Below are 138,698 nucleotides of genomic sequence, written 5' to 3' on the forward strand. Positions count from 1 at the left end.
AGGAAGAGGAGGAGGAAGAGGAGGGGGGCGCAGACGACGGAGAGGCCGAGGAGGAGCCTGAGGAGGAGGAAGAAGAGGAGGAGGACTTGATCGATGGCTTCGCCATCGCCAGCTTCGCCAGCCTCGAGGCCTTGCAGGTGGTGCCTAGTGGGGCTGGAGACCTTTGGGGGCTTCAGAGGGGCAGTGAGAAGGTTACGGGGTGCCTGGAGTGGGTGGAGTTGTGGGGGGAATGCTGGCACCCCAAACCAGAGCAACCGGCTCCTCTGGCCAGGCCTCTGCCCCACCCTGGGGTGGGAGGAGGTAGAGCTAGTCTCCGGGGACCAACCAGGTTACCGAGCCTGAGAGCCACTTTTGTAGCCTGGTCACCCCTAGAGAGGTCGGGAGCTTTTCTCTCTCCGTCCACTTTAGTCCCACCTCCTCCTCCACAGAAGGATGCGTCTCTTCAGCCCCCAGAGCGACTGGAACATCGGCTGAAGCATTCTGGGAAGCGGAAAAGGGGGGGCTCCAGTGGGGCCACTGGGGAGCCAGGGGATAGCTCTGATCGGGAGCCTGGCCGGCCCTCTGGGGATCGAGCCCGAAAATGGCCCAACAAACGGAGAAGGAAAGAGGTGAGCTTGTTCCAGGTTTCTGTCCTTTAAAACCCTGAGCAAAATGGCCTTTACATAGACCCATTTTCTATCAACAATGCCCCTGTCCCTCACAAACAATGATCCCAGTCTCTAAGGGCAAAGAGGAAGGCAAAGCAAATTTGAGCTCCCACTCCCAATTTCAGGTCTCACAAAGACATGTCCACGGTTAGACTTGCCTGCTTTTGGCTGACACTTAGTATACTTCAGACATGTTGATAATTTAGGGATATATCAAAGAGACATAGTTGAATCATAAACGAATTAGACGTGGTCTCTGCCATCCCCCTCGAGGCAGTGGCAGTCCAACAGGAAAGAAACAGTCTGTGAGCAAATACCTAGACCAGAACCTAAGAAGCTACAGAAGGCAGAGGTCTGGGAGAGATACTGTAGAAACCCACATGAGGAAGCCACTCATTCTGCCTGGGGGATGGGAGGAGGGTTGTGGTTAGGGAAAGCCCCCTAGGATGTCTTAGTCAGGCCTTGAAGGATAGTCATAAGTTTGTTAAGAAACTGGGCAAAGTTGTTTTGGGCGAAAGCACAGAGATGTGAGAATCTGGTATATTTGAAAAATGACCAGAGCAGTGGGAACGAGTGGGCAGTAGCAGGAGAAGTAGCTAGAAAGAGATTGAGAGTAGGCCATGAGGAGCCCTGAGTGCCTTGCTGGGGAGTTTAGACTTTATCCAAAGGCTTCACCAGGCAGCCTCCCTTACCTCTGGACTCTGGTCTTTCTCAGGCCTCCTCCCGTCATTCTCTGGAAGCTGGATACATAGTAAGTGCTCTCCACCTGTACTGGCTCCTCCCCTCTCACTCCCTTTCTGAAAGTCCCCTCTTGACCTTGGGCCCCACTCTTCTTCCCTTTTGTGACACCTCTGTCTTTCCTTCTCCCCAGTGTGATGCAGAAAGTGATCTGGACGAGAGGGTGAGTGGGGCTAGACCTGGGTGGGCAACATTGCCAGCTTGTAAAGTGAACTGCAGCTTAAAGGTGCCCTGTGAGCAGCAGACAGAGCCTCCCCTTGAGTCGGGGACATGGGTTAGGTTGAGCCAGGATTAGATTTTTGGGAGGAAGATGGGGATTGAGAGGTAAATGATTTCTGTTCTTTGGTGGCTAGAGCCAGTTGACCAAAGAATGGAAGGCCCTGCCTTGGTGTGCCATCCTTTCCAAAGCCGTTGAAGATACCACTCGTTCTCCACAGAAATCCAGGGTGGCTGTGGAACTGAGCTGGTCCTTCCTGCTAGCTATTAGTCTGCTCTAAAGATTAGAGTCTGAACAGAGACCATGGGTCATGGCAGTGAGGACAGTAAACCATTGTAGTCAGCGTAAGAACATATCCTATAAAGGTGTGTTTCGGTTTATTGTTAGGCTGATTTGCTTGTTTTGAAATAACGTGACCTGGCAGTTGATGCTCTACCTTTGTAACCAACTAAATTTGCACTCCCTGATTTGTGTCTTGTTTTAGTTTAAAAAGTTGGCTGTACAGGGCCTGTGGTGAACCAGAGAGTTCTTGTCCATCTAAAGGAGGCGGCCACTATCCAGTTCTAGCTAGTTTTTGCCACGTAAGAATAGGGGCCCCTTCTCAAGAGAACCTGCAAGTCTCAGTTTGTGTGAGGAATCTCTGGATTTCTAAATATCAGCGATTAGTTTAAAATTTTTTGCTAACACTTGTGGACCAAACAAATCTGTAAGCCAGGTAGGCGTATGGGCCAGCAGTTAGTGACCGCTGATGTTTTTGCTTTGGTTTGCCTGCTTATTTGCTACTTCAGTGCTGCCTCAATTCAGCCCTCCTGGCCTATCAGATTCTCAGGCTCTGCTGCTCTACCCTTTTCCCCAAGCATAGGCCCCCTGGAGCCCACAGTCTTTGATGGATTTCAGCTAAGCTGATGGAATAGATTTAGCACCTCTGCCAGTTCCTAGCAGGCTCCAGAGGCTGTTGGCCTTCCTGGGTGACAGCCTGGCCTGACCAGAACCTGATCCTGTCCCTACCCTTCTTCCCCAGGTCTCCGATGATGACCTCGACCCGTCCTTTACTGTCTCAACCAGCAAAGGTTGGTCCCAAGAGCTGGGGCTGGAGACAAGGGAGGGAAATTGGGTGAGCATAGGCCTCAACTGAATATGTATGCCCTTCTGCCCTCACAGCCTCGGGCCCCCACGGCGCCTTCAATGGGAACTGTGAAGCAAAACTCTCCGTAGTCCCTAAAGTGTCGGGTCTGGAGCGGAGCCAGGAACAGCCCCCAGGGCCCGACCCGCTGCTAGTGCCTTTCCCCCCGAAGGAACCACCACCTCCACCGGCCCCTCGGCCTTCTGTCTCACCCCCTGCACCCCTGCCGGCCGCCCCCAGTCTGCCACCCCCACCCCAGCCCCAGCTGCAGCTTCGGGTCTCGCCCTTTGGCCTCCGCACTTCTCCCTATGGCAGCAGCCTGGACCTCAGCACTGGCAGGTGAGTGGTCCAGGGGTTTGGTCTGGTCTGGAAGGGCCTGGTTGTTTTGGCGCCAACCCCTGCATTCTGCGGCTGGGACATGGGATGGTACCTGTGGGATGTGACTTGAAAAAGCATTCTGAGGCTGAAAAGTTTGAGAGACACTGGGTGAAACAAATTTAAAGAGATTGTTACAGGACTTATCAGAACCCTTTATACATTCACATCCAGGGGAATCCAGTTTGTGCCTTTTTCCAATTTTATTTGCTGGTGAGATCTTTTCGTAAAGCACATCTGCTAGGATTAGTGTTCTTCAGAACATACTTTGGGAAATGCTGACATGATGATTAAGAGTGCTGACTTTGGTGTCAGTCAGACCTGGATTCAAATTCTTGTTTTGCCACTTAGTGGCTGTGTGATTTTTGACAAGCCACTTAACCTCTCTGAGCCTCAATTTTCTCTTTCTGTAAAATGAAATAATAATAGTACCTTCATCCTAAAGCTGTTGTGAGGAATAATTGTGAGTTAATGCAGTGTTTCCCAAAGTGTGTATGCTCATTGTTAGTGGCGTGTGAGATAATTTCAGGTGTTATATGAGTAAATTTTTGTCAGCTTTTACATGCTTTAGAAAAACATGACTAGTACCTCAACACCTTGATTTCACATGTTATTGCTTGGGTGAGGCTAAATAAAAAAGAAAGGAACTGAGTTAAGTTAAAGAAGTAAATGGTACAGGTGGTTCCATGGATGCAGCAGCAATTGGGAAGGTGGTGTGAAATGTTGGAGACTTGGATTAGCATATAAAGCAGGTGACAGCACTTGGCCTACAGTAAGTGCTTGCTAAAGGGTAAGAGTTATTGATACTATTGTGATTGATGTTATCTTTCATTATTGTTCTCGTCATTATCATTCTTTTTCTTATTATTGAGAAAACTAAGGCTCAGAGAGGGGCAGTGACTTGCTCAAGGTCACCCAGGGTGTTAATGGCAAGATGGGCCTAGAATTCTGGTCTCCTGACTTTTAGGCCAGGCCAGTGTGGTGCTGCTTCCACAGTCTTAGGATGGGAACCCAGGTGGCCTATTGTAGTTCAGCGTCAAAGTGAATGATATGTTTTGTGCTGTGGTTGAGAAGAAAAAAGAAAGTCATGTGGCCAGAGGTGTTAGAGGCAGCTTTGTGGAAGAAGAGACCTAGAGAGGGAAAAAGGGGGTTGTTGGGCGTGGGGGGACCTCAGTCTGAGGATGGGTTCCCTGGGTGGGGGTGGGGGTCCTGGCGGCCGGGTTCTACCACCTTCCATGTTGGAGAACCAGGGTCAAGGTATCGCCCAGGCTTCTGACCCCCTCCTGTCAGAGCTGGCACCTCCCAACCCCTCACTCATCTCCCCACTTCTCTCCCCAGCTCTTCACGGCCGCCCCCCAAGGCCCCGGCCCCTCCCGTGGCTCAGCCTCCCCCCTCATCATCCTCTTCGTCCTCTTCCTCTTCATCTGCCTCCTCCTCGTCCGCGCAGCTCACCCACCGGCCCCCAACGCCCTCACTGCCCCTGCCTTTGTCCACCCACAGCTTCCCCCACCCTGGGCTGCGGCCCCCCCCACCACCCCACCATCCCTCCTTGTTCTCCCCTGGCCCCACTCTGCCCCCACCCCCACCCCTGCTGCAGGTGCCAGGGCACCCTGGGGCCTCAGCTGCTAACGCCCTCTCTGGTGAGTTTGGGGTCCTGGCCGGGGGGTGGGGGGCCATGGCCCTGGGCTTGGGCCCCCTTGGCTTTGGGGCATCTGGACCTTAGCAGACAGCAGGGCTTGAGGAGGGAGTGGCTCAAGGCCAGAAGGGAAGGCCAGTCACCCGGGCCCAAGGAGTCTGGCATGGTGGCAACAGATATTAAAGCCTTCTCCCCCTCCCCTCCCACAGAGCAGGACCTGATCGGCCAGGACCTGAACTCTCGCTACCTGAATGCCCAGGGTGGCCCCGAGGTGGTGGGGGCAGGGGGCTCAGCCCGGCCCCTGGCCTTCCAGTTCCACCAGCACAACCACCAGCATCAGCACACCCACCAGCACACCCACCAGCACTTCACCCCTTATCCCCCGGGCCTGCTGCCACCCCACGGCCCCCACATGGTGAGCTCCTCATTGGGCTGGTGATGAGGGCTCAGAGACCTGGGGGGAGGGTATGGGTTCCAGGGGAAAGCCCTCTGTCCCTGGCTGGCAGTTTACTCTTCCCTTCTCTTCTCTAGTTTGAGAAATACCCAGGAAAGATGGAAGGCCTTTTCCGGCATAATGTGAGTGTGTGTGTGTGTGTGTGTGTGTGTATGTATGTATGTATGTACGTGTGTGTGTGTGTGTGTGTGTGTGTGTGTTTGGTCTGTGGGCATGGATACATTGATGCTTGTGGCCTTTACTGTTGGGGTCCAGTCTTCAGCTTCAAAAGCAAGAGCCTTGAGCCTGAGAGAACTCTCTGGGGGAGGGGGGTTAGGGTGGAGGCCAGAGGACTGATGGGCAGACCAGATGGGCTGCACCTCCACCCCTAGCTTGGACTAGCCCCCTTCTCTCCACAGCCGTACACGGCCTTCCCTCCCGCAGTGCCCGGCCTACCTCCGGGCCTCCCGCCGGCTGTCTCCTTTGGCTCCCTGCAGGGGGCCTTCCAGCCCAAGGTGAGCTCCCAATCCAGACACTACCAGTACTGCCTCCCACTCCTTACAAACCCAGATGTCCTCGGATTCGCATACCTTCTTCCTTTCCCCAAAACAATACGCATCTTCCTGCCCTCCCCTGTGGACCCAGGTTTCTCCAAAGCCATACTCCCTCCCTGTCCCAGCCCCAGCTTGGTTTTAGACCCCTTTTATGCCTGGTGCCAGCTCTCCTGACTGATCCCTCCACTCCCCTTTACCAGAGCACGAACCCCGAGCTGCCACCACGACTGGGGCCAGTGCCGAGCGGGCTTCCCCAAAAGGGGACACAGGTGAGGGGGGGCCAGGGCAGGTCCTAGGGGAACTGGAAGATCTGTTGAGGGAGAGCAGGGTTGATGTGAGAGAGAACCACTGATCACTCCCTTTTATATATGATCATGGTGTCCCTGAGAATCTGATGAGAGGGAATTTCTGTAAATGACAGGATTTCCCAGGCATGAGAAATAGGAATTTCATGAAGTTGCCCCAGAAACAAGATTACTAGGACAGTGGTTTTTGTAGGGGTTTTCAAATATTTTAAGTTGACAGAACGTTTTTTTTTGCCAAATGACATCATAGCAGGAAGTTCTATCCCTGAAACAATGAAAAGATAAGCTGCCCCTTTGTGAAGTGGCATGGGGGAGCAGCGTTAGAGCCCAGGGCACTGGGAACGTCGTGGAAAGCACAGGATGTGTTTCCTAAAGGATAGACTAGACCAGAGGTTTCCCAACCTCTTTTAGCAGTAGTAGAAGCTTTTTTCTAAGGAAATCTTTAGCAGACCCTTGTTATATAAAGCTGTCAGTAGAATAATTTTTCTGGTTGAGAAACGCGTCCTCCTGCCCACTAATCCACTCCCAGCCTTCCAAGCAAGGCACCTCCTTGGGGCACCAGTTCAGAAACTTGGTGCTGGAGGGGAGTTGCCCACAGTGGGAGAGATGGGGAAAAGAGTCTTGACACAAGCAGGAAAGCTTTGAGGAAGCGACACAAGGTCTCAGGGAGGTGTTTGAGGGGGGATTGGGGACTGTGGAGATGACGTCCCAGGTCAGTAAACAGGTCTGAATTGCCGCCAATCTCTGCTTTGCCATCCCCAGATCCCCGACCATTTCCGGCCACCTTTGAGGGTGAGTTTGGTGAGGACCTCAGGCTGCATGAGGCTGGGGGCTGGTGCCAGGGTGTTTGGCTGAGGGGGGGACTTGCTTGGGAATGAGTGAGAAGCCCAAGACATGGAGGCAGCCAGATGTGGAAGAGCAGAAAGTGAAAGGCTTGCAAGGACAGGTCTGGGTTCAGATGTAACTGGCCATGGGACCTTGGGCAAGACAGTTTTATCTCTCTGAGCCTCAGTTTCCTAGCCTGTGAAGTGAACCTGGTCATCCCTCAGTTGTAGGGATGATGAATGGGGATGTTGTGTGGCAAGGCTGGGCCCAGGGCCAGGCCTGGAGTGGGTGATGAGTGAACGTTCTTTCCTTCCCTTTCCCTTTGGTCATCCTTCTGGGGCGGCAGAAACCAGGGAAGTGGTGTGCCATGCACGTGCGCGTGGCTTACATGATCCTGAGACACCAGGAAAAGATGAAGGTACTGGGGCTGGAGGGCTGGGGAGAGCGGGCCTGCCTAAGCTCTGGGCTTCTGCAGAGCTTGGCAGAATCTTGGCCAGAATCATCCACTCCTGTCCCTTGTCACTGCCTGAGCAATTCCACAATTAGCACTAGGTTCTCTGACTAACTAGGGGGATGGTCAGAGAATCCTCTGAGAGAGGCAGAGGCTAGGCACCCAAGCCCCGTATTGGCACCAGGCAGCCCTTGGAAGGGGCCTAGGGGTGGAAGAGCAAGAGCGGGACCACACCTGGCTCCTCACTCACTGCCCTTCTCCCTGTCCCACGCAGGGTGACTCCCACAAGCTTGACTTTCGGAGCGACCTCCTGCCCTGCCTTCCTGGGCCCTATGGGGCCCTGCCCCCTGGGCAGGAGCTCTCCCACCCGGCCGCCTCCCTCTTCACTGCGACTGGTGAGTCTGGCCAGCCTTCTCGGGGCCTGAGGTTCCCTGTCTAGAGCCCGAGGCCCACCTTGCGCCCACTCAGCCTCATCAGAATCTCCCACCTCTCTGCCCCAGGTGCCGTCCATGCTGCAGCCAACCCTTTCACGGCAGCTCCCGGGGCCCACGGACCCTTTCTGAGCCCCAGCACCCACATTGGTAAGAGCCAAGGGCATGTTGGGCAACCTAGGCCTTGTCCCTGACTTCCAGGAGTTCTCAAGCTGGGAATGAAAATTAGACCTGAGAGGCAGCTGGAATGGGGGGGTAGACCTGGTTCCACTTGCTTTGTGACCTTGGACAAGTTACTCTACCCCATCTGAGCCTTGATCTCATCATCTATAAAATGGGATAGGGAATGGCAGAGTGATTGTCAATCTCTGTCAGCTCAGACACTGTCTCTGAAGTAGCCAGTGGTTGGGGGTAGTGTGCCACCTGGGAGAGGAGGGTGGAAGAAGGCTGCGCAGGCCCAGGGGAGAGTATGATCACTGGCTCCTAGTGATCTCAGCAGGCTTCTTGGGGAGATTTATCCTGGGTTTGGGTGGACAAGGAGGAATTGAACCTAATAGCCTAGGGAAAGGCGTTCCTGAAAGAGCAAATTGTGAGGTTCCCATGGTGGAATAGGTTAGTTGTTCTGACCGGCTACATGACAGATGCATGAAGTTAGGGTCAGGCTGGGAAGGGCCCTGCATGTCAGATGGGAGGAAGCCAGCAGAGGCCTTCAGGCAAGTGGCTTGCTGTCGAGCTGGTCCAGGTGGCTGATGAGGGCGAGTGGGATACAAGCTTGACCTCTGCAGTCAGAGACGCCCTGGGTTGGAGTGTCGTCGGCAAGTCACTTCACTTCTCTGAGCCTGTTTCATCATCTTTAAGTGGGAATGATCTTGTCTGCCTCATGGGGCTTGTTGTGAGGTTAAACAACACAATGCATGTCAAAGCTCAGTGCCTTGCCTGGCCCAAGAAAGCGCTCAGCACCTGGTTGTTAAATCCAAGTGGCCGAGGGCTCTGGGGCCTGCTTGCTGATCTGCTTCTTCCCTGCCGGTTCTTAGTGCCTGCTCAGAGCTAGCTGCCCAATGCTCTGACCATCCCCCTTTTGTCCCACAGATCCCTTTGGGCGTCCCACAAGCTTCGCCTCCTTGGCTGCCCTCTCCAACGGGGCCTTTGGAGGCCTGGGCAGCCCCACATTCAGTGAGTGCTGGGCGGGGTGGGGTGGTGATGGGCTGTGGCAGTGGGCTAATGTGCTCAGGCAGGGGCTGGGAGCATGCCTGAGTGGGGCCTCCCACTCCTGGCTCCTGTCACTGTCTACTTCGCCCTCTGTCTAGACTCCGGCGCCGTCTTTGCCCAGAAAGAAAGCCCAGGGGCCCCACCAGCCTTCGCCTCCCCCCCAGACCCATGGGGCCGCCTGCACCGCAGTCCTCTGGCCTTTCCTACCTGGGTCCGGCCCCCTGAGGCCTCCCGGACACCAGGCTCAGACAAGGAGCGGCCTGTGGAGCGGAGGGAGCCCTCTATCACCAAGGAGGAGAAAGACAGGTATGTTTCCCCCAACTCCTGGACCCCCTGCATCTTTGCCTAGCTTCTCAGCCTCTCTGACTCTGGAGTACCCACATTCTCTCCTCCCACACCTGCCCCCAGGGACCTCCCCTTCTCACGGCCCCAGCTCCGAGTTTCTCCTGCTACTCCCAAGGCCCGGGCTGGTGAGGAAGGGGCCAGGCCTGCCAAGGAATCGGTGCGGGTAAAGGAAGAGCGGAAGGAGGAGGCCGCCGCTGCTGCCGCCGCTGCTGCCGCTGCCGCCGCCGCTGCTGCTGCCGCTGCCGCCGCTGCCTCCACCGGGCCTCAGGGCCTTCACCTGCTGTTTGAGAGGCCCCGGCCACCACCGTTTCTGGGCCCTAGTCCTCCAGAGCGCTGTGCTGGCTTCCTGGAGCCCACCTGGTTGGCAGGACCCCCTCGCCTTGCTAGGCCACCCCGCTTCTATGAGGCCGGTGAGGAGCTGACTGGACCAGGGGCTGTGGCTGCTGCCCGCCTCTACGGTCTAGAGCCTGCCCATCCCCTGCTCTACAGCCGCTTGGCTCCTCCTCCGCCACCTACTGCGGCCCCGGGAACCCCTCACCTTCTCAGCAAGACCCCACCAGGAGCCCTTTTGGGGGCACCACCTCCGCTTGTGCCCGCCCCCAGGCCTAGTTCCCCACCTAGGGCCCCTGGCCCAGCCAGGGCTGACAGGTGAGGGAAGGGGGGAGGGGCAGGGGCAAAGCTCCATCCCCTTTTCCTTTTGATGAGGTCCTAGAGCTGAGGTTTCATGCCAGGGCTGGAGGGCAAAGGTCATGACCTCACCAGTCACCTCTGAGGTCCTAGAACCTGGGAGCAGAAGCCCCAACCCCCCAGATCAAGCATCAGATGGACCTTAGGGTCACTGGGAGGGCAGAGGTCACAAGCCTCTAGAGAGAGGGGTGTACATGGCTGTGTGTGTGTGTGTGTGTGTGTGTGTACGTACGTGTATACGTACATGAGAGTGGGGGTCATTTCAGAGGTCACAGCTCATGATCTTCTGAGTTGCACCATTGCCCTCTCTGAGAGTCCCGAGGCCCTTGGCCTGCCTCTCCAAGGGCTCACTAAGCCAGAGGCCAAAGTGCCCCCCTCCTCTTCACCTACCACCCAAGTCCTCATGCCCTCTCAGGGCTGGGGGAGGAGGGGCTAAAGGAAGGGGGGTTCCATGTACATATTTATCTCCCTTTCCACATAGCCCCCCAGACCTTTTGTACATTTTTACAGGGGTGCCCCTCCCAATAATCCCCCTTTCTGGTTAATTAAATCCTCAGACTGGTGCTGTGTTCCTAGCCTCTGGCCTCTCTGTGGGGAGGGGGGACTACCGGGGGAAGGTAGGAACCCAGGGCTTATCCCTGGGAATGTGGGGTCCAGCAGGAGGCAGACCAGCAGAGGAAGGGACCTGGGTACCTAGGCTGGAAAGAAGGGCAAATGCGCTCTGCTTGGCTGATAGCCCAGGTTCCTCCTGCTTGTTCCTCTTACCTCTGTGTGCCCCCATGCCCAAAAGGCTCAACCTCTTAAGCTTCAGACTCCAACTCTTAGTGGCTCAGTCCCCCCAACGTCGTTTCCAAGTGCCCCCAGGACTCCTGGGCCCTGCTCTCCAGAACCCTGTTCCCCAGAACCCTGCCCCAGGCTAAGGGGGGTCCAGAGAAGGTCACCATGTACCACACACCAAAGAAGGGGGTCGGCCCGGGGGTGGGCCACACAGGCAGCTTCTTCAGCAGCCTCTTGGCAGCAGCCCCAGCCTTCCCAAAGCAGCAGGCGCCCCCAGGCTGGGGCCCAACCTAGAAGGCAGGGGTCTGTTTAACAAAAACGTAACGTTGACTTTTTTCCCCAGTGGGACTTATTCTGTAACATGACTTGCGGATATTTATATAAAAATGAGTGTTACAATGAGGCCCCTTGGCTCCTCTTTCAGTGTGTGTGGGTCTCCTGGGGGGAACTGGACTGGGTTTTGGGGTCAGGGAGGGATGGGGACAGTACGTCCATATCCTGACAAAGATTTTCCCTTCCCTCCCATCTGGGAGAGTTGTTCTACTTCTGGGTGGATGCATTGGAGTGTTGGGCACTGAAGTTTTTCATATTTTTCTACAATCCAGGAGTAGATAGTATATAAAATTCAAAAATACAAGAAGACAGCAAAACTGAATTTTCCTTTCACCTGCCAACTCACCCAGTCCCCGCCCCCCGCTTCCTGAGGTAACCACTGTCCATCATTTGGTATATGTTCCTCACGCCCCTTTCTAAGTGTCTGCATATATGTGAACACACATAATTATGTTAGAAAAGATCTATAATTTTTTAAAAAATTGTATTGGTTTTTCTTTTATACATGGTCATTATAAACCAATTCAAACATAGAGAAATACATAGTACAAAGGGAAAGTGCCTCATAATCTCCCCTCTCAGAGATAACCACTGTTAATTGTCAGGGGTATATTTCTCCTGTTATTTTTCTGATTATATGCTTAAAATATTGTGAAAAAATGGGATCCTGTGAAATGTACTATTTTGCAACTACATTTTTACACTTAACATTATTCTTTGATGTAGTCATTAAAAAATAAATGACTCCTAAACTGCGCTAGGAAGGCTGGCTCCCACCCAAGCCACCCAAAATTAACTTGTTCCAAGTGTACCCAACCCCTTAGGAAAGACACATCCAACATTCTCTGCTGCCACCACACATACCCAAGACTTCTAGGGAGGACTCAAGCCTAGATTGTTCCAACAGAAGTCAGAAATAGGTTGACCAGAAGGAGAAACTTGGCTTGCAGGCAAGATTTCACATGGCAGTCTTTGTTTTCAGCTTCTCTTGAAAAATCCAAAAATATGTTGACACTGTACCTGCTTTCTCTATGATTGTCCCTTGAGATGGGGCATGATCTCTCCAGACTGTCACTGTCCCCTCCACTCTATTGTTGGCCGTTGTCACACTGCCACAACTTGAGCGTGGAACTCTCAGTGAAGTATTTTCAGATATGTATATCCAACCTCTCCTAGGTCTCTCCCATGAGCACCTCAGATATCTCAAACAGTCATCTCCTAGATCTGATGCTGTGCACCACCGCTACCACCCCCTGGCCACATTTCCATCTCTGTGAGTGTTACCAGCACCCGAGTCTGAAACCTCCCTTTCACCTCACTTGATTCACTGTTGGAAGTGCCTTTCATTCTTTCAGCCACTGTTCGCTTAATCAATCATGCCAGGTGCTGAACTAATGATTGGGGATACAGAGGTAAACAAAATCCCAGCTTTTCTGGATTTTACATGCTATTGTGAGAGGAGCAACAAATACACACTTCAAGAAGAAAAGGCTGAAAGGAAAGAATCCCAAAGGCTGCCTTCTTTGGGCTGTCCTCGTGACCACTATGCTTCATTGATCCATTTCTGCATGTTCTGATCCTAACTCAGGCAGCTCCTCAAGCAGAGGTAAAAGGGTAGTCCAAAAACGACTGTCAAGATTGGGAAAACACCGAACCAAACCAAACCAAGATCATTCACCATGGTGAGGCTGCTATTTGGAAATGCATTTCTTTGCTTTGAATGAGTTTGGCAGAGTAGCAATGTAATCTTAAGCAACGTGCTTATTTCTGTGCCATGGTTTCTTTACTTGTAAAAGGGAAGATCTTTAAAGCAACTTTGTTAATTCACATTCCATACAACTCATTCAGTCTGTTATGACTAGCTTCTTTCACTTAGCATTATGGTTTCAAGGTTCATCCATGTTGTATCAGTACTTAATTCTTTTTTATTGCCAGATAATATTCCACTGTATGGATATACTACATTGTGCTTATCCATTCTTCAGTTGATGGATATTGGGTTGTTTCTTTTGACTGCTATGAATAACGCAGCTGTGAATATCTGTGTATGAGTTTTTGTATGAACACGTTTTCAATTCTCTTAGGTATATGCCTTGGATTGGAATTGCTGGGTCATATAGTAACTCTATGTTTAACATTTTGAGGAACTGCCAAACTAGTTTCCAAAGTGGCTGCACTATTTTACATTCCCACCAGCAATGTATGAAGATGGAGTTTTAATGGTTTCTCCTAGCATTACTGTATGAATTCGCTAAGTCAACAAGCATAAAGTTCTTAGAACAGTGCCTGACACAGAGTAAGTGCTCAAAGAATGATTGCTGTCATTACTGGTGATGTTCTGATGAGGACTCGAAGAAGCAGATTTTTAGAGCTCAATTAAGGAGAATGCTTACTTACATGCAGTTTGTTGGCGAGGCATATCTTTTAAAACAGGCTTTGGGGTGGGCAACATCTATCTAAGGGCACAGAAGAAGGAAGGAGGAGCCTGAGCCAGTGAAGAACACAGGTTTAGAGCATTTGACGTTAGACAAACCAGAGTCTGAGTTTGGCTTCCACTCACCAACTCTGTGACTTTACTCAAGTTGCAGCCTGTTTCTAGGGTGGACAAACAAGGAAAATGACAATCTCAGTCCACAGGTTTGTTGTGATGGTTATATGGGGTAATGTATGTAAAGGGTGCCTAGCACAGAATTTAGTTCACAATAAACATTCAGTAAATGAGAGTGTTGTTATTGATGGCAGTTGGAAAGATGAGAAATAATTTCCCTGTCTTAAGATGGGTAAATTGAAATTCAGAGTATTTATATGACTTATGGAGTCAGGAGAAGAAAGGAGACATACTTATTGGGGGAGGAGGCTAAAAAAAATTAACTTTGGGCTGGTATTGTGGCGTAGTGATTAAGTTTGGCACACTCCGCTTTGTGGGCCCAGGTTCACAGGTTCGGATCCCAGGCACGGACCTCCACCACTCATCAGCTGTGCTGTGGCAGCAACCCACATATAAAGTGGCAGAAGATCGGCACAGATGCTAGCTCAGGGCCAAGCTTTCTCAGCAAACATAAATAAATAAATGAAAATAATAAGCTTTATTGTTTAGAAGTTTGATTTACAGAATAATTGTGAAGATAGTACAGAGAATTCCTATATGCCCCACACTCAGTTTCCTCTCTTAACAGCTGTTAACTTCCCGCATTTGTTACAATTAGTTGAATCAGTATTGATATAATTATTTACTTAAGTCCATACTTTATTCAGATTTCCTTAGTTTTTACCTAATGTCCTTTATTTGTTCCAGGATCCCTCAAGGATACCCGTTATATTTAGTCATCATGTCTCCTTAGGCTCCTCTTTACTGTTGAGTTTTCCAGACTTTCCTTGTTTTCAATGATCTTGACAGTTTTGAGAAGTACTAGTCAGGTATTCTATAAAATGTCCCTTAATTGGAATTTGTTTGTTGTTTTTCTTTTCTTTTCTTTTCTTTTTTTAAAGATTGGCACCTGAACTAAAATCTGTTGCCAATCTTCTTCTTCTTTTTTTTTTCTTCTTCTCCCCAAAGCCCCCCAGCACATGGTTGTATATTCTAGTTGTAGGTCCTTGTGGTTCTGCTATCTGGGATGATGCCTCAGCATGGCTTGATGAGTGGTGCTAGGTCCGTGCCCAGGATCCGAACCGGCTAAGCCCTGGGCCTCCAAAGCAAAGCGCACGAACTTAAAACCACAGGGCCAGCCCCTATTTTGTTTTTCTTAGAATTAGACTAGAGTTATGGCTTTGGGAAAGAGGCAGGTAAAGTGCCATTTCCATCAAATCATATCAATAGCACATGCCTTCAAGATGATTTATCACTGTTGATGTTGGTCTTAATCATCTGGCTGAGGCAGTGTTTGTCAGATTACACTGCAAAGTTACTCTTGTCTCCCTTCTTCCCATAGTCTGCTCTGTGGAAGGAAGTTGCTATGTACTAGCCCATACCAAGGGGTTGGGAAATTATGCTCCACCTCCTTGAGAGTGGAGTATCTACATAAATTATTTGGAATTCTCCTGCACAGGAAATTTATCTTTTCTCCACTTACTTATTTATTCGACATTTATTTATATTGTGATGGATCCATGGATATTTATTTTATACTTTAGGTTATACTCTAGTACTGCTTTATTAACTACTCTCCACTTTTCAGTTGGCTCCTGTGTCCCTTTGACATACCCCCATCGTTGTGGGTTTTTCTGTTTGCTTTTTTTTTTTTTTTTAAGATTTTATTTTTTCCTTTTTCTCCCCAAAGCCCCCCAGTACATAGTTGTGTATTCTTCGTTGTGGGTTCTTCTAGTTGTGGCATGTGGGACGCTGCCTCAGCGTGGTCTGATGAGCAGTGCCATGTCCGCGCCCAGGATTCGAACCAACGAAACACTGGGCCGCCTGCAGCGGAGCGCGCGAACTTAACCACTCGGCCACGGGGCCAGCCCCTTTCTGTTTGCTTTTTTAGCAGAGACTTACTTTTTACTGTTTATCCTTTTGTATCTTTGGGTTTTGACTCGTGCATGTATTATCTGTTTTTAAAAGTTAAGAATAACATGGGCCGGCCCCATGGTGGAGTGGTTAAGTTCGTGTGCTCTGCTTTGGCAGCTCAGAGTTTCACCGGTTTGGATCCTGGGCGTGAACATGGCACTGCTCACCAAGCCACGCTGAGGCGGCCTCCCACATGCCACAACCAGAAGGACCCACAACTAAAATATACAACTATGTATTGGGGGGATTTGGGGAGAGAAAGCAGAAAAAAAAGAGATTTAAAAAATAAAAAGAGGGGCCGGGCCGGTGGCGCAGCGGTTAAGTGCACACATTCCGCTTTAGCGGCCCAGGGTTCCCCACTTCGGATCCTGGGTGTGGACATGGCACAGCTTGGCAAGTTATGCTGTGGTAGGTGTCCCACATATAAAGTAGAGGAAGATGGGCATGGATGTTAGCTCAGGGCCAGTCTTCCTCAGCAAAAAGAGGAGGATTGGCAGCAGTTAGCTCAGGGCTAATCTTCCTCAAAAAAAAAAAAAAGTTTGTAGGTTTTAAAAGAAGGTAGAGTAAAAAGTTTCTTTCCCTCCCCCTGATTATTCCTCCCCTGCTCCTTTTCCCCTTCCCAGAGACACCATGTTGATTTCTTGTTTGTTTCTCCAGAACAATTTCTCTTTTCTCTTCTTATAAACAAATATTTTCATATAGTACACACTGTTCTGTACACTGGGGGTTTTTTGGTTTGGGTTTTGCAGATTTCCCCTAAGCTGACATCTGTTGCCAATTTTTTTTCTTCTCCCCAAAGCCCCCCACTACATAGTTGTATATTCTAGTTGTAGGTCCTTCTAGTTGTACCATGTGGGATGCTGCCTCAGCATGGCCTGAAGAGCAGTGCTAGGTCTGCGCCCAGGATCTGAGCTGGTGAAACCCTGAGCTGCCCAAGTGGAGTGTGGGAACTTAACCACTGAGCCACTGGACCAGCCCAGGTCTGTTGCCAATCTTGCTCTTTTTGTCTTCCTTTTCTCCCCCACCAAAGCCCCAGTACATAGTTGTGTATATTTGTAACTTCCTCTAGTTTAATCTATGTGAGCCACCCCCACAGCATGGCTACTGACAGATGAGCAGTGTGCTTCTGCACCCAGGAACTGAACCCAGGCGGTGGAAGCAGAGAGTGCTGAACTTTAACCGCTAGACTATCAGGTCTGGCTCTACACTGCTTTTTTGAGGTGACTATCACTTGTGGGTTATTCAATTTCAGCATATAGAGATCTACCTCCTTTTTAGCCTCTGTATAGTATTCCATTATAAGACTATACCATGATACATTTAACCAATCTCCATCAGTGGACATTTATGTTCTTTCCAGTCTTTTACTAGAACAAGAGTGCTGCAGTGAATACCCACGTCTTCGTATGCTTAACCAAATAAATCTGCAGGATAAATTTCTAGACATGGAATTGCTGAGCCAAAGAGTATATGCTTTCAAAATTTAGATGCTGCTAAATTGTCCTCAACAACCTTTCACCAGTTTTCATTCTTACGAAAGATGTGTGAGAGGACCTGTTTCCCTCCACCCTTGCTGACATGGAGAAGTAACAAGTTTTTGGTCTCTGCCAATCCAACAGGTGAAAGATGGTGACTCATAGAAGTTTTAATTTGCATTTTTAAAATTATGAGTCCAACTGGACATTTTTCTGGATGTTTACAAATCATTTGGTTTTTCGTTTTCTTGAATCGTCTCTTCAGGTCCTCAGCCCATTCCCCCCTCCCCTTGCCCTTAGGATTTTTTTATAACCTTTGTTTTGTGCCTCAGTGAAAGCTACTCATTCATTTATTCATCAACAAATAATTATTGATCAACTACTGTGTATCAGACTCTGTTTTAGCAGCATAGCAGTGAACAGAAAGGACAAAAGTATTTTTCTCTGGGAGATTAAGATTCTAGAGGAGGCAGACAGAGAGTAAAGAAATAAATATATGTTGATTGGTGATAACTGTTACAGAGAAAAAACAGGGTATGGGCCAGAAAGTTCTAGGGTGCTATTTTATACAAGAGAATTAAAGACAGTCTCTCTCAGGCATGCCGAGGGAGCAGAGATGGGAGTGAAGTGAGGCAGGAACCATGCAATTATCTGAGAGAGGAATGCTTTAGGCAGAGGGAGCACAGTGTGAAGTCCCTGAGGTGGAAACGTGCGGGTGAGCTGGAGCAGACTGAGTGAGGGGAGCCAGTGCGGCTGGAGCAGAGTGAGGGAGAGGGAGAGGGGTGGACATGAGGTCCAAGAAGTCAGCTGGGACCAGATCATGTAGGGCCTTGCCTTGCAGGTCTTCGTAAGGACTTTGGCTTCTACTCTGAGTGAGATGCTAGCCCTTGCAGAGTTTGTTTGTTTTGGCTGTACTTTTTTTTTTTTTTGGAGAGTTTTGGAGCAGAGGAATGACATTACTGATACAATTTTTTAAAGGACCACACAACAGCATGATCTGAGATATTACAGTGCACATGTTACTGGGGCATTTTGTATCATTAGCCTGCTCTCACTGGAATATTTAGGGGCCTGGCCTGCTTTAAGCAAATCCAATGTGTGAAAATCCAAGTGGACCTAATTTTCTCTAAGGGATTGGGCAGTCATTGCCATAGGCATGTGCTCGATGTGGCAGGGGCAATGTGGTGACCCCAAGCCTCTAGGCCCAGGGCTTTTGCTTGTGGGTGATGAATAAGCCGCACTGTTTCTCCCATCGGAAGAATCATCTCCCCAAAGCTCATCAACTGCATCTCTAGAATTGCCTGCTACTGACACATTCATACAAGGCAACAAAAATGTGTGTTCAAGAATGTTCCTAGAGTTAGATAGTGGTAATAGTTTGTGCAACTTTGTGAATATACCCCAAATCCCTGACTTGTATATTTTAAAAGGGTAAATTTATGGTATATGAATTATAAGTTGATAATAATAATAATAATAATAAGAAGAAGAATGTTCCCAGAAACCCTACTGTCATAGCACAAAGACTGGAAACAATCCAAATGTCTATCCACAGGGATCTGTTAAATAAACTTGTATCATCACCAATAGATAAACATGGAGCAGTTAAAAAGAATGAGGTGTGTCTGCATTTGCAGATGTGGAGGATAGGGAAAGCTCCCTGAGATGCAGTGTTAAGTTAAAAAAAATTAAACTGAAGAACTGTGTATAGTGTGCTATCATTGGTATTAGAAGAGTATATAGGGGCCGGCCTGGTGGCACAGCAGTTAAGTTCATGTGTTCCACTTCGGCGGCCTGGGTTTCACCAGTTCAGATCCCGGACGCAGACCTACGCATCGATTGTCAAGCCATGCTGTGGCAGGCATTCCACATAGAAAGTAGAGGAAGATGGGTGCAGATGTTAGCTCAGGACCAGTCTTCCTCAGCAAAAAAGAGGAGAATTGGTGGCAGATTTGGCTCAGGGCTAGTCTTCCTAAAAAAATATAAACTAAAAGAGTATATATATATACATGCACAGAGAATATTTCTAGAAAAATATTTGAGAATATCTTTTTTTTGTATCTCTTTTTTTATTGAGGTAACATTGGTTTGTAACATTCTATAAATAGAATTTCTGGGGCCGGCCAGTGGTTTAGTGGTTAAGTTTGTGCACTCCACTTTGGAGGCCCAGGGTTCACTGGTTCGGATCCCTGTGCCAGACCTACGTACTGCTTATCAAGCCATGCTGTGGCAGGCATCCCACATACAAAGTAGAGGAAGATGGGCTCAGGGTCAATCTTCCTCAGCAAAAAGAGGAGGATTGGTGGTGGATGTTAGCTCAGGGCTAATCTTCCTCAAAAAAAAAAAAAATAATAATTTCTTAACGAGAATTTATAGGGAGTGGAAATAGGGTTTCACCTTTACTGATAATGTTCTACCCTCTCTACTTTTAAAAAACAAATATTTAAATTTATAACTTTTATAAAAACATAAATTTTAATTACCACAACAAAAATTAAAAATACAAAAATATACAATTTGGGAGAGGCATGCTTTAGGCGGAAGGAGGAGCACTACACAGTCCCTGAGGTGGAAATGTGCTGGGTGAGGTGGAGAACCAGCCAGGAGGCCAGTGTGGCTGTCGCTGGCTGCTAAGTGAAGAATAGACTCTGGGGGCCGGCTTGGTGGCAACGGTCAAGTTTGCACGTTCTGCTTCTCGGCCACCCAGGGTTCGCCGGTTCGGATCCCGGGTGCAGACATGGCACAGCTTGGCACGCCATGCTGTGGTAGGCGTCCCACGTATAAAGTAGAGGAAGATGGGCATGGATGTTAGCTCAGGGCCGTTCTTCCTCAGCAAAAAGAGGAGGATTGGCCGTAGTTAGTTCAGGGCCAATCTTCCTCAAAAAAAAAAAAAAAAAAAAAAAAAAAGAATAGACTCTGAGGAGTATTTGTGGAGCGCTTTTTACATGCCCAGCATTTCATTGTGGGGTTGGAGGCAGTGGTAGATAAGACCGACAAATGCCTTCACCAAGCTCCCATTTCCTCCCAACTCCTCCCAGAGTTGGTGGGAGGCCCTGCCCTGGGTCTTGGAGGGAGTTCTCTCTTACCTCCACTCTTGCCTTCCTTCACCCCTCTCCTACCTTTTCTCCAGGACCCATCAAATCCAGAATAGGCCATGAACCTTGAGCTGAGTGACCTTGAGCAAATGACCTCACCTCTCTGAAACTTAGTTCCATCCTCTGCAAAATGAGAATAATATTAAAGCCTGGACCAGCCCGGTGGCTCAGCGGTTAAGTGCACACGTTCCGCTTGGTGGCCCAGGTTTGCCAGTTCGGATCCCGGGTGCAGACATGGCACCACTTGGCACGCCATGCTGTGGCAGGCGTCCCACATATAAAGTAGAGGAAGATGGGCACGGATGTTAGCTCAGGGCCAGTCTTCCTCAGCAAAAAGAGGAGGATTGGCAGCAGTTAGCTCAGGGCTAATCTTCCTCCAAAAATAAATAAATAAATAAATAAAAATAAAGCCTATCTCAATGGAGTTATTGTGAGAATTATTGGTGTTCTAAAAATGGTTGGAATCATTACTAATATTAGTCTGGCTCCAGCACTGACTTGCTTGGGTTGGCTATTTAATAATAAGAATATAGGGGCCAGCCCCATGGCCAAGTGGTTAAGCTCGCGCTCTCCATTTTGGCGGCCCAGGGTTTCACCGGTTGGGATCCTGGGCGCGGACATGGCACGGCTCATCAGGCCACGCTGAGGTGGCGTCCCACATAGCACAACTAGAGGCACTCACAACTAGAATATCCAACTATATACAACTATGTACTGGAGGACTTTGGGGCGAAGAAGAAGGAAAAAATAAAAATATATAAAAAAAGAAGATTGGCAACAGTTGTTAGCTCAGCCACCAATCTTTAAAAAAAAAAAAAAAGAAGAAGAAGAAGAATATAATGCTCACGATTATACAGTGAGGCAGGCAAGACTGGTATGACTGTCCCCATCTTATGCATCCGTACACTGAGGCACAAAGATGGAAAGGGCTTATCCAAACTTAGTGAGAAATTCAAGATGGGCAGAGTTTAGGGTCAGACAAAATATGAGGTCGAATCCCTGCGTTGTCAGCTATCTGCATTATGATTTTAGGCTAGTTACCTCTGACCCTGAGAATTAACTACACCTATCAAAAAGGGACAAGGCCTTGGACCTCACACGATGTTGAGGATTAAAAGCTGCAGCGAAAGAAAAAGACTTCACACAGTGCTTGGAGCATGGTAGATGTCCAGGAAATAGCTGTTAGGGTAATTATTCTGTAAATGTCCTGATTGATAACATTTATGGAACTAGGTGTCAGACCATCTGTTAGGTGCCGAGATCAGAGGAAGAGGAGACCAGGTCTTGTCTCTAACTCTTTCCCTAATACCAGCTTCTGCCTTCCCCAGCCCCATTGTGAGTGAAGAAAGGCCCTCAGGGATGCAAATGAATGTTGACTTTTTTCATTAGCAAAACAGTGAGCCCGTTTATAACTCTGAAAGGAGAAAAACTGATTAACAAGTGTTTGTTGATATACTCACACCCCGCCCTACTTGTCAATAAACATTTCCCAAGGCTGACTGGGACACCCCCAGGCTGGAAGCCAGTTACAGTCTCTAAAATGCTATATGAGCTGGAGTCTCACAATGTGTCAGGCTAATGTGGGAACAACAACGAGGTCACGATGCCAACCTCTCAGGGCTGGTGGGTGGTTTTGATGAAATGTGTAAGAAGAGCTTGGCACCCCTTAGAAAAAAAGCATTTTTTCTTCTCTACGGAAATTGATTTATTTTACCCCAAACCTCTTCACCCCACTGCTACTTCAGGAGAAGCTACTGTAGACTCCCTGGGGGACCCTGACCCCGATGCTGGGGATAACAGAGTCACTACCAGTCTCCTGGGGAAGACGTGGAGGAGGCATATGGTGAGGAAGAAGGACTGAGGACACCTAGAGCCATCGTGCTGGGTGCAGAACAAGCCAGTTAAATAAGCAATAGGGGGACACTTTTAAAAACAACAACACTTTTTCACCTAGGTGAAGACATTCACTACAAGGGTATCCACTAAAATATTGTTTCTAGAGCTAGAGAAGGGAAGCAACTCAAGTGTCCAAAATAGGGGATTGATTAAATAAATCATCTGACATTCACACAATGGACTAGTAATGGCCTTTGTTTTCTTTATTTCTTTCTTTCTTTTTTGGTGAGGAAGATTGGCCCTAACATCTGTTCCCAATCTTCCTCTTTTTGCTTGAGGAAGATTGTCCCTGAGCTAACATCTGTGCCAATCTTCCTCTTTTTTTTCCCTCCCCAAAGCCCCAGTACATAGTTGTATATCCTAGTTGCAGGTTCTTCTAGTTCTTCTCCGTGAGACACGGCCTCAGCATGGCTTGATGAACAGTGTGTAGGTCCACACCTGGGGTTCCAAACCCACAAACCCAGGGCCACCAAAGCAGAGTGCATGAACTTAACCACTACACCACCAGGCTGGCCCCTAGTATGGCCTTTTAAATTATAAGGTAGATCCCAACCTGCAGATCTGGAATAATCTTCAAGATTTATTATTAATAAGTAAGTGGAAATGTCTTGTGTTCATAGATAGGAAGACAATACTGTAAAGATACAATTCTCTCCAAATTGATCTGTAAGAGTCAATGCAATGCTAATAAAATTTACAACAGGGTTTTTCATGAAACTCAACAAGCTGTTAAAAAAAAAAATATATATATATATATATATGGAGGAGTAAAGGGCTAAGAACAGGAAGATATTCCTGAAGAAGAAGAGAGAGGAGACTTGCTCTACAAGAATTGTTAGAAAGCTATAGCAGGGGCCAGCTGGGTGGCGTAGTGGTTAAGTTCTCATGCTCCACTTCGGCGGCCCAGGGTGCACTGGTTCGGATCCTGGGCGCAGACCTACACACTGCTCATCAAGCCATGCTGAGGCACCGTCCTACATAGAAGACCTAGAAGGACCTACAACTAGGATACACAACTATGTACCGGAGCTTTATTGTCCAAATCAATAAAGGACAATAAACCAGCAGAAAAATGGGCAAAAGACTTGAACATGCATTTCAAAGAAGAGGAAACACGGCTGAAAAGCTCCTGAAGAGATGTACATGAATATTCATAACAGGAGTGAACAAATGGCAAAAAACCAGAAAGAACCCGAAATGCCCTTCAACAGGAGAATGGATAAATACATTGGGGCACCTTCACAAAATGAAATATTACATAAGAGTGAAATCTGAATGGACCACAGCCACACATACCAGCATGGATGATTCTTATTAACTTAATATTGACTGTGAAAAAAGAAAGCAAGAACCCAAGGACTATCTGCATCACGATACCCTTTTTCTAAAATTCAGAAACAACTAAAACTAAACAATATATTGTTTAATCATCATACAGAGAACAAAACTACAAAACTAAAGGCAAGAAAACAATCAACACAAAGTTAAAGATAGCGCTTTTCTGATTTAGGGAGGCGGAAGCAGCTTGACTGGGATAGAGGTAGAGCCCATCATAAGATGTGAATTATTGTCAATATGATTGTAATATTAATAAGTAAATATATAAATAAATGAATAAGTAAATAAAAACATAAAACAACAAGTAAATAAATAAAAGAGGGCCATGAACAGAAAACAACATGTCACAGATTAAGGATTTTAATTAATCAATTCTTTGTACCTGAGGTGCTTTCTAAAAAAAAAAAAAGAGCATGTACCAAATGCTACTATTCGTATAAAAAACGTTAGTGGGGGAAATATCCATTATCCATACATATAAAATTCTATATTCAGAGAACAGCCTTTCATAGTGTAACTGGGGGCTACATGGGGTGGGAGGTCATGGATAGGAAGACTTTCTTTTTACTATATACCTTTGTGTACTGCTTGGAATTTTTGTTTTATTTTGTTTGACCTTGTGCATAGAATCTCTTTTCAACAAGAGTTTGTGTCAAGATAAAAAATTAAAATAAAAACAAAGCTTTTTATTCTGTGTAGTTGATGTTTTACAGCAGATATTTTAAGATATTGATGGGCTGGCCCAGTGGCCGAGTGGTCAAGTTTGCGTGCTCTGCTGCAGGCGGCCCAGTGTTTCGTTGGTTCGGATCCTGGGCGCGGACATGGCACTGCTTATCAAGCCATGCTGAGGCGGCGTCCCACATGCCACAACTAGAAGGCCCCACAACTAAAAATATACAACTATGTACTGGAGGGTTTTGGGCAGAAGAAGGAAAAATAAATAAATAAAATATTTTAAAAAATATTGATAATGAGGGGCAAACAGGCATCCTTTGTATCCTGTTGATGGGACTAAAACTTGGAGCAGCCCTTTTGGGAGCAACATGTAGTAGTGTCTACGGAAATCTTAAATGCACATACTCTTTGACCCTGCAATTCTCTTCTACTTTAAGAATTTACCTTATAGATTTACTTGCACAACTTGAGATAAAAATGTACAAGGTTGTTCATCACAGTGTGGTACAAAGTTAGCTGTATATCATGGTATATCCACACAGTTGCCTATTCCATAGCTATTTAAAAGTAGGAGATAAATCTATATATATTGACCTGGAAAGATACTATGCATGATGGAGAACAACATATACAGTATATCATTTGTAGTCACAAAAGACATACGTATTCGTGGAAAATTTCTGAACAAATGCAAGCAGCTGTTGACACTAGGTACTTCTCTGGGGAGTGGAATTGAGAAGGTGAAGGGCAGGTCATACTTTCTTTTTTTTTTTTTGAGGAAGATTAGCCCTGAGCTAACATCTGACACCAATCCTCCTCTTTTTGCTGAGGAAGACTGGCCCTGAGCTAACATCCGTGCCCATCTTCCTCTATTTTATACATGGGACGCCTGCCACAGCATGCCCTGCCAAGGGGTGCTGGGTCCGCACCCGGGATCTGAACTGGCGAACCCCGGGCCGCCGAAGCGGAACACGCGAACTTAACTGCTGCACCACTGGGCTGGCCCCAAGGGAAGGACATACTTTTTGGTTTACACTTTCTAATACTGGATTTTATTTTTTACAAAGAGCAAGCACATTACTTCTATAATTAAAAAAAGTCTATTTTAAACGTTCAAAACAATGTTATATGTCAATTGTATCTCAATAAAGCTGGGGGGAAATTCATAAATTAAAAAGATTTATGCTCACTGCAAAAAAAAAAAAAAAAAAGGGGTTTTAGGGGGCCAGCCCAGTGGCACAGCGGTTAGGTCCATACGTTCCACTTCGGCAGCCCGGGGTTCGCAGGCTCGGGTCCTGGGTGAAGACATGGCACCACTTGTCAAGCCATGCTGTGGAAAGTGTCCCACATTACAAAGTAGAGGAAGATGGGCACGGATATTAGCTCAGGGCCAGTCTTCCTCAGCAAAAAGAGGAGGATTGGTGGCAGAGGATTAGCTCAGGACCAATCTTCCTCAAACAAAAAAATGTTTTTAAAGAAAACACAGAAGAATATAAAAAAGAAATATCACAGTTTTTGCCTTTTCATCCTCAACAAGATAGTCGCATTTAACAGTTTGTGGTATATTCTTTTAAACTTTTTGTCTGCTTTTTTGTTTGCTTATTTAGGCATTTATTTTTACAAAGTGCAATCTTATTATACATTAGTTTTTTTCACATTTTATCATGTCAATAATATACAACTGCAGCATTTTTTTCCAAACCCAGAAATAATTGTAACTTTTCTCTCTTTATACAAGTGTGATTTATAAAGAAAATCTCTCTATAACTGTGTCGCTAGATGAGATATGCAAGTTGTAGAACAATATGCACAGTATCATCTCATTTTTGTTAAAAAAAGAAAATGTTTGTGTGTGTAAAGGTCTGAAAAAAACTGTCTATGAGGAGAGTCAGTAAACTCTGTTCAGAGTAGCTACAGAGATTGGATTGAGGTGGTTTGGATTTTTATAGTATATTACTTTTATAGTGATGATACCTGCATGTGATGAAAATTTTTAAAAATTCAGACAAGCATACAGAAAAGTTGAAATTATCCCCAAATCCTACCACCCAGAGAGAACCCCATCCAACAAGGTGAACACTCTCTCATATTTCCTTCTGTGTCTATACAAACGTATTCATCCTCTCAATTTATAAATTGGAATCTTACAAAATATACCCTGTACCCTGCTGTTTCCAATATGTTCCATGTCAGTACATCATTCTCTTTTTTTAAGATTTTATTTATTTCCTTTTTCTCTCTCAAAGCCCCCCTGTACATAGTTGTATATTTTAGTTGTGGTTCCTTCTAGTTGTGGCATGTGGGACGCCACCTCAGCGTGGCCTGACGAGCGGTGCCACGTCCGCACCCAGGATCCGAACCGGCGAAACCCTGGGCCGCCGCAGCGGAGTGCATGAACTTAATCACTCGGCCACGGGGCCGGCCCCCTCAGTACGTCATTCTAATGATTGCACATTACGCCATTATAACAGCTGTACTGTAATTTAATCAAACAATCTCTTGCCGTTGCACATTAAAAAAAAAACCTTTTTAATTGTAAAATATAACACATAAGAAGAATGTATAAAATATATTTACTTTTTGAAGAGTAATTATAAAGCAAACACTTGCGTTACCTCGACCCTAGAAACATTTCTAAATTGTTTTCAAGTTGAAAAAAAATAAGTATAACAAACACTTGTGTGCCACTCTCCTGGAATCAACAATCACACATTCTGTTACTTTTTTTTTGCTCCCTTTCTCTTTTTTTTACTAAGACAACAAAATAGCATGTATTTTATTCTATTCACCTTTTTTAGAATATAGTACTTTATGTTCACTCTTTTGTGAATACTTTAATGAACCACTTCCAATATTGACCTCAGCCCAATATTCTCCTTCTGAGGTTTCAATGGTCTTAGCGTTGGCCGGGGGAGCCCTTTTGCAAAGGTTCTTGTGTGTTTCCAACAAGACTCCATTGACCTTTGAAAATTCCTTGCTTCCTAGCTCAATAAGATGCTCCAGGCTCGCCTTGTATCTTCCATCCCTACACATAGACTTGTCCTTTTTCACAACCAGCCCTAGTTCCTTTTAGAGACCATAATCTGGGCACTAAGATGCACTGCAGGGGTGCAGAATTGTTAAACAAAACACAACTGTACAGAGATAGGCAAAGTCCTTTTTGCTCTGTAAAATGGTTGTGTCATCACTTTTATATTTCCCTAATTATTCATGAAGGTATCCATCTTTTCAGTATATTTATTGGTCATTTGAATTTGCTTGTCTACTGACTACTTCTTTTTTATTTTTTCACTTTTTTTTTGAGGAAGATTAGCCCTGAGCTAACATCCACTGCCAGCCCTCCTCTTTTTGCTGAGCAAGATTGGCCCTGAGCTAACATCTGCACCCATCTTCTTCTACTTTATATGTGGGACGCCTGCCACAGCATGGCTTGATAAACGGTGGGTAGGTGCATGCCCCAGATCTGAACTGGAGAACCCCAGGTTGCCAAACTTAACCAGAGTACATGGTCTTAACCACTGCACCACCAGGCCAGCCCACCGCTACTTCCTCATATCATTGTCTATTTTTCTTCTGTTGAACCTTTATATCATGTCCAAATTTTTTTGCTTTTATAAACATAAATAAATGTTTTAAAATGCTATGATGAATATCTTTGTACATGCATATTTGTTCATTTTTCTGATTCACTCCTTAAAATAAATTTCCAAAAGTGGAATTTCTGGGGCAAAACATATTTTTTAAATTTAAAACATTTTTTAAAGAAAATAGTCTTGGGACTGGCCCTGTGGCCGAGAGGTTAAGTTCTTGCAATGTGCTTCGGCAGCCCAGGATTTTGCCAGTTCGGATCCTGGGCGTGGACATGGCACCCCTTGTCAGGCCACATTGAGGCGGCATCCCACATGCCACAACTAGAAGGACCTGCAACTAAGATATACAGCTATGTACAGCGGGGGGTGGGGTGGGTGCAGATTTGGGGAGATAAAGCAGAAAAAAAAATAAAGAAAATAGTCTTTTAAAAATTCAAATCACAAAGATTGTGCACATTTATACTCCACCCAGCAGCATATGAGTGCCTGTCTTCCCACACCCTTCCTAGAACTGGGTGTCATGATTTTAGTTTCCTTCTTTTAGGCTTGCGGATATTTTTTGGGTTTTGTGTTTGTTTGTTTTGAGGAAGATTAGCCCTGAGCTAACATCTGCAGCCGATCCTCCTCTTTTTGCTGAGGAAGACTGGCCCTGAGCTAACATCCGTGCCCATCTTTCTCTGCTTTATATGTGGGATGCCTGCCACAGCATGGCTTGACAAGCAGTGGGTAGATCTGCACCCAGGATCCTGGCCAGCAAACCTGGGCCGCCAAAACGGAATGTGCGAACTTAACTGCTGAGCCACTGGGCCGCCCCCTAGGCTTGGGGATATTTTTGATGGGTGTGTATGCTTAAGATGTGCTGGATTCCACCTGTGAAGGCTCTGTCTTGGCTGTGTTCTCAGAAGTTCACAGGCCTCCTAGAGAATAGAGAGGAATTGTAGCAGCTCCCCACGCTGTCCTAGCCTACTGGGACCTCAGTTACTCTACAGCTGCCTCCCTGAGGCCCCTCGCAGAGGTCCCCATAAGAGTTATTTGCTAAATCTGGCAACCCTACCCCCAGGTTCCCGTTCTACTTAAAAATTTCAGTCTCTATCGCCTCTCACCTAGACTACAGCAATTGCCTTCTAATGTTACACCTACAGTCCATTCTCAGCACTAGCCTCTGCTCAAAGTCCTTCTCCAGCCACACTTAGAGTTCCATCTAAACTCCTTAGCTTGGCCTTCAAAGCCTTGCTGGATTCAGGCCTGATGCTCCTCTCAGACCTCATCTCCTACTGTTCCCCTGTCCCCTGCAGCCTCCTGGACCTCCTGGTTGTTTCCTGTCAGGATAAGCTGGGCCAGCCTCAGAGTCTTTGAACTTATTTACCTCTGCTTAGAATGCTCTTCCCCCAAAGCATTCTCTGCTCAAATGTCACCACACCAGAAAGGTCTTACCAGACCACCTTGTCTAGACTAGCACCTCCCGTGCCCCCTACTCTCTCTCCCCAAATCCACTTTACTTTTCTTTTTTTTTGTGAGGGAGATTGGCCCTGAGCTAACATCTGTTGCCTATCTTCCTCTTTTTGCTTGAGGAAGATTAGCCCTGAGCTAACATCTGTGCTAGTCTTCCTCTATTTTATGTGACATGCCACCACAGCATGGCTTGATGAGCGGTGCTAGGTCCGCACCTGGGATCTGAACCTGAGAACCTCGGGCCACCAAAGCAGAGTATGCGAACTTAACCACTATTCCACTGAGCCAGCCCCCCATTTTACTTTTTCATAACATATATTACCCATCATTATTTTATACTTTCACTTATTATTATTATTTTTCGTGAGGAAGATTGGCCCTGAGCTAACAACTGTGCCAACCTTCCTCTATTTTTTGTATGTGGGATGTCAGCCACAGCATGGCTTGATGAATGGTGTATAGGTCTGTGCCTGGGATCTGAACCTGTGAACCCTGGCAGAGTGTGCAAACTTAACCACTACACCACCAGGGCGGCCCCTATGCTTTCACTTTTTTATATGTTTTTTCTTTGTCTTCCCCCACCAGGAATGTAAACTTGATAAAAACTGGAACTTTGTGAGTAGTTTTACTTGTCTATTTTCCCAATATTATCTCCCTGGTGCCAAGAATAATGCCTGGCACATCATAGACTTGGATTTGATAGGGTGTCCTGCACAGCAGTTAAGGGCTCACACATAGGTCAGTCTCTCTGGGTTCAAGTCCCTGCTCTACTGCTTTCCAGCTGTGTCACTTGGGACAATTCTTTAACCATGTTTTTACCATCTGTAAAAAGGGGATGATAATCTACTTAATAGGGTAAGAATTAAGTGAACTAATTTGTGTAAAAACACAAATGCTTAGTGCTTACTGTTTGTACTTAGTGTTTGTCGTTATTATAATTTTTGAGAGAATTTATCACATATAAGTTATTACTATCATGCACGCATGCAGATGTCAATCCAACCCTGTCTACTGATACTTAGTATATTCCTGGCTGTCCCCCAAACCATGGGTCTAGACATATGCACAGAAGTGGATAAGACAGATGTGACCCCTCACTTACCATGAGCCTTCAGGAACTCAAGTAGTTATTCCTAGTGTAAAAGTCCTAAAAGGCAAAAAAGCACAGGATGTTATAGGAGATATAACATAGTCTGAGGGCCAGGGAAGAATTCTGGAGGTAGCAGTGTTACCCTGTAGGTTTTGACTGGGTGGAAAGAAAAGAGAGAACCACGTGCGAGAAAGGCCAGAGTGGAGAAAGAGCCTGTAAAGAGACACCAGTGGGAAGACCAGTGTGGCTGGAGTGTAGAGAGTTGGGAGAGATGAGGCTGGAGAATTTGGCAGGGGCCCACCATACATGGCTTTGGGGGCCTTAGAAAGGAGTTTCATGGGAGCCATGAAAGGACTTGAAGTAGAGTGAGTGTCAGCTTTGCAGTCAGAAAAGTTTTCCCTGGCTGCTGTGTGGAGAGACTTTCTTAAGTCTGTGTTCAGCTGTCACCTCACCAGAGATCACTTTGTCTAAAAATGGCATCTCCCCTGCCCCACTCCATCTTTGACAAGAGGACTGAGCCCTCATCAGTCCCTGACATCGTATCGCACTCTCATGCTTGTTCTTTGTTTTCCCCCATTGGAATGGAACCCCTGCAAGAGCTGGGACTTTAGGGAGCAGGAGAGACTGGCAGCAGGGAGACCGATTAGGAGGTTGATGCAGATGGCCCAAGTTCTGGAATTTTTACTTGCTAGGAGGGTTAGGAGCAGCTGTCCAGCTGGTAGAGAGCAGGTGGCCAGAGGACTTGACTCAGCTTGAAGCTTCATTTGCATATCACTTTACATAAGACTGAGAAAACAGCAATTTTCCATATCAAAGAATGGGGTGGGGAGGCAGTTGGAGATAATGGTGGCGGGAGAGAGGGTTAGAGTCCCAGCAGTCCCAACAAGTCAGTTCTTGGTACCGTCACTGATTATAAGTCATCAAGGGCTAAGGATTGGGTGTGGGTCTGGAGAGAAATAGAGAGAAGGGAGAAATATTGCAGATGGAATGGACAAGACTTGGTGGCTGGATGTGGGGTGTGAGGGAAAGGGAAGGTGATACCTACATTTCTAGTTTGAGCAGCTGGGTGGATGGTGGTGCCACCTCCTCATAGCAGATTTTGTGGTTCAGATCATGAGCTCAGTTTTGGATGTCTGAGTCCGATGTGCCTGGCATGTCTGCAAGAGGAATCCAGGAGTTAGACAGATGGGAACCCAAGTCCTTGGCTTAAGAGATGGTAATTGTAATGCACAATGAAACCATGACAAGTTACTAGAGGCTTAGAGGTTAATGCCTTTTTCTTCTGAGATATATTTAGGCAAATTACCAGAAGTGCTTATAGGTAAATACTTTCAGGTTGCAACCTGGTTTCTCCACCTCATCTAGACTGTTCCATAATCCCCAGATACTTCTAGCAATGAAGGGTCCCTGTAAGGGAGGCCCATGAAGCTTAAGCTTCATTAGCTTCAGTGAATCTGCCTCTGTCCTTGACAAGGTGTTGGATGAAAGAAGGCAACTGAGGGAAGCAATCCTGAGGAACCCCTACAATTGATGGAGGGGTCCAGGAGAAGTGGCCTGTAAGGGAGACCCAGAAAGAGCGGACAGGGAGGTAGGAGGGAAGAGGAGACTGGGAAAGGCTGGCCTCACAGAAGGCCACAAAGGCTGTTTGGAGGATCATTATCACTAGCAGTCAACTGTCTGCCAAGTTCTGCTAATTCTTCCTCTACAGCGTCTCTCCCTCTATCTCCACTGCCACCTCTTGGCCAGTAGCCCACATTACAACCGAGTAATTGCTGTGGCCTGTCTCCAGCCTTACAGCTGTCTTTACAGCCATTCTATACATCCTGTTAGATCATCCTTTGGAAAGTGGAGCCTGGACCACGCCAATTCCTGCTCAACAACTTTTCAATAGCTCCTTGTCACCTCTGAACAAAGGCACACTGGGCCTTTGGCCACCTCACTCCAGGAGACATATCTAACTGTCTCAATCTTCTCCCTCATAAAGAAGATAAGATGATCTATTCACTGTCCCCCAATTCTCAGCATTGTTGAGGCTGTGTCATCTTCCTGAAATGCCTACCCTTCATGCCTAAATTTCCCAAAGCCAGGCTCAAGCCTTCCCTGCTACCCCGCTGGGTCTGACCTGACCCTTGACCACCTTCTCCCATGGCATCAAAACACTCTGCCCTGACTTTTAGCAAACTCACAGCTCATTCCAAAGTGAGACTAGATTCTTGAGAGAAGGAACCATATCATCTTTTCTCCTGTCTCTCCCATTTCACCCAGCACAGAGCCTGAGACTCAGAGGGCAGAGGAAATGCTGGTCAGGAGAGTGCACCCACTACCACTCATGTAGGAACAAGATGTCGCAAATTCAACTGCCTTCAGGAGCCAGACATACATGACAATGTGTGAATTTTCCCAGTGCAAAACAATTAGGAATCGAGGGGCCTCTGGAAAGTAGGAGACTTCATTCTCCTGCCTAAAGTATTAATAATACTCAGAACATTAAAACACTATGTAAAGCACATCTGAAAGCTAAACTTGGGACTCTGAAATATAGGTCCAAAATATGTCCCTGCCTTTAGGTAGCTCTTTTAGAGCTTTCAAAGCAATTTTACATCAGCAACCCTATCCCTACTTTATGGATGAGGAAAGTGAGGCTCAGAGAAGTGAGGCGAATTGCTCAAGGTCACATAACAGGGGATTAATAGCACAGGCTAGATCCAATCCATTCAGGCTCTGGCTTGGCATCCTGTCTTCCAAGAGAGATGGGAGGAGGGTGTAAAACCATAGGCATCATTCACTTTTTTTTAATGAAGACTTTATTTTTTTTTATAGCAGTTTAAGGTTCACAGCATTAAGGGGGGAAGGTACAAAGATTTCCTATATGCCCCTTGTCCCTGTACATGCAATCTCCCCCATTATCAACATCCCCCATGAGAGTGGTACTCTTGTTAGAATTGTTGAACCTACATTGACACATTATAATCAGCCAAAATCCATAGTCTGCATTATGGTTCACTCTTGGTCTTGTACATTTTAGAGATTTGCACAAATGTACCATGACATGTATCCACCATTATAGTATCATACAGAGTATGTATGCCCTAAAAATCCTGTGCTCCTCCCAGTCATTCCTTCTTCCCCCAGCCCCTCTGCAGCAAACCCTGGGCAACCAATGATCCTTTTACTGGCTCCACGGTGTTGCCTTTTCCGGAATGTCATAGAGTTGGAATCATACTGTATGTATGTAGCCTTTTCAAATTGGCTTCTTTCGCTTAGTGATATGCATTTAAGATTCCTCCATGTCTTTTCATGGCTTGATAACTCACTTCTTTTTAGTGCTGAATAATATTCCATTGTCTAGATGTACCACAGCTTATTTCTCCATTCACCTACTGAAGGACATTGTGGTTGCTTCCAAGTTCCGGCAATTATGAATAAAACTGCTATAAACATCTGTGTGCAGGTTTTTGTATGGACATAAGTTTTCGACTCCTTTGGGAGTTGAAAGCCGATGATTGCTGGTTCATATGAGTATGCGTATGTTTATTTTTGTAAGCAACCACCAAACTGTCTTCCAAAGTGGCTGTACCATCTTGCATTCCCACCAGCAATGAATGAGAGCTCCCACTGCTCCATATCCTTGTCAGCATTTGGTGTTATCAGTATTCTGGATTTTGTCCCTCCTAATAGATGAGTAATTGTATTTCTTTGTTGTTTTAATTTGCATTTCTCTGATGGCATATGCTGTGAAGCATCTTTCCATATGCTTATTTGCCACCTGTATATCTTCTTTGGTGTCTTTGGTGAGGTGTCTGTAAAGGTCTTTGGCCCATTTTTTAATCGGGTTGTTTGTTTTCTTGTTGTTGAGTTTTCAGAGTTCTTTGTACATTTTAGAAAACAGTCCTGGGGCCGGCCCCATGGCCGAGTGGTTAAGTTCACGCGCTCCGCTTCGGTGGCCCAGAGTTTCGCCAGTTTGAATCCTGGGCACGGACATGGCATCGCTCATTGGGCCATGCTGAGGTGGTGTCCCACATGCCACAGCTAGATGGACTCACAACTAAACATACACAACTATGAACTGGGGGACTTTGGGGAGAAAAAGGAAAAATAAAATCTGTAAAAAAAAAAAAGAAAACAGTCCTTATCAGATGTGTCTTTTGCAAATATTTTCTCTCAGCCTGGCTTGTCTTCTCAGTCCCTTGACACTGTATTTCACAGAGCAGGTTTTTAATTTTAATGAAGTCCAGCTTATCAATTATTTCTTTCATGGATCGTGGCCTTGGTGTTGTATCTAGAAAGTCACCATATCATATCCAAAATCACCTAGGTTTTCTCCTATGTTTATCTTCCAGGAGCTTTATAGTTTTGAGCTTTGCATTTAGGTCTGTGATCCATGTTGAATTAAGTTCTGTGAAGGGCATAAGGTCCGGGTCTAGATTCACTTTTTTGCATGTGGCTGTCCCGTTGTTCCAGCACCATTTGTTGAAAAGACTATCTTTGCTCCATTGTATTGTTTTTGCTCCTTTGTCAAAGACCAGTTGACCATATTTATGTGGGTCTATTTCTGGGCTCTCTATTCTGTTCCATTGATCTCTTTGTCTATTTCAACGGTATCACACTGTCTTGATTACTGCTGCTTTACAGCAAGTCTTAAAGTCAGGTAGCGTCACTTTTCCAATTTTATTCTTCTCCTTCAATATCGTGTTGGCTATCCTGGGTGTTTTGCCTCTCCATATAAACTTTAGAATCAGTTTGTTGATATTCACAAAATAACTTGCTGGGGTTTTGATTGGGATTGCGTTGAATCTACAGATCAACTTGGAAAGAACTGGCATTTTGACGATCTTGAGTTTTCATCCACTTTTCATTCAACCAAAATTTCATTCATAAAATGGAACCAACAATCTCTTCTTCACAGCATTGTTTGAAATGTTTTTCATTCATTCAGTAATTATCTAGAGAGCACTGTGAACCCTGTGACAATGTCCCTACTCTCAGGGAGCTTTTCTTTTAGTAGGGAGGGGGGCAGACAATAAACAAACATACAAGTAAATTAATAATTTCAGGTAAGCGTTGCCAGAGAGTGACTGGCAGTGAAAGTGCTCTTTAACGTCAGGGAACTTCTCTGAGGAGGCAATGTTTGAAATAAGACTTTCATGAAAAGGGAGCGTTAGCCATGAGAAAAAATTTCAGACAGAGGGAACAACAAAGATGAAGGCTCTGGAAGCAGAAAGGAACTTGATGCATGGTTTGGAGAAGGGCATGATGGCTATAGTATAGTAAGCAATGGATAAATGAGGTAAAAAAAAGTAGACAGGGGTCGTATCCTGTAGGGTTGTTTTGTTTTTAAAATTTAAGTATAAAACACATGCTGTGAGGTAGGTAAAGTGTACAAATTTTAAGTGCACAGCTCAGTGAATGTTTGCATGTTTATATCTATGGTTGTGACCTCATCCAGATCAAGATTTAGAACAGGGATCAGCAAACTTTTTTTTTTTTTTGCCGAGGAATATTTGCCCTGAGCTAATATCCACTGCCCATCTTCCTCTTTTTGTATGTGAGCTGCCACCACAGCACGGCCACTGACAGTGGAGTGGTGTAGGTCCATGGCTGGGGACCCAAACCCAGTTGCCAAAGCAGAGTGTGCCAAATTTAACCACTAGGCCACCGGGACAGGCCCAGCAAACTTTTTTGCAAAGTGTCAGACAGAAAATAGTTCAGGCTTTGTGGGCCTATGGACTCTGTTGCAACTACTCAGCTCTGCTCTTGTAGCAGGAAAGCAGCCATAGATGCTATGTAAATGAATGGACATGGTTGGGCGTCAATAAACCTTTAGTTATGGACACTGAAATTTGAATTACATATAATTTTCACATATCACAAAATATTCTTCTTGTTTTGATTTTATGTGTGTGTGGCTCTTGAGCTGGATTTCAAAGGACAAATAGTTGAGAAAGGATGAAAGTGTATATGGGAGGGCCAAGAGGCAAAAGATCTCTTGGGAGCTCAGCGTGGTTCTACGATGGGGTTTTCAGAAATATGTAAGCTTGGCCTGAAAAAAAGCCCTGAACTGGGCCTAAATGGATGGGCATCCATCCACTTATTCAATCAATCTGTCCTGGGAGCTTCTATATGCCTTGAGGCTCCAGCAGAGGCCAGAGGTAGCAAATTGGGAGCTGGTGGGCTGAATCTCACCCTTAGACCTTCCTGTAAGGTGACCACTGGAATAGGGGTTTGAACAGTGGCTGTTCCTTTTGGACAGAGCATATGGCCTCCTGTTCCTCACTCTCCTCACCTGCCCTTTTTGCTTTATTTACATTACCTTCCAAGCCCATTTAGGTTTTTGAGTTTTCAACACCTGGTCGTTGCTGTAAGGAAAACAAGACTTTACATCAATGACACACAGAGACAATGATCAACTCTTGGAGTAGAACAGGGAAGAGCTAAACTGAGTGGATGATGAGAGCTTTATTAGGGCTTTTTTTTTAGGAAGATTAGCCCTGAGCCAACTGCTGCCTATCCTGCTCTTTTTGCTAACATCAAGCCCGTCTTCCTCTACTTTATATGTGGGACGCCTACCACAGCATGGCGTGCCAAGGGGTGCCAGGTCCACACCCGGGGATCCAAACCAGCGAACCCTGGGCCACCAAAGTGCAATGTGCTTACTTAACTGCTGCACCACCGAGCTGGCCTATTAGGGCTTTTTAACCTGGGTCCTGGGGTGGGCTGAGGTGGCAAATTTTGTGAGAGTGTGTATCCTTGGGACTTAGACGGCTTTGCTAGGAATCTTGGCTTTGGGTTCTGTCAGTAGCTAATCTATAAGCCTCAATTCATTTGTAAAATGGAGCATTGTTCTGATTAAAAGAGATAACCAGTGCACAAAGTCGCCTCAGTACAGGTGTCTGTTACTCTTATCCTATTCTGGGGTGATGGTATCAGATTCTCAAAGGGTTTTCTTTCTTTCTTTTTTTTCTGAGGAAGATTAGCCCTGAGCTAACATCTGCGCCAATCTTCCTCCACTTTATATGCTGGTCACAGCCACAGCATGGCTGATGAGCAGTGTAGGTCCCTGCCTGGGATCCTGACTGGGAACCCAGGCCTCCAAAGCAAAGCGTGCTCAACTTAACCACTATTCCACAGGGCAGGCCCCTCAAAGGGGTTCTTAACCTAGAAGGTTAGCCAACAGATGACATAGGTGCTTGGGAGCTATCGAGAATACCACCCTCACGTAAAACGAAGCATCTCTAAGTGGACTGCTGTGGGAATCCAGAGGCCCAGGCTCCAATGCTAATTTGCTGAAAGTATCTAACAAATTTCTTCAGCTCTCTGGGTGATCTACTAAAAGAGGAGGGACTGGTCCGAGTTGGCAGCCGCAACGCAGCCTCAGCGGCAGCTTCTGTGTCGCAGGATAACGATGCTCTGCCTCGGGGCAGCCGCGGAGCCTCCGGCTGACTACATCTCCCAGCCTGCCTTGCCCTTTGGGCGGCGCCCTACGCTAGCACGCGAGCTTTCCCGCTCCCCCAACCTCCAGCTACCGTCTCTCGCGAGAGGACGGGCCGCGCCGGCGGTAGCGATAGTGAGCTGTGGTGGTGGTGGTGCTGGTGGTGGCGGCCGAGACGGCGGCGGCCATTTTGGTGAGGCCTCGGAAGCGGCGGCGGCGGTTCGCTGGGAGTAGCGTCTCTCATTTTTCCCACCCACCGCCCGCATCTCTGTGCCGTGAGAGGAGGCAGTGGAAGCAAGGCGGTGGCAGTAGCCACGGGCCCCAGGGGAATTTAAAGGCCGCGAAGGCGGCAGCCAAGAGGGGGCCCTCCCCGCTCCTCGGCGGGAGGGGGGGTGGTGCCCACGCCCCCGAGGACGCAGGTAAGGAGAGGGAGACAAGATGGCGGACGCTCCACAGTTCCCCCTCCCCTGACGGGTGACTGCGCGCGCATCTTTCCGCCACCGCCTCCCCTCCCACCTTCCCGGGGTGCTGCGCGCGCACCTTCGGCCGGGGCCCCGGGGCCGGTGCGCGAGGCTGTCGGCGCGCGCCCATAGAGACTGGCTGAGAGGGGCCAGGCCGGCCGGCACTGGGCCCAGGCGCGTCTCCTCTCCCCTCCCGCCCATCTGCGCACGCGTGCCTGAGCGAGCGAGCGAGCCCTGAGAGGACAGACCCAGGTGCGCTCTTGCCCGCCCACCAACCCCAGCACCCCCCCCCTCCCCCGTCAGGGACGCGCGGGAAGAGGAGTGGGGGGCGTGGGTCAAGTAGTCGGGGCGCGTGCCCACCATATCCAGTCAGGGACCAGGACCTGGCGGCACAAACCCTCCCTTATCTCAGCTTTTCTCGGTCTGGTGGTGGTGGGGGGGCTCCCTGACGGGCAGGCTTTTCAGCCCTGCGACCCTCGTGTGCGTGGGTTTGGGTTCTGGCGGGAGCCCCCAGGCGGTGCGCGCAGCCGGCTCACTCCGCCTCCAGCCGCGCACGCGCGGGCCCCTCCCCCCAGCCTGTCGCACACGTTGGGTGGGGTGGGAGTCTAGGAGGGGGCGGGGCTATCTTAGGGCTGGTGGCAACTTGGGACAGAGGTCAGGGGTCACGCTGGGTCAGTCTGTTGGGAGGAGTTGGGAGACAGTAATGAAGCCTGGGGTCAAGAGTTCAGGCTTCTTGGATTCTGGTTAGCTTGGGTCCTGGGAATCTGTTGTGGAGGAGGGAGTGAATCAAAGGCAGCACCGTGGTTAAGGAATTTCCTTAAACTGAGGAAACACTTCCGGGCCTTGTGTGGATTTACTCTACCTGTTTCCGGGGTCTGGTGCTTGGCTGTGCTCCCTTCCTCATATCTGAGTGCTCCTCTAGTCTCTTGCTGTAGTTCTTGTGCTTGGGGAAGTGTCTTACGGTCCAGGTACAGCAGGCACAGGGCCCTGCCCTGAGGAAGGGTGGATTCTCCTGTGACTGTGTTCAGCTCTCACTGGAAAGGTGAGCAGGCTCCCAGGCAGCCAGCGCCTTTTGAGCTTCTGGATGTGACAGCTTTTTTTGCATTATTTGCCCTCCACTGAGTAGTTGGAGCCTTTTACACTTAAGCTTTTTAAACTTTTTTTTCTTCACTTCCCTCTTCTCCCCCCCAGCCAGAATTTTATGTCCCTAAGGAATTGTGTTTTCACAAAGTGTACTTTGCTTTCGTTTTTCCGAAATGTGAACTTTTCCTACTACTATAACTCTTGTCAGTCTTTAGACTGATTTGGGTATATTTAAAAGCCTTCAAAGCTGGTGTAAAGAAGGCTTTGATGGATGTTGGTAAATATGGATTGGTTCCTCACTGTTGCTGTCTCCCCTTCTGTTTGTTTCAGGCGTGATTCCCCTCAGTACGGCGGCACCGTGGAAGTACAGACTTTCACAGGGAGTGTGGTCTCAGCTCACACAGGTGAGGATGCAGATACCGTTTTGTGTATTGGTGCTAATGGGAGAAGTGTTTGAGGTAATTAGAGAAATTTTAGGTTAATGACTTGTGGTTTGAAAATAGTGGTGCAACAACACAATTGGGGCTATGGTTAGAGAAAGATCTGATCATCCTGACTCTACCAAGGAGAGTAGCACCCTCGCCATCATTTTGGCATCAGATCACCTAGGTTTAAGGTCTCTTTCTACCACTTCCTTACTATGTGATCTTATGCAAACCATTTGACCTTTTTATGTTCTGATCTTCTCCCTTATAAAATAAAGGAAATATTAGAGTGTAAGCTCCATTTAGGTCAGGGGTCTTTTCTGTATGGTTCTATCCTCAGTATGTAGAAGGAACTAAATAAACATTTATTATAGCATGAAAAGTATCTGGTTCATAGGGTAGATGTGAGGATTATAGAACACATCAAGTAAGCACTTAGTATTTGACACATAGTAGATGCTCAAGAAATGTAGGGTATAATCACTATGTTCATTTATCTTTATTCTTTATGTGATTCGTAGTTTTTTAAAAGATTCTTTAATCTTTTAAAATCTAATTTCTACTGTTTTTACCTTACTTAAGGTGCTCCAGAGGCCAGTGGACCTGAGCGGAGACTGGGACGCCCTAGTGGGCCCCGGGCCCTGGAAGGCGGGTCCCGGTGGCCGGTGGCCCAGAATGAGGCCAGCTCCCAGCATGCCCTGCAGCCGGACGCCAGCCCCTCGGCCAGCAGCAGTGGTGACAACGACCCAGTCATTCTACAGGCATCCAAAGAGGAGCCTGGGAGTGGGACCATGCAGAGCAGCCCCTCCCCTGCTCACCCTCAGCTCCCAATCCTGCATTCACAGGTTTGAAAGTGGAGAGGGCTCCTCTGTTTCTGCTTCTCTGTTTCTGTTTCAGAGGGCTACTGGCTCTGAGGCAGAAGAAATGTGGCAGGTCTTAGTAATATTGCCATGATCCTGGCTCCCTAGGTAGCTGACTTTGGAGAAAGTTTGCTGTTAAAGTGGGCCGTCAGGCCTGTTGCATGCTCACATTTTACTTGACAGTAGTGGAACATCGATCTCTAAGAGTGTGGGAACTCCTTATTACCTGAAAAAGGTTGAATTAGGCCAGATTGGAAATGGAGGTTGGGACAACATGCTTCTAAGACTGTGCTTTGAGAACAGCTCAGTTTGTTTCAGAACTGGAACAAGGTAAGCGTTGTGGATGATGCGTAGTGTTCATTTTTTTCCTCATAGGGAAATAAAGGGGATGGGGAAAAAAATCATGGCTTTTGAAACTGAGTAGATCTCAGTTTGCGTTACGTCAGACTTTTGATGGTTATGGATTTTATATTTATAATTTTCCTGAGCAGCTGGGAAATTTTGCAACATGTAGTCTTTTGTTATTTAGCTGAGGTAGGAATTTGACTGGCATACTTTGAGGCTTGTGTGCTAAAGTGAATTTTGTGAGTTCCCTCTCACTGTCCACATTTAAGTAGGATTTTGTTCTCTACTTTTTATTGCTTGTGCAGTACCTTGTAAAGTAGTAGGTGGGTGTTTGAAAACAGTGACCAACCCCCTTTCCCACCTCCCACCTCTCTAGTAAAGGAAACTACCAAGGCTTGTCATGATTGTAGAGGTTTAGGTGATTTTGTTTTTTTTGATGCCCTTTGAATTTAGTGGTAGCTCACATTTATTTGCATAGGTGAATCTGCCATGCTTGCTCTGAAAAGGAGGGAAAAATAGGGAGTTGTTTATGTGAGTGAAATCATTGAGGTTCTGAAAGGATCATTAAAAATATGAAATCATACGCTATAGTAGTATTCTTGGATTTGGGAACTGCATAAATGTCAGGCTATAACTTCTCTTGCATGCCAAGCATCTGCCATAAACTTGGCTCTGCCATATTGAGCCCCTTATTAAAACTTTATTCCAAATGTTTGTGTTTATAAAAATAAGGTTGATGTCTTACTCCAGAGGTTTTTTTTGTGAAGATAGAAGGAAATAGTGTACTTAAAACTCGTGGTACAGTGCTAAGGATTCATTTTATCTATCATTTTCCCCTTTTCTAGATGGTGTCGGACGGCATGACAGGCAGCAATCCTGTGTCCCCTGCCTCATCCAGTTCCCCAGCCTCTAGTGGGGCAGGTGGCATCTCCCCCCAGCATATAGCTCAAGATTCCTCTCTGGATGGACCTCCAGGGCCCCCAGATGGTGCCACAGTGCCCCTGGAGGGGCTTAGCTTACCCCAGGCTGCTGACCTGGCTAACAAGGGCCCAAAATGGGAGAAGAGCCATGCTGAGATTGCAGAGCAGGCCAAGCATGTACGTATTGGGAAGACCCGTGAGAATTCTTGGGAGTCTTCTTCCCTGAACTCCTATGTCCCATGGGTATTTTACATTTCTTTCCTGTCATGGATTTAGAGTATAGGCTCTGCCTTAACTTATATGATCTTGAGCAAGTCACTTGAACTCTGAGCGTCATTTCCTTTTCTATAAAATAGGGATGGTTTAATAGTTTATAGGTTGGTAAGAGGTTTAAATTAAAGGAGAAAATAGACATGCAAGTGCTTTGTAAACTGTAAGGTTCTTAAGATGTACTGGTTTCTACTTCTCATTTCTATCCTGTAGCCTCTTTTACACTTTTCCAGTGGTGAGTGTGGTTTCTAAGCCAGCAGCAGCAGCATCACCTGGCAATTTGTTAGAACTGCAAATTCTTGGTCCCCCTCTTCCCCCTACCCATTTAAACTGTAGGGGTGGGGGCCGGCTTGGTGGCGCAGCGGTTAAGTGCACACGTTGTGCTTCTTGGCGGCCCAGGGTTCGCTGGTTCGGATCCTGGGTGAGAACATGGCACTGCTTGGCAAAAGCCATACCGTGGTAGGCGTCCCACATGTAAAGTAGAGGAGGATAGGCACGGATGTTAGCTCAGGGCCAGTCTTCCTCAGCAAAAAGAGGAGGATTGGCAGCAGTTAGCTCAGGGCTAATCTTCCTTAAAAAAAAATAAATAAATAAACTGTAGGGGTGGGCCCCAGCAATCTGTCTGAAAAAGCCCTCCAGATGGTTCTGATGCATACTCAAATTTGAGGGCCATTAGTCTAATACCCATGTCTCTTGATGTTTCCTTCACCATCAGGCCATTTAGTTCCCTGTCTCATTTCTGGCTGTCATTTCCTCTGATTTAGGGTTTGCTTCTTTTTTTGATGTCCACACCCGGGATCCGAACTGACGAACCCCAGGCCGCCGAAGTGGTGATTTAGTTTTTGTCAGGAGAGGACAAGAATATTGAGGGCCGTTGTCCTGAGTTTTTTAGTCACCTCCGTTAAAGAAAATTTCAAATGCTTTCATTTTTTTCCTTATGAAATATAATCAGTGTAGAAACAGTGTTACCTTTTTGTCATACTAACCATTATTAATCTTTTTGTGTGTAACTTTTCAGTATTTTCCAAAGAAAAATAGATTTTTACAAAAATAGCATTTTTTTTAAAGATTTTATTTTTTTCCATTTTCTCCCCAAAGCCCCCTGGTACATGGTTGTATATTGTTCATTGTGGGTCCTTCTAGTTGTGGCATGTGGGACATTGCCTCAGCGTGGTTTGATGAGCAGTGCCATGTCTGTGCCTAGGATTCGAACCAACGAAACACTGGGCCGCCTGCAGCAGAGCACGTGAACTTAACCACTCGGCCACGGGGCCAGCCCCAAAAAATAGCATTTTTTAAAAACAAAGGATTGTGTAAATTGGGTTGTATAGTGTATTTCTAAGTATGAATATACTGTTGCGTAAGTAGAATTCTACAGTGATGAAGATCCCTTGTATCTAGAATCAGTAAAGAAGCCTGTACTTCTTGTGTCTCTGTGAAACTACCCTTGGGATATGTTTTCCCAAGTCTCATCTATATTCATGGGGCATGGAGATTGTGTGATATAATGGAAAGAGCATGAAGTCTGATGTCTAGAGTCATTAGACCTATTTTTAATTTCTAGCTCTTAGACTTCCTGGCTGTGTGATCTCAAGTAAATCACAATCTCCCTGATACTCTTACTTACCTGTAGAGAGTAGAATATCTCTCTGCAGAATATCTCTACTCAGAGAGTAGAATATTCAGCCATGGTCATGAAGTGGAGTATATGTCTAGTAAGTTGGTTGACCTAGCTCTCTCCTTAGGAGGCTGAGATTGAGACTCGGATTGCGGAGCTGCGGAAGGAGGGTTTCTGGTCACTGAAGAGGCTGCCTAAAGTACCTGAGCCTCCCCGCCCCAAAGGCCACTGGGACTATCTATGTGAGGAGATGCAGTGGCTCTCTGCTGACTTTGCTCAGGAGCGTCGTTGGAAACGGGGTGTGGCCCGTAAGGTATATCCTCAACTGGGCCTACCTTCCATTTCAGGTTTGCTTTTCCTTAACAGGTGGGTTGGTTGGAAGGGAATCAAACATAACAGTGGTAGGGTGCTTATTAATGCACATAATGTCGAGGCAAGCGCTGACTTCCCAGATTTTTTGGCCTTGATTATTCTCTTTGCTTTTGACTTTGGGAGGGGGCAGGAGTCTGGCCTTGGAGTATTTTCACGTTGGTCCCTCGTTCCCACAGGTGGTGCGCATGGTGATCCGGCACCACGAGGAGCAGCGGCAGAAAGAGGAACGGGCCCGGAGGGAGGAGCAGGCCAAGCTGCGCCGAATTGCCTCCACCATGGCCAAGGATGTCAGGCAGTTCTGGAGCAGCGTGGAGAAGGTAGGCAGCAAGGATTGGGAAAGGGAAACACATTGGGTTTGTTGGGTAGCATGGTAACAGGAATGGTCAAAATTTCTCTTTGAGAAAGTGAATATTACAATTTCAAGCAATTCTGATGACATTGCTGTTGTGCATTGGACCTTTCTAGCATTGAGTGCTTTGAAGAAGAAAGAAGTACAGTGGGAAAATATGGGCCCTGCCTTTGGGGGTTGTTAATAGGTCTTCTGGACCTCACTACGCCATCTGTCCTTTGCAGCACATTAAGCATGCTTTTTTTTTTTTTTAAAGATTTTATTTTTTTCCTTTTTCTCCCCAAAGCCCCCCGGTACATAGTTGTATATTCTTTGTTGTGGGTCCTTCTAGTTGTGGCATGTGGGACGCTGTCTCACTGTGGTCTGATGAGCAGTGCCATGTCCGTGCCCAGGATTCAAACCAACGAAACACTGGGCCGCCTGCAGCGGAGCTCGCGAACTTAACCACTTGGCCACGGGGCCAGCCCCTAAGCATGCTTTTTTCTAAAACCTGCCAGTGCCATTTACCTACTTACGTACTGTCAAAGTTCTCATTAATTAAGCTGTTGCCGTATATTAAGTTGAATTGTTTCCTAAGTACTATGTGGCTTCTGTCTACATTTTCAGTTTTATCTCTGCCAGTTCCTTTCCTCTCTTTTCCACTTCAGGCATACTTTCTTTAGCACGTCCCTGGCTATTTACGCATGCTCTTTCTGTTGCTGAGAATGCCTTTCTCCTCATTTCCACTTAGGGAACACCTACTTAATCTTTTTAAGATTCAGTTCCAAACACGTTTGCAAATCTTTCTCTGCTGCCTAAAGTTAAGCTGGCTCTTTCCCTGTGCCCCCTTTGTGCTTTCCTCAGAAGCACCTTTAAGGTCATTTAACTCTTCCTGAAAAATCAACCCAGAGCCTAGCATACAGGAGGCTTCCCTAAATGTTGAGTGAAAGAGTACATGAATAAAAGATTATCTTGGTGACCTGTCCATTTCATGTTTGTGGCAGGTGGTGCAATTCAAGCAACAGTCCCGACTCGAGGAAAAGCGCAAAAAAGCTCTGGACTTGCACCTGGACTTCATTGTGGGGCAAACTGAAAAGTACTCAGACCTTCTGTCTCAGAGCCTCAACCAGCCACTAGCCTCCAGCAAAGCTGGCTCTTCTCCTTGCCTTGGCTCTTCCTCAGCTGCCTCTAGTCCTCCACCCCCAGTTGCCCGGCTGGATGATGAAGGTTTGTGTCCTCTTTGGCTCTGTTACTCTTCCTCATGTACCCTTTCCAGAGCTGAAAACCCACCCTGTGGCTTGCAGGGCCCCGTGGACTTTGTGACCTTGTTCTCCTGCTATAGATGGGGACTTCCAACCCCAAGAGGAGGAGGAAGAGGATGATGAGGAGACAATTGAGGTTGAAGAACAGCAGGAAGGCAATGATGCAGAGACCCAGAGACGTGAGATTGAGCTGCTTCGACGTGAGGGAGAACTGCCACTGGAAGAGCTGCTCCGTTCCCTCCCCCCTCAGCTGCTAGGAGGGCCTTCCAGCCCCTCGAGAACCCCCTCATCTCGTGATAGTGACACCCGAGATGGGCCTGAAGAAGGTGGTGAAGAAGAGCCTTCTCAGGTGTTGAAGGTATAGGCAGAAAGGGTAGAGGGAAGGCTCAGAGTGGGAGCAGAGGGAGAGGTTAAAGGATTGAGTTCTGGTCTGTAAGATTGGTCCTGCTTTTCAGAAGTCCTCCCTGGTTAAGGGCAATTGAGCTCTCATTTGGGCATGGATAGGGAAGAATCTAGGTTTGGGGCAAGTTATAGTCTGAAATGAACAGAGTTTCTGCTGCTGTACAAGAGTGTACTGTATTAGAATTGCTTTGTGACCTTGAAAAAATTCTTATTCTGGCCCTTGCTACTTCCATGAAATGGAGTACTAATACTAATACTCCGTTACTGCTTTGTAGGTTTGGAGCTGGGATGGTAACCTTGAAGTCTGTTTTGGACCTGAGCTCTCTGTTTCTCCATAAATCTGAGTGCATGCGGATGGTGTTGGGGGCTTGTATTTCTTATCTAGCACTTTCACAGGTCCTCCCCCAGACAGTTGGGCCAGGATTTGGTAGCTGGTGCTGAAAGAAAACCCTTGATTGCATCCTTGCCCTGGGACTGTGCCAGTGGCAGCTGTCACTCAATGGGACAGGGAGACTGTTTTCTGACATCTTACTTAACATTGTGACTTTCTCTTGCTGCTCTAACCTTGGGCCCTTTCCCTTTTCATCCTTTGCCATACAGGTAAAGCCCACACCCTCCTCTGTCACACAGTGCAACAAAAAACCTTGGCATGCAGATGAGGATGACGAAGAGTTTACTGCCAATGAGGATGAAGGTCAGGCCTGTTCTCTTTATCGTGTTGCCCCTTACTCTTGAATTGTCTGGACCTAATGTTTCAGGTTTTCTCACCTCTTCTATTTGGACTGTGTCCTATGCCTCTGTCCCCACTGATCTTGCTTCATTCTCTTTCCTAGCGGAGGATGAAGAGGACACCATCGCAGCTGAGGAGCAGTTGGAAGGGGAGGTGGATCATGCCATGGAGCTGAGCGAGTTGGCTCGAGAAGGTGACACTCGCCTGACGTTTTACTGAGCATCCACTTGGTATCTCCTCTGTGCAGAATGTCAGGGATAAAGCGATGAATAAGACACTTTTTATCCCCCCGGAGGGACTCCAGATCTGAAGACAAAGGTTTAAAAATGAATAATTATAAATACATTATGATGACTGGTTATGATGGAAGTTTGAACAAAGTGATGTGAGAGCTCGGTGGAGAGGAGAGCCGTTGGAAGATGATAGTGGCTATGTTTGACTTGTACCTTAAAAGGGGGGTTCATGAGACTGATACTGTCCTTCCCAGCAGAAGGCAGCACTATCCATGGTTCTAGCCCAGGTTGTAGGGCTTGGCTTTAGTAGCTGGTGCTGAAAGTAAACTCTTAGCTCCCCTCGGACCTGGGCCTAGCAGTGACTACAGAAACCTAGGTAAAATGAACTGGCACCACTTAGACTTCCTCTTCTCCCTTCTCTTCGAAGTACCCAAAAGCTTACTTCGTTTCTCTTCCAGGTGAGCTGTCTGTGGAGGAGCTACTGCAGCAGTATGCAGGAGCCTATGCTTCTGATGCCTCTGCACCAGGTTCTGGGAGTAGTGAAGAGGAAGATGAAGATGAGGTTGAGGCTAACAGCTCTGACTTTGAACCAGAGGGGGCCACAGAAGCTGAAGAGGCTCCTCAAGAGGATAGTAGCAGTCAGTCAGGTGACTGTGTGGTCATAAGGCAGGAGCTGGGGAGGGCAGGCACTAGAGAAGCAGGTATGGTGAGCACTAAGCCTTGGTCTTGTGCTTTAGACTCTGCTGAGGAGCAGAGCGAGGATGAGGAAGATGAGCATTCAGAGGAGGAGGAAACAAGTGGAAGTTCAGAATCAGAAGAATCTGAATCTGATGAATCTGAGGAGTCCCAGTCACAGAGCCAAGCAGATGAGGAAGAGGAGGAAGATGATGACTTTGGGGTGGAGTACTTGCTTGCCCGGGATGAAGAACGGAGTGAGGTAGATGGTGGCAGTGGACCTCCCACCCCTGGGCCCACCACCACTCTAGGCCCTAAGAAAGAAATTACTGACATCGCTGCAGCAGCTGAAAGTCTCCAGCCCAAGGGTTACACCTTGGCCACTACCCAGGTATCCCCAAGCCTCAGCTTTTGCTTTCTCATATCTTGACTTTTCTGTTTCTCAGTGATGACAGATGCCTCAGTTCCACAGTGACACGTCTTTTCCTCCCTACCAGGTGAAGACACCCATCCCCCTGCTCTTGCGGGGCCAGCTCCGGGAGTACCAACACATTGGGCTGGACTGGCTGGTTACTATGTATGAGAAGAAGCTTAATGGCATTCTTGCTGATGAGATGGGGCTAGGCAAAACAATCCAGACCATCTCCCTGCTTGCCCACTTGGCTTGTGAGAAAGGTAACTAGGCAGGGCCCTTTCTCTTGGGTCTCCTTGGCCAGCTCCCTGAGAAGCTTGTTTAATGGTGACTCTAGCTGCAGGATGGTGAAACACTCACTCTTTTCTTGCTCTCTTAGTACCTTCATTGACTCTGGACCGTAACTGTAGAGAGAGACCAGCATAGGTGCTAAGATTCTTAGAAAGGGCCATTAGGATAGAGTGGTCAGGGTTAGACCTGGGGAACCAGAACTCCAAGGTTTATATTTCCTTATCTCTTATTCTTTTTTTTTTTTTTAAATTTCTCTGTTTAAAATCTTTCTGAACCTTATTTTTTTTAACTGAGGTATAATTGACACACAGCATTATATTGGTTTGAGGCGTACAACGTAATGAATCAAAATTTGTATACATTGCTAAATGATTGGCAAAATAAGTTAATTAACATCATCACCATACACAGTTATAGAAAAATTCTTGTGTTGAGAACTTTTAAGATCTACTCTTAGCAACTTTCCATTGCAATACACTATTATTAACTATAATCACCATGTTGTACATCTCTCATCCTTTTGCTAAACAGGTAACTGGGGTCCCCATTTGATCATTGTTCCCACCAGTGTGATGTTGAACTGGGAAATGGAGCTGAAACGTTGGTGCCCTAGCTTTAAAATCCTCACTTACTATGGAGCCCAGAAAGAGAGGAAGCTCAAGCGGCAGGTTCGTTCCACCATGTGATCCCCCCCATCAGTGCCTCTTTTACTGTTGGGCCCTTTCCTCAGATGAGTTCCTTTCCCTCCTGTTTCTGTTGCTCTGTTCTGTACTTGGGACTTTTCTGATTTCTGTCCCTTGAAAACCTTAGCATGTCTTCCTTTGCCGTTTCTTTTCTTTTCACCCCACTATCTCCTGCTTTCTCCTGCTACTTCAGGGCTGGACCAAGCCCAATGCCTTCCATGTGTGTATCACGTCTTACAAGCTGGTGCTGCAGGACCACCAGGCCTTCCGCCGCAAGAACTGGCGCTATCTCATTCTGGATGAGGCTCAGAACATCAAGAACTTCAAGTCACAGCGCTGGCAATCACTGCTCAATTTCAACAGGTGGAGATGGAGATGGGAATTTGTGGGAGGGTTGACTAGGCCTGAAAGTTAGGATGCTTGGAAGGTTGGGCCTTGCTGACCATCCTCCCTCTAAATCCCTCTGTCTCTTTGCAGCCAGAGACGCCTGCTCCTGACAGGAACTCCCTTGCAGAACAGTCTTATGGAGCTGTGGTCCTTGATGCACTTTTTGATGCCCCATGTCTTCCAGTCTCATCGGGAGTTCAAAGAATGGTTCTCTAACCCCCTAACTGGCATGATTGAGGGCAGCCAAGAGTACAATGAAGGTCTAGTCAAACGCCTCCATAAGGTAGGGCCTGTGACAGTTTGTCAACAGTATTGGAAATAGTGAGGAACTAAAGGCAATACCCAGAAAACCCTTAGGGAGAGAGAAGTCAGTGCTAGGCTTATTTCACCAATTGTCATGCTGCGGTGTTCTAGTGACTAACCCTGGAAATTGAGTGACCTCAACTTAGTCATCATTCTACTTGTTTTCTTTAATGGTGACATTTCTCTCCTTATTCTCTGAGTAGAATAATACTGTTGCTTGGTCCCTGCTTAGATTTCTCTTTACCTGGCTTTCCTCAGCTTCATATTTTTGTTTTGTTCTCTTTTCTTGTTTGTTTGTTTTCTCTGGCTCCTTTTCTTTTGTCCAGCTTTTAAATAACATCTCTCAGCATTCTGATCTTTACTTTTTTTTTGAAGAAGAAGATTAGCCCTGAGCTAACATCTGCTGCCAATCGTCCTCTTTTTTATATATGGGGCACCTACCACAGCATAGCTTGCCAAGCGGTGCGATGTCCACACCCGGGATCCGAACCAGCCAACCCCGGGCCCGCCAAAGCGGAAGGTGCACACTTAACTGCTGTGCCACCGGGCTGGCCCCTGATCTTTACTTTTTTGTTTCCCAATTTACATATCTTACAGGTTTACTCATTCATGAGGCTTTAAAGACTCTCCAGTTTGTATTTTTAATCTCTTGACTCTAGATCACTTGACTTGTATTTCAGTTTCTGACTTGATGTCTTTAATTGAAAGTTCCTCTTGAACTCACTCTCTTCTAAGTCAAACATCTCAAGCCTTATAGCCTATTATTTCGACTCCATTTTGGTCAGTCACACCATCATTTTGGTAAATCAAACTAGAAACCAAGAAGTCTTCCTTAACTATACCTCTTCCTTCCTCTTCTCTCCCTTCTTTCACTTCTTCCACGTCAACTTGATCACTGTGTCCTATCAGATTTTACCTCCTGAGATCTCAGATTTGCCTTTTGTTATCTATGCTGCTGTGACTGCCACAATTTTTGTTCTTAGCTTCTATCCTGGATTTGTTTTTGTAATCTCGTAAATTTACACTTACTCCTTGAAATGTAATTTGAGTCATCCCTCTTGCATAGTTAGTTGCTCTGCCCTCAGTGCTTCCTTTTATTGCTTCTTATGTTGTGGTATCATCATCTTTATATCTGTCTCCTTCAGCAGACAGTAAATTCCCCGAGAGGAGGGCTGTCATCTGATTTATCTGTGTGATTGGTTGCTGGCATGCTGCATGGCTCCATGAATGTTTACTGATGGACTAAGCCAGTGCTCAGCCAGTCATGGGGCCAAGACCCAGCTAAAGGGGCTAGGCTGGGTCTCAGTACCCGCTGTTCTCCTGTCAGCCTCCTGCTTATTTGCTTTTAGGTTTTGCGGCCTTTTTTGCTGCGCCGAGTTAAGGTGGATGTTGAGAAGCAGATGCCTAAAAAGTATGAGCATGTTATCCGCTGCCGGCTCTCCAAGCGCCAACGCTGTCTCTATGATGACTTCATGGCACAGACTACGTAAGGGAGGACTGAGGGTGGGCCCTGGGACCCTAGATTAGAGCAGAGGTGACTGTCAGGATGCCTTATTTATTTTCCCTCTCTCCCAGAACTAAGGAGACACTAGCCACGGGCCATTTCATGAGCGTCATCAACATTTTGATGCAGCTGCGAAAAGTCTGCAATCATCCAAACCTGTTTGACCCTCGACCTGTTACCTCCTCTTTCATCACCCCAGGCATCTGCTTCAGCACCGCCTCTCTGGTGCTAAGGGCCACTGATGTCCACCCCCTCCAGGTAAGTAGGTGCCCCCAGGGTTAGGGGCCCTACCTCAACCCTGCCTGCCCCTCTTTTCTTTAGGCTAGAGGCTGACCTTTTGTATCTTTACTTCTCCTGTCTTCTTAGAACTATTCCCCTAGTTTCTTTGTTTTCTAGCTGTGTGTACTTTAGGCAAACTAATTACTAACCTCTAACCCTGAATTTGCTTGGCCTTCAAAACAGGGATTATAAGGCCTATTCTGCAGTGTGTTTTTGAGAGTTCTGTTAATGTTTTTGGAAGTGCCTGGCATATTAATAATACTTAAATATTATTTTGTTTTCCTACTTCTTCTTTTTGGCTACCCCCCCCAATTTTTGTTTTTATTGTGGTAAAATGCACATAACAAATTTTACCATTTTAACCACTTTTAAGCATGTAGTTCGTTGGCATTAAGTACATTCACATTGTTCTGCAACCATCACCACCATCCATCTTCAGAACTTTTTTCATCTTTCCAAACTGAAGCTCCATACCCATTAAATAATAACTCCCCATTCTTGCCCTCCCCTTCAGCCCTTTCTGTCTCTATAAATTTGACTACTCTAGGTACTTCATGTCAATGGATCGTATAGTATTTGTCCTTTTGTGCCTGGCTTATTTTGCTTTGCTGAATGTCTTCAAGGTTCATCCATGTTGTAGCATTGTATCAGGATCTCCTTTTTAATATTGGGTAATATTCTGTTTTGTGCGTGTGTGTGTGTGTATATGTACATACATACATACGTGCACGTATTTCACATTTTGTTTATCCCTTCGTCTGTCAGTGGACACTTGGGGTGCTTCCACCTTTTGGCTGTCATGAATAATACCACTATGAACATAGGTGTACAAATATCTGTTCGAGTCCCTGCTTTAAATTCTTTTGGGTCTGTACTCAGAAGTGGAATTGCTGGATTGTATGGTAATTCTGTGTTTAATTTTTTGAGTAACTGCCATACTGTTTTCTGTAGTGGCTACATCATTTTACATTCCCACCAACAGTTCACAAGGGTTCTAATTTCTTTATATCATTGACCACACCTCTTATTTTGTTTTTTGTTTTTTTAAGGATTGCCACCTGGGCTAACAACTGTTGCCAATTTTTTTTTTTTTTCCTGCTTTATCTCCCCAACTCCCCCTCCCCCCGTATATAGTTGTATATCTTAGTTGCAGGTCCTTTAGTTGTGGGATGTGGGACGCCGCCTCAACGTGGCCTGACGAGCAGTGCCATGTCTGCACCCAGGATCAGAACCCTGGGCCACCGCAGCGGAACGCGCGAACTTAACCACTTGGCCACGGAGCCGGCCCCTTATTTTTTTTTTAGGATTTTATTTTTTTTCCCCAAAGCCCCCCGGTACATAGTTGTATATTCTTTGTTGTGGGTCCTTCTAGTTGTGGCATATGGGATGCTGCCTCAGCGTGGCTTGATGAGCAGTGCCATGTCCGTGCCCAGGATTCGAACCAATGAAACACTGGGCCACCTGCGGCAGAGCGTGCGAACTTAACCACTCAGCCGTGGGGCCAGCCCCTTATTTTGGTTTTTTGCTAATAGCTATCTCGAGTATTAGGTGGTATCTCACTGATTTTGATTTTCGTTTCCCTAATGATTATTGATATTGAGCATCTTTTCATGTACTTATTATATATTTTCTTCAGAGAAATGACTATTCAAGACTTTTGCTGATTTTTTCATTGGGTTGTTTGTGTTTTTGTTGTTGAGTTGTAGAAGTTCTTTGTATAGTCTGGATGTTAACCCCTTACCGGATACATGATTTGCAAATACTGTCTTGTTCCACTCTGTGGGTTGCCTTTTCACTCTGTACATAGTGTCCTTTAATGCAGCCTAATTTATAGATTTGTTGTTGTTGTTGTTGCCTTTGCTTTTGGTGTCATATCCAAGAAATCATTGCCACACTGGCCCCTTTGACATCATGCTTTTGTGTTCCTTTTTTGTGCCAGCGGATAGACATGGGTCGCTTTGATCTTATTGGCCTGGAGGGTCGTGTCTCTAGATATGAGGCTGACACATTTCTACCCCGACACCGCCTCTCCCGCCGGGCACTGCTCGAGGTTGCTACTGCTCCTGACCCCCCACCCCGGCCCAAGCCAGTCAAGATGAAGGTCAACAGGTACTAGGGCTGAGGAATAAGGGGATGGGTGCCTAGAAAAAGTGGCTACAGCTGCCTGGGGGGAATTGGGGTGAAAAGGAAAGAGTTGGAGCCTAGGCCAGAATGTTTGTATGGAATGGATGCAAAATACTGAGGATGGATTGGGGGAGAGAATAAGTAGAAGTGGGTCCTACGCCTTTGTATTTGTCACTGATTTTTTTTTTTCCCCTCCCTCTGTTTGGTGCTTTTTGGTTATCTTGAATTTCTTTCCCTCTTTCTCCTTTGTGTCTTTTTCCTCTCCTCACTTTGCTTTTATAATCTCTGTCTGTCTGCATCATCTTCCTTATTCCTTTCTTTTCCTAATCCTTATTCTCCCTTTACCCCCTACCCACTCCCTTGTTTTTTGCTCACAGGATGCTGCAGCCAGTGCCCAAGCAAGAAGGCCGGACAGTGGTGGTGGTGAACAGCCCACGGACCCCCCTGGGCCCTGTCCCAGTTCGACCCCCTCCAGGCCCTGAGCTCTCAGCCCCGCCTACCCCTGGCCCGACCCCCCCAGTGCTGCCAGCACCACTGATGGTGTCGCCCTCACCTGCTGGGCCCCCGCTTATTCCAGCATCCCGGCCTCCTGGCCCTGTTCTGTTGCCCCCACTGCAACCAAACAGTGGTCCTCTACCCCAGGGTGAGTTGCAAAGGAGCCAGGATACTGGGGGGGTGCTTCAGGCGATTGTTCAGATTGGGAAAGAAGTAATGAAATTAGTGTTTGAGCAGCTGGGTTGGAGTCAGGGGTGTGGTGTTTGACGGGCTGGAAAGGAGTATGTATGGAGCCTTCTGGGAGCAGGCTAAGGCTCTAGTCAGGGTATATCTGACAGGTGTTTGCTTTGTGTCTACAGTGTTGCCATCCCCCCTGGGGGTCCTGAGTGGGACCTCACGGCCTCCCACGCCAACCCTGTCCCTGAAGCCGGCCCCACCTGCCCCTGTTCGCCTGAGCCCTGCCCCACCCCCAGGCTCTTCCAGCCTTTTGAAGCCCCTGACAGTACCACCAGGCTATACCTTCCCTTCTGCTGCTGCCACCACCACCTCTACCACCATAGCCACTGCTCCCACCACAGCAGTGCCAGCTCCTACTCCTGCATCACAGCGCCTCATCCTGTCTCCTGATATGCAGGCTCGCCTGCCCTGTAAGTTCCCAGGGCTCTGTGAGGGTGAGAGACTTGAGATGGAGGAAGGCTTATATGCCATGGAGCTGTAGAAGAAAAGCTTGGGAATATGAGAGTATCAAATTCTAGGTAGCTAACATATGTTAGGTATTTTGCCACACATTGGTAACTCATAATCAAGTAAGAGCCCTTGAGGAGTTCACAGTCTAGTGGAGGAGATGACACATGGATAAATAAATAGTGGTAAGCCTAGCAAGAGAAAATTGTTTGGGATAAAAGGGCAGTGTAGAGGAGGGGGTGGTGATTAGCTCAGTATGGTAGCAGGCCATTAGAGGATGTGAAGGAGATGGTTAGGCAGACAAGTGGGATTGGAAGGAGTAAGTAGCATGTCAAAAGTTCAAAGGCTGTAGATTAAGACCAAGTTTGTTGGAATATGGTAAATTGAGGGGATGGGTCGGAGGAACTGGAGACGTGTGCCTCATGAGGGTCTGAGAAGTGGTGTTGAACAGAGTGAGCGCTGTGTACATTAAGCTCCTTCTTTGTTCATAGCAGGTGAAGTGGTCAGCATCGGGCAGTTGGCCTCACTGGCACAACGTCCAGTGGCTAGTGCAGGGGGAAGCAAACCTCTCACCTTCCAAATCCAGGGCAACAAGCTGACTTTGACTGGTGCCCAGGTGCGCCAGCTTGCTGTGGGGCAGCCCCGCCCGCTGCAAAGTAGGTAAAACCCACCCCCGTCCTGCCTTTTTCCTCCTCTTCCTTGTCCCCTTGTTTTTGTGGCTCTTCAGATGTCAGCCTTTATGTTTCTTTCCCTAGCTTTTGGTGGGTGGGGCCAAGGGGAGTGGTTGGAGGGGGTCTTTTAATAAAGGTAGGGATGAGGTCATTCTAGAAAAGTTATCTTCTCTCTATTCTTTCTTTCTCCTCTTGCCCTTGCCTCTGTCCTCCTCCAGCTGATGGCTGCTTCTCTCTCTCTTTCTCTCTTCCCTTAACCCAGGGAATGTGGTGCACCTGGTGTCAGCAGGGGGGCAGCACCACCTCATCAGCCAGCCTGCCCATGTGGCCCTCATCCAGGCCGTGGCCCCGACCCCTGGCCCTACCCCTGTCTCTGTGCTGCCTTCTTCGACCCCCAGCACCACCCCTGCCCCTACTGGCCTCAGCCTTCCGCTTGCTGCTAACCAGGGTGAGGCTCCTGGCCTTCCTACTTACTTAGCCCTTGCTGGCCTTGGTCTTTCCAGGCATACCGTGGGCTACTGTCTGTCCAGCCTTCCCTCAGTGTTGCTTTCCCTAGCCAGTATCTTGGATATCTTTCTGCTACCCTTTCCTGCCCCTGGACTACTTCTATCCTTTGGGTCTCTTGTTTCTTTTCTACCTTCCCCTCAATGTAGCTTCCTCTTGCAGTGCCACCAACCATGGTGAATAATACAGGCGTGGTGAAGATTGTAGTGAGACAGGCCCCTCGGGATGGACTGACTCCTGTTCCTCCGTTGGCCCCAGCACCCCGACCTCCAAGCTCTGGGCTTCCAGCTGTGTTGACTCCACGCCCCACATTAACCCCTGGCCGACTACCCACACCTACTCTGGGTACTGCCCGGGCCCCCATACCCACGTCCACTCTGGTGAGGCCCCTTCTCAAGCTGGTCCACAGTCCTTCGCCCGAAGTCAGTGGTGAGTCCAGGTGGCTGAGGCCAGAAATTTTTGTCAGGAATGGAGATAGGCTGGCCCTGAGGGTTTCTTAGTCACAACAGATCTCTTAATTATCAGCATACTGATTCATTTTGCAGTGAGCCCCAGAACTGGGCTGTGGAGCCCTTGCCTAATTCCAAGATACATTTCTTGGATCCTTGGAAAGAAAGGAAATGTTAAGTTGTCAGATTCTTTGGATCTTTGACCTCATGGTGTGGGAGTGAAGGTTTTTTGGGAAACAGGTGAAGCTGGGCGGGTAGGGTAAGGGAAAGGGTGGGACAGGGTAATAGAGGGAGTAACTCTGGGGCTAACTCATCCTCTGTCTCCACAGCTTCAGCACCCGGAGCTGCTCCCTTGGCCATCTCTTCTCCTGTCCCTGTGCCATCCTCACTCCCTGGGCCAGCCTCACTCCCTGGGCCAGCCTCTTCTCCAGTGCCAGTTCCCAACTCCTCTACCCTTGCTAGTCCTGTGTCCTCTACAGTCTCACTTCCAGTGTCATCTTCACTCCCCATCTCTATCTCCTCCACACTTCCTGCCCCAGTCTCCGCTCCAGTCACCATCCCCATATCAACCCCCTTGCCTGTTTCGCCTTCGGGTCCAGCTCTGTTGACCAATGTGACTCCAGCACTGGCACCTGTTGTCTCAGCGGCTCCTGGACCTCCCTCTTTGGCACCAGCTGGGGCTTCCCCGTCAGCGTCAGCCTTGACTCTAGGTTTGGCCACAACTCCATCCCTGTCCCCATCTCAGGCACCGGGTCACCCTCTGTTGTTGGCTCCAACCTCTTCACATGTTCCAGGGTTGAACTCAGCCATGGCCCCAGCATGTTCACCTGTCCTGGTGCCAGCTTCTGCTCTGGCCAATCCTTTTCCGGCAGCACCAAATCCAGCTCCAGCTCAGGCTTCCCTTCTGGCTCCAGCACCTTCTGCATCTCAGGCTCTAGCCACCTCTCTGGCTCCCATGGTGGCTCCACAGACAGCAATCCTGGCTCCTTCTCCAGCTCCTTCCCTGGCTCCTCTTCCAGTCCTGGCTCCATCGCCAGGTCCCGCTCCTGTACTGGCTCCATCGCAGACTCCAGTTCTGGCTTCATCATCTACTCCGGGAACTCCTTTAGCCTCAGCTTCTTCACTGGTGCCAGCCCCACCTCCTGTGTTGGCTCCATCATCAACTCAAACTATGGTACCAGCCCCAGTTCCGTCACCTCTTCCGAGCCCGGCTTCTACACAGACACTGGCCTTAGCTCCAGCTTTAGCATCCACTCTTGGTGGCTCGTCTCCTTCTCAGACACTCTCTTTGGGAGCAGGGAACTCCCAGGGGCCCTTTCCAGCTCAGACATTGTCATTGACTCCAGCATCATCACTAGTACCAGCTCCAGCCCAGACACTGTCTTTGGCACCAGGACCACCACTGGGTCCATCTCAGACGCTGTCTCTGGCTCCAGCTTCTCCGATGGGCCTGGCCCCAGCTCACACGCTGACTTTGGCTCCAGTATCATCATCTGCTTCACTCCTGGCCCCAGCTTCAGTGCAAACACTGACCTTGAACCCAGCCCCAGTTCCAGTGCCCACCTTGGGCCCAACTGCAGCTCAGACTCTGGCACTGGCCCCAGCCTCAACACAGGCCCCAGCTTCCCAGGCATCCTCCCTTGTGGTTTCAGCATCTGGCGCCGCTCCCTTGCCTGTCACCATGGTATCCCGGCTGCCTGTTTCCAAGGATGAGCCTGAGACACTGACATTGCTCTCTGGTCCCCCCAGCCCTCCCTCCACTGCTACCTCGTTCAGTGGTTCCCGGCCTCGACGCCAACCCCCACCACCACCTCGTTCCCCTTTCTACCTGGTAAGTTTTACTGCCTCACAGGAGAGGGAAAGGAAGTTGAGTTTCTTTGGAGTGTTGGTAGAGTAGATGGAACAGAATGTCACTTTTGTCTTGGTAAATTACAAAGCCTAGTTTTGTGGACCTAATACTTGAGTACCATTGGACAAGTCCCTTCTGTTCCCTGAACCTGTACTCTTACCTGTAAAATGGGAGTAATAATCCATGTTGTATGTTTCTCAGAGGGGAGTTGAGGACCTAATGTGCTTTTATTTTTTGTGAGGAAGATTGTCCCTGAACTAACATCTGTGCCAGTCTTCCTCTACTTTGTGTATGGGACACCGCCACAGGGTGGCTTGATGAGCGGGATACAAACCTGCAAACCCCGGGCTGGTGAAGCGGAGCACATGAATCTAACCAGTACACCACTGGGCTGGCCCCCTAATGTGCTTTTAAAACTATTTATTACTGATGTGTTCAAGGCTTCCTTGTTACTGTTGGCCTCTTTGGTTCTTGCTTACTCTTTTGAGTGTTAGCATCTAATTGCCTCATTTTACAAGTGAAGAAACTAGCCCACTAAATGATGTTACAGAGGTTACGCAACTTTTGAGAACAAAGTTGGGCTGACTCCATTCCCCACGAGGGGCAGTCCTCAGAGACAGGAAGACTTTTCTCAGTTGTTAAAACCACCACTATTGTCAAATATTTTAACTTCTAGGGCGGGGTGACACCATGGACTACAGTTCCCTAAAGATCATGAGCCTCTGACTTTGCCTCTCATCTCTTGTAGTTTTTTACCTCCATGGTGATTAAGTGGGCAGTAAGAACTCTCTTCCCTGTCCCTTGATGAACTGTTAAACATTTTTTTCTGTCATATATATATTCTGTATGTGTTTGGTTAAGTTAAACTTAAAACTCAGAGTAAATAACCCCAGGAACAAATAAGGAGAAGGTCTAGTGAGTCCCTCCAGGCCCTCTTGTCTTTTTCTTACTCTTATTAGAGCTGCTGCTTATTCTTGCCCCTCACACTCCATCGGTGCCACCGACTCTACCTTTGATCTGTTTCTAATGCTGCATGGTTGGTCTGGCTTGTTGGAAGTAGAAGAGAGCCTAGATCTAGCCCAAGGGTGATAACTTCATGGTTTGCTAAATTTTGTTGCTCTGCATGTAGGTAGCAGCTTCTTGAGTTCTTTTTCTTTAAACAGCTTGAGGTATAAATCACATACCATGCAGTTCACCCATCTAAAGTGTGTACAATTTAGTGGCTTTTAGTATTTTTACAGAGTTGTGCAACCATCACCACAATCAACTTTAGAACATTTTCATGGCCCTAAAAAGAAACCCCCACACCCTTAGCCATCATCCCCTAACCCCTCCATCCCTCCTTGCTCTAGGTAACCACTGTCTGCTCTGTCTATAGATTTGCCTGTGGAGTCATATAATACATGGTCTTTTGTGACCGGCTTTTTTCACTTAGCGTAATGTTTCTGAGGTTCATCCATGTTATAGCATACATCAATACTTTATTTCTTTTTATTGCTGAATAATATTCCATTGTATAGATATATACCACATTTTATATATCTATTCCTCAGTTGATGGGGACATCTGGATTATTTTTGGCTGTTATCAATAATGTTACTATGAACATTCATGTATAAGATTTTGTGTCTTTTCATTTGTTTTCAGTTATATTGGATGTGTACCTAGGTGTGGAATTGCTCAGTCATATGGCAACTATGTTTAACCTTTTGAGGAACTGCCAAACTGTTTTTCCAAAGTGGGTGTACCATTACATTCCCACCAACAGCCTGTAAGGGGTCCAGGTTCTCTACATCTTTGTTAACACTTGTTAATGTCTTTTATTAATTATAGCCATCTTAGTGGGTGTGAATCTTGTGGCTTTGATTTGCATTTTCCTGCTGGCTAATGATGTTGAGGATCTTTTCAGTGGTTGTTGGTCATTTGTCTTCTTTCAAGAAATGCTTGTTCAGATTTTTTTCTCTTTTTAGTTGGGTTATTTTTTATTATTGAATTGTAAGAGTTCTTTATTCTGGTTACAAGTCTCTTTTGAAATACATGATTTACAAATATTTTCTCCCTTGCCAGTACGTTTTTTTTTAAGTTTTTATTTATTATTTTTTTATTTTTCCTTCTTCTCCCCAAGCCCCCCGGTACACAGTTGCATATTTTTAGTTGTGGATCCTTCTAGTTGTGGCATGTGGGATGCCGCCTCAGCATGGCTTGATGAGCGGTGCAGTGTCCATGCCCAGGATCCGAACTGGCGAAACCCTGGGCCACCTAAGGGAAGTGCGCAAACTTAACCATTCGGCCACGGGGCCAGCCCCTCTTGCTACTACTTTTGAGAGCTGGCCTGTATTGATTTTTCGCTCTGCTAGGATGCTTTTTGCCTTAGATCAACAGGACCCAAGAGGCCAAGTTTAAGGTAGCAGTCAAGAAGGGAGATTTAGGACACTGCTGTTTTTTAGGACTATCTACTGGAGTCCTTCATTATTTGTTCATTCTAATAACAGATATTTATTGAGAGCCTACTTTATGCCAAGTACTGAGCTAGATACTGGTGATTATAGTGAGCAAAATCAGATATGGCTCATGTTACATGGGGCTTATAGTTTAGTAGGTAGAAGACGTTAATCAAAGAATTATACAAATGTAACACTACAAGTATTATAAATGCTACAAAAAAAAAGAGTTTGGTGGAGTTTTTTGTTTTTCCTTCGCCCTGAGGCTCCCCCAGTACATAGTTGTATATTCTGGTTGTAAGTGCCTCTGGTTGTGCTATGTGGAACAACACTTCAGTATGGCTTGATGAGTGGTGCCATGTCCGCCCCCAGGATCTGAACTGGCAACACACTGGGTTTCTGAAGCAGAGCATGCGAACTTAACCACTTGGCCAACGGGCAGGCCCGAGTTTGGTGGTTTTATGGTCTGTGAAACTGGAAGCACAGAGATGGGAATGGATTGGGTCAAAGTCATACAGATTTCCTGTCTGCTAAGGCACCCCCCTTTTCTCTTTGAGGGTGATGATACCTAAATGTCTGGTTAGCTGTTCCCATCTCACCCCATTCCATTCTGGCCCCTGGCAGAAACCTTCCTGCTATGGATTTCATTAGCCCCTCTGTATCCTGGTCAGTGATTTGGGGAAGGCTTTTAATAATTGTTTTGGATCCACTGCAAGAAGAGAAATTAACTTGGGTGTTCTGGAGTTAAGTGTTACATAGGAAAATTCCCACAAATCATGCATTCTATAAGCTTATTGGGTTTGTGAATCCTAATTTTGAATATTTAAGCATTCTGTTTTGGTGGTGTGGAAAGATTAGTTTTCTCTTGCAGAGAAGTTTCATTTGACATTGTGAAAGGAGTAACTCCCATTACTGACAACTTGGGAAAGCACTAAAAGCATAGTGTATTTTTTAGTCTTATGGTTTCCGTATATTATGTTTAACTCTGGGAGGAATTGTCAGGTTTTCTTTGAGGACACTGATTACTTTTTCTGTTTTTTTTCCTTCTCATCCCCAGGACTCTTTGGAGGAAAAGCGAAAGCGGCAGCGGTCTGAACGCCTGGAACGGATTTTCCAACTTAGTGAGGCTCATGGGGCCCTGGCACCAGTGTATGGGACTGAAGTCTTGGATTTCTGTACCCTGCCCCAACCTGTTGCCAGCCCTATCGGCCCTCATTCTCCTGGTCCCAGCCATCCCACCTTTTGGACTTATACCGAGGCTGCCCGCCAGGCTGTACTGTTTCCCCAGCAACGACTAGACCAGCTGTCAGAAATCATTGAGAGGTTGGCAGGGCTAAGTGCTAATGGGAAGAGGGTCTTGGGGCCTCTGAGTGCATGTGTTGATAAGGGCTGGTGAAGGTGATGGGGCCTTTTAGAGTTCCATCTTTTATACTGCTTGCCTTCTTCCTTTCTCAGGTTCATCTTTGTCATGCCTCCTGTGGAGGCACCTCCCCCTTCCCTACATGCCTGCCACCCACCTCCTTGGCTGGCCCCACGTCAGGCAGCCTTCCAGGAGCAGTTGGCCTGTGAGCTCTGGCCCCGGGCTCGTCCTCTGCACCGTATTGTATGTAACATGCGCACCCAGTTCCCTGACTTGAGGCTCATCCAGTATGATTGTGGTGAGTTCATTGGCCAGTGAGGATCCCTTGACCTTTTTTCCTGTCTTAGTAGCAAGACTGTTATATGAGAGGGATGCTGTATGTAAGGTCTCTGTGGATTTCACTAAACATTAGAGAGTTTTAGGTTATGCTTATGGACCAGGTAGAGAAATGTAGGCCTTATGGATTCTTGGCATTTATGGATTTGATGAAAGCTGACAATGTGTGCTAACTCATTTATTCATTCAGTGATTTATTTTGTGAACATGTATTATATTTTACTAATCATTTGAGATGCAATGGCGAATGAGATAACAGCATAGAGTTCTTAGATTTATGGAAAGAGGTGTGTGGTATATAAGACTATACATTAAATAGTAAATTTTCTTTTGGGAAAAGACAAGGAATCCTGTCTTTTGGTTAGAATCCTATTGGTTAGAATCCTATTGGTTAGTGGCAGGTAACAGATAACCAACCAACAGTGGCTTAAACTACAGGAGCATTTATTGTTTACTTAATGAGAAATGCTGAGAATAGTGGAGTATGGCCAGTTCAGCAGCTTAGTGGTATCTTCATGGATCTAGGATCTGCTGGTCTTTCTACCTTGTCTACCATCCTTAGCTTTTATCTTTTTATTCTTATGCTTATTTCTGCATGGTCTTAGATGGCTGTCATAACTCCAGGGAGCACACCAGTCCTCCAAGCAGGAAGCAAGGGTTTGAGACAAAACACTCCTAGCAAGTCGTCTTTTTTTTCTGGGAAAGAAAGCACTCCCAGTTGACTTTGCTTCACAGTCCATTGGCTCAAAGTGAGCCACGAGCCCTTCCCTAGACCAGTCACTGACAAAGGGAAATGGCAAAGAAGAACTATGTCTTATTTGGATCAGTCAGGATTCATTTTCTGGGATTGAGTTGGGGCTTGCCTTCCCTGAGATCAAGGGATCTGTGCCAGGTATCCCTAGTGTTAATCAGGTTCTGTTAACCAAGAATGGCTGTTGGACAGTAGCGAATAGTTTCTGTCACAACCCTGCACAGATATTTCTATAGTAACATGTTTGGAGAGTTCCTAAATGTCTTAGGATGTAAGAAAGCAGAATTTTTTTTCTTTTTTTTTTTCGAGGAAGATTAGCCCTGAGCTAACTACTGCCAGTCCTCCTCTTTTTTGCTGAGGAAGCCTGGCCCTGAGCTAACAGCTGTGCCCATCATCCTCTACTTTTTATATGTGGGATGCCTACCACAGCATGGTGTTCCAAGCGGTGCCCTGTCCACACCTGGGATCTGAACCGGCGAACCCCGGGCCACTGAGAAGCAGAACATGCAAACTTAACCGCTGTGCCACCGGGCCAGCCCTGAAAGCAGAATTTTTATTAATATGTGCTCAATACATATTTTAGTAAAAAAGTAATTTTATAATGTTTGAAACCATTTGGAGTACATGAATTGAAAGTCTTTGTTAAAAAGTGTTTGAATCGACTTATCAGAAATGTTACAGAAGTTATTTCTGTGTTTGATGGAAAGTTGAAGTAGATAAGCTCCTAAGATCCTGTCTCTATAGTTCTGAGCTCAGTGACCTTCAGTCCTTGTCTGTAAGCCATGCCATCAACAGATCTGTTGATGTCTATCCTATGAATCAGTTCTGTGTTTCAGCTAGTTTAACTCAGTGTGGTACTTAAACATCTCTTGCTCACACACCATTGAGGATTCCTTTTTTCACATTCAGGGTCTGTGTTACCCTATCCCTGGTTCTACTCAGGGAGGTTAGATCTAAGATGAGAACAGACTGAAGAGGGGAGCCCTTCAGGGGAGAAAACGTGAAGTTAAATATTTTTGATCTGCTAGGCTAATCGAAACCCTGGCCTAAAGCTTTGATTATTTTTTGACTACAGCCTTCTAGTGCTGAGTCCCATTCCAGCTTATAGCTAGCTTCCTTTACCCCTTCGTATCTCTTCAGGAAAGTTGCAAACATTGGCAGTGCTCTTGCGACAGCTGAAGGCGGAGGGCCACCGGGTGCTCATATTCACCCAGATGACCCGAATGCTGGATGTATTGGAGCAGTTTCTCACCTACCACGGCCACCTCTACTTGCGTCTGGATGGGTCTACTAGAGTTGAACAGAGACAGGTAACACAGGCATCTGCAGCCCTTAGCGGCTCACCTAAGCTCCGTCTCCCTTTTCCAGGCCTTGGGGGTCCCAGGAGGGGCCCCACTAAGCCTTGGGTCTGTTTTTGGGGATATGTCTCCCAATACTATTCTTTTTTCCCTTTCCCTCTAGGCCTTGATGGAACGATTCAATGCAGACAAACGCATCTTCTGCTTCATCCTTTCAACTCGGAGTGGGGGTGTGGGTGTGAATCTAACAGGAGCAGACACTGTTGTGTTTTATGACAGCGACTGGAATCCCACCATGGATGCTCAGGCCCAGGATCGCTGTCACCGAATTGGCCAGACTCGAGATGTCCACATTTATAGGTATTGCCTAGTCTCCCCTCACCTTGCTTCCCCTTTGATGATAGGGTTTTATTGATGTATTTGGCTGTTTACACATGGCCTTGATCACCCTATAGGCTTATCAGTGAACGGACAGTGGAGGAGAACATCCTAAAAAAGGCAAATCAGAAGAGAATGTTGGGAGACATGGCCATTGAGGGAGGCAACTTCACCACTGCCTATTTTAAACAGGTACTAAGCTCTTCCAGCCTGTGCAGGAGTGAGCTCTTATGCCTGTAGGAGTCACTCTTATTAAAGAGGGTGCTTTGGCCTCCACAGACCTGCCCTTTCAACCACTGGTGCTTCTGATACTTCTAAGAGCTGTCAGCCTCATAGCTGTAGACTTCAGACCGGCATTCCATTGGCTCTGACACTTTTCTCTGTTCTCTCCAAAGCAGACCATCCGAGAGCTGTTTGATATGCCCCTGGAGGAGCCATCTGGCTCATCTCTACCCTCTGCCGCTGAAGAGGAGGAAGAGACTGTGGCTAGCAAGCAGACCCATATCTTGGAGCAGGTGATAAAAGAATGGGCTATCCATAGAGCTAATGGTCACAGTGTGTATTGTCTCAGTCTGTTGAGCTTGTCCAGGGGGAAAGAGCTGTTTCCCAGATTACAGTTGGCCTTTGGTAGTTGTGATTAGGTTGTTTATTTGTTCACATGGTTTCATAGAAAAAAGACAGGATTAGGAGTCCTCAGTTCTAGGTTTAAATTCCAACAGTGCTTCTTGATAATTGTGTTTGTTAAACCAAGTCTGTTTAATCTTCTGAGCCTCTTTTCCACTTTTCTGAAATGCTAATGACAAAGAAGTAACTGAGGATTAAATGGCGTAGGATGTAAGAAGTGCTTTGTACATGGTGAAAAACTCGTATTTTCCAAATGTTGATGCATAATAGAATCACTTGGAAAGCTTTTAAAAGGATTCATTCCTGAGCTCCCTGTTAACTAAATCATGATTTTGGAGGGTGAGATTTAGGCATTGTATTTTTTCAGAAGTAGACAGATGTTTAGGAACTACAGGTGTAGAGTATCACGGGGATGTTTTTCTCGACCAAGTGCCATTCCCTCTTGGCTGAGCATGCTCTAGGCTACTTCTGGAACCCAGTGACTTTGGTGTGAGCTCTCTGGACATTCATCTCAAGGGAAAGATCAGATGTGGTTAGTCTGTCATGAGTCGTCTCAGTGCAGAAAAGACTTAGGGATTTTTTTGTATTCAGAACTTTCTGGGACTGCTTTTCTAAAGAGATCTAAAGGCTAACTCGAACAGAAAGGCAGTAGAGCTAGGGGTCTAAAACAGTTATTTTCTCCCTTGTGGGAATCCTAGTCAAATCCATTCCATCCTATGTGGACCACTGAGTTGCTTTGGTAGCTTTGAGGGCGCAGAAGAGAATTGAGTTCTGTTGTAAACCTGGTTTGGTATAAACTTGGCCTCAGATTTTTGCTGGAATCAAGTCATAAGATGTAAAGTTCTTTAATTTTCATGGTTTTTTTTACCCACACCCTTGCAGGCATTGTGTCGGGCAGAGGATGAAGAGGATATCCGTGCGGCCACCCAGGCCAAGGCTGAACAGGTGGCTGAGCTTGCAGAATTCAATGAGAATGATGTGTTTCCTGCTGGTGATGGAGAGGAGGCTGGTCGGCCTGGGGCTGAGGATGAGGAAATGTCCCGGGCTGAGCAGGAAATTGCTGCCCTTGTAGAACAGGTCAGTGTTGGACCCACTAGTTCTAACCTCACCCTGCGCAACTCCTTCCTCTAGACTCCATGACCCTCCTTTTATTTTCCCTGGTGAATGTAATCAAGGGTGATGGGCCTTGGGCACCAGCTCCCTATGTTCATTACCACTGCTCCTCCCCACAGCTGACCCCCATTGAGCGTTATGCCATGAAATTCCTGGAAGCCTCACTGGAGGAGGTGAGCCGAGAGGAACTCAAGCAGGCAGAAGTGAGTATTTCTAGGGTAGGGATGCAAGTGGGAAGCTGCTCCTTTTTACCTACTCCCCACCCTGCCTGCCTCCCTCTGACCACCCTTTGGGCTCTGTTGTTGGTAGGAGCAAGTGGAAGCTGCCCGCAAGGACCTGGACCAAGCCAAGGAGGAGGTGTTCCGCCTACCCCAAGAGGAGGAGGAGGGGCCAGGGGTTGGGGATGAGGTTTCCTCTGGGACTAGTGGAGGCAGCCACCGGCGCAGTAAGAAAGCCAAGGCCCCTGAAAGGCCAGGGACTCGCGTCAGTGAGCGTCTACGTGGAGCCCGGGCTGAGACTCAAGGGGCAAACCACACTCCTGTCACATCCACCCATCACACCCGCAGCACCTCCACACCTCCCCGCTGCAGTCCTGCCAGGGAGCGAGTTCCCCGGCCAGTGCCTAGGCCTCGACCCACTCCAGCCTCAGCTCCTGCTACAATCCCTGCCCCAATCCCCATTTCAGCCCCAAATCCAATAACCATGCTTCCTGTCCATATCTTGCCTTCTCCCCCACTTCTTCCTTCTCAGATTCCTCCCTCTTGTTCTTCTGCCTGTACCCCTCCTCCTGCCTGTACCCCTCCACCAGCTCATACCCCACCTCCAGCCCAAACCTCTCTCTTAACTCCTTCCTCCCCTCTCCTGCTTGGTTTACCTTCTGTGCCCGTCTCCCCGCCAGTCACCAACCTCCCTTTGGGCTTGGAGCCTGAGGCAGAGCTGTGTGCACAAACATTGGCATCTACTGAGTCCCTGGAGCTGGCTGATATGGCCAGTTCTGAGACGCTTACTCTTGTGCCCGCTAAGGATCTGTTGCCAGTTGCTGTTGAGATCCTGCCTATGTCAGAGAAGAACATTTCTCTCACCTCTACTGCACCTAGCCCAACTCTGGAGGCTGGCAGTGTCCCCAACGGTCAAGAGCAAGAGGTGCCAGAGCCTGCCGAGGGGACCATCCTCACAGTGCTGCCTGATGGTGAGGAGGTGCCTACGTGTCTGAGTGAGAGCAATGGGCTGGAGCTCCCACCCTCAGTGGCATCTGATGAGCTGCTTCAGGAGCCGTTGGAAGCTGACAAGAACTCAGAAGAGCTGGTGGAGTCCCAGACCGCAACCTCCAGCCCTGAGAAGCCACAGGACCGTGTTTCAGCTGAGGTGGCAGCCCCATCAACCTCATCCTCGGCCACCTCTTCACCTGAGGGTTCTTCACCTGTCCGGCCCCCTCGGCGTCGCACCAGTGCCGATGTAGAAATTAGGGGTCAGGGGGCTGGTCGGCCAGGACAGCCTCCAGGCCCCAAAGTGCTTCGCAAGCTGCCAGGACGGCTAGTGACTGTTGTAGAGGAAAAGGAACTGGTGAGGCGACGGCGACAGCAGCGGGGAACTGCCAGCACCCTAGTGCCTGGGGTCTCTGAGACTGGTGCCAGCCCGGGAAGCCCATCTACCCGCAGCATGTCAGGGCCGGAATCCTCACCTTCCACCAGTGGTCCCTGTGAAGCTGCTCCCCCATCCTCACTGTCCACCCCAACTCAGCAGCCCTTCATAGCTCGCCGTCACATTGAGCTGGGGGTGACTGGTGGGGGCAGCCCAGAGAATGGAGAAGGGGCACTGCTTGCCATCACACCTCCTGCTGTGAAACGTCGGAGGGGGAGGCCCCCCAAGAAGAACAGGTCTCCAGCAGATGCTGGGCGCGGGGTGGATGAGGTGCCTTCATCCATCTCTAAGGGAAAAACCAATGGGGCTGACCCAGACCCTGGGGCTGAAACCCTTATTGTTGCGGAGCCTGTTCTGGGACCCCAGGTTATTCCTGGGCCCCAACCTCTTGGACCCCAGCCAATTCATAGACCCGAGCCCATCCTGTCACCTGTGGAGAAAAGAAGGCGTGGGCGACCCCCTAAGGCACGAGATTTGCCCATTCCTGGGACCATTTCCTCTCCAGGGGATGGCAACTTAGAGAGCCGGACACAGCCACTCCCACTACCACCACCCCTGCCACCACTTCCACCACTCCTAGCCTGTCCCACTGCTACTGTCGCCAACACTGTCTCTACTCTCACCATTTCAACATCCCCCCCCAAGCGGAAGCGGGGCCGACCTCCCAAGAATCCACCATCACCTCGGCCCAGTCAACTGCCTGTCTTGGACCGTGATAGCTCTTCTATCCTTGAGAGCTGTGGCTTGGGGAGGCGGCGGCAACCCCAGGTTCAAGGGGAGAGTGAGGGTAGTTCCTCTGATGAGGATGGAAGCCGCCCCCTCACCCGCCTTGCCCGCTTGCGGCTTGAAGCAGAGGGAATGCGGGGACGAAAGAGTGAAGGGTCCATGGTGGTGGCTGTAATTCAGGATGACCTGGATCTAGATAGTGGGCCTGGTGGGTTAGAATTGACAGCTCCCATGGTCTCATTAGCTCCAAAATTGCGCTCAACCCGGCTGCGTCCAGGGTCTCTAGTCCCCCCGCTAGAGACTGAGAAGGTGCCTCGCAAACGGGCAGGGGCCCCAGTTGGTGGGGGTCCTGCCTTGGCAAAGCGTGGCCGCCTACAGCCCCCAAGTCCCCTGGGGCCTGAGGGTTCAGTAGAGGAGTCTGAGGCCGAAGTCTCAGGTGAGGAAGAGGAAGAGGATGGGACCCTACGCCGCCGACCTGCCCCTCGCCGGCTTGGTGGGGCTACCAACCAAGGGGACCAGCGAATCCTGCGCAGCAGTGCCCCTCCCCACCTGGCTGGCCCTACCATTAGTCACAGAGGCCGCAAGGCCAAGACGTGAATGTGCTGCCCCTCCACCTGGGCTTTCTACCATGGCCCCTCTCCCTCTACAACCAGGCCTGACTCTGTTAACCACTACTTGAAGTCTTTTGAGGAGGAAAGCCTCCAGGGAGACATAGGGGCCTTCTCCCTTCTTTCCACCAAAGTAGGGGGTAGGCAACTGGTTGTCATGAAAATGGGGCTCTTCACATATCCCCTTCCCTTCCACCCCACATGGCTGGGCAGTGTTAAGGGTGGCAAGATAGTCTCTGTCCCCACCCCCTTGTACTTGATTCCCCAGCTATCTTTCACAGCCCCCAACCCTTAGGGGAAGGGAGAGGGGCTTCGCTAAATGAGTTTTTTTTTTCTTTTTTTTTTTAAGAAGAAAAAATAATAAACTTAGTTTCTGTATGAGCATCCGCGTAAGGAGGCTTCTGATTTTCTGGTCTGGTGGAGGGTTGGATGGGAAGTTGGGCATCATTTTTCTCCTGTCTCTTGCTGTTGCCAAGACCCTGGTACCTGATCTCTAACCCAGAAATATGTATCTTTGAGGCACAAATCTCAACCCAAGGAGAGGGAAGATTGGCAAGTCCTCTTAGGGTGCCTTTCCCTAAAGTTTCAGTTTTAAGTCCCTCAGACTCGTACTTTTCCTCTCTTCCTTTCTATTCTCTTAGTTCTCTGACTTTGTCTCAGAGCTCTCTGATGCCTCAAGACTTTTCCCCGCTGTTAGCCCTCTTGCTCAGGCGCTTTCATTCCTTTTCCAGAAGGCAGATATCCTACCTCCAGTTGCTCCATCCTTTCCCCTTCCTTGTTTTCCTCCATCTAGCCAAACTGGTTTGAGTCAGCCACACCCCTTCCGAGCTCCTGGGGCTCTTCAGGTGGTGGCTGACCACCCAACCCCACCCCTGGGCTTGGCTTGGAGCCCTGACTCAGCTCCATCTCCACCCAAGCCAAAGCAAACGTGAGGCAGGAGCGAAAACTGAGTCCTTCAAGGCCTATAGCCAGGTAAGAGCCCCTGTTTTTTTTACATTTTCTTTGATCTCAGCTCCCTGGATCCTCTTGTTGTGTTGTGTTCCCCTGATAAATGTATCTGTTTACTTAGCATATGAGTTCTTTGCTCATACTCACTCTGGCAGCTTTGTGGCACATATCATTCTTTGTTTGCTGCTTATCTTGCCTCTTTTTCGCCATTTCTGTCCTTTGTTACTTGTGTTCAGACAAGTGCAAATGGTTCTGTTTTGTCTACAATGTAGGAGATTGGTTGGAAATGAGGTTGGAAAGGTGGTGTCATGCCAGAACTCAGAGGACTTGAGAAATAGGGAGATGAGCAATGATTAAGTAGAGCATCATTATGCAGGTTTCCATGTGGGCTATGAGGTCATTTGGACTCGGTATTAATCTGATTTTGTTGTGTGGCCTGGGCTAAAAAGAAGAGAGGAGGTGGCAGGGAGTCAGCTTAGCAAAGGAGGTCCCAATTTGGGGAGGTAAACCTTGTTTTTCTGATGTTCAGTTTTCCTCAGCTATCAAGAGAGCTTAGATGGGTACTTTTCCCCTCCTTTCTCCCATCTCCAGAACCATGTTTTCAGATGAAATGGTTGCTTTGCTTACAGTGGGGTACAGGGCCATACTTTGACCCCTCAATATTTAGGGGCAGCCTCTGAGGAACTCCAGGGAATTTTAGGGCCCTTTGAAATACAGTTTAAAATCACTGACTTGGATAATCTCAGATTCCTAGCAGCTTTTGAGATTCTGTGCTGCTCTCCTGCTTCTCAGCATGCACCTGTTATTTTGCTTTTCCTCACTTGTCAAAACAGTAAGTAATACAGATAATGCTATGTTCACACTGGCTTGCCTTTAAAGACTCAGAATCTTAGGCTGAGGGAAAAGGATTACAGCCACACATTTCCTCTCTTGGTTCATGAGTCACTAGAGGAATTCCCCAGTAAGGCAGCGTTCCTGAGAGTTGGGCTGGGCCACGAGGTTATGATCAGAGAGAGGGGTAGAGTCTGAGAAAGCCAGGCCAAGGGCTCAGTTGCTGGGCTTACAAGTACCTTGACTGTATCGCCCACAGGTGATGGAGGACGAGGAGAAGGCAGTGGACATCTTGGTGAGCAACACGGAAGCTGCTCATTCTCCGTCCCCTATCCGCTGCTGCTGGCTCCGCCTCCGCTACTTGGCAGCTACTAGCATTATCTGTGGCTGCTCTTGCTTGGGAGTCGTGGCCCTTGTGTTTGCCATCAAGGTGAGGAATGCAATTCCTATGGGAGCCAGGGGAGGTGGGTGTAGTAAGGCAGTGGTTTCATATATTTGATCTAGCTACCTTGATGAAACAGTTACTAAGTACTTGCCAGAGCTTGGCTCTGGGCCTGGTGCTAGAAATAAGAATAAGACAGTTCCTGCCATCTAAAGGCCCACAGTCTAATGAAAGAAATGGCTGTGAAAATGGACAATTATTAATGGAACTCAGCTCATCAATACTATGATAGAGGAAGCATAGGGTTTTCTAGGAGCTAGGAAGAATATATGTGTGGTTATATATGTTTGTATAGCAGAGTAGGTAACAGGAAAGGCAACAAGAAAGTAACCTTAAAAGATGAGTGAATAAGGGTGAAAGGACATTTCCAGGTAAAGGGAGCGGTGTATACAAAGGCCTGGGCTACTAATTCAGCATGACTGGACCAGTGAGGAATAGTGAGAGATGATGTCAGAGGGCTTAGATTCCCAAGGGCCTCCAGTGCTGTGCTTAGGAGTTTTAACTTTATCTTGAAAGTACTGGGGAGCCATTTAAGGGTTTTTGTAGAGGAGAGTGACGTGGTCAGATTTGTGTTTCAGTAAGATTCGTTCTCCAGGCCTACATGGAGGACAAATTGGGAGGGGCAAGACTCGAGGCATCTGAACAGAGATTAGAGCAATCTGTAGGAGTCTGGAAGAAGCTATGGGGTTTTTGAGAGGACCTCACCATTTTAAAACACCTAACAGAAACTCACATGTACCTTTTGAAAGGCCACACAGGCTAACTTAAACTTCCTGCTGGAATTTTCTCAACCCAAGTTTTATTTTAACAATCAGAAACTGTATTCCTATTGTCATAAGAATTTCTGAGATTCATTAGGGCAAAATCATAAGAATCCTTAATAATAAAAAAGATGAGGCCCATTGGGCTAATGAGAATGGGGTATTGTTTTGGCATGAGTAAAATACTCCAAGATAGCTCAGTTTCTTGCCAAGAATTCCAAATTCTGAGTGAATCTGGGATGAGTAGAAAAGGATGGGGAATAGAAAGATTGAAAAGTACTTTCCCAATGGCCACCCTGAAAAGTAGGCAGAGCCAAGTGGGTACCTTTCTTTGCAGGTGAGGCATGAGAGATAGAAACTGGAAAGGGAGGTATAGGGTTTGGGTGTGAGGTTTTAAGCTGTGACAAGGATGGAGGATTGGAGTTGGGCAGTGGGCACTTTGGGGCAGAAGCAGGGGGAGAACCTAACCAAAAACCTGCCCCCACAGGCTGAAGAGCGGCATAAGGCAGGCCGGTCCGAGGAAGCAGTGCACTGGGGGGCCCGGGCCCAGAGGTTCATCCTGGCCAGCTTTGCTGTCTGGCTTGCTGTCCTCGTTCTGGGCCCCCTGCTTCTGTGGCTGCTCTCCTACACCATCGCCCAGGCTGAGTGACCCTGGGTGGCCTCTGCTGAGAGTCAGCCGAGACCTCCTGGATCCTGCAATGCGGTATTGCTAGGGTCCGGTACCAGCACTGGTCCTTCTGGCTGGAAGGATGGTGCCCCTCTCAAAGGGCTTTGGAGGAGCTCTTCTAGCCCTTTCTAAAAGGAGGCAGCAGCTGAGACTGATGAGGGGAGGTCAGCCTGCTCTGTTCTTTCAGTGCCCACCATCCCCTATTCCCTGCAACCTACCCTGTCCAAGGGGCCTCTACCCAGAGGTGGGGTTGAAGACCAGGCCTGGTTTTATTAGAATTTGTTTTGTAATAAAAACCTTTTTTAGTGGTGAAAAGCTCCTGTCTAGTTGTTCTTCCCCTGCTGTTTCCTGGGCCCTTGGTGAGAGCCAGACTGGACATCTGATGATGGCAAAAGTCTGCATCTCCCTTTACCTCCAAGAGAAGGAAAGGATTTTTTTTTTTTCATTCTTCTGACAGTTTTCCTTCTTGGAAAGACCCCAGCTTCTCCCTTACATATCAACAGAGACCCTGAGGCCAGGGAGGAAGAGTAGTAGCAGCAGCTACTATTCATTGAGTGCTTGCTGTATTCCAGGCTATGTTCTAACCACTTTATATTTCTTAACTCCTCAGTACTCACAGTCAGTCAGTAGTAGATAGCATTGTTTTCATTTTATAGTTGAGGAAACAGGCACAGATTACCCAAGGTCACACAGCTAGTAAGTGGCAGAGCTGGAATTGAACCCTGACAGTTTGGTTTCAGAGTTGAGAAAAGAGCGAAAGGGTTGGATCAGAGCAACCCACCAGCCTATATGTGGAGATTTGTATGATTATAATGAATTTCCATATCCTTTATCTTGGGCCTCATGATATTATTTTAAACATTTTTTTTAAAGATTTTACTTTTCCTTTTTCTCCCCAAACCACTTCTTGTACATAGTCGTATATTTTTAGTTGCGGGTCCTTCTAGTTGTGGCATGTGGGGTGCCACCTCAGCATGGCTTAGAAGAGCAGTGCCATGTCTGCGCCCAGGATCTGAACCGGCAAAACCCTGGGCTGCTGAAGCAGAGCACGCGAACTTAACCACTTGGCCACAGGGCCGGCCCCTTAAACATTTTTTAAATTGTGAAGTATTTCACACATACAGGGAAATAACCAAAACAAGTACACAGCTTAATAAGTTAACACAAAGCAAACATATGAAAAATCACCATTCAGTCAAGAAATCGAATATTGCCAGCACTCCAAAGCCTCCTTTATACCCCTCCCAATCACTATTCCTCACTTTTTCCCACAGGTAACTACCATACTGACTCCTAACAATGATGCCGTTTAATTTTGCCTGCATTTGAACATTATATAAATGGAATCATATGTATTCTTTTTATGTCTGGTTTCTTTTACTTAACATGGTGAGATTCATCAATATTTGGTGTAGCTGTAGTTTTCATTACTGTATAATATTTCATTATATGAAAACATTACAATTTATTCATTTTCTGTTGGTGGACTTTTTGGATGTTTCCACTTTTGGGATACTATGACTCATGCTGCTGTGGACATTATTGTATGTGTCTCTTGGAATACATGTGGCCTGGGAATGGAATTTTTTGGTTATTTCACCACAATTCAGAGACGAGCAGAACACCTAGAGGAATTAGAGTTGTTGCACACTGAAGAGAGAAGATTAAAGGGGAAGGAGAGGCACATAATGGTTTTCTTCAGTGTTCCAAAGTGCTCCAGGAAGAAAAAGTGAAGAGAACCCATTCTTGGTCCCAGAGGTTAGAATTACAACAATGGGTAGAAGCCATACATAGGGCACTGGTTCTCAACCTTGGCTTCACAACGGAACCACTTGGGCAGCCCTAAAAAGTACTTCTGCCTGGACTTTACCCCTAAAGATGCTGATTTAATTGGTGTGAGGTGCTGCCAGAGCATCAGGATAACACACAGTAGAGAGATTTTTACGGAAACCTTAAAAAAAAGCTAATATTTGATTAATCAGCTTCAGTTTCTATACTAGAAGAGAAACTGACTAAATGAGGTCTTGCTATTTTTAACTATTTTGAAAAAATTTCAAACCTACAGAACAATAAAAGAATAGTACAATGAACTCATGTATACTCTTCACCTAGATTTAGAATTTTTAACATTTTAAAATTTTTAACATTTCACCACATTTACTTTATATCTTTCTAAATATACATATTGTTATTGCTGAACCATTTAAGGTAAGTTTAAGGCCCTTCATCCCTAAATACTTCATGATCTATCTCCTAAGAACAATGATATTCTCACATAACTACACTACAATTATACAATTCTGAGAAGTTAACATCAATACCATATTATCCTCTAATATATAGGCCATATTCAAATTTGCTAGTTGTCCTAATAATGTCTTTTATAGCAATTTCTTTTCTGCTTTAGGGTCCAGTGTGAGAACACTCATTGCATTTAGTTGTTGTATCTGCTTAGTCTCCTTCAATTTTCAGTTTGTCTTCATCCTTTCTTTTTTGTCTCTCATGACTCCCCGCCCCCTGCCCCAAGGAAGAGTCAACCTGAGCTAACATGTGTTACCAATCTTCCTCTTTTTTGCTGAGGAAGATTCTCCCTGTGCTAACATCTGTCGCCAATCTTCCTCTTTTTGTTTGTGAGCTGCCACCACAGCATGGCCACTGACGAGTGGTATAGGTCTGCACCTGGGAACTGAACCTGGGCTGCTGAAGCGGAGTGCCGAACTTAACCACTAGGCCACCAGGGCTGGCCCTGTCTTGCAGGACATTTTTGAGGCGAGGCCAGTTCATAGTTTGGGTTCTTATGATTGGATTCAGGTTATGCATTTTTGGCAGAAATACTGCATAAGTTGTGTGTCCTCAGTATGTCACATCAAAAGGCATATGATCTCAATTTGCCCTCTTAGTGGTGATGGTAACATCGGCAACTTGGTTAAGGTAGTGTCTATCAGATTTCTGCAAAGTAAAGATACCTTTTTCCTTTGTCATTAAAAAGTAATCTGTAATTAATATCCTGTTGCCCAGCAAATTTTCACCAGTAATTTTAAGGCCTCTTTTACCCAAGTCAGTTGTTATGTGGCTTACAAAATACTGATGTTTTGCCTTTATCATTCTTTCTACTTTTATTAGTTGGCATTCTACTCTGAAGAAGGTCTTTTTCTCCAATTTATTTACAATTTTTGCTGTTAGTATGGTCTCAGATTGTTTTTTAGTTCAATTTGTTATATCCATTACTGTCATTATCCTTCATAAAATGTTTTGAGGTATAATACAGTAAAGTGCACAGATCATACGTGTGCAGCTTGGTGAATGTTTTTACTTAAACACACTCGTATAATCACCACCTGAGTGAATAGAACATTTCTAGCACATCAGAAGGTTCCCTCATGGCTCTCTCGGTCTCCCTAATTTTGACCCGTGGAAACCCCTTCAAACTGGTTTTTGTGTCCTGATAAGTCCTCATCTTTCTTCACTTACTTTCTGGCACAAATTTATTCTAGGCTCACCTTGTACTTCCTCTGCTCCAGCTGGGAATTGGCCATTTCTCCCAAGGAGCCCTGGTTCCTTTTATTGGGGACTATTACTTTGAAATCAGTATCTAGACACTAGTTGTGCTCATTCTACTGGGAGGTTATTGCTAGAAAATACCTAATCTTATCTATTTTAAATGCAATTTTTAAAATGATACCTCCAATTTCAATCAGTCATAAGGTTCTTTCTCTCCTTTCCCTATTCCAAATTCCATATTCCCACAAAAAACCTTGGCTGCCAACTACATCAATATGTTTATTCACTTACCCAATTTCAGAATAACTATCCCATTATCCTACCAAACAAGTTCAAGATTTCTTTGTGATTATTTTGTCTTTAGGTTGATGGTATAAAGTCAAAGGACTCAGTTAAAGTTACTTGGATTCGTCTTTCTCTTATATGGTTATCTCAAAGTGACATTTCTAAGATAGTTGTTAGAAGATTAAATGAATTCATTCTGTACCTCTTTCGCGGGAACATAATCTCTACAAGGCTAGGGACTTTTTTTTTCCCCTATTGTTGTTAGTCTTGCGCTTAGACACTCAACAAGTGTTTGTTGAATGAGTAAATGAATGCCAGGGTCGAACTGTGCACTGAAAAGGCTTATGAAGTAAGTCGCTCCTGATAGAATCTTACAACTGGTAGACTTAGAACGGAGGGTGATACTCCCCAAGGCCTTTGGGAGGAGATAGCAGAAGACTGGGAAAATGTATGCTTACCCCAGATGGTGAGCACTAGGGCTTGGCGGGTATTCAAGAGGAGTCGGGGCAAGCCACAGGACAAGGAAGCCTCTTCTGGCTGACGGGCCATGGCTCGTCTAAGTCCGCACTAACTGTCCCGCCTAGTGGGTCAAGCTGCGTGTTCCGAACGTTTTAAGGGCTGGAGTCTGCCCCTCAAGGCAGGTGCTTTGGACCAGGCTGCTCATATTAAAAGCCGAATTCAGATTGGGATGCTGGGAGGAGACTGAGGGGCCGTGCCCAAACCCGGGAATCAGAAGAGCAGGGAGTCCCGCGTCTCCGCCACCCAGCGATCACGCTTCCCGATAAACAACTTCCGGGTCCCGTCCCAGGCCCCCCAACCACACTAGTCAACAAGCTCCGCCCTCTGCTGTCCCTAGCAGGTGCCGTGTGCTGACTGGCCGCATCTGGAGCTCCGCCTTAGCGTCGCAGACTCGGGTAACTCGGAGCTCCAATGCCCGTTCCAACTTCGAGACTCTCGGCTTCTTATTGGAGTACCAATTTCCAATCCGAAGAGTTTTTGAAACCCAGTCTTCAGGCGGCGCCAGCCATTGGCAGACAGGATGGGGGCGGGGCCTGAGGTCGTTGCCGGCGCCGCGCGAGAATAAGGTAAGGGACTAGAGGCGAAACCCGCGACCGAACGGCCTCGCGTCGACCCTGGCTTCTCTCTCCGCCCCGACGGGTGAGCCTCCGCTAGACCCCGCGCCCCGTCCCAGGGTCCGCCCAAGTGCGCCTGCGCAGCAACAGCCGCCTGCCCGTGTGCCTCTTCCCTTCTTCCCTCACGCTTCCCCCCCCCCCCCCCCCCCCGCCCCGTCCCCTTCCCTGCCACCCTCCCGCCCCCCAGGCCCTTTCGCCGAGTCTCCTTAGTCCCAGTCCTTCCCCCACCCCATCCCCATCCCCCAGGATCCTGGCGCCCCAACCGCAAGGACTGCGCCTCCGCGAGCCGCGATGTGCGTCCTTTCAGAGCCCGTGGGCTTCCCTGCCCTCACTGCCCTCCGTCTCCTCCACACAGGCCCCCACCTCCTTCAGGATGACGCTGGACGTGGGGCCGGAAGATGAGTTGCCTGACTGGGCCGCAGCCAAGGAGTTTTACCAGAAGTATGACCCTAAGGACGTCATTGGCAGGTGAGGCCACTGCCAGGGAAACGGAGATCCAGAGAGGTCGGGTCCTAGCCAGGATACACAGTTCCATCTGAGAGCTGGATAGTTCTAAATGGGAAGGGTCGGTGGTTAGTGGAGGAACATTGATGACTAGACTCTTATTCTGGGTCATCCCCATTTTTACACAGATTTATTCACTTACGTGTTCAGCAAACATCGTTGAAGCACCTACACGTGTGCCAGACACAAAGCTAAACACGTAGAGGGTAGAAAAGATGTTTATTGCCTTGGAGGTTCTCCAAGTGAAGTGACTAAAAGAAACGCATGAACATTCAAAAAAGTATCGGGCTGTGTAAAAAGTGCTATAGGGGCTCAGAAAATCATAGCTTCCCAGAAGAGGTGGTATTTGAGTCTTGAAGGATGAGTAAGAAGTTCAGCATAGGGAGAATAGAAGGAATGCCTCAGCTGTCCAGGCAGTGGCAGATACATTTACTCGTCAAAGGTACAGTGTGCTGGGTGCACTGTGCTAGGCACCGGGGGTACAAGACCCACAAGGTTTCTGTTTTCCTGAAGTTTGTATTTTAGTGGTAGAAACAGACGATAAACATGTAAACAAGGTAAAGCTCAACACAAGTGCTAGGGAGAAAATAGGTGATGGAACAAGAGTAATTAATGGAACTGAGACTTGAAGGATGAGAATGAACAGGTCAGGAGCTGAGGAAGGATATATTAGGGGCAGAGGGAACAGCAAGAGCAAAGGCGTAAGGCAGGAAACGACCTATTCCAGCCATAGCTAGAGGATCATAGTGGCTTGAATGTGTAAGGGTGGGAAGAGGTGGAGGAAATGAAGTTGGAGATGTAAATAGAGGTTAGAGTATGTAGAGGCTTAGGCCGTGATAAGGAATTTAAGTTGTATTCTAGTGAAACTGGTGGTCTTAAACAGGGTAGTAACATGATCTGATTTACATTTCTGATTTGTGGGCTAGGAACTTAACCTTTCTGTGCATCAGTTTCTCCGTTGTAAATTGGGAATAAAAATAGATCCTACCTTGTAGGTTGCTGTGAGGATGGAAAGAGTTAATATGATTCTCTTAGAACACTTCCTGGCACATGGTAAGTGCTCAATACGGGTGTGTTACTACATTTAAAAAAAGATCAGTCGACTCTTGTGTAAAGAATGGATTTTGAGAGGGGCAAGAATGGAAGCACAGAGGCCTAATTCATTCAGGTTAGAGATGTTGATGGTTTAGAGTGGTGGTGGTAGAGAGAGAGAGAACTGGATCGATTTAGATGATAGTTTGAAGGGAGACTTGATACAGTTTTCTGAAGGTTTGGATATGGACCATGAGGGAAAGGAAGGAAAACAAGATTAAGTTCTGATGTTTGGATTTGAGTGCTTGAGTAGCCTTTACTGAAAAGAAGAAGACTGAGGGAGGATCAGGTTGGGGATGGGGGGCGCGGGGCAGGCAGCAAGCAAGTCAAGAATTCCATTTTGGAGATGTTAAGTTTGAGGTACCCAACTGGAGCTGTCAAGTGGGTATAAGAGTCTGGAACTCAAGGGAGAGAGCTGGGCTAGAGCTATAAATTTGAGCAGCAGTGGCATATAGATAGTTAGGGAGAGAATATAGACAGAGAAGTGAAAGGGGCCTAGACTCAGGCCCTGGGGCATGTCACCATTAAGGTGTTAGAGAAGGAAGAGACAGCCATGGAGACTAAGGAGCTGCCATCTGTGAATTAGAAAGAAAAACACAAGAAGAATGTGCTTCTGGAAGGTTGGCACGGTCTGCTGCAACAAATCTGCTAAGGCTGGGAAAGCAGTCAGGGGTGTGACCATTAGATTTGTTCAGACTCCTTTTAGATATCACATGGAGATGTCAAAAAGGCAGTTGGAATCAGGAATTCTGGAGAGAAATCAACGCCTGAGACAGTGTAACAGGAGTCATTTGCACATAGTTGGCATTTACAACCCCTGGGCCTGGATGGAGGTCACAGGGAGAGAGAGTATTGGGAAGTGGAGAGAGCTGAGATCCAAGTCCTGAGATGCTGTGGGATTTCGGGACTAGATAAGGGAGGATTCACCAGGGACCCTAAGAACCCTTACGGAAGAACAGTGGTTCCACTGCCGAGGGCCACAGAAAGGCCAGTTTTGGAGAAGGCAGATCAGAGGGTAGGGTCCTTATCTCATTCTGTGATTACTGTGGTAGCATCTTCCCTTGTCTCGCTCGTCTGTGTTTTTCCTGCACAGTACATTACCTGCACGCTCCCACTAAATTATTTTTCCCAGAGTACCAGTTTCTTGTGTCAAGGCCTGAAGCTTTAAAGATTTTTTTTTTTAATTTTTCCTTTTTCTCCTCAAAGACCCCCGGTACACAGTTGCATATTTTTAGTCGTGGGTCCTTCTAGTTGTGGCATGTGGGATGCCACCTCAGCATGGCTTGATGAGCAGTGCCATGTCCACGCCCAGGATTCGAACCGGGGAAACCCTGGGCCATGAAGCAGAGCACACGAACTTAACCACTCACCCACAGGGCTGGCCCCTAGGCCTGAAGCTTTAAAAGAGCTTGGCACATTCTGGAATTTGGTGATAAGTTGTGTGTCACTGAAACAAAAATTGAATAGCAGGGTTATAGCCAGAGATGAGGCTGAAAAAAGACCATTTGGTGAAGGCCTTGAATGATAGGTGAAGAAATTGAGATTTGATTTTTATCCTGTAGGTAATAGGGATGCAGTATGGAAAGAAAACAAAAATTTTGAGTGCATTCCAGTTAACTGTAAGGTTGAAAGTATTAGGTGTTATTTAAAAGTAGACATTTGCTCTAGGGGACCTACTGAGGAATGAGGGAGCACTTAGAACTTAGTAGAGAATTTAAGCTGGAAGTTTTTAAGCAGTGAATGACATGATGGGCACTGTTTGAAGAAGCTAATTCTAGAAGCAGTGTAGTGGATGGGTTGCAGTGACTGAGATTGGCAGCAGGGAGATCAGTGAGGAGGCTATTGTGGTTGTGGGAGTGGAGTAGTAGGAAACACATTTGAGAGGTATAAAGAATGGACTGGACTGGTAGGATGTGGTGGATTGTGAAGGAGAGGGAGAAACCAAAAATGGTACCAAGGTTTCTAGTTTGGGAGTCTGATTGAATGGCATTGCCATTAATTGAGGTTGAGAATATAGATTGCGGAGCTAGTTTCAGGGGAAGAAGAGATGTTCAGTGGTCATGATGAATGTGAGATGTCTCTAGGAACCTCAGGAAATGATTTTCAGTAAGACATGTTGGCCTGACACTTAAGAGAGACATCTGAGCATGAAGTTTGAAGTTATGGAGGTGGATAAGATTACTGAGGGAGAGTATATATAGCCTGAGAACAGGGCCAAGGGTGGGATCCTGGGGAAGTCTTAACATTTAAGGGGTGGTCAGAGAACAATGTACTGGGGTGTATCAGTAGAAAGAATTTGGACTTTGAGTCCAAAGACCTGGGTTTCCCACATAGATAGTCATGGCTAGGCTTATCTATGGAGGAGGTGGCAGAAACTGGATTTGAATCCTCACCCCTCCCTGCCTTCCCTGTGAGCTTTGTGTTGCACCTTGCTAGATACCCAGGTTGCTTGCTGAGGTTACTGTGAAGCTACTGTAGGCCAGGGTAAGCTCCTTGGAAGGTTGCCTCATTGTCCAGATGGGCCTGGCACAGTGGGTATAAGGATCCTGAGGCTCCACTCTGCATAGAAATGAGAGAGCAGGAGGCCCTGACTCATGTGTTTTCTAACTCTGGCAGAGGAGTGAGCTCTGTGGTCCGCCGTTGTGTTCATCGAGCTACTGGCCATGAGTTTGCAGTGAAGATCATGGAGGTGACAGCTGAGCGACTGAGTCCTGAGCAGCTGGAGGAGGTGCGAGAAGCCACGCGGCGAGAGACGCACATCCTTCGTCAGGTCGCCGGCCACCCCCACATCAGTGAGGCTGCATTCCCTGCTCCTTTTAGCTGACAGCCACCTCCTGCTGGCCCTGCCCACAGCCCATTTCCCCCAACACTGCCTCTGCGACTCTGCTCCCTTCCTCCTGGCTCTGCTCCACCTCAAAGTGTGGTCAGCCTTTGGTAGGAGGCAGTAACTTACCGCCTCCTTTGGTTTTCCTTCCTTCCCAGTAACAGCCCACTGCTGTCTTAGGGTGGAAAGCCCCTTTAATATGCATCTGCTCTTTTCCATCTCTGTCTTTCTGCCTCTTTCCCCAGTCACTCTCATCGATTCCTATGAGTCTTCTAGCTTCATGTTCCTGGTGTTTGACCTGTGAGTATCACCCTGCCCCGATCTGAGAAGACTCCTCCTCACCTCCCTGCATGGCCCCAGCCTTACACCACAGTGGGCTGAAGACCACCTTGCTCACACCTTCCTCTGCTCCAGCTAGGGCCTGCCTGCTAGCCCATGGCTCTGACCCCTCTCACTAGGTGCCCTGATTGAGACAAGTTCTTCAAGAGTAATAGTGACCAGCCAAATACAAAGGGTTTTCGTGACCCAAGGGGTCATTGTCCCAGTTCCCTATGGTTATAAGTTTAACAGGGAAGAAAAGGCTGTTTAAGAGGGAGTGTTCATCCACAAGCTGACCACTTATAACAGATTTTCACTCACCAGTCTCCCATTGTTGAACACCCTATACATGGGTGTCTGTCTCTGCCCATCAATTTTTTTTCTGGCCAGTGTGAACCTGAATGCCATATGTTATACAATAGAATACAAACCAGTTGCAAAGGAACTTCAAAGGAGAATGGGTCAAATACTGAATATTTAAGAGAGGTCCTTGGAAAAAATTCACAAAGTGAATACAGAAATGACCCTCTGCAAAAGTCAGAGAGGAGGGAGGGAGTGTCTGTTACACCATCACACAACTTTGCAGAACAATCATACTCCCTAAAACAACGTGTTATTTCAAGGATTGACTCAGAGTTGCAATCATAACCTCACTTTTTAAAGGCAAGATAAAATAAGCAAAATTCAAAATAAAGTCCTATGCAACTTTTTTGGCCACTATTAACTGCGAAATTTTGGCCCATAGTCTAAGTAGATTCACTTAAAAAGGGCTTTTTTGAGTAGTTATTCTCAGAAAACAAGGACCTCCTGTAAGAAGGCACTTATTCTTGCTAAACTAGCCCCCCTCATGGTACAATGCAGATATTTCAACTACTGAGCCAGTCCACTGGGCAAAACTGCCTCTGGCATCCAGTTCACTCTTGGAGTGCTCTGTCTTGAGACCCTTTAGTTTGTCTACAGAGGAATCTCTCTTTACTGGCCTCTTCCATGGTATTTTCTGCGAGCACTGGCTTATTTTCTCAGCCCCTACTGTGAGGTGCACCTACCTCCCAACCCCTCCTATCCCTTAGGATGCGGAAGGGAGAGCTGTTTGACTATCTCACAGAGAAGGTGGCCCTCTCAGAAAAGGAAACCAGGTAATGGCTGAGCCTGCAGCCCTGGGGTGAGTAGGGAGTGGGGCTGGGCAGGGAGAAGCAGAGAAGACTGCGCCTCCCCCAGGTCCATCATGAGGTCTCTGCTGGAAGCAGTGCGCTTTCTCCATGCCAACAACATTGTGCACCGAGACCTGAAGCCTGAGAATATTCTCCTAGATGACAATATGCAGATCCGACTTTCAGATTTTGGGTTCTCCTGCCACTTGGAACCTGGCGAGAAGCTTCGAGGTGAGGGGACTTGGTGCCCTAAGAGGCTTGGGAGGGAAGGAGACACAGGCCTGAGGCTGGTTGGCTCTGTCTGAGAACTGAGTCCCAGGTACCATGGAAAGGGGAGAAGTCAGTGAGCACTTGCCAAGTACCCTCTGGGTACAAAGCCTTGTGTGCAATTTAGAGTAGGCTTCCTGACCTGGAGAGGATGGCGACAGACAAACGAGCAGTTAGTGACACACAGCAGGCAAAGAGCCATGCTGGGGAAGCCAGGAGAAAGGAGCGAGCACCTGATTTAACCAGGGGAATCCACAGAGGAGGGGGCTCCAGGGCCTTGGGAATTGGGCTTGTCCCAGGAGGAAAAAGAGGGAGCGGGGGGATAGCAGGGCTCAGCTGCATGTTTGGGGTCTGGCAGAGAGAGGACCACAGAGAGGACTTACGTGCTACGAGGAGCCTGATGTGGCTAGACAGCACTTCTCACCTGGTGTCCTGGGACTCAGGCTCACCCAATGTTAATACCTTTGTCATGGCAGAAATATTTCTAGTGCAAACTGAAAACTAAACAAAGTTCAACTGTCAGACTCCTCAGAGCCTTTAATATGCTACTTTGTATTTACTAATAGCTAACATTTACTAGGCACTTACTATGAGCTAGCCATCACACTGAGTCTTTACATGGCTTATTTCTCTCAGATCCTTTCAACAGCTCTTTGAGATAGATAGTATTTCTGTGTCCATTTTATAGATGGGCTTAAAGAGGTGGGGTGACTTGCCCAAGGTCATGTAGCTGGGCATTCTGACTCCAGAACTCATGCTCTCAACCTGTGGACTTACACCTCTTGTGGATGCTGTGCTTTGTTTCCCTTTGGGCTTCCACATACACTTTTCCCCATTCTGGAATCATCTTTGCCTCTGCCCACTCCACCCTTTCCCATGGCTTAGGTAATTCAAGTTTCACTTTAAAGCTCCAAGTCACATTAGATCCCCTGCTTTTTGTTATTTACTCCCTTTATGACACGTGTCTTACTCTATTTAATTTCTCGTTTGCTTTCTGGTAGACAAGTGAGCTTGGTAAGGGCACATCTAATTCACCACTGTGTCTAGTACACAGTAGGCATTCAATAAATAACTTGCTGTAGGAATGAATTTCCCAAGAGTCATTTTCAATTCAGGCATGTTAAGATCGCCTGGGGAAGTGTGCCATGGAACACAGTTGTTTGGGAACTGCTGGGATGGAAGAATCGGTGCCTGAAGTGGCAGAAGAAACTAAAAATAGAGGCTTGGATCAAGTCATGGAGGGCTCTGTGCTGTAGGAATCTAGACTTGATCCTGAGGCCACAATCGGGAGCCAGGAAATGGTTTTAAACAAGGGACTTAGTATGTGCTTTAAGAAATCCCATATTCCCACTCATTCCTCTTGGTTTGAGTGGCGGTTCCACTGACCAGAGTAGAGATTATAGGAGGAGGAATAGATTTTGGGCAGAAAGGAATGCAGAAAAGATTTATGTTTTTGTCTTCCATGTGTGTTATGTATGTGAAAATGTTGTTAACAAGTTGTGTGAGGAGTGGGTAGGTTGGCTTGGCTGGAGGGTTGGAGAAGGCAAATGATAACAGTTGGGTAGGCTCTTGAAGTCAATCCAAAAATCAGGTTTCCCCAGGAAGGCCACCAGGAGCCTTGGTGGGTATTTGAGTTGTTCAGCAGGGCTAGGGGCTGGTACTGAGACTCAGCCAAGGGCAGGAAGGAGCAGAAAGGGAACCCTTGTGGCCCTGGCAGTGTTGAGGCTCTAGCAGGGGTCTGGTGTTAAGGGTCCTCAAGGGGGCTGGTGGCATCCCATCAATCTCAGCCCTCTCTCCCCAGAGTTGTGTGGGACCCCAGGGTATCTAGCACCAGAGATCCTTAAATGCTCCATGGATGAAACTCACCCAGGCTACGGCAAGGAGGTCGACCTGTGAGTTTCTGGTCTCCCCATGCCCTCCTCCTTTGTGTGCTGTCCTTCAATGCATTTGCCCATTTCCTAGTCCTGCCTGACTCTGGTCTCTTTCCCAGCTGGGCCTGTGGGGTGATCTTGTTCACACTCCTGGCGGGCTCACCACCATTCTGGCACCGACGCCAGATCCTGATGTTACGCATGATCATGGAGGGCCAGTACCAGTTTAGTTCACCCGAGTGGGACGACCGTTCAGACACCGTCAAAGACCTGGTGAGCTGGGGCCATGAGCAGACAAGGAGGGAGGCCCAAGGGCTGCCCCTCACAATCTGGGGTTTGCCCTAGATCTCGAGGCTGCTGCAGGTGGATCCTGAGGAGCGTCTGACAGCTGAGCAAGCCCTCCAGCACCCCTTCTTTGAGCGTTGTGAAGGCAGCCAACCCTGGAACCTCACCCCCCGCCAGCGGTTCCGGGTAAGCCTGACAGCATCAGGGTCTGGGCCCGCTCCTCTGTTTCATGATCTTTTTCCTGTAGTGGATGCTCCACTGGAGCTCATACTGCCCCCCTTCCCAGGTGGCAGTGTGGACAGTGCTGGCTGCTGGACGAGTGGCCTTAAGCACCCAGCGTGTACGGCTGCTGACCAAAAGTGCACTGTTGAGGGACCCTTACGCACTGCGGCCAGTGCGGCGTCTCATTGACAGCTGTGCCTTCCGGCTCTATGGGCACTGGGTGAAGAAGGGTGAGCAGCAGAACCGAGCAGCCCTCTTCCAGCACCAGCCGCCTGGGTCTTTTCCCATCGTGGGCCCTGAAGAGGAGGGGGACTCTGCTACTATCACCGAGGATGAGGCCACGCTCATGCTGGGCTAGCATCTCAGCCCTGGAGGATCCCAGAAAGCAAGACTCTGCAGGAGCAGGATTTTTATCATTCTAGTCTCTCTAGGCTCTGGCCTCAGGCCCCCCTCCCCAGCCAGGCCCATCACTGATCATACTACCATATGGACCAGTCCTGTACACCTCCCCCCGCTGGCCAGGGCTTTTCAGTCAGAGTTGAGGTGGAAAGGAGCCACTCAGAATGCCACGCCTGGCCTTGTCAGGGCTGCCTGTGCTGTATATGCAATAAAATCTGCTACATGCCAGGGAGAGCCAATGCCCTGTGTCTGGTGTCTGGCTTCAGCAGGGAATCCCAGAAGGTGCTCAGGATGGGTGGGGCGGGGATGGGGCCACTCTGGCCCAGGCCTTTATTGGGGAAAACACTGGGGATCACTTGGTCTTGTTCTTGCCTTTGCTTGCAGGTAGCTGGAAAGGCTGCTCCAGTGTGGTCAGCTTGCTGCTGAGCCTTTCCTCGCTGGCCTTGAGCCGTTCCTCCACCAGCTTTTGGAGCTGTCCCAACTCCTTGTTCAGCTGGGTTTTGATGTAGGCTCGGAGGGCGGAGACCTGGCCTGCAGGGGCAGGGAAGAAGGGACAGGTCAGGAGAGGTGCTGGACCTGAGGGATTGTCCCTAACTGGGCAAACATAACTGTCAAGGTGCCCTTGGGGGCTACACAGGTGGCAATGTTGCTTCAATTCAGGAAATGTCTGCCAGCCCTTCTTTGAGAAGAGGGGTGGGCTGGAATTTCTAGATTGCTACTTAGTAGCTGTGGGACCTTAGGCAGGTGATTTAACCTTTCCGTGCCTCAGTGTCCTCCTGTGTAAAATGTAGATAATGATAGCATCTAGCACCTAGGATTGAAGGAAGATTAAATGGGTTAGTATATGTAAAATGCTTAAAGCAGGGCCTGGCAATAGTATTGCTAAGTATGTGCTGGTTATTATTGTCATTGCTTTTATAATCATCCTTTTCTGGAACTCCTGCCTCACCCCAGTGGCTGTGCTTTTATGTTTGTCATCTTGGACTTCTGCATAAGTAATCATGTGGAGAAAGGACACCATGACTAAAACAAAAAGTGTGAAGTCTCGATGTGGTCTAAACCCTTCATTTTACACCTGCCCAAAGTCACAGGGGACCCTAACCCCTTCAGGTCCTCACTTGGCTCTTCCTGGAACACTGTTTTGGGTTCTTCCTCCTGTGGGGTGACTGCCTGCTCCTCCACTTCCTCACCACCTTCTTTCTCTGCAAGCCAGAAGCAGGAAGAGGCTTTGGCCTTGGCCCCGGCCCCAGCCCCAGCCCCAGCCCCAGCCCCAGCCCCAGCCTTCTCCCTTACCCATCTCATCCTCTGGCTGGAGCTTGGGTGGCTCTAGCCCCAAGTAAGTCAAAGATAGATCCAGCCGTACCTGGGAAGAGGAAGAGGGGGACTGAGAGGAGGGCATCTGCACTGAGGGAAAGGGGAAGATGTGGGGTAGCCTTTTGTAGCCCATGGCCCAGTACCTGGGGTGTAAAGACATATTTGTAGAGCTTGAAGTGGCGAAAGTAGGTGTTGACCACATAATCTACCAGGGCCAGCAGCTGTTCCTCCTTAAAGAGGTCGATACTGAAGGGAGGCCGCTGTGGGAATGATTGGGAGTTAGAGGACTGACCGCCTCCTGAAGCCCTGGCCTTTTCTCTGAGTGCCCGGCAATCCAGGAGCAGGGAGAGCCCACTGTGGCCTTCAGAGGAAGATGACGGTGATGAGTGTAAGAGAGGGCAGGAGATTGGGCTAGACTTTGGGGGAGAGTGAAGTTCCTGTTCCAGGGGAACTGACCCTGACTCCATGGCAGAAAAGAACACTGGTAAAGTAGCGGTAACATTCCTCCACGTTGCCCAAGGGGGTTGCTGGGAGGGGAAGCAAGATGTGACAGTGAGTCCCCTCCTTGATAATCAGTCATTCACTCACTCAACAGCTACTTATTGAGCATGAGCCTTAGAAGTGGACACACCTAGATTTAAGTCCTGGCTCAATTTGTTAATTCACTTGAAAAATATTGAGTACCCATTATGTACTGTTCTAGGCACTGAACAAGACAGACATGGTCCTGCCCTTATGAAGCTTATATTTTAGTGGAAATGACATACAATAAACCAACAGTACGTAATTTCAGCTCTTGTTAAACATTCTGAAGATCAGTTCCGAGAAGAAAGCGGGGAACTATTTTATTGAGCGCTGTGCGTATGTTTACCTATATTATATATTTCTCAGAATAGTCTCATAAAGTTAGTGCTGTATTCTTATTTTATAGATAAGTAAATGGAGGATTTCAAAGGAGAAATAACTTGTGTGTGATAATAGTGCTAGTAATGACAGAACAAAGATTCCCGGTGGTAATCTCTCTACTTCTGCTTCCCATGGTCATTTGTGCCATCCCAGCCTGCTCTCCCCTGGGCTTAAATCCTCTGGTAGCCGCCTTGTCTCACCAACACAGGCCTTGTGAAGATCTTGGAGCAGGGCACAAGCTGTTGATGTCTGCTCCAGTGAGAAGCCCTGCTGGCGGCAGAAAATAAGTGCATGGGAGAAGAGGTCCAGGGTGATGGCATCCCGCAGGCTCTGCTCAGGAGCCCCTAGCCTCAATAATTGGGCCAGCACACTTGAGGAGGAGAGAGGGAGGGAGTGAGTGACAACAGGAGCCTCACTTCAGCACCTCACACTAGTGCACCACATGCTTTGGAGCCAAACATTCCTCATGCCTTCCCACCCACACTCAGCCTTCCCATGAGCTCTCCCCCCGCCCATACTCCCTCATCTCCTCAACATTGGCCGTCTTCTCCAGCCTGTTCATGGAATGGATGTCCAGGTACTTCCTATCACAGGAAAAGAGGAAAAAAGGTGTTGGTGGTCATTATACATTAGTCTTATGACCAAGCATTGGGCTGGGAACCAGGAGACCTGAGTTTGAGGTTTGGCCCTTCCGCTAACTTGCTGTGTAACCTTAGGCAATTGTGCCACTTCCCTCTCTGGGTCTCACTTTCTCCATCTTTAAATAAGGGGTATGGCCTAAATGAACTCATGATCCTCTTCATTTATTAAGCTTAGGGTTAGGAAAATTTTCTTGTCTCTGCCTTGCCACTCCCTTGCTGTATGACCTTGGGCAAGTTCCCCCTGTGGGCCTCAGTGTCTGTAGTTGTACAATGCTCCATAGTGGCTATGATATTCCATTTACATCCTCAGTCTTTGGCTCCCTTCTTCCCACACTCCCTCTTTGGAGTGGGGAGGCAGGAGAGCTGGCTTCTAGTCCCTTGGCTAATTGCATCTCTCTGCCTTGGTCTTATCTGTAAAATGGGGATGCCCTGGCTGTCTGACAGGACTGTTGGGGAGGCACTAAAGGAATAATGCAAGTGTGAAGTGTAACTTTCCCCCAGAGTTCTTCACACTCACCACATGCAGATCCGGGGTTGGGGCAGTGGCGGCTGTGGAGAGAAAGCTGATTGGGGAAGGCAGAGCTTTGTTGTCCCTGGCCCCTAGTCCATGGCCCGTCGCGAATCTCCAGCGGCCCTGAGAACGTGCTAACTTGCCTTCTCATCTTAAGGACCATGTATGAGCAAGACTGGCGGGCCGGGCTTCAGCAGGACCTATGTACTACTCATGAACATATTGACAATCGGGGTCACACACCCCTGCCTCTTCACGAAGGCAGCCAGGAAAACGTCTCGAACGTTAGTAAACATAACGACTGGTGACGCCCTGAGGGGAGCCCTTTTACAAACATTCATGAGCGGACCACTCTGTCCCGCCCTCACCGGGAACAAGTTGGCTGCAGGATCATGATCCGCTTCCAGCGAGGCCGCAGTCCCTGACTCGGTCCGCACAATTGTTCCCATCCGCGTAGCCGATTCATCCACTGAGCTGAGGTCCTTGTCGGGTTCCCGCCGCACTTCGGAGGGCTCTTCCAGCTCTGACTGCATTCTGAGTCCCAGGAATTAGCTGGACTTCTGGCGGATCATCTCGTCGCTCCTCCCGCGATCCCGCCTCCGTTCTCGTACAGCCGGTTCTAGAGCAGCGACTGCCGGGGCCTGGCCCTGTAGCGACGCTTCAGCCAATCTACGCTGCAGGGAGGCCGAGGACAAGCCAATCCGCGAGAGGCGTCTTTCCCGTCTCAACGGTGACCGTTGCTAAGGAAGCTCGTGGAGGAAGGTTGAAAGTATAAGGCCCTAGCCAATCAGTGAAAAGAGTGAGCATGCGTAATAAGTTGCAAGCCCCGCCCTGCTGCCCTTTCTTCAAAATGGCTAATAGGAGGCAGACGATGCCGTCAGGGCTAGGGAGTAGAAATGTAGTATCAGTTACCATGGGAACTGTTTACGGGCCAATCACCGAGAGATAGAGGAGGTGTTCCGGAACAAACCAAACGGGACGCGACAGGCGGGACAAAGAGCGACCAATAGAAACCGGAAATGGAGAAGTTTCGCCACTTCCGGCACTGCCTCTGGCGCCTGCGCTCTTTGTTGGGGAAGCCGGTGACGTCCAGTGAAGTCCAAGATGGCGGGGCGAGGCTGATCCTTCTGCAGGTGAGGCCCCAGAGAGGGGGCGGTGGGTTAACGGGGGCGGGATCCAGCATTTGTGTGCGGGGCAGTCTCGGGGCTGCAGAGCACCAGCTGCTTCCACATCTCAGCGCTCTGTTTTCTGCATGTGACAGAAGTGCCGCCTCTGCCTGCCTGACGTCCCTCGGGAGACCCTGAGCCGCTCTTCGCCGCCGCGGCCATGTCTGGGCCGGGCAACAAACGCGCCGCCGGTGACGGGGGCTCGGGGCCCCCAGAGAAGAAGCTGAGCCGTGAGGAGAAGACCACAACCACGCTTATAGAGCCCATTCGTCTTGGGGGCATCTCTTCCACGGTTCGTGGGCTCCTGCCCCAGGCGTCACAACTTGCCAGAGTCCCAATTTCTGTTCTCCGCCCAAGTAGTCCGGAAACTTACTCCCAGTCTTCCAAGCTTAGCAGGGTCCCCTTTACAGAACACTCTGTTGAAGGAAACCAAGGACACGATGTCTGCCTTCCCTTTACAGATAGGAAAACAGGTTCCCCGAGGGCGTGTGACTTGTCAAAGACTTCAGAGTTAGAAAGAGGCAGAAGCAGAACGTGACCCTTCTCACAACCAAGACGCTTTCTCTGTGGGTGTCTGAGCCTCTTTAAATCCTGTTAGCAGTCTGGGGATACTCCCCGCTCCCATCCATTCCATTTGCTTTTCTCTGTCTCTCTGTGGTTGGCTTCTTGGGCCCTACTCGATCCTCTCATTGGCTTTGTTTCCTTGGTAGGAGGAGATGGACCTGAAGGTGCTGCAGTTCAAGAACAAGAAACTAGCAGAGCGATTGGAACAGCGACAGGCTTGTGAAGATGAACTCCGAGAACGAATTGAGAAGCTGGAGAAGCGTCAGGCCACAGATGATGCCACCCTCCTCATTGTCAATCGCTACTGGGCCCAGGTGGATGCCCTTCTGCTTTCCAAGACCTGGCCTTATCCAGCTGCCAATGCTCAGACTCCATTGTTGGGAAAGGAGTGTCATGCTGGGAAGCACCTGAGGGATTCATAACATTTTTGGTGCTTTCTCCCTTCAGTTGGATGAAACTGTGGAAGCCCTTCTCCGACACCATGAGAGCCAAGGGGAGCTGTCTTCAGGGACAGAGGCACCTGGGACCCAGGAGGGGCCAACACGTGATGAGACCCCTCTCACAGAGCCAGGGACGTCGGAGCTGAGGGGTAGGGCCAGAGCCCTAGGGTCTGGGGAGCTTAATTAAGTTCTGGGAAAGGTCCTGGAGAGGAGGGGACTTTGATATTAGGCTCCTGAATTCCCCACCTCCCCGCTCACACACACACAATTGATTTCCTGTTTGGGTGGCAAAGTGCAGTAGGTAAGAACACAGGCTTTGGAATCTGAGTGACTTGGTTCATAGTGCAGTTCATGATTTGGCACTTAGTTCAAAAAAATACTGTTATTGAGTGTTGACCATGTATTTTGCACTATTCTAGACTTGGAAGAGACAAAAATAAGCAACAAGAAATACTACTACTGCCATCAGGGAGGAAGTAATTATAAGCCTTACCTTAAAAGTACAGGGGCCCCGGGGGCTGGCCTGGTGGCTCAGCAGTTAAGTGCGCATGTTCCACTTTGGCGGCCCGGGGTTCACCAGTTCGGATCCCGGGTGCGGACGTGGCACTGCTCGGCAAGCCATGCTGTGGTAGGCATCCCACATATAAAGTAGAGGAAGATGGGCACGATGTTAGCTCAGGGCCAGTCTTCCTCAGCAAAAAGAGGAGGATTGGCAGCAGATGTTAGCTCAGGGCTAATCTTCCTCAAAAAAAAAAAGTATAGGGGTCCCTAAATGGGAATTAGTGTGTGTGCACATGTGTGTGTTTCTCATTTGGATTGGAAAGGCAGAGAAGGCTTCCCTGAGGAAGTGATTTGGGAGTTCTCTGGCCTTGAGGAAATTGCTTTACCTCCCTGAACCTCAGTTGTTTCACTTTCAAGATGGGGATAACTGTACTAAAGGCGTTGGTTGTGTGATTCAGTGAGCCATAGGGTGTTAAAGGACTCGGCCTGGAACTTGTTACAGAGTGGTGGTAACTGCTGCTTTTCTCCTTATGAGAGTCTGTCCATCCCTCCCAGAGCCTCTGCTAATGCAGCTGCGGCCCCCTCTCAGTGAGCCAGCCTTGGCTTTTGTGGTGGCACTGGGTGCCAGCAGTAGTGAGGAGGTGGAGCTGCAGCTGCAGGGCCGTATGGAGTTCTCCAAAGCAGCCGTGTCCCGTGTCGTAGAGGCCTCAGACTGCCTACAGCGCCGGGTGGAGGAACTCTGTCAGCGAGCATACAGCCGAGGTTAGTTCTTTGTGCCCCTACCCTAGAGGTGTCCATCCCCATTTGCAGTTTTATGATATCCCGTCTTCAATGCTCCTAGCCCAAAAGCAGCCAGAATTCCCTAAAGACTAAATCAGCATCTTCTCAGGGGAAGGGTCAGGTTGTAGATAGGGGCTCTGGCTTTGAATCCTGGAGTTGATCTCTAGGATATGGCTTGGAGGAGCTGGTGCTGGTGGGGCCACTGTTTTCTGGCTAGAAACCTCTTTGGAGCACTTTACACAAATCTTGGTGGCAGTTGCTGATCACAAGGGATAGCAGCAAGTGTGCACCCTTTGCAGTCAGACAGCTTCTCCCAGCCTTAGTTCTGTCACTCTGGCCTGGGCATTCTGAGCAGATGGCTCTCCTCTCTGAGCTGGTTTCCTCCTTTGTACAGTGGGGATAAAGACTCCTGGCTTTGTCATGAGAAATTGGCAAGACAGCTGGTGGATCACACTGGGCACATAGCAGACTCCAGAATGAGTTAGTACTTTGCCCCATTGCCCTGGACTTCGCTCTTAACTGAGCCCTGACTTCTCAGGGGACAGTGAGCCCCCCGGTGAGGTGGCTCGGGCACGCACCCGGGAACTGGGCCGTGAGAACCGGCGGCTACAGGACTTGGCCACCCAGCTACAGGAGAAGCACCATCGCATCTCTTTGGAGGTGGGAGTTGGGCTTTTGGAGATGGGATTAGAACCAGGGCAGGATTTGGGTTAGATGGGTACCCGAGGATCTCAAGGAGCCAAGTCCCCTCATCTAAGCGTCTGCCCCCTTCATTGTTCCCAGTACTCTGAGCTCCAGGATAAAGTAACATCAGCAGAGACCAAGGTGCTGGAGATGGAGACAACAGTAGAGGACCTGCAGTGGGACATTGAGAAGCTGCGCAAGCGTGAGCAAAAGCTCAATAAACACCTGGCAGAGGCTTTGGAGCAGGTGGGACTCTGGTGCTAGGTCAGCCGGAGACAGGGCTGGTACCTGGGGTCCTTACTTCTCCACTCCACTCCCACCTGTCTGTCTCTCTTCTCTCCACAGCTCAACTCTGGCTACTATGTGTCTGGGAGCTCCTCTGGCTTCCAGGGGGGCCAGATCACACTCAGCATGCAGAAGGTGAGTCGGCTTCATTCTTCCTAATCCCTCCCATAACCTTTAGTCTATCCCACCCTTGAAATTTCCCTTAGAATTAAGGACATTCAACTATAGTCTCTGATGTCCTTCCCTGTCTTTCACACTGCTCTTTGTTTCATGCAGTCATGTTATTCAGTAAGTAATTGCTGATCACTAAGTGCTAGGCACTGTGCCGGGAAGCAGGCGTGTTAGAGAAAAAAATAGACAAAAATCAAAGCATTCATAGAACTTAGGTTCTAGTTGGGGGAACTGACAAGAAGTAAGTATATCAGTTGGTTGTAAGTACCACAAAGAAAAAGCATAGAAAATAGATAAATGGAAGTATGTTGGAGTTCATTGGCATTCTCAGCGGGGTGGCTAAGGAACGGCCTTGCTGAGAAGGTACGGTTAATCACTCTCATGCCTCCTCCTGCCTTTGCCCTCTCACCTGTTGATCATTGCACATTTTCTTGGTGCTGTGGAGGTCACTGTGCCCTGTTTCCCTTTACTTCAGCTTGCTCTTCAGGGCTTCCAGGAATGCTGCCCTAACTCCCTGTCAGTTACAAGCCTTGATTCCCAGCACTGACTATGCAGTGTTGAATTTTCTCCCACTTCCCTGGGAGCCATTAGCAGAGTGGTTGGGTCTGGCTTGTCCCTGGGGCTTCAGAATCCATCATTGCCCTGTCTAGGGGATCTTGGTGGGGATGTGAGGGAACCGGACCTCCTGCTTTGGCCCTGCCTCTTATAGCCCTTCTCAATCCACAGTTTGAGATGCTGAATGCAGAGTTGGAGGAAAACCAGGAATTGGCCAACAGCCGCATGGCAGAGCTAGAGAAGCTACAGGCCGAACTTCAGGGGGCTGTGCGGACCAATGAACGCCTCAAGGTGGGCTGTGTTTGGGGTTGGGAGGGCCTGAGCCTGCAAGGGAGGGACTGAGCCCTGAGTCCTCTTCCTGATCACTTTTGGGCATCCCTGCCCCTAGGTGGCCTTGCGGAGCCTTCCTGAGGAGGTGGTACGTGAGACAGGGGAGTACCGAATGCTGCAGGCCCAATTCTCACTGCTCTACAACGAGTCTCTGCAAGTGAAGACCCAGCTGGACGAGGCCCGGGGGCTGCTGCTGGCCACCAAGAACTCCCACCTGAGACACATTGAGCACATGGAGGTATGGCCATGGAACATGGGTAAGGGCCAGACCCTTAGGGTCAAGGAATTTCTGGGTCAAGGGTGTCAGAGGCTCTGTGTGCCTGCCAGGGGTCCCTAGGGAATAAATTCTTCCTAAGCCACTGAGGCTTGAGGTGGAGGGCTTGCCAGGAGGTTGAGGGGTTGTGCAGGTTTTTAACACCTTAATCCACAGAGTGATGAGCTGGGCCTGCAGAAGAAACTGCGCACAGAGGTTATCCAGCTGGAGGACACGTTGGCCCAGGTACGCAAGGAATACGAGATGCTACGCATCGAGTTTGAACAGAACCTGGCGGCCAACGAGCAGGCGGGTATGTAGTGAGGACAGGGTGGAGGTGGGGCCTTATCTGGAATTGCTGGGCCCTGGTGTGGGGCTTTATCCAGACGCACTAGGTTAAGCCCCTTCCTTTCGCAGAGCTTCATCTCCCTGTGGAAAACAGGGACCACAGGACCTGGCTCAAAGGCGTAGTGAGGATCACAGCCAGCTGAGGTGGCTGATGGAGCAGGCTCAGCCAGAACATGAGCTGTTGGCCCCATCTCTGGTTCTCTGGCCTTATGTTGTCTCCTTGAGATATTCTTTCATAATATGGAGATTTGTTGAATACCACCTATCAGCCAGGCTCTGTTCTTGGCTTTGAGATTATACCAGTGAACAAAAGTCAAAGAATCTCTGCTCTTGTGGAGTAGTGTTGTAGTTGGGGTAGACAGACATCAAAGAAGAAAAAAGTAGAACGTGTATGTTAGAGAGCAACAAATATACCAAGAAAAATAAAGCAGGGAAGGAAGATAAGAAGTATTAGGAGAAAGGGTGTTGCAATTTTGGATAAGGAACTCAGGGAAATGTAACTGAGAAGGTGACATTTGTTTAAAAATCTTAAAGAAGCGGACTAACGTTTCTGTGAATGTTAGTTATATGTTTCTTGGAAGGAAAGTTGGGAATATTAAAAAACTACATTAGCAGAAATACATAGGCAGTGTCAAGTTACTTTTGGGTTAATTTCTTTCAAGTTTACTTTATTTGCTTTGAGGAAATCACACTGTATAGAAGGCTTCAGTTTTCCTCTTCTCCATAATGGGCATGATGGCTTTAGTTCCACCTCCTCCCCCACTGAGGAGCAGGGCCCCTAACCCAGGGGCCAGTTCAACCTTAGTTCCTGACCCTCCCCCAGGGCCCATCAACCGTGAGATGCGCCACCTGATCAGCAGCCTCCAAAACCACAACCACCAGCTAAAGGGGGATGCACAACGATATAAGCGGAAGCTGCGGGAAGTACAGGCTGAGATTGGCAAGGTGAGAAGGGGGCTGCCTGGGAAAAGCCTTGAGTAGACCCCACTGAGTACTGTCTCACTTCATCCTTGTTCTCTCTCCATTTTTGCAGCTCCGGGCCCAGGCCAGTGGTTCTACCCACTCCATCCCCAACCTGGGCCACCCAGAGGACTCTGGCCTCAGTGCCCCAGCCCCAGGGAAAGAAGAGTGTGGGCCAGGCCCCGTTGGTGCCCCTGATGGCAGAAAGGAGATGATGTCAGTGCCTGGCAGTGCCACCACTACCACCTCAGTGAAAAAGGAGGAGCTGGTCCCCTCTGAGGAAGATCCCCAGGCTGTAACCCCTGGGTCCCAAGGCCCCTCCTCCCGGGGCCGAGAACCAGAGGCCAGGCCCAAGCGGGAGCTTCGAGAGCGGGAAGGGCCTGGCCTGGGACCCCCATCTGTAGCCTCAGCTCTCTCAAGGGCTGATCGGGAGAAGGCCAAGGTGGAGGAGGCCAAGAGGAAGGAGTCAGAACTTCTCAAAGGTCTCCGAGCAGAGCTCAAGTGAGGCCCTATTCCTGTCTCCTTCCCACCCCTGCCATGTGGCCTCCAGCCCTACTCACCAAGCCTTCCTCCTGTGCCTCCCCCAGGAAGGCCCAGGAAAGCCAGAAGGAGATGAAGCTGCTGCTGGACATGTACAAGTCAGCGCCCAAGGAGCAGCGGGATAAGGTGCAGCTCATGGCAGCCGAACGTAAGGCCAAGGCTGAGGTGAGGGCAGGTAGGGCCTGTGGGGCATGCAGAGAGGCTGCCCCAGAGGGTTCTGACCAAACCAGAACCCTATGTCAGCAGGAAGCAATGACAAGAGGACTCCTTCCTTCTGGTGGCCATAGGTGGATGAACTACGGAGCCGCATCCGGGAATTGGAGGAGAGGGATCGAAGGGAGAGCAAGAAGATTGCGGATGAGGATGCCCTGCGGCGCATTCGGCAGGCAGAGGAGCAGATAGAACATCTGCAGCGCAAGTTGGGTGCCACCAAGCAGGTGCAACCCCGTCGTGGTCCCCTTGATTGTTGGTATTCTGTTAACCCCCTGTGGGTGCTTCTAGCAGATGGCCCAGGTCCACTCTGTCATTCTTTGCTCAGCCATGTTTTCCAGCGGGCATCCTGGCCATCTGCCACTTTCCATCTTGTTCCTGCGCATTTCCTGCAGGAGGAAGAGGCTCTGCTGTCGGAGATGGATGTGACAGGTCAGGCTTTTGAGGACATGCAGGAGCAGAATGGGCGGCTGCTACAGCAGTTGCGGGAAAAGGATGATGCCAACTTTAAACTGATGTCAGAGCGGATCAAAGCCAACCAGATTCACAAGCTACTGCGGGAGGAGAAGGATGAGCTGGGCGAGCAGGTTCTTGGCCTCAAGTCCCAGGTATGGCTGTCCTGGGCCTATAGGGTGAAGCTGGTGAAGCAGAGGCTCCCCACCACTAAGTATCCCACCCCACTCCATCCCATCCCTCAGGTGGATGCCCAGCTGCTGACTGTGCAGAAGCTGGAGGAAAAAGAGCGGGCCTTGCAGGGCAGCCTCGGAGGTGTGGAGAAGGAGCTGACACTGCGCAGCCAGGCCCTGGAGCTCAACAAGAGGAAGGTGAGGCTGGGCTGGAGGGGAAAGCAACGTAGGATGCCAGCTTACAGCTGAAGCCTGGCTCTTTCTCCTCTCGGAGCCCAGCTCATCTCTCAAACACTTACTATATTCCAGACCCTATACTGAGGACTTCCTGTTCTTGGTCACGCTTTAGTCTCACAATAATCTTATGATGGTTTTTTTGTTTTGTTTTGTTTTTATTTTTTCCTTTTTCTCCCCAAAGCCCCCCGGTACATAGTTGTATATTCTTCGTTGTGGGTCCTTCTAGTTGTGGCATGTGAGACGCTGCCTCAGCGTGGTCTGATGAGCAGTGCCATGTCCACGCCCAAGATTCGAACCAACGAAACACTGGGCCGCCTGCAGCGGAGCGCGCGAACTTAACCCCTCGGCCATGGGGCCAGCCCCATGATGGTTTTTATTGTTACCTGCCTTTCATAAGTGAATAAACTGAGGCTCAAGGAGGTCAACTGACTTGCTCAAGAAAGAGTGGAACTGGGATTTGGGCCTGGGTCTCCTTGACTTCAGGACCACTGCATTGATTAGCTGTAAATGTGAGTGGTAGGCCCTGTTATGTAGTTGTATTAAACCTAAGAAATGTTTAGCTCATGGTAAAAGCTTGAGATTAACGTTGATTTTTATCTTCTTTGTCCTACTGGGTTTTTTCTTCTCCAGTTCATTCATTCATTTAAGCAGTATTATTCATGCCCTTGCTATATACTAGCCTATATACTAGGCTCTGCACTGCGGGCTGGGTAGACCGTAGGAACAGAAGGGTCCTACTAGGAGTGGGAACTTCCAGTATTGAGGGGCACATAGCATGCCAATAACCCCACAGATAAAATAATTGTTATTAGAGATCACAGTAAGTCTTATGAAGGAAACCAAGGTGCTGGGAAAGAAAACCAGGAGAATCTCCCTCAGGAGGTGGCATTTGAGCTGAGAAAGTTGCAGGGAAAATGTACATGTGTGTTGGGAAGTTGACAGGAGCAGAAAGAAGAGCCCTGTGAAGCCTCAGAGAGGAGAAAGCATATGCAGGTGAGGAACTGAAAGTGTCGGGAATGAGGGAGAGTAGGCGCTGGTGAGGTTTGAGAGGGCAGGAGGCGGGGTTAGCTCCAGTGAAGATATTGGACTTGATCCCAAGAGCAAGAATCACTGGAACGTTTGACACAAGCATCTGTGGCTCCACATGCCTCACTCCCAAGGCTCAGGTGAATGTTACCCCTCCCTGTCCTGACCACTTCAGGCTGTGGAAGCTGCCCAGCTGGCCGAAGACCTGAAGGTACAGCTGGAGCATGTGCAGACACGGCTGCGAGAGATCCAGCCTTGCCTGGCAGAGAGCCGGGCTGCTCGTGAGAAAGAGAGCTTCAACCTCAAGAGGGCTCAGGTGTGCTTGGGGGTGGCTGGGGGAGGGGAGGCAGTGTGGTCCAGGGTCACTGATGTGGCCTAGGAGTGGGTGGTTCAGGATGAAGACCGTTGCACTTAGCCTAGCCTCTCTCCTGCCCCAGGAGGACATCTCACGGCTGCGTCGCAAGCTGGAGAAGCAGAGGAAGGTGGAGGTTTACGCAGATGCTGACGAAATCCTCCAGGAGGAGATCAAGGAGTACAAGGTGGGGCTGTGGGGCTGAGTTGTACTATGTCAACCTAGGAATCTTAGATGGGGGGTTGATGAGAGCTATAGTGGGTAGTTTGGGGACCCTAGAAATAAGTTAGGATAGCAAAAAGTGGATGGAATCTATTGTGGAGAATCAGACAATTGACCGAGTATTGCACACATACTGCATGTTAGGCAGAGTGCCTGGCTAGGTATGAGAGGGCTAGGAACTAGACCTGGTCTCAGATCTCTTGAAACTAACAGTCCGTTGGAAGAGGCAGCCAAGTAATTCTCCTGTCTGAGTGATGAACAATGTGATGGCAGAGGCCAGAAGGGCTGTGGGAATTCATGGGAGGCCCTGAAACCAGCCCTGGGGGTCAACAGGCTTCCTGCAAAGAATATTATCCGAGAAAAACCTGAAGAATGAGTCAGGGTTGGCTATGAGGAATGAGGACAAGAGGGTTCCAGCAAAGGGAAAGGCAGAGGTGGAGGCCCCTAGCTGAGAGAGGCGTGCTGGAGGTCAGAACGTGGGTTTTGTGGTAAGTGGGAAGCCTGGGGGCGTTGGGCAGTGTTGCTCCCGAAGGGTGTGGTAAGCCAGCTTGAGATGCTTGGCTTATCCTTTAGGCAGCATGGAGACATCAAAGGGTTTTAAACCAGAGAGTGACATGGTCTGATTTCCTGTTGGATTTGGGCTAGAGGAGCTAAAGACTAGAGGGAGGGAAATGCATTAAACTATTGTAGTCACTGAGGCAAAAACTGATAGTGATCTAGCCTATGGTATCAGAGACAAGTCGATGGGTTCTGGAGATGGATAGGAGGCAGAAGCAGTTGGCCTCAGGGATAGATTGAATGCATGGAGTGAGGGAGAGGGAGATACTTAGGAGAACCCCTGAGTTCCTGATTTGAGAAACTGGCTGGATAACAAGTAGCACTTAGGAGGACTGTGGAGGACAGTGTTCAAGGATGTTGAGAACGAGGTGCCTATGGGACCTCTTGGGAGGCTGTCTGGGAAGGCACTCAAAGCAAAAGGGCTGGTCTGCAGAACAGGGATTTGGGGGGCCGGGCGGTGTCAGCAGAGGTGGAAGCCACATATAACTGGTCCCCCACAGAGGGTCTGTGGCATGAGGAAGGACAGGGGTTATTTTTCTCCCTTAGAAACCTCAGAGCTTAAATGATGGAGGAGAAGCCTGTGGTTTGGGAGGAAGGAGAGTGATGTAGAGGGAGTTGATGAGGGAAGAGTTTCAAGGAGGTGAGGGTGAGCTGAGTCAGAGCTGCCAAGAAGCCAAATGAAGCAAGTGATGAGAGATGCCCCTTGGATTTGGCAGTCTGGGTGGGAATGGTTCTTGGGCAAGGGTGGAGGTGGAGGTCAGACCACCTGCACTGGAGTGAGGAGAGGATGGAGGGTGTGTCAGTGAATAGAAACCTTTTGAAGCATTTTGGGCTTGAAGGAGCAGAGGCAGCCTTGGCGGAGAAGGGAAGGGTTTCTTGAGAAGAGACAGACTTTGGAGCCTGTCACATGCTGATGGGTAGGGTTCTGAGAGCTAGGAAAGAGGTGATGCTGGTGGGGGCACTGCTGAGGCAGCAAGCCGGGCTGGGATTTCAAGCAGGGCAGAGGAGGAGTGTTGGGGAATGCTGAGTTGAGGGAATTCCTATCTGGAGTTGGAGTTTAGACCTGGTGGCAGATGGCAGGTTTCAGGATAGGAAAGGAGATTTGTAAAACCTCTGTTGAGAGGAGGCAATCCAGGGACCCATGGCAGGATCTTTGGGCAGCACAAGGGTTCAGCCCAGTTGAGGGTAGAGACAGCAGATTTCCAGTTGCACTGAGAAGGTAGACAGTTGGCCTAAACCAGGATTAGGATTTGGCCGAAGAGGCTGGAGATGAAGCCCCAGGGCAGAGGAGCCCAGGCTGAGCCTGTAGGTCATTGGCCTTGAAAGGGGACACGTGACCACTGGCCATCACTGCCCAGGTTAAAGAGTCCAGACTGCTACTTTCTAGTTTGGAGACCTCGGCCTCTGAGCGTCAGTTTTTTCCTTTGGAGAGTGTTCATCCCCGCCTCCCAGGGTTATGATGAGAGTTAGTTGCAGTTTGCTGTGTGGTAGACTTAGCCTGGACCACCTCCTGCTGTCAGCCTCGGGTGTGGGCACCATCACAACTGTTCCCAAGCTGATGCCTTTACCTGGCCCAGGCGCGGTTGACCTGCCCCTGCTGTAACACCCGCAAGAAGGATGCAGTCCTTACCAAGTGCTTCCACGTTTTCTGCTTCGAGTGCGTGCGGGGCCGCTATGAGGCCCGCCAGAGGAAGTGCCCCAAGTGCAACGCGGCCTTTGGTGCCCACGACTTCCACCGTGTCTACATCAGCTGAACCTGTAGCTCAGGACTTTGGAACACCATGGACCCTGGGGGCTGTGCCCCCAGCCTGCACCCCCCACCCCCCGCATCGAGTGGCCCCCACCCTCCATTCCAGTCCCTGTGGGCCCAGCCCCTCCCCACCTGGTTTGGGGGCCCCGGAGCATGCTAGTGGGTTTGGGATCAGCTAAACTCAGTTCCACCTTTTCCCCAAGGTCAGAGCTGTAGCCTAGGGGGCACCCACCCTGCGGGAAAAGTCTGCTGTGAGAGGCCTGAGGGACCCAGAGCACTCAATTGAGCTTCTTGAAAGCTGGCCCTAACCCTTCTCCAACTGTCTCTGTGGGCTTATCCCAGCCCTAAGGGGGAGATTCCCCAGCTGTGACCTTCCATGCAAGAGGAGGCTCACTACCTGCTTAGACACCCTCAAGTGAGGACCAGGGGTGGGCCAAGTCTCCAGCCCCTTGCTCTGAGACTGGCCCCTGGGGCCCAGGGAGACTTTCTTTACCCCGTTGTCCCCCAGGCCTGGGCAAGGCTTCCCTCCTGTGCAGTTCCCTGGGCTCTTTTGTCTGCCTCTTGTGCTCACAGCTGAAGGGGGTATGGGGGGGGGGGGGGCACTCTCCTCTTCCTTTGGGAAGCTCTGTGGTTGCTGCAGTCACCTTGCCCTCATCTTGGGAGTGCTGAACCAACATCGTCAGTTTCTGTTCTAATCAGGCCCCTCCCAATCTCCCAAGCCCACTTACCCTCACCACATGCTTCCCAAGGCTCCACTGGGTCCCCAGCCCTGACCCTGCTTTCATCCTAGTGGCCTTAACTGCAGTGGAGGTGGAACTTCCCAGGAGGGGAAGGGACAGACTAGCCGCTGGGCCAACTTCCGATCATTCCAGGTAGAGCGTCATTTAATATCCTGTGACTGAGCCTGTACCCACATGCTTCCTTTGTTGCCTGCCCAAACAAACTCCATGGGCTGTGAGGACAGCACGCAGGGGCCTGGAAGGTGGAGCTGCTGACAGGTCCAAGGGTCCATTCTGACCCACAGCCTCTGCTCTAGAAATTACTTGTATAGGCTGTTGTTACGAATAAAGAAATAAACGTCCAACTTTCAGCTTATGGTCTGAGTAGCCGGGCTTCCTGCCCTAAACATGCTGCCGGATTTTAGCTGCTACACCTGTTCTGGCCGCTGCCCTGGCTGGCCTGCACAGATGAGACCCCGCTCCTGCCTACCCCCAACCCCGAGTTACACTTAGACCCAGATGCCGTCTGGGATCCTGGACTGAGCTCCCAGGAGGAGCGTGTCTGCAGGGAGAAAGGTCCGTGGTCAGTCTTCTGCCGCCAGCCCAGCCTTCTTGCTCCCACGGGGAAGGGCTGAAGTTCACCGGAACTGCAGCCCGGCCGGCCCCTCCCTCGTGCGTTCGCCACGCCCACCGCAGTCGTTGGCCAATGGGATCCTGGGAGGATTTTGGGAAAATGTAGTCCCTTATTGGCACCCGGCGACAAGGTCCTCCGAGGAGGGAGCCGGTCCCCGGTTGTGCTGGCCATAGGCGGGCCTGGGCCAATCTGAGGGCCATCCCTCCCCGACGGCTTTACCCGCCCCTTCCCCTCAGGCGGATAGATTGGGACACTTGAACTGGTGACTTCCTTCATTGCAACTTGCGCCTAGGGCCGTGTCTTCGGGAACTTTGCGCCGAGTCAAGTGGCGCTTGCTGGTTCAGCGCGCCGTCTGGTCCTCCGACGGAGCCGCCTTCGAGGCTGTACTGGAACTCGCGCTAGGGCCGGTGCTGACCGGGGTTGGTGCCGGAGCTAGAGTTGGCGCCATGGCCACGGTAGCAGCAGCGGGCTTGTCAGCGGTCACGCCTTCGCGGGGGCTCGCAGCCTTGTCTGCCCTCGGGCCCCAGTTGGCCCCCAGGGTTTCGGCGGGGCCGCAGCGGCTGGACCAGGTCGGACCGGAGACCGCGACGCGGGCAACAGTGATTTCCGGCGCAGGGCTCGTGGCCATGGGGACGCTCGCCGAGGCACGGGGCGCGGCGGGGGATGGCATAGGGCCGCCGAGGAAATGTGCGCGGTGTGCGGGCAGCGGAGACCAGGGTGGGGAAAACGCAACATATTGCATCATAGAGACGCAGCCGGGCTCTGAGAGGAACTCTCCGCCTGGGAGCGCGTGGAGGTCAGCCAATCTTCTGTGATGCTATCCTCTTTCCCAGGAATCACCTCCACGTAGGCTCCTTAAGTAGATGCAAGTAACTACACATCATCTCCCCTAGGCCGTTCTCCATATCCAGAGGGGCTAAAAACATCTTGTGTGTCCTCGAACCTAATAAACTAGGCATCAAACCACTTTCTCAAGCTCAAGCCCAAGAGGCTGGGATAAGGATCACAGAATTTCAGTGGGAGGAGCAAGCACTGATGCTGCAGGAAGAACAGTAAACTCGCCATAAACGTTGGTCTGCAATGAGCGTGTCCAGTGCTGGGAGGATCTGCCTGAGGGGCTGGCCAGGCCCCTCCACCCAGGATGTTTGACTCCTTACTAGCCCCAGTGGCCTCAGTGACTGTGATACCCTGGGCCTCTGGGAAAGGCAGACCAAAACTTCTGGACCAGCCCTGACCTCAGCTGGCCGCCTGGGAATGAGATGTTGGCCTCAGTGGTGAAGTTGCCTGTGTTAGTCAGAACGAGGGCTACTGTCTGTGATTGGCCACAGGGTCCAGTGGAGCATTTGACATTGATTACTCTCTAAAACTTCCCTTGGGCCCTGTGGTGCTACACTCTCCTAGGTTTTCCTCATACACACTGTCTTCCTCCACACCTCTCCTTTCTACCCTACCACTCTCCCTGAGTGTTGTTTATCCATGGCTGTGGCTACAGCTAAGCTGCTAAGACTCAACTCCTTATCCAGCCCAGTTTCCCTTCCTGAGTTCCAGACCTGGCAAGTCACCACCATTTGTGAGAGAGGGTGTAAGGTCATGTCACTCTCTTTAAAAATCCCCCAGTGGTGCCCTATCCCCAAGTTCCTCAAACAAGAAGCTCCAGACTCTGGTCTCTGCTCTCTACCTTCCCTCAGTCCCTACCCCTCTATGGTCTAACCCCACACCTAACTGTTATGCACCCTCTATCTCCCACCACCTGGCCCCTACACGTACTATTTCCTGTTCCTGCAACCCTCATCCCTCACATCACTTCCTCCAGCCAGTTTTCTGATCCTCTGCTGTGGCAGCCACCATGTCTGGGTCTACAGCCCCTTCTGCCAAGTCTCTAAACCAATCACTGTGCTCTAGTGTCTGTGCTTTCCCTGTGGTCCCCTCACTTTACTGAGGACCCCTCCTGTGCTAGGACCAGTTCTGATGTACCTCAGTATCCCCAGGGCTAGGAACACAAGGAATATAGAATAGCCTTCATTACTCACCTCTATGTGAAAGGCAAGTCCCTCCTCCCTCCCCCCTGCCCCACCCCTTGCTTTCCAGATGGGGAAGAGGAAGGAGAGACACAGGGTAGGTGGGGAGACAGCTTCCTAACTCGGGCAGGAGGCCCCCAACAGACTGGGGCAGAGGCAGGTGACAGGTTAGAGCAAATGTTGACCTCAGGCAGCTACTCAGGGACCATGGCCAGGCCTCGGCCCAGGAGATAGCACTGAGGCAAGCCTGGCTGAGGATTCATCAGAGCAGCCCTGCCTGGCCCGGACAGTGTGGAACCCTGGCTAGGCCCAGGTCCGGCGATGGGGGAGGAGAGTCTTGGTTGGCTGCAGAGCCTGCTCCTGGCCATTCCGGTTTCCCTCACTGCCTTGCTGTGGATCTTGGGCAAATGGCTGCCCTTCTCTAGGCCTCACCCCCTCCACACAGTGCGGGCTTATGGGCTACCTCCTGACAGTGAGATGACAAGCCAGGTCTCCATCCACCTCTCCTCAAGGGTCTAGGAGGCTCCAGAACAGAGGAAGGGCTGGGCCATGCCCAGGACCCAGGTGAACCAAGGGAAGTGGCTGCCTGCTTCTGGAACTAGATCTTAGGAGCTGTCCCTGTGGCGGCCTGGCGGGGGGGGGGGGGGGGGGGGGGGGGGGGGGGGGGGGGGTGCAGGTGTTGTGGCCAGAGAGGCCTCCCTGGGGCTGCACAGCTGGGCCTGAGCCAGCCAGTGCCAGAGTCACCAGGCAGCCACCCAGCAGTCTGGTGCTGAAGTCAGGCACCAACAAAAGCTGCTTGGCTCTGCCACCATGCTAGCACATTCCCCCCCTCCCCCGGCCAGGGTGTGGATTGTAAAACTCTATAAAGCTTCAGGCTCCCACTAGCAAGCACTGGATAGAGATTTTAGTGCCTCTGGGGAAAGGGTGCCAGGGCAGCCTGAGGCTAGGCTGAGCTTTTGTGGCCCCTGGCTCTAGGAGGGGACAAGAGCTTTCAGCTTGCTCTAGGCTTGAAAGAGAAGACAGAAAACACCTGGGAAATCTTATTCCCTTTATTCTCTTCAACTAATCAACATGACCACTGGTGACACAACACTGTTATTGACACACAACACTCAAAAGTGGGGCCTCTCCTCACTCCAGGGGGGACAAGTCAGGTGAGTGGGACTTCCCTAATGGGGGCAAAGGAGTCTAAGAGCTGCTCACCTCAGGGGCGAGTGTCATAGAACCCCACCTCTTGGTTGTGATGGTTTCAAGTTTCCCCACCATTCAGGATTCACGCCCAGTTCTTTTGAGTTCCCATCTGACCTCCATATCCATAGCAGTTTCAAGTTTCACCCTAAGCTCAGATGACTTTCTGCTCTTTCCTCTGCTTTCATCATGGCTTTGTGACCCTGTCTGTTGGGTTCCTCCACCAGGGGACTTCTGAAGAGTCAGGCCTACATGGAGTTGGACAAGAGGGTTTGGCTACACTATGCCTTCTAGACTCAGTTTTGGTGGGCAAGTGCCACAATCCTGGGCCATTGCCTGAGCTGGTCAGAGGGACTCGACACTGCCACCTCCCCCAAGCCAGCTCCCTGCTTAGTTCTTGCCAGAAGTAGCCTGCTCTGGGAGGGAAGCATCTGGTTAAAGGAGTTTGGAGAGGTGGGCAAGAGAGAACAGTTCACACCCCAGAGGTCTCCGACTCTGCTCCTTTCCTGCTATGAAACCCCAGACCCTGACTGATCGTGTCCACATCATCCATTCAGTACTGGAGCTGAGACCCCTGGCCCTCACCCATCCCTACAACATGCGAGCATCCTACTACGTATGCTACACTCTAGTCCTCAATAGGCCTACAGTCAGCCTTTGACCACACTGACCACCTCCTCTCGGAATGGCCCCTGAGCTCCAGAGGCTGCTCCCTAGGATTCTTTTCTGGAGACACATTCCTCAGGCCTGTTTCCGAGGGGATCTGCTTCTAACTTTACAAGCAGTTTGTCTCTACAATTGAACTTTCTTTCTGCTACCATCTTAGAGGGAAAAAAAATCTGCTTTGTCTTAGAGGATTGTCTCTTCTTCCTCAGTCTCGTAGGGAGACCCCCTTTGTTGACACTTCCGTCAGTAGAGATTCAGCAGGCAGGCTCCTTCTCCCCTCTCAGTAGTGCTTTCCAACCTGGCACTTGGGTGGGGTGGGGCTTTATGTAGATGATAACAAATGTCTTCCCACAATCATATGAGGCCTGCATTTTCCTTCTCCCCAGCAGGCCTGGGTTTTTCCTCCTACAATAGTATAGATTTTTGATCCTTTAAATTGGAGGGTCATCCCTTTGGCGGCAGGGTAGATTGGACTTTCACCTTCTGAACTTTTAGGTAATGGAATTAGAGGTCTCTTCCACAGCTTTGTAGGAATCCGAGTCACCCTCTCCAGGGATGTGATTCCTGAGAGTCCACTTCATCTAGCATCTCAGTTCTCTTCCTCCAGAACCACAGTGCATTACTGGTGCCAGTGTGGGGTCAGTGGGCACTTCCTTTGGACCCAGTACTGCATGGAGTTCTCTCCTTCTTTAAGAGTCTCCCGGGTTAGGGGGTGGGATTCTTGTTACAGATGTTTCCATTTCCTCTCTTCAACCATTTTAGAGGGCAACAGTCTCTTTCCCCTGCCACACACACACCCAGTCACGTTAGCAGGTTTTGCTGGGTTAATGAAAGTAACTGTGTGTGGTGTGTGAGGACATATGAGCCTAGCCGGGGAGTGTGTTTCTCATCCTTTCGTTTCCCTCTGAAGGTTTCTGGCAAAGGAGGAGAGGTGCCAAGTGGGTGGAATCTGTCCCTTTCCAAGACCATGATTGGGCTGGATCATCACAAACTCAGAGGGCTCCAGGTACCAGGGTGGGGAAGGTGGTTAAGCCTCCGTAGACTCTTCAGGGACCCATGATCCAGTCTGCGGGGGTTTGGACAACCCCCACTATGTGCAGGCTGGCTCATCCTGCCAGCAGCCTTGCTAACAACTCAGATGAAAGAGTGAGGTTTAAAAGCAAGTTGCTGGCTAATCAGAGCTCTCCATTCTGTTGACTTGCTGCACTCATGCCATAGGGCACACACACACACGGCTTTCGCTGACTTGAGAAGTCTAGGGAGGATTTAACCACACACAGCCCTTGAGTCTCTGAAGGGCTTTATTCTTTGGAGGTTGACTAGCAGTGTTTCTCCTTCTCCAACCAAGGACAGAATTTGAGGAAATTGGCGGCCACTGCAGCAAGACTGGTGGCAGTTAGAGTTCAGGAGAAACCTCCTGACAGTGAGACCTGAGAATGTGGCAGGAGGGACCCCCCACCCCTGGAGGCCCCTCAGCAGAGAAGTCCCCAGCTGGGCTGGGCTGGGGTCATCCTGCCGGGCTGGGGAGAACCCTGTGGCCTGAGCTGGGATCTGCTTGCACTTGCAGTTTAACAAGCTCCCGCAAACAGGGAGGCCTGGGCAGCCTGGAGTCGCTAGGTTCCATATGAACACAGTTTATCCACCTTGATTTGCTTCCCTCAAAGCACTCTAACAGAAATCCCCCACTCTTCCCCCTAATTTTTGTGGTAGTTTCCCAGTATTCTTAAAAGTTTTTATGCACCCTAAACTTCAGCCTTTAAAAAGGCTTGACATCATTTTTTTTCTCTTTCCCATTTGTTGGTTCTTTTGATAAGGAATTCCATGGGCCTCTTCCTCTAACACATGCAGTTCATCTACGATTGGGCCCACACCCTGAGGAAGCCCCAGTGCAAGGAGCTCTCTCTCCCTAGTTCCTGGGTCGTTTCTCCTCTGTGGGTCTGCGGGCTCCTCATCATTTGTTTTCCTCCTATCTTTGTCCTTTTCCTTTCCCAGTTCCACCCAAACCCCACACTACTGCCCAGCTGAGCATTTTCCTCAGTGTAATTGTCCAAGGCTTCCGGGAGAGACGCTCCCTCCCATACTCCAGTGGGAGAGAAGACTGTGGAGCAAGTTCATGGGAGGTTCTTCTGTACCTTCTGAGGGTCACACCTCCCAAGTCAATGCCATTGTTGTATTCCCTGCACTTCCCTGACCTTAGAGTTTTATAAGGATTTTAATACAGTTTTATAGGGGTGTCTAGAGACATATTGAGACCTCTTCCTACAATTAATAGGGCTTTTATCCACTAGGGTTTATAGGGGTTTTCTGCTACAGACTTAAAGGGCTTTTTTTTTTCCTACATATTTATAGGGTTTCTAACCCAACAGTTTTTCTCTACTGCCTTATAAGTGGTTCCCACCAAGAATTTCATAGGGTTTCTCATCACTGATGTAAAAGCATTATTTTTACCCAGGGTTCTTTATCCTCCACTTCTCTACAATCTGATAGGGTTTTCCTCCTTTCCCCATCTAATTTTTGGGGAGATCCAGTGTTCCTCTCAGGAGAGAAAGGCCCCTGGTCTCCAGACCCATTTCACAGGGAGACCCCTGGGTGGCAGCTCCTATGAAGGAGAAGGGCTGCGACTTCCGTGAAGCCGTCTCCACACTCAGGACATAAATAGGGCTTTTCCTCCAAGAGGGCTTTAGGGTTTTCCCCATCCCCATGGCTGTTACTCCCTGTGGGAGTGGGGGCTTCTCCCTCACCTTCCTGGCTTGTGGACAAGGTGGCTGGCTCTGGAAGGGGGTCCTCGGGTTTGGGGGACTTTTCTTGGGTGTGAGTCTCCTGGTGCCGGATGAGGGCCAGGCGATCCAGGAAGGAGGCCCCACAATCTGAACAGCTGTAGGGTCTGGGCCCCAGGGGGCTCCTGAGATGCTCAAGGAGGACAGAAGAGCTCTTCCCCAGCTCGGGACTCTTCTGGGGTTTCCCACCTGCATGGACTTTCTGGTGCAGCAGTAGCTCAGAGCTGAGGCCAAAGCTTTTTTTGCATTCAGGGCATTTAAAAGGCTTTCCACTTAGGAAGGGACTGGGCCCTGCCCCCTCCCCTAGGCCAATCCTGTAATCAGGAAAGAGAAAGGGCTTTTCACTGCCATGAGTGAGCTGATGTTGGAGGAGCACGGCACGATCCAGAAAGCTTTCCCCACAGTGGGAACAAATGTAGGACTTGGAGGAGAGCAGCCCCAGCCTTTGGCCAAAGCTCTCCTGCCCCTCAGGCGTTTTAAAGGGCTGGCCTGGGGGGTCAGCTCTGCCCTCTGCAGCACCTGGATAGGAATTCCCTCCAAAAGGGAGCCTGGGGGGTCTGAACTGAGGAGGTTTGGGGGCTGGGTGTGCGATGAGGCCATCTGAATTTTTGTAGGGGTTTTCTCCAATATGGATCCTCTGATGCTGCATGAAAATGCCCTCATCATTGAATCCTTTTCCGCAGACGAGACACTTGTGTGGTTTGGCTCCGGGGGGTGGGGTCAGCAGGGCGGGGTCCCCAAGCCCCAGAAGGCTGTCACCCTGAGCTCTTCGAGCTGGGGTCTTCCCTCTTTCGTGGATCACCCGATGCTGCTCCAGCTCGTGCGCCTCCAGGAAGGCCTTCCCGCAGTCGGAGCACACGAAGAGGTTCTCATCCATGTGGGTGCGCACATGAGTGATGAGGTTCGAGCTCTGGCTGAAGCTCTTGCCACATTCGGGGCACTTGTAGGGCTTCTCGCCTGTGTGGGTGCGTCGGTGCTGGATGAGGTGGGAGCTGCGGATGAAGCTCTTGCCACAGTCAGAGCACTTGTAGGGCTTCTCACCCGTGTGGATGCGCTGGTGGCGGATGAGGGTGGAGCTCATGATGAAGCTCTTGCCGCAGTCGGCACAGATGTAGGGCCGCTCGCCGCGGTGGATGCGCTGGTGGTTGATGAGGTTGGAGCTGACGCTGAAGCTCTTGCCGCACTCAGGACACTTGTAGGGCCGCTCCCCCGTGTGCGTGCGCTGATGCCGCAGCAGCGTGGCGCTCAGCGTGAAGGTCTTGCCGCACACCGGGCACTTGAAGGGGTCCTCGCGCAGGTGAGTCCGCTGGTGCTTAATGAGGGTGGAGCTGTGGCCAAAGCTCTTGCCGCACTCGAGGCACTCGTAGGGCTTCTCGCCGGTGTGCGTGCGCTGGTGCTGGGTCAGCTCCGAACTCTGGATGAAGCTCTTGCCGCACTCGGTGCAGCGGTAGGGCTTCTCGCCAGCGTGGATCTTCTGGTGCTTTAGGAGGTTGTGGTTCTGGCCGAAGCGCTTGCCGCACTCGGGGCACTTGTAGGGCTTCTCACCCGTGTGGGTGGCCTGGTGTTGGATGAGGTCCGAGCTGCGGTAGAAAGCCCGCCGGCACTCGCCGCACTTGTATGGCTTCTCGCCTGTGTGGGAGCGCTGGTGCTTGATGAGGTTGGTGCTCTGGGTGAAGGCCTTCTCGCACTCGGTGCACTTGTAGGGCTTCTCGCCCGTGTGCGTGCGCTGGTGTTGCACCAGGTTGGAGCTCCAGCTGAAGCACTTGCCACAGTCAGGGCACTTGTAGGGCTTCTCGCCGGTGTGTGTGCGCTGGTGCTGCACCAGGTGCGAGCTCTGCGTGAAGCTCTTGCCGCACTCCGAGCAGGTGTTGGGCCGCTCGCCCGTGTGGATGCGCTGGTGCCGCAGCAGCTTGGACCACTGGCTGAAGCTCTTGCCGCACTCATTGCAGATGTAGGGCTTCTCAGCCCCAGATGGGCGGCCTTGCACCAGCTCCCGCAGGCTAGGCTCATTGGCTGGGACCACCGCCGGGCTGTTCCATGTGGTCAGAGTCCCCCACTGCCAACTGGCCTCACAAGCCTTGGTCCAGTCAGATGGGGTTGGGACTACCTCGGGGGCAGGGGAGTCCAAAGGGGTCTGGTGGTCCAAGGGGTTGGGGTGACCCAGTGGGGTTTGGGGGTTCTGGGGGACAGAGGGATCCTGGGAGGGTCTTTCCAGGGGCATCTCTGGTGGGTCCTTGAATTCTGGACTCTGAGCTGGATCTCCCAAGATGATCTCTTCCCCAGAACTTTCCTGGTGGGGGCTCTCCTCTTCATTCCCACTCTTGGTACCTACAGAGAGAAAGGGAGTCTCCAGCCCCCATCTCCTTTCAGAACACGGGGTCAGGCCTCTCTTCCCTCCCCTGGGTTTCCCCCAGAGTCTGGGTCCCTCCCTGAACTGGGGCCACTGTCTTGTCAGGACTGCAGTCCCTTCTTGTGCCCCTCACCTCTGTGAGCATCGCTGGGGCTCTGTTCAGGACCCTGCAGATCTGGGCCCCACAGTGCTGCTTCAGGCTCCATCCCAGAGCTCAGGACTGCCCAGTATTCCGGGGACCCTGGGGGAGAAGAGAGAAATGAGCACACAGTGGGAGCTGATCTCTCCCTTTTCTTTACTCTCCGAGCCCCACTCCCCAACCTGCCCATCCCACAGTCCTTATTCCTCCTTATGTGAATTTCAGTTTCCTACCTCCCCATTTTTCTGGGCATCAGTTCTCACCTGCTCCCCCAACCCCCCTGCAGGCCTGATTCCTGCTCCAGATCTTAAGATCACAACTAAGCAAGTAGGTGAATTTAAGAGTGTAATTAAAAGCTCATCAGTCATAACCCTTTGAACCCAGATTGGGGGCTGGAGAGGTATCTGACACCCACAGGAGAAGGAGGCTCTCATCCCAACCCTCTGATGCCCAGAGGCTGGGAAACCTGTTATTTTGCTAATCAGAGGAAGCTCATTAAGACTCTAATTTTCCTCCTTAATGGGGCTGCTAATTGGGGCCAATAAACTTTCCTTATGAGCCCCATAGAGAACTGAGACTACCTGGAACACTTGAAGAGTTAAAAAAAAAAAAAGAAAAGAAAAGAAAAGAAAGAAAGAAAAGAAAAAGAAAAGAAGGAAAAAGAAACCACGCCAATTTCCCCGAGGGGGCAGGGGCCCTTCAAAAGGACTGGGGCACTTTCCCCGTTATCCAAGCGGAAGAAGGTCATGCCAGAGGTAGGGGAAGGGGGCAGTTTAAAGCCATCAGGGGCTTCTGCATGAACTACCTTGAGAGGGAAATGGAAAAGAGAGAAGCCACAAGTGTGTGGGGACCACCCAGCAGCTGACACAGTGCCTGCTGTGGTGTCCTCATTAGCTTACCCAGTCCTCCCCACAATCTTGTGAAGAGACCTGGGAATCAGGCTGTCCATTTTACAGATTAGGAAATCAACGCCCAGGGAGATTTCTCCAAGGTCACAGGCTGGAAGTGGCAGAGCTAAGACCAGAAGAGCAAGGTTCTGTGTCTGGCTTCCCTCGGCCTCTGAGAGAGGGAGATGACCTTGGGAGTCATGTGAAACCCAAGCGTGGCGACAGGCAGGAGACGGGTGATGAGGAAAGCTCAGACAGAGCCTGCTGGCCATGAGAATGGGATGGAGAAACTCCTGGGATTAAGAGGTTTCCCTGGGTGTAAAAGGATGGGTTGGATCCAGTGACTGGGCCTGATGATCTGCATCTATGAACCCAAAACTCCCCACTTAAGCCTTCCATTATCACTCCCAGCCTGGTCCCCCTTTTTCTGTTCCCTTTGTTCTCTTCTGTCACTACTACATCCCATGCCTAACACATAACAGGTGCTCAATAAATTTTGTTAAACAAATGAAAGATGAATAAATGAGATGCCCCTTGCTCCTGGAAAACCTGTTTGGTCGAATGCTTTTAAAAATCAGTTTGCAAGGAGACAGAGCAAAGGAACAGGAGTTCAGAGTGGCCTCCTGTTAAAACAGAGAGAGCTGTCACTCCAAAAAGGGTGATATGACCCCAGGATGAGGGAGCAGGGCCACAGGAGCTAAGTGCTAGAACTTCCCACAATGTTTAGACCCTTAAGAGAGTCCCTGGGGAGGGCCTGGGTTTTGGGTGGCCGTGTGGGATGGGCATGGTGGGCCTGGTGGCAGTGGTGCAAGGAGACATGGCAAAGACTCATGAGGAGGCAGCTGGGAAGTAAGCAAAGTGAAGCAGAAGCTGGCTGAACCCTGCCAAACAGCAATAAGAGAGACAGGAGTTAGATTTTAGGAAGCAAATTAATTTCTTCATCTCTGCACTCCTTAGGCTATGAGAATTCCCCCTCCCCCATCTCTAAGAGTCTTTGGGGAGGTGGAAGCAGGGACCTCTGCCAATCTGGGGGCTTCCTGGCTATTTTGAAGAGGCCTGCTGCGTTTGCTGAGCACAGGTAAGAGCTTAGTACCTTGATTGTCTCGAGAAATTAAAACTCAGTGGGTCAGGGTAGAAGGAAAAGGGTTAATGACAAGGCGGACATGGAGATGAAAGCGGGGAGACCGAGGAAGGCGAGCAGTGCTTGGAGCCAACCCAGGCCCAGGCCTGAGAGCACCCGGACCTCGGCGAGCCCCACTGCGGAGGGAGCGGGGGAGGGAGGAAAGGAGACTGCCTCACTGAGAGGTGTGGAGAGCGGCCCAGGGTGACCCTGACATGGAGGCAGCAGCGGGAATGCAGCCACCCTGGCCCCTAGCCCCCCACGCCCGCACTAGCCTAGACCCTGGATTTCTGCTTCAGCTGGTCCCCGCGACCCTCTTTCGGGTTCCCAATCCCAAGCCCGACATCCAAGCCCTCCCGCGCCCGCAGGACCCCAGGGTTCCCGGCTCCCGCGGCGCCCCAGCCCCCGGCCCGCCCGGCCGAATTCCCTCTTCCCAGAATGCTCACGCCCTCCCCTCCCCCACAGCCAGACCCTCGCGCTCTTCCCAGAATCCTCGCGGCCCTCGGCGGCCCCTGCCCGGCGCCCCCCCCCCCCCCCCCCCCTGCGGCCCCGGGGGGGGGGAAGGGGCTCAGGCCCGGGCCCAGCCCCGCCTCCCGCGCCCCATTGTTCCCCGGTGGCCGTCCCGGGCCCTCGGGGCCACCCCCAGGAACCCAGGCGTCCCCAACTCACGGCTCTGGGGTCTGGGAAAGGCCGGAAGGCAGAATCCAGCCCCAGGGGACTTAACCCCTTGAATGCCCTGCCTCGGGCGACAGGCTAGATGCCGAGGACTCCGGGGTCCTTCTCAAGGGGTGATCCCAGGCTGAGGACCCAGGGACCAGTTCAGGGTGACTGGGACGGAGCAGGAAGTGACCCCAGCTTCCCGGGCCCCTCTAGCCTGGAGTCAGAGCATCAGCTCTATGGGATTTAACCCTTTGCTTCCCGCAGCCTGGGGAAAAAAGAGGACGGGGGAGCAGGGAGGTGGCTGAGACGACATCCCTCTCTCTGTCTCCAGTGGGAGTAGGTTCTCGGGAGAGCCTAGATGCCAGTGAGGGTCTCTGGGTTTCTGGCCGCACTCCATCTCACAGGAGCTGTCAGCGGCTCCCGGAAAGCCCTAGCTCCGATTTGGTGGCTGTTGGTCCCCTGGGGCCTGCCTTTGTTGGGACTCAGACCCATGGATGGGGCTCGAATGCCTGGCTTGCGGGGTGGGAGCAGGGGCTGGCAGGGCAGACCAGGAGAGGACACATCCGACAGACTAAAACTGGCTTAAGTGAAATGATCAGTCAGGGCAACAAGAGTTTGGACTGAGGAGACAAGCACAGCCAGAGGGATTTGTGGCAGCCTATGCTCCTGGCCCCAGCCTCACTGGCAAGCTGTGCTGGCCCCTCTTCCCCCATTAGCTCCCCTCAGAGGAGAGGACAGAAGGACCCATGATGGCAGTAGGGAAGTTAGTGGGGGTTCCTTGACCAAGCAGGGCAAGAACCTTTCGTAGTAGCTCAGGGGGCACTCAGCTCCTAGCAGGAGAAACTTTTAAAAACCTGGGAACACCCCCAAGCCTAGGTTATCTGGGCTCCCACTTTTTATAGCTTTTATCTCATTTCCTCCTCACAACAATCTGTTGAGGTGGGACCATGTATTCTCCCCATTTTACAGGAGAGGAAACTAAGGTGTGAAAAGTGAGGGAAGGTGCGTAAGGCCATGTCATTATTTCAGTTTAACATATTTGTATATTGAAGCCTACTATTCGTGGGCACTGTGGGGAACATAGAGGTGGGCAGACCTCAGACTTGAACAAGAGTCAAGCTTTCTACCCTGAAGAAGTTTGATTGTGTGTGTGTTATAAACACAAAGGAATTACAGGAGCATATATCTGTCCAGAGATGTGAGGGAGCTAGGGGCGGTACTAACCATAGGGCAGAAATTGCTAAAAAGGATGCGGCTCCTCTGCGTCTCCATCTGGGCTTCGGAGAGTGTGGCCACCAGGAGAAGAGGGCCTCCCTAGGCTTGCCTTTGCTCACTTCTCAGCACTGTCTCCTTCACCCACATTCTCAGCTGGGCACATCTCCATCTTATCCCTGGCTTCCATCACCTTGGATACCTCCCTCTCACCTCAGAGCCTTCACCCCTCCTGGTCCCCCTTACCCTGCTCTGCTTCTCACAGCACATATCGCCACTAACTGAATATCTGCGTGTTTACCACCTGTCTCTAGCTGCCCCTTCCGCACAGTCGCATTAACGTCCACTCCACCAGGGAAGGGGCTTGGTCTCCTATACTCGCTGCTGTCTCCCAGCAACCAAAACAATGACTTGCATATAGTAGTGCTCAGTTTGCTCAATGCGTGGAATGAAGTCAACCTCCCGCCTCTCCCATCTGTTTCCAGATCAGTCCCCAGGCTGGATAGATGGGGCAAAATTGGGTACAGTGTCCCCCACTGGGCTCCAGCTGCACAATCCCGTGGGTTCACAGACACCCCCACTCTCCCACCCCTCCCTCCGTGAGACAGGTGAGGAGAAGGCTGACTAGGGATTAGAGACCTGGGGGCAGGTTCAGCCCTCTCTCTCCCCTGCCCTCCAAGGGCTGCAAAGGCCTTCCCTTGCCCTGGGGCTGTGAGTCTGCAGGAAAGGTGCACCCTGGAGGCTCGCAGAAGAGTTGAATTTGGCCTACTCAGTTTTTTAGTTTTGGGGGTTTTTAAAAACGGAATTAATTGCCACATTTAAAAATCAGTACATTTCACATAAAAATCCAAATTTCCACCTTTTTTGGAAAATCCACAGATGTGGCAACATGACCCAAATTTTCACAAGACAACAACTGTTTGGGCAGTCGGTTCCTTCTGGAGAGGGGCACTGGCTCTCCAGTTTGTCATGGTCCCTATCACTCTTATTTTGTCCCCAGCCGTGAGGCTGATTTCAGTATATCAATGATCTTTCACAGTTGATGTTCCAACAGCTGTTTCACTGGAGGTATTGGTTCTGTACCCCTTGGTCTATGTCCCCCAGGGTCAGAGTAATAACTCTGAGAATGATGTCTTCTGACATAGTTACAGACTGAGTATTTACCACGTGCCAGGCACTGTTCCACGGGTCTGCATGTAGTAATTCCTTGCACCTTCATGACAACATGCATATTATTATTATCTCGAGGATAGAGAAAGTCACTTGTCACACAGCTTACTAGTGACAGAGCTGGATTCAAACCCAGGCACGCCAACTTCAGAGCCACCAGGGTTCCTAACCATGACATTCACATTGGCTCATGTGTGTCTGGGACCACAGGATAAGCCCCTCAGCCCTGCCATTCTCTTCCTCATCTTGCTCCAGCAGCTGGAGAGAGAAGTTGCAAAGGGCAAGTCACTCCTGTTGGGACCAAGCCATTCTCCAGGAACAGTTTGGAGGCAGAGGGTGCTCTGACTGTAGGTAACAGTGTGCTGTCCTGTTGCTTACCATCAGCTGGCACAGTGGCCATAAAGGAGACCCTCCTGGCAGGGGAACTCCTAGAAGGATGAGGATGACCCCCTGTGCCTTTCATAGACAACCCACCATGCTTTCCTTGGCCACAGCTCACCAGCCTCCCACGTGGGCCCTTCATACAGGCCCTTGTGCACTGAGGCCCAGGTTGCCGCAAGAGCAGTAAGGTCCTGGAGGTGGACCTTGGTCCAAACCCTGCTCCATCCTTACTGCCGGTGTGGTCTTGGGCCTCTTGGAGACTCGGCTTCCTCTTCTTTGGGAAGGGGATGAGCCTTGGTTCCCAAGGGATAGGAGGTAAATGAGATGATCCAAGAATTCAGAACTGACCAAGCCAGCCCTGATGGCCTGGTGGTTAAAGTTCGGTGTGCTCTGCTTCGGTGGCCCAGGTTCGATTCCTGAGCATGGAACCTCACCACTCATCTGTCAGTGGCCATGCTGTGGCTGCAGCTCACATGCAAGAACTAGAAGGACTTGCAACTACGATTGGGGAGGGGGGCAAAAAAAGAGAGAGGAAGATTGGCAGCAGATGTTAGCTCAGGGTGAATCTTTCCCAGAAAAAAAATTATTATTACTGTTAAAAAACATTCAGAACTGACCAACTCTAGCCAGGTCTGCCTCACTCTTCCTTGTCAGAGCACACGGCCCTTGGCCTGGTGGACAGCAGAGCCAGGGGTCTGGAAACCATGTCCTGAGACACATCGGGAGCATGTAACCTGGGAGGACTTGGGGTCACGACCAGACACTCCAACCCTGTGCTCTATGATGAGGATGCTTTCAGGGCAGGAGGCAACAAAGGTGGAGAAGTTGGAGCCAGAGGAGGCTGCTCACGTCACCACCCAAGGTGCCCTCCTACCAGGACAGCTGTCTAACCACAGGCAGGGGAGGCTGCCAGATGCCACCAGGAAAGGATGAGGCCTTCTTCCCTGGAGATGTGCATGATTACAGGGTGTATTGGGGGCTGCTTTTCAGGAATGTGGTCCTCAAATGTGGGACAAGAGCTGGGTCCGAGGACCTGCCTCTGAGAGTTTGGGATTCCAGGATCAGTCACTCCCCTGCTCAAGAACCTGCAGTAGCTTCCTAGGATTTCTCACATAAAGTCCTACCCTCCTGGCGCCTTCTAACCACCACATTCCCTAAGGCTCAGAACCAAATCCTTCCTTTATGTTCTCTTCCTCAAAAATCTCATGTTAGCTGCCCAGCCCTGCTCTGTGCTTGAGGCCTTGATCTTTCTCTCCGTTTGCCTAATAGATCTTTTCAATTCAAAGTCACTGCCCCGTTTCCCTGCGTGATACCTGATCATCCTGCTCCCCAAGGCCTCTGCACCCCCTTAGCCCGTAGGTCCTCAGGCCTCCAGCGCCTCTGCTGAGTCTAGCCCCACCCCAGGCCACTGTAGCCTCCTGACTCTTATTCCTGAATTACTGCAGGACTGCCCCATTCCTGAAAGCACCACTGTGTTCACCCTCAGAACGCCTCCATGGTCTTCATTATCAATAGAGAGTCGGGTTTTTTAAATTTTTGGAAATTACAGACTTTTATATTTCTTAAAAGTCAAAATAACTTTGATTAAGCTATAGAAAACCATATGTAATTGGGCAAATACAATAAATTTATATATTAAGTAAATGTATATATATTAAAAAAATAATAAAATATATGTACACTGTTTTGTAACCAAATACTGCATTAAGGTGTGATTTGGAATTAGTCAACAACCTTTCTCAGTTTCCTCATCTGCAAAATGACATGGTCAGATCATACGTTCTCCAACCACAGGCGTCTGACTCTCTGGATAACTTTTGTGTATATTTGGACTGTTTGAGGAAGATACATAAGTGCCTGGAGACAACAGTCGCTTCTAGGAAGGAGGACTGAGGATCTGGGGTAAGAGAGAGACAATTTTGTAAGCTTTTGTTCTGTTTGAGGATTTCCAATTAAAAAACACACTCGTAAACAGTAAATGGTTAGAGTATAAGATTGGGAATGGAGACTGTGGGATTAAAACAATATGTTGATTTTTTTTTCAGGTCTGTAGTGATCCAAGTCACACTAAGTCAAATTCAACTGATTTCCTACCCATATGTGACACATATATGAACCTTCTGGAGAGGGCCCCATCACCCCTGGGAACAAATGCTTAAGGATGGGAAAGGAGGTTGAAGACAGATGGAGGAGAGTATTATATTGTCACACACATTAAAATACCTAAAAATTCAGTAAGCTCTCAAAACACTTGAAGCCTGATTCTGCCATTAGCATACCCCAAGGAACCTCCACTCCACACTCGAACAGTCCACTCCAAACTCCCGGAGGCCTGGCCCCGTCCAAAACCAAGCTTTCTGCTTCCCTGCACAGCGCTGTCTCTCACGCAGCACCAAGTGCTCAATCCCAACGCTCTCCCAACACAGTAAGGACTGTCTCTTCTGGGCCTTTCACCAAGCCCTGACTCCCTCTGCCTCCTCTAGACAACCACCCCTTCTCTCCACTTAGGTAGGTCCTATCTGTCTTCAGGATCCTGCTCAACTGCCAACCAACCTAAGTCTAGGCCCTGATGTTAACTTCCAGCAATTAAATGTTTTCAGCTTATACTTTCATTCGCATTAAGGTGTTTGTTTCTCTTAATACCTCTGAGAGGCAGGTATTATTGCCCTCTTTTGACTCATTCAGACAGTCAGATAACGTGTTCCGAGCACAGAGCGACTGTGAGACCTCGGGATCTGGGGTCTCGGATTTGCACTCCAGGTCTGGGGCTTTCCGCCTTCAAAATCCAGCTAAATCCTACCTCTTTCTTCCCTGATTACACTGTCTCCTAGCTAACTGCTCTCACCTTTGTCCTGGATTTCCAAGTTTTACTCACCATCTTTGTCACATCTGGGTACCCTCTGTACTGTTATTTGATATTTTTCTTCAATTTGACTCATTTTTCTTAACTGAAAGAAACATATCTAAGAAGGAAACTCAATGTCAGTGTGATAAATAGAAAATTTCTTTTTCTTTTTTTTTTTTCCGAGGAAGATTAGCCCTGAGCTAACATCCACCAATCCTCCTCTTTTTGCTGAGGAAGACTGGCCCTGAGCTAACATCTGTGCCCATCTTCCTCTACTTTATACGTGGGACGCCTACCACAGCGTGGCGTGCCAAGCGGTGCCATGTCTGCACTCGGGATCCGAACCGGTGAACCCCGGGCTGCTGAAGCAGAACGTGCACACTTAACCGCTGCACCACCGGGCCAGCCCAGAAAATTTCTTGTTATAAATTATAAGTATAAAAATAAATACAATGCAATATTAACTCAAAATGTTCAAAGACCTAAATTTAAGACATAAAATTATAAAACTTTTAGAAGAAAAATAGGAGTAAATCTTCAAGACCTTGGATTTGGCAATGGTTTCTTAGATATGATACCAAAATTAAAAGCAACAAAAGAAAAAAAGAAAAAAGTAGGTAAATTGGACTTCATAAAAATTTTAAAATTTTGTACATCAAAAGAAATTGTCAAGAAAGTGAAGTCAACCCACAGAATGGGAGGAAATATTAGGAAAGCATATATCTGATAAGGGACTTGTATCCAGAGTATATAAAGAACTGTTACAGTTCAACAGGAAAGACATATAACCCAGTTAAAAAATGGGCAAAGAACTTGCATGGACATTTCTTCAAAGAAGATATACAAGTGACCAAGAAATACATGAAAAGATGTTAGTCGTTAGGGAAATGCAAATCAAAACCACAATGTGATACCACTTCACACCCACTAGGATGGTTATGGTAATAATAATTTTTTAAAACCTGAAAATAACCCGTGGTGTAAGGATGTGGAGAAATTGGAACCCTTGTACCTTGCTGGTGGGAATGTAAAGTGGTGTAGCCACCTGGAAAACAATTTAGCAGTTCCTCAAAAAGTCAGAGAGAATTACCATATGACCCAGCAATTCCAGACATATACCCAAGAGAAATGAAAACATATGTCCACACAAAAACCTGTACACAAATGTTCATAGCAGCACCATTCATAATTGTCAAAAAGTGGAAACAACCCAAATGTCCATCAACTTGAATGGGTAAACAAAATGCGGAGTGTATGCATATAATGGAATATTGTGAAATTATGAATGTTAGGTACTTTTGCCACAATTAAAAAATACAATCAATATTATGTTAATAAATGCCACTATATATTTTTGCCTAATTAAGGTGAAAGCTCTGGGTCTAAGGGGCTTGTTTTGTGTGTAGGTGTGAGAAAGAGAGAGAGTGAGAGAGACAGAGACAGAGACACAGAGAGAGCGGAGAGGTGTTAAAGGCCTGGCACCAAGCGAGACTCTCCCGTGGGTGGAATCAAAAGGAGATTGAAGGAGTCTTCAGGAGATCTTCGTGAAGGAGAATGAGAAGGAGCACCTTTCGTGTGGTGCTATCTCAGTTTTCTGGCAGAGACAGGCCAAGATCACCTGGGGACCACGTGGGCCTCAGGTGTGGGTGCCAGTGCGGTTTATGTCCTGCACAAAGGTGCTGGCTATGGGAACAGATATGGTTGCATTTTAAGCCAGGCTTAATCCAAAAGCCAAAGGCTGTGGTGCAGGGGCCTCTTCTGCCCAGAGGAGGGGCCCTTCCAAAGTTTGTCTGCCCTGAGGGGCACCTGTCTATAAATCGCCCAAAAGCACCATAGATTTGCAGCCCTTCTCTATATTGGGGGAAACCTGGTAGCAAAAGGGTATGAACTCGAAAGTCAATCAGACTTTGTCGCAATTCTTGTTTCCACCATATTCCAGCTGCGAGACCTTGTTCTAATTATTGGACTTTCTCTAAATCTCCATTTCCTCATCTGTAAAACGGGGAAAACATCTACTCATGAGAGTGTGAAGATTAGATGAGGCGTGTGAGCATGTTGACCATTAACTTTCTTCCCTCCTTTCTTCCCCTGTTTCTCCCATTAATTAGCATCATCTTTCATCTCTGGCTTAAATACATGTGTTTTTTGCACTAGAAAAGTAATACAACCATATTAAAGAAAATATTAAAAAATTAAATCACCCATTTTTCATCTGCTCCTAGTTCAACCATTTTGCATGTTATTGTATTTCCTTCCTATATTTCTACTAAGCTTTTTTTTTTTCAAACGTAGTTGTAAATTTTTGTTGCTCCAATGGCTGTATGTAAAGTTCCTTCCACATATATATCATGTTTTGCTGAGTCATTTCCCTGTTGTTGAATATTTACACTACCTCAATTTTTTGCTCTTATAAATAAAACTTGAATGAATATCTCTGAGAATATATGGCTCCCAAATTTTGACTGTTTTCTTAAACCACAGTCCCAGTAATAGAAATATTGGGTCAAATCTATGAGTGTTTCCCTGGCTTTGGCAGTGCATAATGTTGTAATTGGTTGTGACTCTAAATACTGGATGGACAGCCCGTATCTGTCCATCTTGTCTAAAGGATATGAGGAGAGATTTGATTACATGCCTTGCTGAAATCCGTATAAACTAGATCCAGATAATTTCCTTGGTCTATGAACCTAGTAACCTTATAACCATAGAAAATAGTTCCTACTTCATAGGGTGGATGTGAGGATTAAATGTGTTAGTGCCTGACAGCTTTTAGACCAGGGTCCCACATGAGCGATCATTCAGTCACTGTCACTGCCTATTCTTGTTTTCACTGTATAAATGACGCAAAAGTCATCTGGTTCTTTGTGGGCTCCTAGTGACCACCACTTTCCTTACTGGGGTCTTCAGGGTTGAGTTTTGTAAGGTTATTATCGTTGACTAATGGCTTCTGACTGCTAAGAGGTTCTTTTTTGCTTGGTACATTTGTTTATTTCCAAATACAGGTTTATAAGAAGAACTATGAGGTCAAAGCTGTGCAGCCTTTCTCTAATACGGAGGCCTCGGATATTAAAAAGACACCTTTAAGTGGGTACCAGAGGGTGATGAGGGAATCTGGCACTTGTGTTTGTTTGCTTCTTTATTTATACATTGCTTGGTTTCAAAAAGGACTTGAGGCATTTATAGACCCACATAATATACAACAGGTGCCTGGCATCTGGTAAGACTCCTGGCCGCTAAATGCTGGCCAATATTACTGATAGTAGTGGTAGGAGAGTATCATTAACAAGATAAAAACTAAAATGGCAAGGGGCAAATGAGAACATGAATCCAGGGTTGGTGCACAAAACATAGGGTCTAAAGTTCTGTTTATACAATTGCTAAAAGTGCCCTTACAGATTTGCTGAGCTTTTTAGAGGCCCAAGCTAATACTGGTTTCATAATTCACCTGAGGCTTGGGAGAAAGTTCTGTGAGTCCTCATCAAGATGACATTTTGTGATGCAGAGGGCCATGTCTTCAAACTCATCCCCTAATTCTGGATCCAGTCCAACACAGAGACAGATGGGCAAAGCCTCAGTGGGGTACGACCCAGAGCATGGCTGCCATAAATTCAGCCAGTCATGCTTTTAAAGCCACTGTTACAAATCACACATCCCAGCTAGGAACAATTCTAGTAAGGGGATTAGCTACAACATGTATCTTTCTGCTCTGTGGGGTTGGTATACAGTATTTCTTCCTTGACAGCTCCAGGGGCTATTAACAAACAATGAAACATGGTGGCCCTAGAAATACCCAACTGATAAGAAGATAGTTTTGTTTCACACTGAAAGGGGGACAGTATTTGGAGGTTTTGTTGTTTTTCTGGTTTTTCACCCTTGAGATCTGACCACAAGGTTGAGAGCAAACCTGCCTTGTACAGGCACAATCAAGCTCTTCTGGCTTCCAGCTGTTCTATCTCCAGGTCATCTGTCCAGCCTCCTCCCCTTTTTCTCATTGGTCTAGGGCCTATAACCCCAAAGGGCTTGGAGGTGACCTTCCTTCCATTGTAACCAACATCTTTTGTGCCAAGCATTTTACGTGAGTTATTTTAGTTTTTGCCATAACTCTGGAAGGTGTTTATTGTGGCCCCTATTTTATGCTGAAGAAATAGAAGTTCAGAAATACATGAAAGGGGTCACCCTGCTAGTAAAAACTTAAAATTTAATGCAGTCCTGTAGGGCTCGAGGCCCTTCTTCTTCTCCACACCATGCCATCTTACTCATAAAGCATCCTTTTGATGGTCTAATTTAGAATTCCAGTTGAGTTAAACATCAAGTTTCCTGGCCTTTGGTTTGTATGATTAATATCTTTCCATTTTTTTGAAAATTGGGACTTCATTTGTCCATCTTCAGTCTTTTGTATCTCTTCTCCAAGGAGTCAGGCGGCTTGGAGCACTCGTTGGCAAATTTTCTCATTTTACTTGTGCAAGTCAGATCAGAAGATGAGGGTTGATTCAAAGCAGCAAGATACTTTCTTAAAATTTCACACCTCCAATGTTAAGATTTCCATTTCCTCTTACTAGCGTTTGTTATTTAAAAAAAAAAATCTCATAATGCAAATAAAAACAACCATGAAATACTATTTAACCTAAGAGGTTATCGAACATAAATAGTCTGGTTATGTACTATGTGGAGAAGCAGGCACTCTCAGATATTACTGGTAAGAGTGTTTCTCTGCACTGCCTCTGTGGAGGAAGGAAAATTTGGCTACACTGACCAAAATTCAAAATGTCCACACCCTTTGACCCAAGTCCACTTCTAGCTCCTACAGGCATGGTGGCACATGTGCACAGAGGTGTGCGCACAGTGCTATGCGTGAGAATGTTGTTTCTATAGCAAAAGACTGAAAATAACCTACATGTCCACCAATAGGGGAGTTGATTAAATAAATTATGGCATATCCATATAATGGAATACTCAGCAACTGTGAAAATAAATGAAGCAGATATGTACAAACTGACATGAAACCTTCTCCGAAATATGTTGTTATGTGAAAAAAACAAATATCTACAATGTGCTAGCATTTTTATGTTTTTCTAAAAAGAGATGTTTGCATATGTGTATACTCTCTTGAGAAAGATACACAAGAAAGTGGTAACAGTGCTCACCTCGGGTGATGATGACAGGGGATGGGGCAGAGGCAGGAGGGCAGCTTGCTTTTCATTTTTATCTTTTTACACTATTTGCATTTATTTTCAAAATATAAAAAGAAGTTAAAAAGAAAACTGTAGAGGGTCGGCCCCGTGGCCGAGTGGTTAAGTTCGCGCGCTCTGCTTTGGCGGCCCAGGGTTTCGCCAGTTCGGATCCTGGGTGCGGACATGGCACCGCTTATCAAGCCATGCTGAGGCGGCGTGCCACATGCCACAACTAGAAGGACCTACAACTAAAATATACACAACTATGTACTGGGGGCTTTGGAGAGAGGAAGGAAAAATAAAATCTTAAAAAATGTAAAAGAAATCTCATTAGAAAACACCTGCCCTGTATTGTATGGCCACAATGTTCCTTGCTAGAGAAAGTGTGTATGGTCTTTGATCCAGGGCGGCCTCACTCCTCTATGTGCCCTTGGGGACATTCTGGGAGATATTCAGTGCCCTGTTCTGACTGACCAGTCCTGACTAAACCACTGACTTGTGGAGTGATCTTGGAGGAGCCTCACATTTTCTCCGTATTAGGGTACAGAAACCATAAGATAGACAATGTCTTGCCCTCTCCAAGTTTAAGCCAGGCAGAAGGAGCAGCGTGGCCAAGGGCATGGAGGTGAGAAAGTCTGGGCCCACCAACTCCAGTTCCTCATCTCCCATTGCCCCCACCCCTTTCACTCACAGCTTCCACACCCACATTCTTCTTGGCTGCTCTCTTGCATGACTGTCTAGTTGCTAATTCCTTAGGGAATGAAAGGAAGAAAGGACAGCCTGACTGTGTTCTCCAAGCCTCCACAAACTCTAAGGACCTTTAGTACTAAACATTGGAGCTGAGTAGAAAGTGCCCAGAATGACCTGAGTAGTGGAAGCAGGAAGAAATGGCCAGTCAGACTGGCCTCTGAGGTTTCCACAGGTTGTGTGAAAGGTCAAGTTGGATGGTGATCATTTCACACATAAAAACATGGTTTTAGGGGCCAGCCCGGTGGCGCAGCGGTTAAGTTCGCATGTTCCGCTTTGGTGGCCCGGGGTTTGCCAGTTCAGATCCCGGGTGTGGACGTGGCACCGCTTGGCACGCCATGCTGTGGTAGGCGTCCCACATATAAAGTGGAGGAAGATGGGCACAGATGTTAGCTCAGGGCGAGTCTTCCTCAGCGAAAAGAGGAGGATTGGCAGCAGATGTTAGCTCAGGACTAATCTTCCTCAAAAAAAACCCCAAAAAACAAAAAAAGCCATGGTTTTATTTTATCCTTAAAACATACGCTCAGTGCCTTTTTCTTTTGGATGTCTGCAACTTGCTTCTTTTTAAGGTCACAAGATCTTTTTCTTTAAGCAGTGATGTCCACTCTGTGGCAGCGCCGTTCATTATTTTGATCCTGTTGTGGGATTAGGTGATTCTGCACAGCCTCCCCACCTCTGGACTAATCAGGAATCCATGGCTGGGGCAGCACCATGGCTTTTGATGCTTTAGTTCGGAATTCCCAGAAAAAGTTTCTAAAATCAGAGCCGCAGTGTGGAGGAGAGGAGAAGGCACACTCCCTGAAACCAGAGGGTCTGGAGTTCACATCAGATGCTGACATACACTCAAACCCCAGATCTTCATCCATAAAATGGGAAGAATAATAAAATGGGAGTAATAATAACACTCCCTTCACAGACTTGCCCGAAGGTCATAGAGATAGGTATGTAAGGGATCTAGCCTGAAGAAGGCCCTCAATAAACAGCAGCTCTCACCGTCATTTCTTTCGTGTTCCTCATTCTCACGTCACAAAACTGACCCTCCCGCCACAGTCCTTTTTTACCAGGTAGCAGTGAAAACAATCGCGGTAACTACCACTTACTGAGCACTTATTTTGCCTCAGGAACTCTTCTGAGTGCTTTACATGTGTTAGTTCATTGAATCCTACAGCAGACCTTTGAGGTTACATACGGTTACTTTACAGATAAGCAAGCAGAGGCACAGAGGGGTTAAACAACCTGTCTGAGGTCGCTCAGCATCTTAGCCCAGCTGGGATACAAACGCAGGCGGTAGGGCTCTGCCCTCTTGATCTACGCACCAGAATCATTAAAACGTTCCCCAGGGTGAACACAAGACAACTGAGCCCTTCTCAGGGAGAAAGTGAGCGAATCCCTCCAGGTATGGATTTAGCGTCCTGGAGCCGAAGGGGTTATTCCCACGGAGACGCCAGTACCCCGGGCTCCTAGAGAGGCCCCGTCGTGGGCGGGAGGAAGATGCATTTCCGGCCTGGGTCGGGAGGCCGGGAGTCCGACCGGCTCGCTCCAGGCTCGGGGCGCTGGGGCCCCGCTCGGCCCCCGCCTCCCTGCGGGGAGGAGGGGAAGGGTTCCCCCAAAGGCATCCCTGCCTCCTGAATTCCAGAGGAGGGGAGGGCCGGCCCGCGCAACCAGGGGCGCCCGGGGTGGGGGTGGGGTTGCCCCTGGGGTGCCCCCGGGGTGTCTCTGAACTTGGCCAGCCCGTGGCTTCTGGTCCTCGTCCCCCAGGCTGATCGGGGGAGGCCCGAGGCGGGCGGGCGTTTCTTCGGGAAGGACCTGCAGTTTGGTCCCCGGCCGAGGCCCCCTGCCTCCCTTCCCTGAGACCTCCAACCCTCCAGAGCCCGGGGAGAGAGCCCCCGCTCATTTCTCCCCCTCCCGAGAGCTGGCCTGTCCACCTCGTCCTTAATCTTCACCACCGCCGTGATCAGTGGGCGGCATCATCTCCATTTTACAGGCCACTTGCTTATAAAGTCAGTTTTATAAACGGTCTTATCTGACGCTCAGCCGGCCAGTAGGGGAGGTAGGACTGCCCTTGCTGGTTAGGCCCTTAGGCTCGTTCCCTCTTCCGTGTTGGGGTGATGTCTAGATCACAAGCTAACTTCTCCAACTCAGCAGACCTAAACCAACCTGGCAGGCCTTTCTCTTTCTGTCAAGAGAGATGGTTCATTCTCAGAAAGGTTGGGACCTCTGTTATCTTTTCTCCTGCCCTCCCCTCCACTTTCCACATCCTTTCCTTACCATCTTTTTAGTCTTCCTCTTTTTCAGTCCAGTCTATCTTTCCAGTCCCACTGCCACCATCTTTTAACCTCATTGTCACAAACCTGTGTTACTGCAGTAATCTGCAGTCCTGACTACTTCCCCTGGTATTTCAAAGGCTTGCCACGCCACTCCGCCAGCCCCCAAATCCTTGTATTAAACCATCCCCCTGTTCAAAGAACCCTTGTAGTCTATAAAACTAAAGCTGTCTATAAGCTCAAGGTAAAACTCTAGCATGGCATTCAAGGCCATCTTTCTAACCTAATCTCTCTTAGTTCCTAAGGAGAGTTTACAGACTGGTAGCTACAACTGGAAAATCTGTTTCAACTGGCCAGTAGAGTTTCTTTTTAAAATTTGTCTTGACATTTTCTTTAAAATCAGGAGATTTCATTAAAAAAACAAACAGATTTCCAGCTTTCGATACATCAGCAGAGCTGGACACAGCCTATGTTCTTGCATTCAGCAACTGGTTGAAGTGAGAAGTGGCTGTCCCTTTTCCATAGGGCTGGGTCCCCCAGTTCACCTTGGTCCCCTCCATTCCATAGTACGCCCTGTCTCTAAGCCTGAGGATCAGCGGTGTGCTTCCATTGACATCTCTCCTATAGTAGAGAAACAGGTTTTTTGTTCCTGCGTCTCTATTGAAAATGCACAAACAGAAGGTAGACCAAAAGGGATGCACATGTAGAGATGACAGAGGGAGGAAGTACCCAGCCTCCTTCACACATTTCCTTTTCTTTCATGGACCTTATAGCCATTAGAGGTTTCCACTCAGGCCCTACAGGAACCCTCACATACAGCTAGAATAATGGCCTCACAGCCTGTCAAATGAACCTGAAGACCGTATATTTGTATCATCTTCTCCAGTGAGTAAATTCTATTCAGCAAAGTCCACGGCTAGTTCTATTTTGTGAAACCTTCCCTGAGAACCAACTGTGCAACCAACTCCATCCATCTCATCAGCATTTCTGGAGGCCAGGCACTGAGTTAGATGGGTATGACCAATCCACCATCATTTCTCCCTCCTCTGGACTTCTGTGGCTGTGCCTAAATCAATGTCTTATACAATGTCTTGCACATGGTATGTGATCAATAAGTAATCATCAACTGGGTAAATGGCACAGTCACACACATCTTATTCCCCTAGTTAGATTGTAAGATCTTTGAGGGCGAGGTCCAAATTGTATCTATCTTTGCACCACCCTGGCAACTAGCCCAGCGCCTGACACATAGCAGTCACTCAGTAATGTCTGAGGAAAGATGTGCCATAGGAAGTGGCACAGATGAGCAATAGATACCGAGTTTCAGTCTGGTCCCATGGTTGGAAGCATCTCTCCCCACTCCCCCAAATCTTAGTGGTGCAGAAGAACAGAGAGGCAGCCCCAGAGAACAGAGAGCAGAGGCTTTACACAGTCCTGAAAGCCAGAAGCCCTTTACAGACCTCTCAACCTGAAGCGTCTGCTGAAAATTCAGCCGAAGCTACATCTAGGACCCAGCTGTGTCCATATGACCTTGTGCATGAAACCCAACCTGATTCTGATTCTGAATTCCAAGCTCCAGAATAACAACAGTGGTTAACATGTACTGAGGCACTCTCTGAGCCAAGCACTGCCAAGTACTTCCTACCCAGGGCCTCCTTCCAGCCTCACCAGCACAGAGGAGCCAATACTGTGAGTATGTCCTCTTTGCAGATGAGAAGGCTGAGGCTCCAGTGCCTGAGTAACCCTCCTAAGGCCACATAGTAACAGGCCGAGCCAGGAGTTCAAGTCCGCATGGGCTGATTGAAAGGCTCCTGCACTTAGCACTGTGCTCCTTCCAAACTTAGAGGCTGCAGTAGTACCATTGAACTGCACACTTAAAAATGGTTAAGATGGATTATAACATTAAAGATAAAGGGAAAGAAAACATCAAATATAAATATAATCTAATCATTTGAACCACAAACTCACAGCACAAGATGGAGTAAGTTGTGACAATAACAACTTAGAAGGGGAAGAGGATAGGGATGAAATTGTCTTAGTCAAAGGAAATAAGAGGCCATCAGAAAATGGACTATTACATCTATGAGATTTTTTATTCAAACCTCATGGTAACCACTAAACAAATAATCAGAACAGACACACAAATTATAAGTAAAGAGAAAACTAAGAAAACCATCGTAGAGAACTACCAAACTGAATTGGTAGTCTGAAATACACAGGATGAGAAACAAGGGAAAAGGAGAAGAACCAGAAGACAAGTGATAAAATGGCAGCATTAAGCCCTCGTATATCAGTAATCACTCTAAATGTAAATGGATTGAACTCTCCAATCAAAAGACACAGAGTGGTGGGATGGATTAAAAAACAAGACCCAACAATATGCTGCCTCTACGAAACACATCTCAGTTCTAAAGACAAACTCAGGCTCAGAGTGAAGGGATGGAAGATGATACTCCAAGCTAACAGCAAACAAAAGAAAGCAGGTGTTGCCATACTTACATCAGACAAAATAGACCTCAAGATAAAAAAGGCAATGAGAGACAAAGAGGGGCAGTATATAATGATAAAAGGGACACTTCACCAAGAAGACAGAACACTTATAAATATATATACACCCCACACAGGAAAACCAAAGTACACAAAGCAACTATTAACAAACCTAAAAGGAGATATTAACAACAACACAATAACAGTAGGGGACCTTAACACCCCACTTATATTAATGGATAGATCATCCAGACAGAAAGTCAACAAGGAAATAGTGGATTTAAGTGAAAAACTAGACCAGATGGACTTAATAGATATATGTAGAACACTCCATCCAAAAACAGCAGAATGCACATTCTTCTCAAGTGCACATGGGACATTCTCAAGGACAGACCACACACTGGGGAACCAGGCAAGCCTCAATAAATTTAAGAAGACTGAAATCACATCAAGCATTTTTTCTGACGATAATGCTATGAAACTAGAAATCAACTACAAGTAAAAAGCTGGGAAAATGACAAATATGTGGAGACTAAACAACATGCTACTGAACAACCAATGGATCATTGAAGAAATTAAAGGAGAAATAAAAAAACATCTGGAGACAAATGAAAATGAAAATACACCATACCAACTCATATGGGATGCAGCAGAAGTGGTCTTAAGGGGGAAATTCATAGCAATACAGGCCCACCTTAACAAATAAGAAAAATCTCAAATAAGCAATCTTAAACTACACCTAACAGAATTAGAGAAAGAAGAACAAACAAAGCCCAAAGTCAGAAGGAGGGAAATAATAAAAATTAGAGCAGAAATAAATGAAATTGAAATAACCAAAAACAGTAGAAAGGATCAATGAAACAAAGAACTGGTTCTTTGAGAAGACAAACAAAACTGACAAACTTACATAGCTCAACTCACTAAGAAAAAAAGAGAGAAGACTCAAATAAGTAAAATTAGAAAGGAAAGAGGAGAAATTACAATGGATGCCACAGAAATACAAAGAGAATACTATGAAAAACTATATGCCAACAAATTGGACAATCTAAAAGAAATGGATAATTTCTTAGACTCATACAACCTCCCAAAACCGAATGAAGAAGAAAGAGAATCTGAATAGACCAATCACAAGTACACAGATTGAAACAGTAATCAAAAACCTCCCCAAAAATAAAGTCCAGGACCAGATGGCTTCTCTGGAGAATTCTACCAAACATTCAAAGAAGATTTAATGCCTATCCTTCTCAAACTATTATAAAAAATTGAGGAAGATGGAACACTTCCTAACACATTCTATGAGGGCAACATCACCCTGATACCAAAGCCAGACAAAGAAAGAAAATTACAGGCCAATATCGCTGATGAACATAGATGCAAAAATGCTCAACAAAATATTGGCAAACCGAATATCATAAAATATTAAAAAGATCATACACCATGATCAAGTGGGATTTATACTAGGGACAGAGGGATGGTTCAATATCCGCAAATCAATCAGTGTGATACATCACATTAACAAAAGGAGGAACACAAACCACATGATCATCTCAATAGATGCAGTGAAAGCATCTGACAATCTAACATCCATTTACAATAAAAACTCTCAATAAAATAGGTATATAAGCAGGGCTGGCCCCATGGCCAAGTGGTTAAGTTCATGCGCTCTGCTTCAGCGGCCCAGGGTTTCACCGGTTCGAATCCTGGGCGTGGACATGGCATTGCTCATCAGGCCATGCTGAGGTGGTGTCCCACATGCCACGACTGGAAGGACCCACAACTAAATATACGCAACTATGTACCAGGGGGCTTTGGGGAGAAAAAGGAAAAATAAAATCTTTAAAAGAAAAAAAAAAGGTATAGAAGGAAAGTACCTCAACATAATAAAGGCCATATATGACAAACCCACAGCCAACATCATACTCAATGGGGAAAAACTGAAAGCCATCCCTCTGAGAACAGGAATAAGACAAGAATGCCCACTCTTCTCACTCTTATTCAACATAGTACTGGAGGTTTGAGCCAGAGCAATTAGGCAAGAGAAAGAAATAAAAGGAATCCAAATAGGGAGTGAGGAAGTGAAACTCTTGCTGTTTGCAGATGACATGATACTATGTATAGAAAACCCTAAGGAATCCATCAGAAAACTATTAGAAATAATCAACAACTACAGCAAAGTTGCAGGGTACACAATCAACTTTCAAAAACCAGTTGCATTTCTATACTCTAATAATGAACTAACAGAAAGAGAACTCAAGAATACAATACCATTTACAATCACGACAAAAAGAATAAAATATCTAGGAATAAATTTAACCAAGGAGGTGAAAGACCAATGAAAACTATAAGACAGTATTGAAAGAAATCAATGATGACATAAAGAAATGGAAAGATATTCCATGTACATTGATTGGAAGAATAAATATAATTAAAATGTCCACACGACCTAAAGCAATCTACAGGTTCAATGCAATCCCAATCAGAATCCCAATGACATTCTTCATGGAAATAGAACAAAGAATTCTAAAGTTCACAGGGGGCAACAAAAGACCCTGAATAGCAAATGCAATCCTGAGAAAAAAGAACAAAGCTGGAGGCATCACAACCCCTGACTTCAACATGTACTACAAAGCCATAGTAATCAAAACAGCAGGATACTGGTACAAAAACAGACACACAGATCAATGGAACAGAACTGAAAGCCCAGAAGTAAAGCCACACATCTACGGACAGCTAAAGGACATAGGAGCTAAGAACATACAGTGGAGAAAGGAAAGTCTCTTCAATAAATGGTGTTGGGAAAACTGGACAGCCACATGCAAAAGAATAAAAGTAGACCATTATCTTTCACTATACACAAAAATTAATCAAGACAGATCAAAGACTTGAAGATAAGACCTGAAACCATAAAACTCCTAGAAGAAAATATAGTCAGTACACTCTTTGACATCGGTCTTAGAAGGATCTTTTTGAATACCATGTCTACTCGGGCAAGGGAAACAAAAGAAAAAATAAACAAGTGGGACTTCATCAGACTTAAGAGCTTCTGGAAGGCAAAGGAAACCAGGAACAAAATGAAAAGACGACTCACCAACTGGGAGAAAATATCTGCAAATCATATATCTGACAATGGGTTAATCTCCACAATATATAAAGAACTCACACAACTCAACAAAAAAAAAACCAAACAACCCGATAAAAAAATGGGCAGAGGATATGAACAGATATTCTTCCAAAGAAGATATACAGATGGCCAAGAGGCACATGAAAAGATGTTCAGCATCACTAATCATCAGGGGAATACACATCAAAATTACACTAAGATATCACCTCACCCCTGTTAGAATGGCTATAATCACCAAGACAAAAAATAACAAATGTTGGAGAGGGTGTGGAGAAAAAGAAACCCTCATACACTGCTGGTGGGAATGCAAACTGGTGCAGCCACTATAGAAAACAGTATGGAGATTTCTCAAAAAATTAAAAGTAGAAATACCATATGACCTACCTATTCCACTACTGGATATTTATCCAAAGAACTTGAAATAACAATTCAAAGAGACTCATGCACCCCTCTGTTCACTGCAGCATTATTCACAATAGGCAAGATGTGGAAGCAACCCAAGTGCCCATCAACTGATGACTGGATAAAGAAGATGTACACGGGTATATATATATACATACACACACACAATGGACTCAGCCATAAGAAAAGACAAAATCGTCTCATTTACAACCACATGGATGGACCTTGAGGGTATAATGTTAAGTGAAATAAGCCAGACAGAGAAAGACGAACACTGTATGATTTCACTCATATGTGGAAGATAAAATAACACACACACAAAGAGAACAGTTAAGTCGTTACCAGAGGGGAAGTGGGTTAGGAGGTGGGCACAAGGGCCTGAAGGGGCACATATATATGGTGACTGACAAAAAATAATGTACGACTGAAAGTTCACAAGGTTATAAACTATTGCGACCTCAATAAAATTAAAAAGACTTAATGCTTACGATGGTAAACTTTGTGCTATGTGTATTTTAACTCAATTTTTAAAAAGCAAACAAAAAAAAAATCTAAGGCTGAAGAGGGACATTGGGCAGGACCCTGGGGGGCACTCAGCTGTCAGCTTATTCGGGTTCTGGGTTATATGCCAAGTAGTGAACCTAAAGTAAATGCCAATCCATAACTCCTCGTCACTAATTTTTTCTCACATCCTTCTTTAACTACCTACCTAAGGAATTAAAACATATATCTTCAGAACCAATAAACTCTTTAAAAGTCCAAAGAGAAAACTTCAGATTTTTTTTTTTTAAGTCAAACTGACAGTGTGGCTTCAAACTCTTGAGTAACAAACTTGTATTCACAGGAGGAAATCACAAGAGGGAGAAGTAGCTTCCCCACATCAGGGCAGAGAGGGGAAGCAATAATTAATTGCACCTACTGTGTGCCAGGAACTGACAGCTGCTGTCATATTTTATCTTACTGAATCCTTCAAATATGAAAGTATTATCATCCTATTGTGCAGAAGAGGGAAGTGAAGCTTTAAAACGTTATGTAATTTTGCAAAAGTTAAACTGATACTGAGAGCTAGAGCTTGGATCAGAAACCAGTCCTGGTCATCAAAAAGGCGTCTGGAGTTCATCCTCCCTTCCGTGTCTCTCTGGAATGGTCCAGTTAACTTCTGAGCTATGAATCCATCACCCTAGTCCCTCACTGCCCAAATGTCATTCTAGACTTCTCTCTTCTTGTACTCCAGAGGTTTTTAAAAATGACTTGTAGGAGAAAAAAAGCCCTCTTTTTCTCCCTTGCCTCCTAGCTATGTATCTGTCAGGTTTACAAAACAGTCTTTTCAAACTTTCCCTCTGTATTACAAAAGTACCCAGCACATAATATGTCCATTCATTCATTCAATAAATACTTATTGATGGCTTACTCTGGGTTCTTCTAGACACTGTAGATACAGTTGTGAACAAAACAGATAAGACCTAAAACAGGGGCTGGCCCCGTGGCTGAGTGGTGAAGTGCACGCGCTCCGCTTTGGTGATCCAGGGTTTCACCGGTTCGGATCCTGGGCGCAGACATGTCACCGCTCATCAGGCCACGCTGAGGCGGCGTCCCACATGGCACAACCAGAAGGACCCACAACTAAAATATACAACTATGTACTGGCGGGGCTTTGGGGAGGAGAAGAAGAAGAAGAAGAAGAAGAAAGAAGAAGATGGGCAACAGATGTTAGCGCAGGTGCCAATCTTTAAAGAAAAAAAAAAAAATTCCTGCCCTTACAGAGGTTAAAGTCTAAGGAAGGTAGATGAACAAAATAACAAGAAAAAATAAAGCAGGAAAGGGGGCCAGGAAGTCTTGGGTCAGGGAAGGTGCTGAAGTTTTGGACAACAAGGCCAGGGGAGACTTCTCTGAGAAGGCGAACCTTTAGTAAAGTCTTAAAGGAAGGAGATGTGTAACAGCCAACTGCGTGATGCTCCCTCCGAGAGCTCCACCAGGACGAAGACAGCACAGACCATGAGGAAAGCTACTCAAACACCATCTGCCATCCCTGAAGTAGTCCAGGAGGGAAAAAAATCTCCAAGAGTTGAAGTTGGTTTTGTTCTTCCTGATTTTCCCCTAGCCAGTTTCTCACTTCTCCAATCTCCCACCAGACTCACCTCTATTCTGCCATGATTATCTTTTCCTTCTTTATCCCAATTCCATCCAGGGTAGCCAAGAAACGAGGTGGCAGCTGAGGCAGGTGAGCAGGGGAACTAGCATGCTTCCTTCAATTACATGGAGCTGGGCAAAGTGTAAAGCGGCGGCCAGAGCAGGAGGTGGGCAACCTTGGGGGTGACACACTTGGGGATTCAGGGAGCGTCTGCAGGGGCAGATGGCCAGAACAGCTGCCCAGATCTCCTAAGAGTGAGAGGATGTAAACACACAGAACCTAGGGAAGAAACAAAGGCATGTGTTGATTTGTTTTTGCTTTTGGGTATGATTCTTTTGTTGTGAAGCTTTGTTGAGATAAAATTCACATACCATAAACTCCACTTAAAGTGTACGAGTCTATGCTTTTTAGTCTGGTCACAGAGTTGTGCAACCATCACCATAATTTTAGAACATTTTCATCACCCCCAGAATAAACTTCGTATCTATTAGGAGTCACTTCTTGTTTCCCCTCAATGACCCCCCCCCCCCCCCCGCCCCCGCCCGCCCCTCCGGCAACCACTAATGGACTTTCTGTCTCAGTAACAGGATTTACTTGGTCTGGACATTTCATACAAGTGGCACATTTTGGTTTTGGCTTTATTTGGCTTTTTCCCC

The 138,698-nt window shown here is 48.3% G+C and overlaps 7 protein-coding genes and 1 non-coding gene across 18 annotated transcripts in view; 6 read left to right on the plus strand and 2 right to left on the minus strand.

The window, feature by feature from the left end:
• The window catches only part of FBRS (fibrosin), a 12,548-nt gene extending 1,392 nt beyond the window's left edge, over positions 1-11,156 (plus strand). Inside the window, exons 1-18 of one of the 4 annotated variants that reach the window (XM_046667125.1) lie at positions 1-137; positions 429-608; positions 1,363-1,398; positions 1,519-1,548; positions 2,624-2,672; positions 2,764-3,064; positions 4,439-4,740; positions 4,946-5,151; positions 5,268-5,312; positions 5,589-5,684; positions 5,924-5,992; positions 6,791-6,820; positions 7,200-7,271; positions 7,579-7,699; positions 7,805-7,885; positions 8,825-8,908; positions 9,043-9,250; positions 9,353-11,156. The exon at positions 1-137 is cut by the window's left edge and continues 1,391 nt beyond it. In XM_046667125.1, coding sequence (XP_046523081.1) covers positions 1-137; positions 429-608; positions 1,363-1,398; positions 1,519-1,548; positions 2,624-2,672; positions 2,764-3,064; positions 4,439-4,740; positions 4,946-5,151; positions 5,268-5,312; positions 5,589-5,684; positions 5,924-5,992; positions 6,791-6,820; positions 7,200-7,271; positions 7,579-7,699; positions 7,805-7,885; positions 8,825-8,908; positions 9,043-9,250; positions 9,353-9,941 — 2,636 coding nt within the window. In that variant the 3' untranslated portion in view covers positions 9,942-11,156. The remainder of the gene's footprint in view (positions 138-428; positions 609-1,362; positions 1,399-1,518; positions 1,549-2,623; positions 2,673-2,763; positions 3,065-4,438; positions 4,741-4,945; positions 5,152-5,267; positions 5,313-5,588; positions 5,685-5,923; positions 5,993-6,790; positions 6,821-7,199; positions 7,272-7,578; positions 7,700-7,804; positions 7,886-8,824; positions 8,909-9,042; positions 9,251-9,352) is intronic. The other 3 variants (XM_046667126.1, XM_046667128.1, XM_046667129.1) reach the window with 3 other exon arrangements.
• A 26,591-nt stretch (positions 11,157-37,747) lies between these two features.
• On the plus strand, positions 37,748-70,493 carry SRCAP (Snf2 related CREBBP activator protein). Of its 4 annotated transcripts, none has more exons than XM_046668312.1 (34): positions 37,748-37,820; positions 39,502-39,575; positions 40,179-40,441; positions 41,647-41,898; positions 43,737-43,922; positions 44,158-44,298; positions 45,314-45,536; positions 45,652-45,929; positions 46,574-46,667; positions 46,807-46,896; positions 47,395-47,583; positions 47,674-48,002; positions 48,109-48,286; positions 48,846-48,982; positions 49,191-49,360; positions 49,475-49,667; positions 51,037-51,173; positions 51,263-51,449; positions 53,410-53,579; positions 53,972-54,237; positions 54,449-54,736; positions 55,265-55,429; positions 55,707-55,892; positions 56,111-56,377; positions 56,727-58,228; positions 61,745-62,010; positions 62,143-62,345; positions 64,275-64,444; positions 64,596-64,792; positions 64,888-65,002; positions 65,206-65,325; positions 66,317-66,511; positions 66,667-66,750; positions 66,857-70,493. In XM_046668312.1, the coding sequence occupies exons 3-34, from the start codon at positions 40,388-40,390 to the stop codon at positions 69,509-69,511; spliced, it is 9,687 nt and encodes a 3,228-aa protein (XP_046524268.1). In that variant the 5' UTR covers positions 37,748-37,820; positions 39,502-39,575; positions 40,179-40,387; the 3' UTR covers positions 69,512-70,493. The 4 variants fall into 4 exon arrangements, with proteins under 4 accessions (XP_046524268.1, XP_046524266.1, XP_046524269.1 ...); XM_046668310.1 differs by having other exon boundaries at positions 37,773-38,046; XM_046668311.1 differs by lacking the exon at positions 37,748-37,820 and adding an exon at positions 38,101-38,340.
• LOC124243149 (small nucleolar RNA SNORA30/SNORA37 family) lies at positions 46,355-46,483 on the plus strand. Its single transcript, XR_006889643.1, has one exon. It is a non-coding gene; the product is annotated as a small nucleolar RNA SNORA30/SNORA37 family (small nucleolar RNA).
• A 1,070-nt stretch (positions 70,494-71,563) lies between the features above and the next one.
• TMEM265 (transmembrane protein 265) lies at positions 71,564-73,153 on the plus strand. The gene is made up of 2 exons (XM_046666465.1): positions 71,564-71,731; positions 72,992-73,153. Exons 1-2 carry the CDS (start codon positions 71,564-71,566, stop codon positions 73,151-73,153), a joined length of 330 nt encoding a protein of 109 aa, XP_046522421.1.
• On the plus strand, positions 71,607-87,262 carry PHKG2 (phosphorylase kinase catalytic subunit gamma 2). 5 transcript variants are annotated; one of them, XM_046668316.1, is made up of 11 exons: positions 71,607-71,731; positions 77,814-78,115; positions 78,446-78,558; positions 82,303-82,478; positions 82,756-82,810; positions 83,899-83,964; positions 84,047-84,210; positions 86,048-86,138; positions 86,237-86,390; positions 86,463-86,588; positions 86,689-87,262. In XM_046668316.1, exons 3-11 carry the CDS (start codon positions 78,464-78,466, stop codon positions 86,980-86,982), a joined length of 1,221 nt encoding a protein of 406 aa, XP_046524272.1. In that variant the 5' UTR covers positions 71,607-71,731; positions 77,814-78,115; positions 78,446-78,463; the 3' UTR covers positions 86,983-87,262. The 5 variants fall into 5 exon arrangements, with proteins under 5 accessions (XP_046524272.1, XP_046524273.1, XP_046524274.1 ...); XM_046668317.1 differs by having other exon boundaries at positions 71,608-71,731; positions 77,817-78,115; XM_046668318.1 differs by having other exon boundaries at positions 71,613-71,731; positions 77,814-78,042.
• Positions 87,263-87,359: 97 nt separating this feature from the next.
• Positions 87,360-90,967, minus strand: CFAP119 (cilia and flagella associated protein 119). The gene is given in 9 exon segments (XM_046668321.1): positions 87,360-87,554; positions 88,142-88,225; positions 88,317-88,386; positions 88,481-88,597; positions 88,794-88,864; positions 89,444-89,613; positions 89,762-89,827; positions 90,402-90,433; positions 90,764-90,967. Coding segments are annotated over 9 exon segments (993 nt in total). The 3' UTR covers positions 87,360-87,375.
• Positions 90,968-91,347: 380 nt separating this feature from the next.
• RNF40 (ring finger protein 40) lies at positions 91,348-104,048 on the plus strand. The gene is made up of 20 exons (XM_046668315.1): positions 91,348-91,528; positions 91,657-91,853; positions 92,272-92,439; positions 92,573-92,714; positions 93,622-93,828; positions 94,385-94,506; positions 94,630-94,776; positions 94,876-94,950; positions 95,713-95,832; positions 95,930-96,109; positions 96,302-96,437; positions 97,296-97,417; positions 97,506-97,933; positions 98,020-98,137; positions 98,260-98,409; positions 98,578-98,790; positions 98,881-99,006; positions 100,247-100,387; positions 100,509-100,610; positions 102,781-104,048. Exons 2-20 carry the CDS (start codon positions 91,722-91,724, stop codon positions 102,955-102,957), a joined length of 3,006 nt encoding a protein of 1,001 aa, XP_046524271.1. The 5' UTR covers positions 91,348-91,528; positions 91,657-91,721; the 3' UTR covers positions 102,958-104,048.
• A 3,310-nt stretch (positions 104,049-107,358) lies between these two features.
• ZNF629 (zinc finger protein 629) lies at positions 107,359-116,289 on the minus strand. Its single transcript, XM_046667983.1, has 3 exons — positions 116,121-116,289; positions 113,439-113,546; positions 107,359-113,283 (listed from the first exon to the last, which is right to left on the minus strand). Exons 2-3 carry the CDS (start codon positions 113,509-113,511, stop codon positions 110,750-110,752), a joined length of 2,607 nt encoding a protein of 868 aa, XP_046523939.1. The 5' UTR covers positions 113,512-113,546; positions 116,121-116,289; the 3' UTR covers positions 107,359-110,749.
• Positions 116,290-138,698: the final 22,409 nt, after the last annotated feature.

The sequence above is a fragment of the Equus quagga genome, chromosome 7, assembly GCF_021613505.1.
Source record: "Equus quagga isolate Etosha38 chromosome 7, UCLA_HA_Equagga_1.0, whole genome shotgun sequence".
NCBI lineage: Eukaryota > Metazoa > Chordata > Mammalia > Perissodactyla > Equidae > Equus > Equus quagga.

Excerpts from the sequence above, each read along its gene's own strand:
- SRCAP (XM_046668312.1), top strand. The coding sequence starts at position 40,388 with ATGCAGAGCAGCCCCTCCCCTGCTCACCCTCAGCTCCCAATCCTGCAT. Across the intron at positions 51,174-51,262 it reads GACTTCATGGCACAGACTAC|AACTAAGGAGACACTAGCCA; the intron begins GTAAGGGAGGAC and ends CCTCTCTCCCAG. Across the intron at positions 58,229-61,744 it reads CTCGTTCCCCTTTCTACCTG|GACTCTTTGGAGGAAAAGCG; the intron begins GTAAGTTTTACT and ends TCTCATCCCCAG.
- TMEM265 (XM_046666465.1), top strand. The coding sequence starts at position 71,564 with ATGGAGGACGAGGAGAAGGCAGTGGACATCTTGGTGAGCAACACGGAA. Across the intron at positions 71,732-72,991 it reads CCCTTGTGTTTGCCATCAAG|GCTGAAGAGCGGCATAAGGC; the intron begins GTGAGGAATGCA and ends CTGCCCCCACAG.
- PHKG2 (XM_046668316.1), top strand. The coding sequence starts at position 78,464 with ATGACGCTGGACGTGGGGCCGGAAGATGAGTTGCCTGACTGGGCCGCA. Across the intron at positions 82,811-83,898 it reads ATGTTCCTGGTGTTTGACCT|GATGCGGAAGGGAGAGCTGT; the intron begins GTGAGTATCACC and ends CCTATCCCTTAG. Across the intron at positions 86,391-86,462 it reads CAGACACCGTCAAAGACCTG|ATCTCGAGGCTGCTGCAGGT; the intron begins GTGAGCTGGGGC and ends GGTTTGCCCTAG.
- RNF40 (XM_046668315.1), top strand. The coding sequence starts at position 91,722 with ATGTCTGGGCCGGGCAACAAACGCGCCGCCGGTGACGGGGGCTCGGGG. Across the intron at positions 92,440-92,572 it reads TCAATCGCTACTGGGCCCAG|TTGGATGAAACTGTGGAAGC; the intron begins GTGGATGCCCTT and ends TTCTCCCTTCAG. Across the intron at positions 96,110-96,301 it reads GACACATTGAGCACATGGAG|AGTGATGAGCTGGGCCTGCA; the intron begins GTATGGCCATGG and ends CTTAATCCACAG.
- ZNF629 (XM_046667983.1), bottom strand. The coding sequence starts at position 113,511 with ATGGAGCCTGAAGCAGCACTGTGGGGCCCAGATCTGCAGGGTCCTGAA. Across the intron at positions 113,284-113,438 it reads CCCCAGCGATGCTCACAGAG|GTACCAAGAGTGGGAATGAA; the intron begins GTGAGGGGCACA and ends TTCTCTCTGTAG.